Raw genomic sequence first — 129,503 nt, 5'->3', positions numbered from 1 at the left:
GATTTTGTGGTGGACTTGCCACTTTCTGGAGGTAACAATACCATCTGGGTTACAGTGGATCGATTTTCGAAGATGGCCCACTTTGTGGCTCTCCCTGGCTTGCCTTCAGCCTTGGAACTTGCTAAGCTATTCATCAGTTACATCTTTCGCCTACACGGCATGCCTAAACACATTGTTTCAGTCAGAGGAGCTCAATTTACAGCTAAGTTTTGGAAAGCCTTGTGTAAGAAATTTGACATCACACTTGACTTCATCTCTGCGAACCATCCTCAGTCAAATGGCCAAACTGAGAGAATGAATAGAACTCTCAAACAGTTCCTTCGTGCCTATGTCAGTTCACGACAGAATGACTGGGCTGAACTGTTGCCCTGGGCTGAATTCGCCATCAATTCGCATCCAGCATCATCTACTGGATCTACACCTTTTGAAGTGGTCTATGGACGACAACCCTTACCACCTTTACCACTTCCACTTTGTGTCGTCCCCGGCAGCTCAGTCTACTGCCAAAGATATAAAGCAGCTCTGGAGAAAGACTAAAGAGATGCTCCAAAAAGCAGGACTAAGAGCTAAGAAAGGCTATGACGCTAACTGAAGCAAGGCTCCTGAATTCCAGCCTGGTGATAAAGTCTGGCTGTCTACCAAACATCTGAGACTCAAGCTTCCATCTGCTCGATTTGCTCCATGCTTTGTCGGACCCTTTCCTATTCTCCGACGATTGGGCTCAATCACCTATAGTCTGAAACTTCCTCCAGCTATGAAGATTCATAATGCGTTTCATGTTTCGCTGCTGAAACCGCTTGTTCTTAGTGGATTTTCCACCAAGACACCTGAACCTACTCCTGTTGATACAGAAGAAGACAGAGTACAAGGTTGATGCCATCCTTGATGTAAGAAAGAGAGGCAGAGTTTGGGAATACCTCCTGTCATGGGAGGGAAACGGATCAGAAGAAAAAGCTTGGGAAACATTGGCTAATATCATGGACAAAGAGATACTTCGTCAGTTTCATCGATCGCATCCTCAAAAACTAAGCCCAGATAGGGGGGTCTGAAGGGGGCCTTTTGAAGGGGGGTACTGTTGCGTCCATCGGTCTCAGACGGCTTTGACCTTTGTGCGTCACCTTTCTTCCTTCTCCCTCCTCAAGCCTTGGGAAGATGGCTGCTGCCACGTCTTCATGCCACTCTCTCCGGCATCCCCGGAACGGCAATGGCGATGGTGTTCGCCATGTTTCTCCTGAGGGCCTCCTAGGGCATGCGCACGCACACCACCCACGTCTTTATCCACGTCATAGCGGGAACCTCAGGGGCGTCCCCCTCGAGTGACGTCACGCCATTCGGGTATTTAGCCTGCCCTTCGTTTGCTAACAAACTGAGTTAGCAAGGATTGGAATGCCTCTGGTCTAAGCTGCTCTGCCGCTTCCTTGCTGCTGCTGGAAGCTTTTTCTGCCCTCCAGGGCCATTTATCTCTAACCTGGGTACCCACTCCTTGGGGGTCCTATGCTTTCTTTCAGGTACTTATCTGGGATACCAGGTACTTGCTCCTCAAGGGCCTGCACCTTGGTGCCTACAATTCAACTACTTCTGCCTGCCAGGATCTCCATCAATACAGCTATCTACTTCAGTGAGTGATCTAACCTTGTCAGTCTGTCTCACCTACAGCTCAGCGCTGGGAGCCTGCATTCGGGACTTCCTCTATTACCTTGCGCTGCCTACCATCTACTCAAGTGTGGGATTGGTCTCCACTGCCGAGGACCCCTGGACTACATCTACTGGGTTACCTCACTGCTGCCACCTCCTGGGCAGTATCACCAAGCTGTATAATAAATACAAATCTTCTGTGTCTGCATGTATAGAGTCTAGCCTTGTACTGCGGTTCCTCATGGGGCTCCTCCCCGTGGGAGTGGCCATCGCCGCAGTACCCAAGAATCCACTGCAACACCTCAAAACCATAACAATGATTTTAAACATCTCTATCATATCCCCCCCTCAGCCGTCTCTTCTCCAAGCTGAAAAGTCCTAACCTCTTTAATCTTTACTCATAGGGGAGCTGTTTCATCCCCTTTATCATTTTGGTTGCCCTTCTCTGTACTTTCTCCATCGCAACTATATCTTTTCTGAGATGCGGCGACCAGAATTGTACACAGTATTCAAGATGCAGTCTTGCCATGGAGCGATACAGAGGCATTATGACATTTTCCATTTTATTCACCATTCCCTTTCTAATAATTCCCAACATTGTTTGCTTTTTTGACTGCTGCAGCACACTGAACCGACGATTTCACTATGACACCTAGATCTCTTTCTTGGATGGTAGCTCCTAATATGGAATCTAACATTGTGTAACTATAGCATGGGTTATTTTTCCCTATATGCATCACCTTGCACTTATCCACATTAAATTTCATCTGCCATTTGGATGCCCAATTTTCCAGTCTCACAAGGTCTTCCTGCAATTTATCACAATCTGCTTGTGATTTAACTACTCTGAACAATTTTGTATCATCTGCAAATTTGATTACCTCACTCCTATTTCTTTCCAGATCATTTATAAATATATTGGAAAGTACGGGTCCTAATACAGATCCCTGAGGCACTCCACTGCCCACTCCCTTCCACTGAGAAAATGGTCCATTTAATCCTACACTCTGTTGCCTGTCTTTTAGTCAGTTTGTAATCCACGAAAGGACATCGCCACCTATCCCATGACTTTTTATTTTTCTTAGAAGCCTCTTATGAGGAACTTTGTCAAATGCCGGTTCACCTTTATCCACATGTTTATTAACTCCTTCAAATAAGTGAAACAGATTTGAGAGGCAAGACTTGCCTTGGGTAAAGCCATGCTGACTTTGTTCCATTAAATCATGTCTTTCTATATGTTCTGTAATTTTGACATTTAGAACGCTTTCCACTATTTTTCCTGGCACTGAAGTCAGGCTAACCGGTCTGTAGTTTCCCAGATCGCCCCTGGAGCCCTTTTTAAATATTGGGGTTACATTAGCCACCCTCCAGTCCTCAGGTACAATGGATGATTTTAATGAAGGTTACAGTTTTTTACTAATAGATCTGAAATTTCATTTTTTAGTTCCTTCAGAATTCTGGGATGTATGTTATCCGGTCAGTTTATTAATCAGGCCTACCACATCTTCTAGGTTCACCGTGATTTGATTCAGTCCATCTGAATCATTACCCATGAAAACCTTCTCCGGTACGGGTATCCCCTCAACATCCTTTTCAGTAAACACCAAAGCAAAGAAATTGTTTAATCTTTCCGCGATGGCCTTATCTTCTCTAAGTGCTCCTTTAACCCCTCAATCATCTAACGGTCCAACTGACTCCCTCACAGGCTTTCTGCTTCGGATATATTTTAAAAAGTTTTTACTGTGAGTTTTTGCCTCTATGGCCAAGTTCTTTTTAAATTCTCTCTTAGCCTGTCTTATCAATGTCTTACATTTAACACTTATGCATTATCTTATTTTCTTCTGTTAGATCCTTCTTCCAATTTTTGAATGAAGATCTTTTGGCTAAAATAGCTTCTTTCACCTCCCCTTTTAACCATGCCGGTAATCGTTTTGCCTTCCTTCCACCTTTCTTAATGTGTGGAATACATCTGTAATCCACTTTGAACTGCCTGAAAAAGTGAAGTATAAATAAGCACTATTTGAAAGGGTAAATAACTGTTCCCCATTTAGCCTTTCAACTTCATTCAAGATTTTATGGACCTCTATCATATTGCCTCTCAGTTGTCTCTTTTTCAGGCTGAAGAACCCTAATTGGTTTAGCCTCGCCTCATAGGGGAGCAGTTTCATCTCCTTTTGGTCTCCCTTCTCAGTACGTTTTCTAGCTCAGCTATATCATTTTTGAGATGGGGTGACCAGAATTGCACACAATACTCTAGATGTGATTGCACCATAGATCAATACAGAGGCATTATGACAGGATTTCCCAAACCTGTTCTGGGGACTCCATAGCTAGTTGGGTTTTCAGGATTTCCACAATGAATATGCATGAGATAAATTTGTATATCAAAGCAATTCAGTATATGCAACATATTATCTTTTTCCCCGAATATGTTGTTCGCATAAATTCAACATAAAACATTATTACAAAACAGTGACACAGTGACCAAACCAAAGAAATATAAAATTAATTAAAAATTGATGCTTTAAAACAATACATATTATTAATATGGCTGCCTGAAAAGAACTGTTTTTTCCTTAAGCTTTTCAAATCATTCCCCCCCCCCCCAGCAGAGTATTCTCTAAGTTTCGGTGTGATACCATCTCTAATCCTGGTGCCAGTGAGCAGCCAGGTGGCAGTATTCTGCACATGTTGTAAAATATATAACAGATTGTTCAGCAGTCCCACATATAATCCATTACAATAGTCTGATTGGCCAAGAGAGCTTGTAGGACTGCTCTAAATTCCAAATTTGACATGTAAATACATAAAAAAGATCCAAATGAAGGCAAAAATTTAGCTGTTCCTGCGAAAAGCATTCCTATTGGCCAAAAAAATCGATTTGAGACTATTGGGTTGCAGTGGAGACTCCATCTGTTACATATTGGAGGTTGCCTTACATAAAATGGCTGTCTACAAATACTTGACTGCTTGCAGTTTATCTACATGAAAATATGCTTCTTTCACGGACACTTTGTGAACCTATTTAACATCTCTAAGCACCAAAGCCAGATATGTCTTATTAGCTCTAAGATGATGGATGAAACTGTATTCACAGTTTCATATTTCCTATGCCTTTCTGTAGACCCTTTAGACCAGAGCTTTCCAAACTTTTCATGTTGGTGACACACTTTTTAAATAAACATAATTTCACGACACGGTAATTCAGTCTACTAGTAAACCAGAGGTTAAAGGTTAAACGAACGAAACATATTTTGACAATTTATGTATGTTTCCTTAAATATATACATAAATAAAATGTTTCACGACACAACCTATCTCATGAAAACCTTAAATTTATATTAAAAATATATATTCCAAGATTCATGTTATTGTTATAATTTATGAGAAACAATAATAAAACAAATTGTCTGTCCCCCACACACTCATCTCTCTCCTCCCCCCAGCACATGTCTGGCCCCCACACACTCATATCTCTCCCCCTCAAGCACATGTCTGTTCCCCCAGCACGTTTGCCCCCCACTCACTCATCTCTCTCCCCCCAGCACATGTCTGGCCTCCACACTCATGTACCTCGTCTTTTTGATTGTTGCCAGTTAAGTGCTTCACTCCCTTCCATGATCACCAGACACTGCTGCTTGCAGTCAGTACTCCTCATGGCCAGGCCTCATCGGCAGCAGCAGCCAATGCAAGGATGGCTGGGCTCGTTCCACCCACCAAGCCCCCCCAAAAAACGCGATTGACAGCAAAAATCACCCAATAATAAGCAACCCATAAACTGAAAAAAAAAAAAGTGAATCTCTAGAAAAAAAAAGCGCCCAAACTCGCATCAGAGTTGACCGGGCTTGCGCGACACACCTGCACACTGCAGGCGACACACTAACGTGTCCCGACACACAGTTTGGAAAGCTCTGCTTTAGACATTTGGACTTGCTGAGATCCTGAGGTGGAATATAGAAGGGTGGACAATGTATACAAAGCTCACCTCTTTTTTTTTTTTTTTTTTGGAGGACAGCCTACGGTCCATGATTGATATGACTTCATTGTCCTGGTACAGGTCCTGCCAGCGTTAAGATCAGGTGGGAAAGAGGGAAGTTCTATGATTGTATCTTGTCTTTTGTTCCCGACTTAAATTTCTTGCTTGATGTAAAATTTCTTGCTTGTTGTAAAATGAAAAATAAAGGATAATAATTAAAAAAACATTTTGTGAATTTTTATAGAAAGTTTTTTCATTTTTTAATGATTTTTTTCAGGAATTTTCTTTTCCAATTTTTCTCTTAAATCAAACTCAAAACCTTTGCAAATGCAAAGTCCCTTAACTTCAGGGAACAATGTTTCTATAACTAGATCTTGCCTTCTAGCCCTCTTCAAATGGGCAGATCATCATAACCATCAATCTGGCCACTGTCCAGATGTTCTTTAAATCAGGAACAGTTCCGTTAACCATCCAACAGAGGGCACTGGAACACTCTGCTACCTTCCCAGCACACCTTAGTTGAGGGGTTCTGGAATTCTCCACAGGGCTGCAAAATATCTCCAAGCAGAGCCTCTGGGATACCAGGCACTTAGCTCTAGGACCTGTAATTAAACACAAACACACAAAGAAGACAACAAGCAAACAAGTCCTTATGCTGTAGTCCAAGAATCCCCCAATACTCCTCTGGAAGTGTCCAGTTATTAATCAGACCTAGGACCTTGGTCCTTCCATACGAGTCTGGCAGTGGGCTTAAAAACATCTGGTATTTCATCCATCTGTCTTCTGAAGGGGTATGAAACCCTAATTTTCCTCTATGAAGAGCTTGGGGGTCAGGAGTAAAACACACCTCACTATAGCCAGCTAGTTCAGGATCCCAGGCATCTAGGAATATTGAAGCTCCAAACATCTGGTATTTCATCCATCTGTCTTCTGAAGGGGTATGAAACCCTAATTTTCCTCTATGAAGAGCTTGGGGGTCAGGAGTAAAACACACCTCACTATAGCCAGCTAGTTCAGGATCCCAGGCATCTAGGAATATTGAAGCTCCACAATTCCCATAAGTAAGTTCAAAATCTTGGAGCTATGCCAGCTTATGAAAATGGGCACAATCTATATGCATAATGGAGACACCATCTTTCAGGCTCACTTGTACATATCTTTGCACCTTTTACCTTCCAAGGATGCCTATGTACCCTGAAACTGGGGACAATAAAGCCATTTCTTCACTGTGGCCCTCCTCAGGACTCATCACGCGGCTTTCTAGGGCCGGTATTTGCTCCTGCTGCCTACCTGGAGGGAAAGGCAGCTCTTTTTCAGGGTCTGCAGCATTAGCCAAGCCTCGAGGGGCTCAAAAACGATCTGCTCTGTGGGAGCCTCGGGCTGACCCCGGCAGCCCTCTTAAACACCTTTGCTGAAGCACAGGCAAGGGCTATGGGGGCGGGGGAGCTTAACCTACCAGTCCCTTAACCTACCAGTCCCTACCAGTCCTGACAATAATTTTGATCAGGATTTTTTCCAGGGGGGACCCTGATTCTCCAGGGGGAGATGATGTTGATTCTGATTCCTTTTCTTTAGATTTTGTCCTCCTCATGCATAAAGCCTTTCTGGCTTCTAGGTCTCTGCAAGGTGGTGCTTTGCCAGTGAGACCTCCGCAGAGACCGGCTCCCAAGGTAACCAAGCACTCTGATATGTCCGGGTCCCTATGGGTCGTGAAGTTAAAAGGTTTCTCGGCTTTGGAAGGAGCAGCCACTCCGGTAGTTACGGGCAGCGTGGCTACAGCTGCAGTGACCTATCCTTTCCCTCCTGCTGTGGCAGGATTGGAAGATGAGCAGGGGAAGTAGGCCCCCTTTGATGGTGATGACCTGAAGGTGGTCAGTCTGTTCCAGAGGGAGGAATTAGAACCCCTTATTCCTGCAGTTCTTTCTGAGCTTGGGGGTCAAACTTCCCCTGCAAGCTCCGCCGCATGACTTGGTGGACCCAGTTCTGGCGAGATTGAGAACGCAGACCTGAGCTTTTCCGTTCCATCCCATGCTTCAGCAGCTGATGACCAGGGAGTGGGACGCTCCGGATGCTGGTTTGCAGGTTGGCTGGGCCATGGATAAGTTGTATTCGTTACTAGATGAGTCTCTGGAGCTCCTGCGGTCTCCCAAAGTGGACGCTTCAGTCTCAGCTGTTGTTAAGCGGACCACAATTCCAGTTGTGGGTTCGGTGGCTTTAAAAGATCTTCAGGATCGCAAGCTAGAAGTACTGCTTTAAGTGCATCTTTGAGGTGTCGGCCCTGGGTATCCGGGCGGCGGTGTGTAGCAGTTACATGCTGCGTGTGAGCCTGCACTTGGTCCAGCAATTGTTGACGTCTCGAGTTCTTCCTCCGGGGGAATCAAGAGCAGGCGGAACACTTGGAGGCTGCGGTGGCATAGAAAATGGCGCGGGCCATCCATTGCTCCTTCCATGTGACAGGGGCCGACCAATGGCACCGGTAGCCCCTGTCACATGGTAAGGGCAAAGGGCCACCGGCGCCATTTTGTTTACTGGCAGCCGACGGCCCGAGAGCGAGAGATCGCTCCCGGGACCCCCGCTGGACCACCATGGATTTCAGGCAAGTTTTGAGGGGGGGGGGTCCAGAGGGTGGGGAGGTTGTAATAAACTAAAATTTAAGGGTTGGGGTGGGTTGTTTGTTTTTTTTTTTTTTAGTGAAAAATCGCCAAAAAAAAAACAAAACGACCCGTTGGAAAATGAAGTTTTCCTCAGGTCGCCTGAGCCGACATGTAAAAACTAAACTAAACACATCTCTAACATTTGTATACCATGGAGATTCAGTATATGCAAATGTATCTCATGCATATTCATTGTGGATATCCTGAAAACTCGACTGGCTGTGGAGTCCCCAGGACAGGTTTGGGAAGCCCTGCTCTAAACAGACTCCAATGGGTTTTATATCCTTTTGAAGGTGTGGTCTGTGTTCAATTCTGGAGACCTCACCTTCAAAAGGTTATAAAACCCATTGGAGTTGATCCAGAAGGTGGCTACTAAGATGGTCAATAGTCTTTGTTCTAAAACATATGGGGATAGGCTTAAAGATCTAAACGTGTATACCACAGAGTAAAGGTTACAAATGGGAGATAACATTTAAATATCTCAAAAGGTTTACACAGGAGACTAGCTGCTTTCAACCAAAATGATGCTGTAGAATTGAAGGGGTGATGCAGTGGTGAAAGGGGGTAGACTTGGGAGTAATCTTTACAGAGAGGGTAGTGGATGCATGAAACGGCTTCACAGTGGAGCAGGTGGAGGTAAAAATGGTACTGAAATTAAAGAAAGTAGGGAATAAATACAGGGGATCCCTGAGGGAATGATGAGAATTGTAAAGCTAAATCAAGTTGGATGGATGGGCAGACTAGACTGGCTATTCATTCTTTTTCTGCCTTCACGTTTCTAGGTTATGGGAAGGAGCACAGGCCATAGGGAGAGCTCTTTGATTTGTTGATCCTATCCCTTCTTTCAGTTGTAGGGGGAAATAAAACACATAAAAGGATTATGGGTGTTTTTTAAAATATTTCTCAAAATACAATTTCCATCCCTAGTATAATTTTTAACCGCAACACAATGCAGAGCTGATGCTCCCATTTTAGTAAGCCAGACTACTGAACAAAGTAATGTAACGTTTTCCCTTTAACCCTGTAGATCCTGACTGAAGTTGGCAGTGATGTTTACGGAAGGAAGATCTCTTCACAGCTTTCTGTATTAGGTTATAAGGGTGGTTTGGGGTGGAAATATATGAAATTAGAGAGGAACACACGTCGGAAGATTCAGTACTAATTACTAAACAGAGAATATGCCAGGGCTTCCAAACCTGTCCTGGGGACCCCACAGCCAGTCAAGTTTTCAGGATCTCCACAATGAATATGCATGAGATAAATCTGCATATACTGAGTCTCCATGACATGTAAATTTATCTCATGTATACTCATTGTAGAGATCCTTAAAACCCATATTACTGTGGGTCCTCAGAATAGATTTAGAAAGCCCTGGCATATGAGGAATTCATGACAAAAAATTTGCAAGGAGCTTCTCTGCATGGGTTACAGCGGGAGTGGGCAATGCCTGGTCCCTGAGAGCCACAAACAGCCCAGGCTTTCAGGATACCCACAATGAATATGCAGGAGATCTATTTGCATACAGTGGAGGCAGTGAATGCAGATCAACCTCATGCATATTCATTGTGGATATCTTGAAAAGCTGGCCCCTTTGTGGCTCTCGAGGACTGGAATTGGCCACCTCTGGATTAAAGGCTGGCAGTACGACCTGGTATGAATATAATCCTTAAAAACAGTACAGTCCTGATTCTGCCTTTATTGCCCAGACCACAGGACCAGGACATAGGGCAGGGGCGGGCAATTCTGGTCTTCGTGGGCTGCAAACCAGTCAGGTTTTCAGGCTATCCCTAAAGAATATGCATGAAATAGATTTGCATACAACTGAGGCAGAGTGCATGCAAATTCTCTCATGAATATTCGTTAGGGGTAGCCTAAAAACCCGAATGGTTTGCGGCCCATGAGGACCAGACTTGCCCACCCCTGCTGTAGGGTACATGGTTGAGGCTGAAAGATGTGGACTCAGGAGCCTCTCAAGGCTGCTCAGAAATATATACAAATGCCTGCGAAGCTGGATGTTCCATTAACAGCAGGGCAGAGGATGCTTCAGCCAGGACGACGCTGTGCACAGAGATAAACAAAAGAACATCAGAGACAAGGGCTCGCTTGGCCCTTCAACAGGCTGCACAATCAACTAAAAGGTAATGCCTCCTAGTATCCCATAAAGACTGATTTCTGGGAGGGCCAAAACCAGGAAACAGAATAAGCCTAAGGTTGACATCTTTTGGAAAATCCACTCAGTGCAGCTGAGGCAGATGCAGGATGGCTACAGCCATACTAAACTCTATGGTTCAGTGTACTCCCACTTCTGTATTCCTACTGATCCAGAAAAAGGTCCATCACTCACCTTGTAATCCTAATATCCTATTGACAGGAGTGTCATTTGCTATGCATTCCTTGTATCTTAGCCACAGGATTGTCACTGTCTTACTCTTCCTAATATCCCAGTCACAGGATTGCCACTCCCCCATCTATTCCTATAAACTAGTTAGAGGTCAGTCACTTCTTGTATTCCCAGTATTATCATTATCTCAATCACAGGTTTGATCCTCACCATGTACTCCTAATATCCCAGTCACAGGACTGTCAAAATGTGTAGTCATCATATCCTTGTAATAAGCGTCATCTCCTTTGCAGTCCCTACTCTCCCAATCAGAGTGTCACATATCAAGTAGAACTAATACCCCAGACACAGGACTGTCACCCACTGTCTAATTTGAGTATTTATTTCCAATCATCACACTATCATTTGCCAAGCATGTCTAATATCCCAGCCGGAAATCTGTCACATCTCATCTATTCCTATTAACCTAGGCAGAGATCTGTCACTCATGTTATAGTCCCAATATTCTAGTTACACGTCATTCATTGTCACTGATTAATCACAGTTCTGTCATTTTCACTGTATATTCCGAATACATCACTTCCAGCACTGCCACGCAGGCTGTACTCCAACTCTTCCAATTACAGCTCTATCCCTCATTTGGCACATTTATCATCCCAGTCACTGCTTTGTCACTCATCTTTTATTTCTGATATCCCAAGAATAGCTCTGTCACCTCCCTTGTATACCTCATACCCCAGTCACAGTGTTGGGTGTATTCCTAATATGATGCCAGTACTGGCACTCAACGTGCATGCTATCATCTGTCACTTTGAGCATTCCTCATATCCAAATTACAGCTGGCACTTACGGTTTTTTTGTTGTTGTTGTTTTAAATATACCAGTCACAGCGCCATTGACTGCTATGTATTCCAAGTAGCAGGCTGGCACTTCTGTCAGTGTCATCTATTAACAGCCCATGTCAGGTGTGTCCGTCTCCATGTATTCTTAATATTCGATTTAGAGGCCTGGCTTCATGTCCCTACTACCCCGACCCAGTTGCTGTTCTGATGGGCGCTGTGTATTCCCATCCGCACAGGCCTGGCCAGCTCTCACCCTGCCTTCAACACATCCCCCTCAAGAGTTCTGCTCAGACCACAGAGGGGAATCAAAGTCTCAAGCTTCCCGGCTGTCTTTTTTTTTTTTTTTTTAATTCTGCTAGCCTTCATTGAAAAAGATAAGACAGCACAGAACTAGAAAAAGAGTCCATGATACATGGATGATCCAGGGGTGGCAATGGTCACCACTCTGTTAGCAGGCCTTCTGACAGCGACTGGTCAGAAGCAGAGTCAGCCGCCCACATGGAAGAGACTGAACGAGAAGCCACTTCCTTCAGAAACGCGGCAGGTTTGGGCACAGGGCACCAAAGTAAAGGCTCTTCCCATGGAAGTTTAGGAAGAGAAAGGGAGACCTCACTCTCGCATGGACACGCACAGAGGATGGGAGGAAAGCAAGAAATTGGTTGGGTTTCTACTAGGCTCTATTAAGCTATGGGACTTCATTGTACAACCACTTGGAGGTTTTCCCTTATTATAAACCTCCCCTCCCCTCCCGGTCAAGCCCGGCCATCCCAGCAACAGTCCTGGGCCAGCAGACACACTCACGATAAAAAAAGGCACATATGGTCCCCAAGACTGGCTACTAGGCAGAACCACTGTGCAATAACAGGCTGTAGTCCTGCTCCCCATCACTCACTACTCAATATATCAACCTGGCCGTAGGTTTACTCAAGAAGAACAGATGTAGTTAAAAAAAGCAAATCATGGATTCTCTCTTTTTTTTTGCAGGTGCAATATTTTTTTTTTACCAGTAATTCTCGCACTAGTGAACGGATTAGGAACAGAAGTCCATTTATTTAATCAACTTTTTTTTTTTTTAAAACACTGTTTTACAAATTAATATTTGATTTGCTACCCACCAAAACTAATCGTAGGATGTACAGCCTGCTGGTTGTTTTTTCCATCTGTCCAGGAAAAGGCAGGGTCTGACAGACCTCTCTCGAGTAAGGCACTGGCCTTCCCCACTGCCATATTCAGGCATCCTTCACTAAGTTCTAGGGACAGATATCTGTCCAGTCTTCACCTGGCTCTAATTTACCAGTGCCAACCCATGGTACAGTACAAGTTTCACTGTTTGCCTGTCAGCTTTTGAGTTGTACAACACAGAGCTGTAAACTCAAAATTCAAGTCTCTTCTGGTTGGCAACTGGCTCAGCTCCCTCTGTTCCCTATTAGACCACCCTTGAAGAGCTGTCAAATGTTGGCAGGGTGCCAAAACCGCCCCTGATTCACCAATGGCTTTTTAGTGGCTATGTCCGTCCCATCTTGCCCTTAAGAAGCCAGAAATACAAACCCTCTACTGGACAGCAGCAGGACAAAATGGTTGTTGGGAGCATGGCGCCATCTGCTTATTCTCCTGCAGCGCTAAAGACAGAACGAGTAATGGATGAGGTATGTACTGCTTTGCACTGCAGCAGTGAGGAGCAAACCTTCATGCAGGCTGCGGCTTAGACATGGGCAATGGGAATCAACAGGCCTGCTCGAGCCTATCGCACACAAGCTTCCCATCTCTTCTACTCATAGGCCAAGTGATATGGCTGAAAGTGGGCTATAGCTCCTAGCTCTCTTCAGAATTACATCCAAGGCTGCTCTTACGGTAGCCATCGCCTGCTCCTAGCAGTATTACACTTGGCTCTGCTGACCCCTCCCTTTGAGCTGTATGAGCTACCTCTACTGCACACCTTGGTCTTGGCCAGCCCGAAGTGCAGAACCCCCATACTGGGAATTAAACTTGGGTATCTGAAACCATAGTGCACGTGTGCTAATTACAGGGACACTAGAGCAACCCATGAAAGGTCTTAGCACTGGTGCTGTGATACAATCGCTTCCTTCAGTAGGATTGTATGCTGTCACATGTATAGGGTTTAAACTTCTTGATCAGTCCTTCCTTGGGCATTTGGGATTATCTGACGACTTTTCTTCCATGTTTTTTTCCGTCTTTCGGTGCTCCTCTTTTCTCCTGTGTGGATTCTCTGATGGTTTAGAAGATGCTGTTTCTGTCTGAAATCTTTCCCGCACACAGTGCATGTATAGGGCCTCTCCCCCGTGTGGTTTCGGTGATGCCGAGTGAGGTTGGTCTTCTGATTGAAGCTTTTCCCACATTCAGCACATCTGTACGGTTTTTCCCCAGTGTGCTTCCTCCGGTGAATAAGGAGAGAGGATCGCCAATTGAACTTCTTTCCACAGTCATCACAAGAGAACTCCCTCTCCTCTCTTATACGACGGGGCTTCGGGTTTTTCCTTTTCCCGCTTTCAGGCCCTGGTGACAGTTCCTCACCAGTGTGGATCTTCTGATGGGTAAGAAAAGCTTGCCTGCGGCTGAACGACTGATCGCATACAGTGCATTTATATCTTCTTTTCTTCTCCAAGTGAGAAGGTGGCTTTCCAGCTTCACGGGAGTCTCCATCTTCTGCACGTTTACATGCTGCATTTCTTAGGTGGATCTTCTGGTGCGCTACGAGATTGGGTTTCTGGATGAAGCTTTTGCCACATTCAGTACACAAGTATGGTCTCTCTCCGGTGTGGATTCTGTGGTGGATTATGAGGTTTTGTTTACAACTGAAGCTTTTGCCACACTGGGTACATGCATACAACTGCTCACCTGTGGAGGTTATCTGATATGTCATAAAGCGTTCAGCCTCCTGGGCTAGTTTTACTTCTCGGTGGATTTTCTGATGTGACCGAAGATGCTGCTTCTGCCTGAAACTCTTTCCACATTCACTGCACTGGTAAAGTTTTTCTTCTGTGTGTATCCTCTGGTGTGACACCAAGTGTTGCTTCTGAGTGAAACTTTTCTCACACTCCGTACAGTTGTATGGTCTCTCTCCAGTGTGGTTCCTTTTGTGTCTCAGAAGGTTAGGCATCTGATTAAAGCTTTTCCCACACTCCAGGCATTTATAGGGTTTCTCCCCAGTATGCGTTCTTTGGTGTCCTACCAGCGCTTGCTTTTGACCAAAGCTTTTCCCACATTCGGGACACTTAAATGGTTTCTCTCCCGTGTGGATTCTCTGGTGGTTGCCTAGAGCTGACCACCATCGGAAGCTCTTCCCACAGATATTACAAATGAACTGCCTCTCACCCGTACGGGTTCTCAGATTTGTCCTCAATAGATCCCTCCCCACCTTCAATACTGTCCTGAGCATTCCGTGGAGCGTGGCCGTGTTTTCTTCCAGGCTTAAGTTCTCCCCACTCTCCATGTACAGATACAATGCCTCCTCCGTGTGCCATTTCTGGTGCTTTATAAGGTTTACCTTCTGCCTGTAGCTTTTCCCACATTCGTTGCAGGAGAATGGTCGCTCGTCCGTGTGAATTCTCTGATGTGCCCGCAGATGCGGCTGCTGAATAAAGCTTTTCCCACACTCTGCACACTTGTACGGTCTCTCTCCTGTGTGGATTCTCTGATGGGTTACAAGAGTTTGTTTGTGAAAGAATGTTTTCTGACACACCGTGCAAGGAAACACTTTTTTCTCCTTGGGGGGCTTCTGATGTTTTGTCATCCAATTGAAGCCTTGCTGATATCTGGTCCAACCAAATGGATTCTCCTCCGAAGGCGTCCCCGGGAGCATGCCGTTGTTCACGCACATTTCACATACGCCACATGTGCACATTCTCCATGCTATATGGAGACTCTGGTGCTTCAGGAGGTTTGCCTTTTGGCTGAAGCTCTTGTCACACACGTTGCAGGTGTATGGCTTCTCACCCGTGTGCCGTCTTTGGTGAGCGATAAGATTTGGCCTCCAGCGGAAGCTCTTCCCGCATTCGGCGCACACATAAGGTCTCTCTCCTGTGTGGATTCTATGGTGGGAAATGAGCGTTTGTTTCTGAGTGAAGCTTTTGCCACAGTCGTTGCAGGCAAACCGTCTCTCCCCTGTATGAGTTTTTTGGTACAGTATGAAGGTTTCATCGCATTCTGAACGCTTAGGTGGCTTTTCCTTGCTGTGCGTTTTCAGGTGCGATACGAGGTGCTGCTTCTGGATGAAGCTTTTTGGACACTCAGTACAGACATGAGGCCTCTCTCCAGTGTGATTTCTCTTGTGTCGTAAAAGGTTTGGTTTCTGGTTGAAGCTTTTTTCACACTCTGTACACTTGTATGGTTTCTCCCCTGTATGGATTCTCTGGTGACTGGTAAGACCTGACCACCAGCGGAAGCTCTTTCCGCAGACGTTACATATGAATTGTCTCTCTCCACTGCTGGATTTGGGAGTGGATCGGACAGGACCTTTTCCGGTATTCAGAAACTTCCTGCGCTTCTGGCTAGTTCTCTCGCCGTTATTTAGACTGAGTTTCCCATTGAGGTGGTTTTGCTGATGTTTGACAAGATTAGCCTTCTGACTGAAACGTTTCCCACACTCTGTGCATGGAAATGGTTTCTCTCCTGTGTGAGTTCGCCGGTGCGTTTGAAGATGTTGCTTCTGAATGAAACTCTTCCCACATTCCACACACATAAAGGGTCTCTCCCCAGTGTGAATTCTCTCGTGATTGATCAGAATCTGTTTGTTGCCGAAGACCTTTTCACATACGCTACACTGATATGTTTTCTTTTCTCTTCGAGCTTTGCGCCCATTTTCAACTCCGGATTCAGAAGACGATTTCTCCCCAGCCCTGATTCTCCCTCGTCGCCCCACCAAGTTGTCTTTCAATTTCTTTTCACTATTTTTATACAGTCCTTCTCCCATGTGGCTTCTCTGGTGTGTTCTCAGATTAGTCTTCTGGCTGAAGCACTTCCCACACTCCACACATACGTATGGTTTCTCGCCTGTGTGGGTTCGCTGGTGTGTGATCAGATTCTGTTTACAATTGAAGCTCTTCCCACAATCGGCGCATGCGTACGGTCTCTCTCCTGTGTGAAGTCTCTGGTGCGTGATGAGATTCGGTTGCTGCCGAAAGCTCTTCCCACATTCGGTGCACTGGAAGGGCTTCTCTCCCGTGTGGATTCTCTGGTGCGTGATGAGGGTCTGCTTTTGACGGAAGTGTTTTCCACATTCGATACACATGTACGGTCTCTCAGCGCCTGCTTTCACCCGGTAGGCTATGCTTTTTTTGAGTTTGGGAACGCCGCTGCCGTGCTTGGCAGGCTCCTCTGGCTGACGTTCTGTGTTCCCACTGGGTGCTGACTGATCCTTCCAATCCTCTTCCTGGAAGCTCTTCTCATTGGATGTCTCCGATGGGATTATTTGTTGATCTGGTTTTGAGGCACAGTTCTCAAAATCCTCCTCCTCCAGTTCTACTTTAATTTCTTTTATGAGGCCATCATCTGTAGGAGTGGATAAAAAAAAAAAAAAGATTTATATTCTCCTTCGTCTTTGAAAAACATATTTCAATTAACATTTACAGACAATGCCTCTAACCTTTTATACAAAAAAGAGTGATGTGCTAAAAATAAACAAATGTATTAGTATCAAAAAATATTTAATCAATCTTTTAATTCACAAATATTTCAAACCACCACACAGCATTGTTAAAATGTAATGCATGTGACAACTAAATCCATGCTGGATACTTCTACAGTGGAGTTTGTTCAGCCTTCTTTTTTAAGCAACAGGATTATTGCCATTCATCATCTTCATTTTGCAGCAGCAGGATTTCCGTTCGTCTCTCAAGACAGAATGGAGGACTGTTTTTTTTTTTCCTTAAGGTGGTTTGTTTTAAGGCTATAAAGTACATGGAGTGGAGGAGCAGCCTAGTGGTTACAGGCTGCGAACCAGAAAAGCCAGGATTCAAATCCCACTGTTGCTCCTTGTGACCAAGTCATTTCACCCTCCCATTACCTCACTACTAATTTAGATTTTAAGCCCTCTACATTCAAATGTCATAAAAGATGGAATATAAATTTTAAAATAATGTGATATGGTAATTGGGTTACATTTTAATGGTGCTGTGTCATGTTTTGAAATATTGTCATTATTAAATGAATTATGATTAAAGATATTGGTATTTGAAGAATTATTGTTTAGTTCTAGATACTAATATTTTTGTGCTGAAAGTCAAGTTTTGGCACATCTCTCTTTTTGTATTAATGGCGATTGAGCTAGTGCAGATGTAATCAGATTTTTTTGCTCCAACCTTGTATACCCATACATTAAGGAAGGGAAGAGGGGAGCCTTCAAACTATGCAGCTGGGAACAAATCCTGGGGAACTTTATACCCACACACATGTGCACCTGCTTTTTCTATGGGGCCTTTTGGCATGGAAAATAACATGCGTAGATGTGAAAAAGTAAAATCTGTGCGCATCTATTTTGCACCCCTGACCTAAACATGCTCCCCCCCCATGAACATCGAGGGCAGGCAATTTTCAGATGGCAGATTTACATGTGTAGATGATTTTGTAAATTATCCTCCCCATGTGTATCTACATCCCTCCAACTACAACTTGCAAGCCCATTATTGCTGGCAGGGAGAGCATGACCCACCCATATTTTCCTACTATAGCCCAGGCACTAGCATCAGAAATTGCTAACTGTGCCCTCCCTGATCAGGTGATGCCGTCTCCTGCTCTCACTTTCCTTTTTGTGCACCCTTCCTCCTCCCCCCCCCCCCGAAACCTACCCCTCTCATTACTACTACTTTCTAGTCAAACCTCTGTAAGCAGACCATTAGTAACTTCATTTGTAACAACTGGTTGTTGCCGTCAAAAAAGATGTTCCTGTTAAAAAGTTGGCCAAATCTTTTGGCTTTTGAAGTGGATAAAACATCTAGGAAATAGCTATATATATCTACAAAAAAAATCTCTAAAAAAGGACTTTTTTTTAATTTACACGAGCGCACATTTCATAAACCAAAAATCCCAAGGACGGAAGTGGATTGTTCATGATTAAAAATTGATACATTACATGGTGGTAATGATATCAGAAAATTTATGAAACGTTCCACCTTCTCCTTAAAAAATTGCTTTGGATTTTTGAAACTTTTAAAAAAAACATTTATGTAGAAATAATAAAAAGGAACCACGTGTTTCATAGTGAGAAATCATAAGATACAGTTTAAGAATATTAATACGGGATATTCTTGGAGTTGGGATTATTTGTTAATTAATATTCCAGTAAAAAAAATAGTGGTACAGGGAATCTTGGTTTGTCACAAACAGAATACAGCATCATCAATTCTACACTACGTAGTACCTCTTTGAATCACTCCAAAAGCTACGTCCACTCTGTTTATCAGAAGACAACACACTTCCACAATCTTTCTTGGATATTGAAGAAGGTCTCAGACATTTACTAGGGTCCATTTATGAGTCATTGGCAAGAGCGTCCGCTTCGGCTATAGCGGCCAGATGTATCGCTTGGCTCAGAGCCAGCGCAATTTGCCCTGATGTCCATGAGAAACTCGCCGATATTCTATGCATGGGAGACGATCTCTTTGGAGATAAATTTGGAGACATAGTCTCCTTACAACACCTGCAGAGAATCACAAATCTCAACATCATTTTTATCCTTACCATCGTCGGTATTATGCGAGACCATACAATAGACCCTATTCCCAGTATAGGCCTCAACCATATGTCCCACCCAGGAACACTGCTCCACCTGTTTATAGGGGTTGTGCCAGACAACAAAGGCAATTGAAGCAAATGCCGGCTCTGCAACAAAAGCAACCTTCGTCTTTTTGAAATTAATACAATCACCACCACTACCAGTATTCATAGGAGGACGCCTTCAATTTTTTCGCCACATTTGGGATTCCATCACCTCAGACCAGTGGGTACTAAACATCATAAGAGACGGTTACCCTCTAAACTTTCAGTCCACTCATTCTCTTCCTCATATTCCTCCGAAGAGGATGATACAATCCCAGTCCACATCCCTCACAGCAGAATTGAACAACCTACAACTTCAACAATCCATACAGATCATCCCTCTTCATCAACATCATCAGGTCCATACAGATCATCCCTCTTCATCAACATCATCAGGGTTTCTATTCCCAATACTTTCTTATTCCAAAGAAGTCAGGAGGTCTACGACCCATTCTGGATCTATGACTATTCAATAAACACATACAGAGAGAAAAATTCAAAATGACTTCTCTCAAAATGATCCTACCGCTGATTCAGCCCAACGATTGGCTATGTTCCATCAACCTGAAGGATGCATATTCCCATATACCAATTCACCTGTCTTCTTGGCGTTACCTATGTTTCCAAGTTCAAAATATACATTACCAATACAAGGTTCTCCCATTTGGCCTATCTTCAGCCCTAAGGGTATTCACCAAATGTCTAGCAGTGGTGGTGCCTCACCTCAGGAAACTTTCGATCCAAATTTTTCCTTATCTGGACAACTGGCTAATAGTAGCATCGGATCAGTCTACCCTGAAAGATCATACGTTATGCACGATAGAATGCCTTCAGAGGTTGGGATTTTTTATCAATTTCGAGAAGTCTCACCTACAACCTACTCAACTACTTCAGTTCATAGGCGCTCTCATAAATTTGGTGGAACAGAGAGCGTACCTTCCTCCAGACAGGATGCAGAACCTGCAATCATTGGCTCAGCCTTTTCTACAAAAACCAAGCATCAGCACGCCAGGTTCTCCAACTTCTGGGTCATATGGCGGCAGCGATCTACGTGGTTCCCCACACCAGACTTCATATGCGCCGCTTACAATGGGGTTTAAAGACTCAGTGGTCTCAATTCCTACAGCCACTCAACTGCAGGATTCAAATTACAAACGCAATGAAGGAGGATATTCGCTGGTGGCTCCTTCCCAAAAACCTTTCCTCGGGAGCCCCATTCCGCTTACCTCATCATCAGATCACTCTGACCACAGATGCCTCCAACAAAGGTTGGGGAGCCCATCTTGGCGATCTGAAAACTCAGGGTCTGTGGACCCCTCAGGAATCTACATACCAAATCAATCTATTAGAATTGCGGGCCATTTGGATGGCACTTCAAACATTCTCTGCTCAGATACGGGGATCAAGCCTCATGGTATATACTGACAATCAGGTAGCCATGTTTTACATAAACAAGGAAGGAGGGTCCGGTTCCTGGACTCTATGTCAAGAAGCAACTCGAATTCTCCATTGGACAGTCAAAGCCCAAGTATCAATTCAGGCGATTTATCTTCCAGGTCTGGACAATGTAACAGCAGATCGTCTCAGTAGGATTTTTCATCCACACGAATGGACCTTAAATCCAGAGGTGGCAGAAAACATCTTCAAACAGTGGGGCCTTCCCACAATAGATCTCTTTGCTACAGAAATCAACAGATAAGTCCAAACTTTTTGCTCAATTTATCCCAGCAAACAAAGGCTTGCTCCCGACGCTTTTCTCATTCCATGGACACCAGGCTTGATGTAGGCCTACCCTCCCATTCCACTCATATCTCGAGCAATTCAGAAATGCATCCAGGACGTGTCAGACATGATTCTAATTGCCCCGGCATGGCCGAGACAGCCATGGTATGCGTACCTCATGAGACTTTCCATTCATCCAACAACACTACAAAATCTTCCACATCTTTTGACATAGGAAGGGGGCTCTTTACTTCACCCCATGAATCAATCACTTCATCTCACAGCATGGAGATTGAATGGCAAATACTAAACCCCCTAGGTTTATCTTCTCAACTAGAGGATATTCTTATTGCTTCCAGAAAACCTTCAACCAGGCGCAATTATACGGGAAAGTGGCAGTGGTACTTGAACTGGTGTAGTCCAAAAAACATAAACCCCTTTTCATCCACTGCCACTCAACTATTACAATACCTGCACACACTTTACGAAGCAGGATTAGCCACCAATTCGGTACGAGTTCATATCAGTGCTATAGCAGTTTTATATAAACCTCTTAATAATTTTCCAATCTCTAATCATCCGTTAATGTCCAGATTCATGAAGGGAATGATACGGCTTCGCCCATCGGTGACTAAACCGCCAATCTCATGGGACTTAAATGTAGTACTGGAACAACTAATGTTTCCTCCATTTGAACCATTAGACTCTAGCCACATCAAATATATGACATGGAAGACAATCTTTCTCATCGCCATAACATCCGCAAAGAGAGTCTGTGAACTTCAAGCCTTGGTTCACTACTCTCCTTATCTAGAATTCTACCATGACAAGATGACCCTCCGTCCTCACCCTACATTTCTCCCTAAGATGGTAACGGTTTTCCATCTTAATCAAACTATAACTCTACCTATTTTTATGCCAAAACCTCATAATAATGAGCGTGAGAAGCTATTGCACACGTTGGACTGCAAAAGAGCGTTAGCATACTATAAATAAAAGGACTCAATCTACTTCAAGATCTTCTCAATTGTTCCTTTCCTTTAACACAAATGACCCTGGACAGCCAGTCTCAAAAAGGACCATAGCCAGTTGGTTATCGCAATGCATACTTTTTTGCTACAATAAACGCTCCATTAAACTACTCACTCAGCCTCAGGTGCACCAAATTCGCGCCACCGCAGCATCAGTTGCCCACTTAAACAAAGTTCCCTTAATTGATATCTGCAAAGCGGCAACATGGTCGTCCATTTATACCTTCACACCGCATTATTGCCTGCAACAGCAAACGACCTCTGATGCAGCACTAGGCACGGCAGTCTTATTAACACTCAAAAAGATATGAAACTGTCTACAAATTCATGGGTTGCTGTCCAAAACTCCAAAGAGATACATGCATGGACAAAACCCAGGAGCTTGGGACTCCCAGACAGCATGGCTAATTCAGTCCTGCTATCGACAGGAAAAAGCAAGTTTGGCAGGATGAATTAGCCATGCGTTCTCTCTCTCCTCCCTAGACAATCAAAAAAGGGACTTACATATCTTCTAACTTACCTCTCGCTTGGCTACAAAGAAACTGAAGAGGTGAGGGAACCACGCAGGAACACTACCGCGCAGACGCACAGAGTCAAAACTCTGTGATTAGCTGAGGAAACTCCGCCTACTCGGGATCGCGACGCTCTCCCAGACAGCATGACTAATTCATCCTGCTATCTACGGAAACACCATTTACGGTAAGCAAACTTGCTTTTCCATGCCACTGTCCTGGACTGTATCGTTAGCTAGTACTGAATTGTTTTGAGCTACTAGGGCTTCTGTACTGCTCTGTATGTGCACTTACTTCCTGGTTCTGTGCCAGTTGTGCTGCTGGTTGCTTACAGCTCCTTTTTATATTGCTAATAAAAGCAGTGCTGATCTACTGCTCTTGCACAGAAGAAACCTTCAGTTTGAGGGCATTCTCTTATCTAAACTAACTCTGTTGTGCCACAAAGCCCCAACACTAAACTTCCAGGAGTCATTTAAAAAATATCTAGATCTGGTCTCAAAATTTTAAGCTCTTCTTCGGAACTGGAAGGCTGTGCCGTAATATGCCAACAAGCCAGCTTCGGTTGCTTTCACAGTGCTGCTTGGTGACATCACAAAGGTCCTCCGACAGTTTCGGGACAAACAAGATAGCGGGAAACAGCCGATTAACAATATTTCATGCAAATGCTGATGATATTCCCAGCCTGCACAAGGAACAGATTCTCAGGCAAAACAGAGACAGTAAGCGCTTAAAACACTGTTTATTTTTAGAACGGTTTTTACTTCTAGATAACCGAGTGGCTGGATTCTTTTAATGCTTTTATTTTTGCTGGGATATCACGGTATCCTGCTTTCTACTTTTCTTTGTTGGAGACAAGAAAAGAGGAATTTTCACACTTAGGTCCTAATATTTGGAAATTCCAAAGCAATTACGGGACATAACAGGAGTATTTAAATTTCTGGAAGCACAGCTAAAGCTTTGCTTTCTCCAACAGCTTTCAGCTAAAATAAAAAAATGTAAGGGTAAATGCTGCTATTCGCCTTTTTATTGTGAAACTGCAAACAACCTCTTCTTATATGCTACTATTCTATCCTGTAAATCACGGAGTAAAATTTCGTATTCAAGGTAATAAATCCAAGTACTAATATCAAGCAGTTGATTTTTTTTTTTTTTGGCGGGAAGGGGCATTAAAACGGCAACATCTGCCTGAACTTGGTTTCTTTTAATTATGTTTTCAAGCTTTGTGGTTTTTATTTTTATTTAGAGATGGTAGAGTGGGGTTTTGTTTAGATTAGTGAAGGAAACAGCTTGATCTTCACCTGGAACTGGAAAGAAGCAGCGATGTAAGTGCTGCGATCATTAGACCCGCCGCCCCCCCCATGACGTCACTAACATCGGACAGTTAAGACAGCCTCAACACCAGGCGTCGCGCGCCGGGCATCGCGTGCCGAAGGGGCGCGACAAAGGGGCTCTCCCCTTTGTGCAAACCTTTGTGTATATGTAAAAATTTATTTTTATGTTTCCTTTGTTAACTAAGCTGTTTCATTGTATTCGACTAAGGAATTTTTTCTTGCTTTTTCTGTTTCACTGTAAACCGGCATGATTTGCATTTAATGCAAGAATGTCGGTATATAAAAGTTAAAAATAAATAAATAAATTTATTCTTTATATTAGAACCTGTTTCTATAATATTCTATAATGTTGCTAGTCTGCTAAATGTTAGTATTGTTCTATGGAAATGACTTTGGTTACGTTAACGGCTTCGGGGCACTGTATCTGCCCGGAGCCTCTACGGGACAGAGGGGCAACCCACTGAAAGTATTTACTAAATAAGGACTTGCTAGGAAACATGGAGGCCAGCTTGCCTGGTTTCTAGCCGCATGGCTGAATCGCCGGTCGAACAGCGCGATGCTTAATGCATTCTCGACCTGCTCCCCCTGCAGACGCTGCCCCGGCTCCAGCGCGGCTGCGGCAGAGGGCAGGGACTGGGCAAGGAAATGGAATGGGGGTGACCAGAACGCCTCTCAAACAAAGAGGTCAAATTAATCATCAAGCGAAAGGAAATGGGAAGGAAACTGAAGGACGTGTCATGGGGTAAAGAGACGTTAGGAGAGGCAGCAAGAAGGTCCGAGTCCCACCACGGGCGCTCGCAGCGAGAGGGGGGGCCTTCTACTTTCCGTTTTCTCTTCGCCTTTCTTACTGAAAAAGTTGAAAAACGGACACCGAGGCTTTCTTTAGCCTCTTTGGTGAAGGGCCCATCTTGGCTGGCTAAAAAACAGGGCATTAACTGCAAAGACCGGCTAAAATGCTCTTACAAATGCCCCTGGCAGCGATCCTTGAATCAGGAGCCCCCAAAGCGTGGCGGGGGGGGGGGAGGAGATGGTGAGCTGCTGGTCACCAGCTGTGGGCCCGGCCTGGGCTCTGACAAGTCAAAGACTCACCCGTGAAGTCGCTCCGGGGCATTTCTCTTTGCTCGGAGTGCTCGGGGTCCTGGACGCACGGCTCTTCCCCGCTTTCGATTCTGGAGATAATCTCGTGCTTGAAGATTGGGCCACCTGGTGGGGCAGGAAGCAGAAGAGCAGCAAAGACGTTATCCGAGCGCCAGCAAAAAAACCCCCAAAAAACGTTTTAATCACTGCCGCTTCTTTCACCGAAGGGTTGCAGGATAAGGGGACGTTTTCAGGGGACTTTGCGCCAAATTTGAAAGAAGCTGTCTGCCCCCTCCCCCCCCCCCCAAGGAAAGCCTCATCCTAACGCAACTAAAACCGGGCACGTTCGCGCACAATTAGCCATTCATGAGGGAGGGCATCGTTCAGCCAAGCCAATTTCCACGGGCAAAGAGCTTTTACACCTACATAAAAACAGCTTTGAAAATCGTCCTGCCTGGGAGCAGACAGACAGAATATATCATTATATCTGAGGCTCTTCACGGGCAGTTTTAATTTTATTCCCTCCAACCCCGAGAACTTCTCAGCGTGTATTAGAATAACAAATATTGGGTTGGTGGGGGGAGGGAAAATCAGTGCGCAAAAAAAAAAATCCCCAAACTCGTTTCTCCAGGAAAGTATCAGAATCTACTTTGGTGGGCAGAAGCACGAAGGGCGGATCAGGCTCTGCTCCAGCGCCGTGGGAAACGTGGACCAGGACGCCCCGGTACCAGGGGAGCCCATGCTCCGGTCCAGTCCTGAACTCTATCGGACCCAAAACATTTCTGCATGCGTTATAAAATTAGGGTGAGAAAAAAAACCTGACTAAACTGAAAATGAAGGGCTTTATATATATGAACAGGATTATAATTTGTCTGTAGTGTAACTGTATTTTATGTTATGCTGTAAACCGCTCTGAAGCCTTTCGGGAGAAGCAGTCAATACATTTCTAAATAAATAAGCACACACAGAGTGGAAATATTATTAAAAACTGGTGCAAAGCCAAACATTTTAGGAGCCAGGGAATTTTCCTTCCACCTGTCTTTTTTTTTTTTTTTGCTTATTACTCCATTTTTTGGTTATTTGGGGGAAAGAAGGCCAATGCAATTTCTAGAGACCCCAAACGAGACAACAATGGAGTCCATGAGGAAGGCTATAGCTAGACTAGAGGGTGCTGAGCTGGTAAAGTCCGATTTACAGATAATAAAAAAAGAAGCTCCAAAGAAAGATTTACAAGATGTTATAGTTAAAGCTGAAGAGAGACTTAACGTTTGGGGGGGTGAGAATGGAGGCTGTTGGAAAAAAGGATTTCAGAGACTGACTCAAACATTTCTTTGACGATGTGAGAGTATACTGGTTAAAGATAACCTAGTGTTAATGTGAAAAATGAACAACCAACCATCTTTTGAAAAAATAGGTATTTACGCTTAATGGGGCAGATTTTCAAAGCCTACGCCCGTAAATCCAGGTGGATTTACGGGCGTAGGGGGGGTTATGCGCGCAGAGCCTCGGAGGGAACGGGGAAAGCCATCGGGGCTCCCCTCGGGCTCGGTGTGCGAAAGGTGCACCCCCTTGCGCACGCCGACCCCGGATTTTATAACCTGCGCGTGCACGTTATAAAATCGGGCGTACATTTGTGCGCGCCGGGGAAAAATAGTGGAAACTATTAAGAATCGATTATTGGTTATATGGGTAAAAATGGCTTAACAGGGAAGACCCAACATCGATTTAGCAAAGGGAAGTTGTGTCTTACTAATCAATTAGAATTCTATGAAGGTGTTAAACATGGAAATAGGTGAGCTGGTCAATACAGCGTACTGGGAATTTGAGAAGGTAGTTGATAAAATCCTTCATGACAGATTCCTCATGAAATTAAAAAAATAATGGGAGAGGAGGCTATATCCTTTGTAAACTGGTAACTGGTTCAAGGATAGGAAACAGTAGCACTAAAAGGGTTAGTTTTCCCAATGAACAAAAGTGAAAAGTAAAATGAGACCAGTGTTTAATGTATTCATTGATGAATGCTATGGAAAAGGGAGTGAGTGAGGTGATCAAATCTGCACGTGACACAAAGTGATTCAAAATAGTTAAATCATGAGCAGACAGGGGAATTGCAGGAAGACTTTCTAGGACTGAGGAGCTTTGTAAGACTGAGAATCTAAAAGGTAGATGAAATTTAATGTGGACAACTGCAACGTTGATGCACATAGAGGAAAATAATTCCATCTGTGCACATTGCTGGGTTCCACATTAAAAGTTACCACTCAGGAAAGAGACCATGGTGTCATTGTGGACAATACACTGAAATCCTCAGCTTAGTATGCAGTAGAGGCCAGAAAAAAAGAAATAGAATGCTATGAATTATTTGAAAAAGAACAGAGAACAAAGCCGAATATTATAATATCTCTGCACGGATCCATAGTGCGACACCACCTCAAGTACTGTGTGCAATTCTGGTCTCCCCATCTCAAAAAAAGATATAGCAGAACTAGAAAAAGTGCAGAGAAGGGCATCAAAAAGTATAAAAGGAATGGAACGGCTCCCTTATGAAGAAAGGTTAAACAGGTTGGATCTCTTCAGCTGGAGAAGAGACAACTTAGAAAGGATATGACAGAGCAGGGATGGCCAGCTCCAGTCCTCGAGAGCTACAAACAAGGCCTGGTTTTCAGGATATCCTCAATGAATATGCATGAAATATATTTGCATACAATGGAGGCAGTGCATACACATCTGTCTCATGAATACTCATTGTGGATACCCTGGAAACCTGACCAGTTTGAGGCTTTTGAGGAATGGAGTTGGCCACTCTCTGAGATAGAGGTTTATAAAGTCATAAGTGGTATGGAACTAGTTACTATGGTTATTTACCTTTTCAAATAATAGGGGGACCTGGGGATATGCATGAAACTGGCAGCAAATTTAAAACAAATTTAAGGAAGAATTTTTTTCAGTCAATGCACTATTAAGATGTGAAATTCATTGCCAGAGGAAGTGGTCAATGCCAGTAACATAGCTGGGTTTAAAAGAGATTTAGATACTTTTCTGAAGAACAGGTCCATCATTGCCGGCAGAAGAGAACGGGTAATGGATCTCCCCTTTAGGTTCTATTGATCTGTCTCTCTCTCTCGTTAGTGGGCATATCCTGAAGTGAGACCACGTATGTCATCAGCGACCTGGCCAGAATAAGATGGCTGCCTCCTTGAGACTCTGAATGTGATTAAGTTTTGCACAAAATCCCAAAATAAAGAGAGTAAAATATATTACGCATGACTGTGCAGACATGTTGCTGTTATCTTCTACCACACACCTGAGTGCAGCCAGTCTTGGCAGGTGGCCTTACTTTATTAAACCAGGCTACTTGAATGTTAGCCATGATGCTAGCACTGAGGTCAGTACAGAACAAAGCATCTCATGTTAATACATAAGCATATACCTGAGTTATCCTGTAACTCTCACTGCTCAAAAGGTCAGAACTGTGGTTATATAATAACCATGTGAAGTGTTTGACACTGCGTAAAGAAGTTTCCACAAGATCAGAGCACCAGGTTAACCCCAAGTTAACCACAAGATGCAATTCACAACACAAAAGCTCTTCGATAGGCCCGTTGGGGGGGGGGGGGGGGGGGGAAGGTCAGAGGGCGGCACCCAGAGCAGTTTTTCCTCAAGCCAGGCCCAGGGTACCACTTACTCTGATTTTCAGAATATCTACAAGGAATATGCATGAGATATATTTGACTTCCATGGAGGTGTTGCACATAAACCTATTTCATGCATATTCATTGCGGAGAACCTTAAAATCTGACTGGCTGGGAAGCAACTTGAAAAACACTGGATCTAGAAGACAGCTCTGAAATTCAGATAAAATTACTTCAATGAATTTCAAGTATTTCCGTCTCACTGCCTCAGAAAGCTGGCTGGGCTGAAATGCTCCCTAGAAGACCAGGGTGCTGCAACGTAGTTCTTGGTGCCACGCAAGTCACTTTTCAAAACCACTGGGGAGTGCTAAACTCAAAGGCACGCCTCCCATGACACACTGAAGGAGTTTGCTCAATATTGGGGATGCCCAAGAACCCTCTCCCCCTACTGGGCTGACTCCTATGCTTGGTGCCCAGAAAAAGAGAACAGAACTGTTTAATTGAAAGAAGTCGCTTTTCTGATATGTGGGATCTGTTACTGAGAGATCAGATCCATTGATAATCAGCAGGAGCCTCACACACAAGCCAGATAACTTCTAAATTAATGACTGGCTCCTTACCCAATGAGATCAGAGCTTCATAATTATCCTTCATGGTCTCCTTGTATAGCTCCTTCTGACCTTCTTCCAACTTCTCCCACTCCTCCTCAGAGAAAAAGACCGCAACATCATCAAACGTCACTGGTGCCTGAACAACCAAACAGGAAAATGTTATGTTTCACTCAATACAGAACTTGCACTAAAAAAAATGCTAGAGGTCATTCCCCCCTGAGGAACAGGGGATGAGGTCCAGATGAACACTGATTGTATCGTAAGTCCAACACTAGCCTCCCTCCAGCTTCTCTCTCTCTCACCCTCTTACAGCTTCCACTCTCCCCCATCTCCAGGTCATCTGGACCTACAAGAGATTCAGGCCATGGTTCTGTACCCTGGAAATACTACTTAAAATCCTGTTTCTGCCACACATCTAGCTCTCCTCTTCTGTCCATAGGCGCGGGCACTGATAAAGGCAGCTGGTGGGCTTATGGAGGAGTGGGGTGGGGAATACCCCTCTTCTCCCTTCACCCACCAAAGGGAGTCACGGGGAGGTCTGGTAGGAGATCCTCGTCTCCTTAAGGCAGGATAAATGGCAGCTGGGCGGTATCCTGTCCTTCGACCTCACCCCTGCAAACATCTCCTTCCTTCTCAAAGAGACCAGAGCAACCGGAGGCTGAGAATCCCCACCCTCATGAATTCACCATCCACCTCCCTCCTGGAACAGATCAATAGCAGTGGGGGGGGGGGGGGGGGAGCCCTTCTCCTTCTATCATCAGCTGCCTCCTTGAAAAGCCTTACAGCAGCTGATGAAGAGCCCCTCCACCCAGCCCTGGCTCAAGGAAACAAAAGCGGCGAGGTGCTGCTGAACTGCCAGGTGACAATCTCTGCTCGCCTCCCAGCAGCTGAAGTAAAGCCTGTGATCTGGGCTTTGGCTTCAGGCCCAGTCAGGGAGAAGGAGAAACAAGAGGGAGGAAGGAGGAGGAGGAGAAGTACAGAGAGAAGGAGGAGATGAGAGAAAGGAAAAGGAAAAAAAAAGCAGCAGGAAGAGAGAGACAGGAAATGGAGTAGGCGACAAGAAAAGAAAAAAAAAAAAAAAAGAGCACACACTGGAAAGAGAAATCAATACAAAGCATCAGAGGAAAGCGTTCAAAGGAAACAATAAGGGGATGTGAACAGAAAAAGAGAGATTGAATCACTCTCGCATTCATGGAGATAAAATAAGAATGCAGGAAGAGACATTTTGAAAAAAAAAGAGACCAAACCACAGTACATGAAGGAAATGAAAACGTATAAAAAAAAAAAAAAGAGTAAACAGACTCGGGGGTAGTGCTGGACTAGACCTGGACACTGGAAAAGTGAAGACTGACTTTTGCTGTTACGGCTGCATCAAACACCACAATACATTAAATCAGCATTCTGCGGTCCAGGGCGGTGAAACAGGACCTTTATCCCGGAATGAGCCACCTCTTCAATAAACCCCCATTCAATTCTTTTAACAATCTGCTTTTCTTTTAAAACACAGAAGCAAAAAACAGTTGACACAATCTTTGTTTCAAAAAGGTTTCTGTGAGGGAGTATACAGAAAACTCCCTCAGAATACATTAAAGGACCAGGCACAGCTGTCTCACCCGGTCCTCCTCAAAATACAAATCCACAGGGAATACTGGGTGAAGAGAGGGGCCCCTCACCAGAGTTTAAGAACTCAGGGCCTGGAAGGTTTAGAGAGGCCTTGGGGAGTAGGCAGGACGCCACCATATGCAAAAACCTGCTATGTTTGTGTGTCTACCTGAAGTTAGTGAGCTGTATCATATCATTTATTGATTTTGCTTTACTCTTCATTCTCCACTGTAAGTAAATTGCCCAAGTGGGAAAACAGCCAGAGTCAGCCTCTTTATTCTTTCTCTTTCCAAGCCGCTATATACAAGTTATCACATATGGTAGCAACAATGGGATCTTTTGCCTAAGGAGGAAGCACAGCCAAGAGCCCACACCCACAGCAGCAGAAAAAAAACATCCCTGCAGAGGTTTTTTTTTCTCTTATCTTGGGCCTCCTTATTTCATTCACCCACCTTTCACACAACAGGCCAAGGGGGCTAGCCCCGCATGTGTAGTCAAGGGTTAAGCAGTGAGTAAGGGCCGTACAGGCCAGGTTTTTTTGTTTTTTTTTTAATTTTGTTCTGCTCTGTTTTCTTCTGAGAGTTACATAGTTGGGAGGCAGCTTGGAAAGAAGCGGAGATGGAGCAAGTAATCCAGGTCCTTGCTACAGGGCAGCAGCAACTGAAGAATGCCCTGAAAACCCAGATTAATCAGCAGCAGGCACTGCAAGAACAGGTGACGCAGCAGCTGTCTAAACCGCGGTAACCAGTCCAGATCATGTGTCACCAACACTACTTAAGATGACATTAGGAGAAGACCCAGATGGTCTCCTAAAAAAAAAACTTTAAATGCACAGCCCAACTGGCAGGCAGGCCAGAGGACAGATGGGCTATCTATCTGGGGAACCTACTCACTTGGAGTAGTCAAGATGCCTGCCAACCGCCAATCTGGAAGGGGGGGAGGGCCCACATACCAGGAAGACAATGCTGCCATCCTAGAGAGAGCAGGACTCAACCCAGAAACCTATCAAAAGTGATTTCGGTGGGGAGTTCTTCAGCTGGTGAAAACCCTAGGAACCTCTTCCACAGAACAAAGGATGTCACTTGGAAGTGGCTAAGCCCAGAAGACCGGGGTGAAGGTAGCTAAAATGGTTCTTCTGGAACAGTTCCTGGACAACCTAGAACGGCCTATGCGACAGTGGGTCTGCCAAAACACGAACTTCACACTGGAAAAACCATTGGAAGTGGTGGAGATCTATTAGGCCCAGATCATGCCCGAATCATCTCAGTTCCTGGGGAAGCCACTCGACCCAGGGGAAAGATGACAGAGTTCTAAGAGCCAGAGGCCTTGACAACCAGTAATGCAGACATGGCTGGACTTACACCTCAAGCGAAAACCTCATCTGGGCCACCATATTTCAGCTGTGAAGAAAAGGGCCTTTTTGCCAGAGACTGTCCCCGCAGGGAAGACAAATCCATGGACCTTCATGCCATGGCCCCACTCTTTGTAATGTTGTGGATGTCATCAGCCAGGAAATCTCTACTTTTGTGATTGTGGTAGAGCTAATGGCATTCCAACCCAAGCATTGGTGGACTCTGGGAGTTTGAAAACGCTTCTTTGAAGAGAGTTACTCAAGCAAATTCAGACTGACTATGGCAGAGTAGTGACCCTAGCATGTATCCACGGGGACCAACAGCAGTATCCAACAAGCTGAGTTCAACTAAAGACTACAGTCAGCCAAGACCAAATTGAGGTGGGAGTTCTTCCTTGGCTACCTTACTCCGTGGTGATTGGATGGGACTGTCCAACCCTCAAGATCCTATCGAACAAGCTCACAATGGGCTTGTCCAATCAAAACACTGAAGAACTGGACTTTCCAGAACTCTTTCCTTTGAAGGATCCTGATCTATATCATAAAGGATCTAAGACTCCTGAGTACTGGAGGCATCACCAACAGAACAAATACAGTTATGTTGCTAATTTAGAGTTAGGTGAGGTAACAGGGTTGGAGTCAGGGGAAGAACAGCAACTCACCCAGAATGTCTTACTTGGCCACTTGGAATGGGAACAGGGTGGTGTCCCAGGAAGCTTCAGGTGGGCCCAGAGGGTGTTGCAGCAGTCAAAAAAGCAAATAGAATGTTAGGAATTATTAGGAAGGGAATGGTTAATAAAAGGGAAAATGTCATAATGCCTCTGTATCTCTCCATAGTGAGACCGCACCTTGAGTACCGTCTACAATTCTGGTTGCTGCATCTCAAAAAAAATATAGTTGCAATGGAGAAGGTACAGAGAAGGGCAACCAAAATGATAAAGGGGATGGAACAACTCCCCTATGAGGAAAGGCTGAAGATGTTAGGGCTGTTCAGCTTGGAGAAGTGACGGCTAAGGGGGGATATGATAGAGGTCTTGAATGAGTAGATATGAATCGGTTATTTACATTTTCAGATAATAGAAGGACTTAGGGGCACTCCATGAAGTTAGCAAGTAGCACATTTAAGACTAAATCGGAGAAAATTCTTTTTCACTCAACGCACAATAAAGCTCTGGAATTTGTTGCCAGAGGATGTGGTTAGTGCGGTTAGTGTAGCTGGGTTTAAAAAAGGTTTGGATAAGTTCTTGGAGGAGAAGTCCATTAACTGCTATTAATCAAGTTGACTTAGGGAATGGCCTCTGCTCTTACTGGCATCAGTAGCATGGGATCTTCTTAGTGTTTGGGTAATTGCCAGGTTCTTACGGCCTGGTTTGGCCCCTGGTGGAAACAGAATGCTGGGCTTGAATGACCCTTGGTCTAACCGAGCATGGCAATTTCTTATGTTCTTATGTTCTAACGCCCTCGAAGTTCGCGCCAAGGATGGTAAAAAGATATGGGTTGCGTGCGCGCACGCACCCTAGTAGGTACCTGGGAGGAGCAATGATGGGGGGCTGCACCATAGCCGTTCCGGGGATGCCAGAGAGGTCGGCTTGTAGACGCAGCAGTAGCCATCTTGCCCAGGTAAACAGGAGGAGCTGTGAATAAAGTGAGGCAAATGGGGCAAAGCCATCGAGAACCGATGGATGCAACAATTCCCAAGGCCAGGTGCCATGTTATTGAGACCAAAGTGAAGGAGATGCTCCGACTTGGGCTAATAAAGGAGTTTAACAATGATTAGTCCTTACCCATAGTATTGGTGCTGAAGTCAGAAGGCAGCATAAAGTTCTCCATTGACTTTAAAAAGGTCAAAGAGGTCTCAAACTTGTCATGTACCCAATACCATGAGTAGATGAACTGATTGAGCGTCTGGGATCAGCTCAGTTCGTCTTTACCCTGGACCTTACAAAAGGCTATTGGTAGGTACCTCTCACATTAGCAGCGAAGGAGAAGACTGCGTTCTTGACATCAGGGGGACTGTTCCAGTTTACCATCCTTCCATTTGGCCTCCATGGTGCCCCAGGAACATTTCAACATTTGGTTGTCTGCCTGCGCACCCACATCAAGGTTACTCAGCTGCCTACATGGATGACATTGTGGTGTACAGCCCAGATTGAAAGACATATTATTTAACCCAAGTCCAGGCCATGCTAACCAATCTGAGGACAGCAGGTGTGAAGGCTAACCCTAAGAATTGCTTTTTGGGAGGGCAAGAATTCCAGTATCTTGGCTACACCCTGCAAAAGGGCAAGGTCCATCAACAGACCTAGAAGATCAAGATCATGCGGGTGCCAGTCCTGCAAACAAAAGCAAAAGTGAGAACGTTCCTAAGCTTTAACGGGTATTACTCAGAGAAGGTGGAGCCTCTTAAAAGAGGCACCAGAGAAGGTCCAGGGGTCAGAGGAAGCAGAGAAGGCCTTCCGAGCTTTGAAAGATGCAATTTGCTCCGAACCGGTCCTGATAAATCCAGACTTCACAGAACCCTTCACGATGCAGATCGTTGCCTCTGGATAAGGCTTGAGAGCAGTCTTAGCCAAAAAGATGGATGGCCAAGAATATCCTGAAGTACACTTACTGATGCAAGAGTATTTGTTAATGCGGCAGCATCGCTAGCATTTCGGTTTAGCTCTGTAAATGCAATGAAACACAATTAAAAATATAAGCATAAGTCTTATGCTATAAGAGGGTACCTGTCCTTCATGCAATACTGACTTTGGCGATGCCGGACTGAAGGCAATGCGCTCGGCCGTGACACTTCTATCGGCGGCAGCAGAAAGAAAAGACGCCGACCTTTAAAAGGGTAAAAAAGGCGCCAATTCGATGTGAGTGTCCATATAAGGGTATGTACGTCATGAGGGGCGCCATCTTAGACAAGCCGTGTATCCAAAAAAGGAGAGTGACGTCGTCGGACGCCATGATGGATCTCTCTCTGCGAAGGGCTGCCCCCCGACTAACCAAAAAAGGACAACTACGTCACAGACATCGCCATTTTAACGGAGGAAACCATGGAATCCGAAATGACATCTCCAGAGGTGTAGACAAGAAATATTAAAGCGGGGCATAAGGATATAGCTAAATGAGAGTGTACCACTCAATTTTCTCATTTAAGCCAGAAGGTTCCACTGATTTGAGACGATAAATCCATTGATGTTCCTTGTAATTTAAAATGGAAATCCTATCCCCGCCCCTCCATGACGGAGTAACTTGTTCTATAATAAGCCACTGGAGTTGCTCAAAGGTATGCTGATGTATGACACAATGTTGTACAATGGGTGCTTTAAGATCCTGATTTTTCATACGGCTCCGGTGTTCCGTGAGGCGGGTTCTGATTTTTCGTTTGGTCCTGCCCACGTATACTTTTTGACAAGGGCATACAAGTCCATAAATGACAAAGTCAGAATTACAGTGAACTGAGTGCCTACGTATGATACGTGTCTGGGTATGGGGATCTTGCCATGTGATCCCTGTAATAGCTTGAGCACAGAAGCTGCAATGGCCGCATAGTGTTTGTCCGGGGGGTCCAGGGATGGAATCACAATCTTGGGTGGCACGAACCACCTGTTGCTTGATGTTGGTGCCCCTGCTGTATGCGAACAGCGGTAATGAGTCAAAGACCTGATGTGGGCTGAGAACATGCCAGTTCCGTTGAATGGATTGTCTAATTTGTTGAGTGAGGTTGGTGTGTTCCAACACACAAGTAAGACCTGAAGCTTGTTTCTTGCTTCTATATTGTAAAAGTGATTCACGTGGAGAAAATTTGGCCCTTTTGAACGCTCTCTTGATAGTATTAATGGGGTAGCCTCTCTCACGGAATCTGTCACTCAAACTAACACTTTGTTGCAAAAAGTCTTGGGAGTCCGAACAAATCCTTCGGATGCGAAAGAACTGTCCCACAGGCAGACCTTCTTTAAACCTGCGAGGATGATGGCTTTCAAATTTTAAGAAGTTGTTTCTGTCCGTGGATTTCCTGAACAATGATGTTTGGATGGTACCTGAACTTTTAGTAATCAGAATGTCCAAAAAGGGTAATTGTTCCTTGTCAAAAGACATAGAAAATTTAAGATGAGGATTTGATGAATTTAACCATGAGTGAAATTCAAAGAGTTGCTGTTCAGAACCATGCCATATGAAAAATATGTCGTCTATGTATCTAGACCACTGAGTGATAAGTTCAAAGAACGGGGAAGTGTATATCGTTGTTTCTTCGAATTTAGCGACAAATAAATTGGCAATATCCGGGGCTACTGGGGACCCCATTGCCACCCCGTGAATCTGAAGGAAGTATTCCCGTTGATAGGAAAAATAATTGTTAAAAAGAACTAATTCCAATAGAGACACAAGGAATTCTGTCGGAATGCGTTGAGGATGTATGCGATTGCTCATGATATCCTTACCCAACATCAACGCCTCCTCTTGTGGTACGTTGGTGTAAAGTGATTCCACGTCAAGGCTTACTAACAACGCTTCTTCAGACAGGATGGGAATATTTTTAAGTTGTCGTAGCATATGAGAAGTATCTTGAATATATGATTTCGAGATGCAAACCGCAGGTTGAAGGAAGTGGTCCAAAAATTTGGCTAAAGGTTCCAGGAGTGAACAGCAGATACAATTGGACGACAAGACGGGTTGACCAAGGTTTTATGCACCTTGGGAACCCCATATATTACCGGCGTTCTTGGAGATTCTACATTCAAGTATCTTAATTCTTTTGAAGTAAGAAAACCAGCCTGGGAGGCTATTTGTAATAACTCTTGAATTTGTCTGTGAAGGTCCACAGTGGGATCAGATGGGAGTTTGCGGTAGAATTTGCGATCTTCAAGTTGTCTATGAATTTCCTGTTGATATGCAATATGATCCATAATAACCACGGCACCACCCTTGTCTGCGGGTTTTATGATAATGTCCTGATTTTGTGCTAGACCCTTTAAAGCTTGCTTCTCGCCCTTGGATAGATTATAAAAAGTGCGACACTGTTGTGTTTCTATATGGGTGACATCCTGTAATACCAGGGTTTGGAAGGCTTTAATCTGTGGGTCGACTGGTCCCGGAGGAAGCCAGCGTGACTTAGGACGTACGATGGACATATCTTGAGTGACATCAGTTGCGGAAAAATATAATTTAATCATAAGGGATTTAATCATAAGGGATACTCTTGCATCAGTAAGTGTACTCCCAGATCTCGGCGCCATTTCTCAAAATTGAGTGGTACTATTCATGCACATTGGTTCTTGCTTTTATTTTTCCTTAGTATGGTAAGATTTTCCGGATATCAACAGAGCCCCTGTCGGTGGTACCCGGCCCCCTGAAGAAGGAGGTTTCTCCGAAACACTCAGTGTCGGGGCAACATCGGAGTCAACCATTTTTTCAACATCTTTACAAGGCTCATTGACGGACAAGGCAAGATAAGTACATTTTCGGATTTAAGCGTGGGAGCAATCCGTTTATAAGTACTTACAGACTCAATGTGCATAAAAGGGCAGCTTTTTTTGTTAAGCGCCCCTTACATTCAGCCCACTGAGACCAATGATTAAAATGTAATTGAATGCTATAAAAAGCTTAAATTAGCTTAGCCTGTTGGCATCTAAATATGAGGTCTCTATGAGCTTATCCACTCATGATATTATTTCAGGATCTTTAATGACGTACAAGAATATCCTGAGGCATATATTAACCGGAAGCTGATGCCCCGCAAGAGGCCTTGGCAGTCACGTGGGCCTTAGAGGCCTTGTGCTATTACCTGCTGGGACAGCAATTCACACTCGTAATGGACCACCAACAGCTACCATGAATGAATAGAAACAAGAAGTCCAATGCGAGGGTGATGAGATGGCTCCTGGCTCTTCAACTACAGAATATGCAATAGGGCAGGCAGGGAACACACAAATGCAGATTTTTTGTCTAGACAGGTGTCCCTAGTTCAGGCAGGTGCTCATCCCGACAAGGCTGGGCTGAAGGGGAATATGCAGAATATACAGAAACCTCCCTCAGACTATAGTGAAGGACCAGGTAAAACTACCTCACCCAGGCCTCCTTAAAATACAAACCTACAGGGAATCCTGGGTGAAGGGAAAAGCCCCTCACCAGAGTTTAATAAATCATGGCCTGGAAGGTTTAGAGAGGCCCTGATGAGCAGGCAGGATACCAATGTACGAGAAAACCTGCTATGTTTGAGGACCGTGTGTCTATCTGAAGTTAAGGTGAGCTTTATCATCTGTTGATTTTGCTTTACTCTTCATTCTCCATTGCAAATAAATTGCACAAACAGGAAAAACAACCAGAGTCGGTCTCCTTATTCTTTCTGGCTGTGTCCAAGCCCCTAACGCCAAGTTACCACAGTTATTATTATTATTATTTATAAAAATTGTTCCCATAGGCCCTGTTCAATTTTAACCTTCAAATTTTAATACCCATTCATTTCAATGGAAATCCTGGGCACCCGATGCAGTATTTAAATGAGGGTCTGCACACAAAAAGGACATGCTGGGGGGAGAACTGTGTGTCTATAGCGCTCAAATGCATCGGGCACCCAGAACTGCAACGAGCGCTCAACAGGAGCGTCCTTTTTTAAAATTCCGCTTCTTCAGGCCAATTTCTGTGTTATTTTGCCAAGGACACCCATGGAGAAGGCCCCCCCTTGCTATGGGCGTCTAAATTGTGCAGCCATAAAATGTTTTTCTTAAGTCAAGTCAATATCAATTTAATTTTTCAACACTGCAGGCAGTTACTTTAAGTGTTACAACTGTACTAAGGAGGAGGACACATAGAGGACTATATTGTTTAAAATGTTTCATGAGCCCTTGACTTGCAAATTGACTTTACACCACCTCTGGGGCCGGAGTTAAAATCTGCAGCGTTAAAAGGTGTGCATTGGGCGCCCTGTGATTTCCTGCACTGGGGGGGGGGGGGGGGGTTAATAGCCTCACCTACATGGAATTTTCACGTGATGAGCGCTATCAGCTATGCATTTGTTTGGGCAGGCGTTTTGGACACGCTGATCTCTTTATTGCGTCAGGTGCTAGTCTACTGCATCCAAACATATGCCCAACCGTATGGAGACCCATGCACTAAACTGAGAGCACTTTATTACATCGGCCTATAAGTCTGGCCAGGAGGTGTCGCCATTGTGCGACGTCTTCCTCAATTAATTACCTAACAGCACTCTATACCACGTAATCCAAGGGAAAGCAACTCTTCCTCCCCCGCCACCTTAGTCCTGCTGTGGCCCAGTTCTCTGGCAAAACCCTGGATCAGTGGTGCCCAACTACATTACCATAGGACATTTTCTTCAAAACACTAAATTAAAAAAAAAAAAAAAAAAAAGGCTGCCAGCTGTCTTGGGATCTAGGTTTTTGCCAGCTGGCTCCAGAATTTCAGGGCAGGCTGATCCCGGTCCTGCTTATACTTGCACTTGCACGCATGGACTTGAAATCTTGCTTTTCTTAGGAACCGCAATAAGGAAATCAGAACCGTGTGTCCCAACATGCAATGGGGTAAAAATGGGCCTGGATCGACTTACTCTATGGGGGGGGAGGTGTGTGTGTGTGTGTGACAGAGCACATCAGAGCACGAGCTTGTGTGTGTGTGTGACAGAGCACATCAGAGCGCGAGCTTGTGTGTGTGTGTGACAGAGCACATCAGAGCGCGAGCTTGTGTGTGTGTGTGTGACAGAGCACATCAGAGCGCGAGCTTGTGTGTGTGTGTGTATGACAGAGCACATCAGAGCGCGAGCTTGTGTGTGTGTGTATATGACAGAGCACATCAGAGCGCGAGCTTGTGTGTGTGTGTGTGAGAGACAGAGCACATCAGAGCGCGAGCTTGTGTGTGTGTGTGTGAGAGACAGAGCACATCAGAGCGCGAGCTTGTGTGTGTGTGTGTGTGAGAGACAGAGCACATCAGAGCGCGAGCTTGTGTGTGTGTGTGTGAGAGACAGAGCACATCAGAGCGCGAGCTTGTGTGTGTGACAGAGCACATCAGAGCGCGAGCTTGTGTGTGTGACAGAGCACATCAGAGCGCGAGCTTGTGTGTGTGACAGAGCACATCAGAGCGCGAGCTTGTGTGTGTGACAGAGCACATCTGAGCGCGAGCTTGTGTGTGTGACAGAGCACATCTGAGCGCGAGCTTGTGTGTGTGACAGAGCACATCTGAGCGCGAGCTTGTGTGTGTGTGTGTGTGTGACAGAGCACATCTGAGCGCGAGCTTGTGAGTGTGTGTGTGTGTGACAGAGCACATCTGAGCGCGAGCTTGTGAGTGTGTGTGTGTGTGACAGAGCACATCTGAGCGCGAGCTTGTGTGTGTCTATGACAGAGCACATCAGAGCGCGAGCTTGTGTGTGTCTATGACAGAGCACATCAGAGCGCGAGCGTGTGTGTGTATGACAGAGCACATCAGAGCACAAGCTTGTGTGTGTGTGTGTGTGGATGACGGAGCACATCAGAGCGCGAGCTTGTGTGTGTGTATGACGGAGCACATCAGAGCGCGAGCTTGTGTGTGTGTATGACGGAGCACATCAGAGCGCGAGCTTGTGTGTGTGTGTGTGTGTGTATGACAGAGCACATCAGAGCGCGAGCTTGTGTGTGTGTATGACGGAGCACATCAGAGCGCGAGCTTGTGTGAGTTTGTGTGTATGATGGAGCACATCAGAGCGCGAGCTTGTGTGAGTTTGTGTGTATGATACGGCGTATCAGAGCGCGAGCTTGTGTGTGTGTGATACGGCGTATCAGAGCGCGAGCTTGTGTGTGTGTGTGTATGACAGAGCACATCAGAGCGCGAGCTTGTGTGTGTGTGTGTATGACAGAGCACATCAGAGCGCGAGCTTGTGTGTGTGTGTGTATGACAGAGCACATCAGAGCGCGAGCTTGTGTGTGTGTGTGTATGACAGAGCACATCAGAGCGCGAGCTTGTGTGTGTGTGTGTATGACAGAGCACATCAGAGCGCGAGCTTGTGTGTGTGTGTGTGTGACAGAGCACGAGCTTGTGTGTGTGTGTGTATGACAGAGCACATCAGAGCGCGAGCTTGTGTGTGTATGACAGAGCACATCAGAGCGCGAGCTTGTGTGTGTGTATTTGTGTGATACAGCATATCAGAGTGAGAGCTTGAGTGTGTGTTTGTGTAGAGTATGTGAGAGCTTGGGAGAGGGGAATGAGTATATGAGTGAGAGATTGTGTGTATGAATGAGTCAGTGAGAGAAAGCAGGAGGCTGTGTGTGTGAGGGAGGGAGTGAGGTAAGAAGACAGTAGGAGAAGAAATAGAACAAGAAGAGAGACCCTAAAAAGGAATTAGGAAACGACTGACAATAAAAAGTGGGAAAAAAAGAAACTGGGACCAACTGATTAGAAAAATATAAAGATCAGACAACAAAGGTAAAAAAAAAATTATTTTGAGATTTTAGCAATTGGACTATGTCATGTAAGTTTCTTAAATTTTTGTATTTTGCTCTTTCTTCAGTATTCCACTGTTCAGTCTAGTTTCTCAGGCTATTTTGGTTTTGTCTGCATGTTTCTAATTTGTAGCCTCTTATTTCTATATTAGGTAAGGGTCAGTCTCTGTTTTGCCTGTATGTGTATGACTGAAGCGCAGTATTTCTGCTGGCATGTAGCTTCTCTCTAGTAGTCCAGCTTGTTCTGTTATTCCAGTGATATATTAATGTTCTAGGGCCTGGTGTATTCAACAGAGGATACGAGAATGACAGTATAAAGGACAAGGGCTGCAATCTGAAACATGAACAAAATATAACAAAAGAGCTAGGGAATTCCAAAACTAAGAATGAAGAGAGTCCTCTGGACTGGAAGAATGTAGGTCAGATACATCGAAACGTGAATTACAATGTGCTGGTTGCTAATATATATTAGCTGTTATATTATTCCAGTGAGCCTGAATTCAGTGCCGGGAAAAATAGTGGAAACTATTCTCAAGATCAAAATTGTAGAGCATATAGAAAGACATGATTTAATGGGACACAGTCAACATGGATTTATTTAACCAAGGGAAGACTGGCCGAACAAATCTGCTTCATTTTTTTTGAAGGAGTTAAACAAACATGTGGATAAAGGTGAACCGGTAGATGTAGTGTATTTGGATTTTCAGAAGGTGTTTGACAAAGTCCCTCATGAGAGGCTTCTACGAAAACTAAAAAGTCATGGGATAGGAGGCGATATCCTTTCGTGGATTACAAAGTGGTTAAAAGACAGGAAACAGAGAGTAGGATTAAATGGTCAATTTTCTCAGTGGAAAAGGGTAAACAGTGGAGTGCCTCCGGGATCTGTACTTGGACTGGTGCTTTTCACTATATATATATATATAAACGATCTGGAAAGGAATGCGACAAGTGAGGTTATCAAATTTAAGGATGATACAAAATTATTCAGAGTAGTTAAATCACAAGCAGACTGTGATACATTACAGGAGGACCTTGCAAGACTGGAAGATTGGGCATCCAAATGGCAGATGAAACTTAATGTGGACAAGTGCAAGGTGTTGCATATAGGGAAAAATAACCCTTGCTGTAGTTACACAATGTTAGGTTCCATATTAGGAGCTACCACCCAGGAAAAAGATCTAGGCATCATAGTGGATAATACTTTAAAATCGTCGGCTCAGTATGCTGCAGCAGTCAAAAAACAAATAGAATGTTAGAAATTATTAGGAAGGGAATGGTTAATAAAACGGAAAATGTCATAATGCCTCTGTTTCGCTCCATGGTGAGACTGCACCTTGAATACTGTGTACAATTCTGGTCGCCACATCTCAAAAAAGATATAGTTGTGATGGAGAAGGTACAGAGAAGGGCAACCAAAATGATAAAGGGGATGGAACAGCTCCCCTATGAGGAAAGGCTGAATAGGTTAGGGCTGTTCAGCTTGGAGAAGATACGGCTGAGGTGGGATATGATAGAGGTCTTTAAGATCATGAGAGGTCTTGAACGAGTAGATGTGACTCGGTTATTTACACTTTCGAATAATAGAAGGACTAGGGGGCATTCCATGAAGTTAACAAGTAGCACATTTAAGACTAATTGGAGAAAAATCTTTTTTCACTCAACGCACAATAAAGCTCTGGAATTTGTTGCCAGAAGATGTAGTTAGTGTCGTTAGTGTAGCTGGGTTCAAAAAAGGTTTGGATAAGTTCTTGGAGGAGAAGTCCATTAATGGCTATTAATCAATTTTACTTAGGGAATAGCCACTGCTATTAATTGCATCAGTAGCATGGGATCTTCTTAGAGTTTGGGTAATTGCCAGGTTCTTGTGGCCTGGTTTTGGCCTCTGTTGGAAACAGAATGCTGGGCTTGATGGACCCTTGGTCTGACCCAGCATGGCAATTTTTTATCTAATGTTCTTATCTTCTGTTATATGTATTTAGTAAGTAGATTAATTTGTATTGGAACATCTCACACTGTGTGTGTTTTGTCCTAAAATTATGAATGCTACTTTGTAAACCGCTGTGATCTTGATATGGAACAACGGTATACAAAATGTATAAAATAGTATTTGCCTTGCTGCTTTTTCATAAGGTTACTGTTATTTGATTCCTGAGAGTCAGTGCTGTGACTGTATGGTATGGCAAGCTTCTAGATGTCTCTTTTTTTGCAGGAGTTTGTGTTGCTTCACAAAATGTTTCAAAATGGAGGGCTATTTTTTGTTGAGATGACACCAAACTTTGAATTTTTTTTTTTCATGTTGGTTGAAATATGAATTGTCCTAGCTCTGCCCTGCACCTGTTCTGATGATTAATGCTGTCTTATTGTAGTTATGATGATTTCTGGCTTTCTGCAATGAGGATTCATGAAAGAATACATTGATTTTTGTTTTATTACATGATAGGTTGTATCTGTTTTCTTTGCTTTTTACATGATATATTTGTGCATTTATAAACTGCAATACATATAAAATAAAATACAGATTATTAATAAGGAATTTTTAATGCTGGCAAGTGCTTGAAATAATTGAGGTAAAATGTTTTAAGATATCATGCCTGATGCATAATAGCTGTTGCAAACTACTTAGAAAGCCATTCTAGGGTGCAGTATATGGCATCATTTATCAATAAGAATACAACTAGTAGGACTCAGAACTGCATGCCTACAGACCACCCATGTTAACCTTGTGCTCACCCAAAAAAAAACCCAGTTTGGCTAAGCCACTGTGATAGCATCCCAAGTTTTTTTTTAATCAATAAAACAATTATCTGCATTAAAAAAAATAGCACGTGTTTAACGTGCTTTACTACATCCGCCTCCAATTGGGCAAAGATCACAACAACACTCGGCCTTCAGAAGCTACCCTAAAGCCAAGACTTTCCACTCCAGAGCTTGCTGCATGCACGCATGTTCCCACAGCTTTGTAACTGTGAAGTGTGCTTTGGATCTTCTTACACAAGAAAGGCATGACCATGGAAGCACGGTAGCAGTGCCTGCCCTGTATACTCCTGAAATCGAGGGCTACACGGAGACCACCGCATTTCTTTACAAAAAGTCAAGAGTAGACAGTTCCCGTTTAAGGGAAAAACCAACTAAACATGAGAAATCTGGTGTGCTCTATGGGAAAAGCCATCCACCTTACAGAAGGAATGCTACAAATGCAGTTACAGGAGCAAGCTCCATTTAAAGACCCTGCTTCAGAAAGTCTCTCTTTCCATGCGGATTTTCCTCTTTCCTTCCCCCCAAACAGAAAACTGAATTCAGTTCAAGGCTTTTGCAAATACAGTTTGCTAGGTTTTTTTTGTTTTTTTAACGATAAGTGCAGTCCTACTGCTTTTCAGCTCACCAACCCCCACCCCTGTGCTCTCAAAACCACTCCTCTTCACCCTCCCCCATCTCAATAAGAACAGGAGCAGCAGGAACCTGCTTGTATACATAACATCAAAATGTTATAGGTCGAAAAATAAAAGATGTAGGAGAAAATTATTCCCCCCCCCCCCCCATTTCTCTCTGGAGGCCTAGGCCTAGCAAGTAAAACCCTGCAATGTTTCAAAATTTTTTTGTTTTACTTTTTCAAATGAAGTTTACAGCAGAAAGAACCCCCTTCCTCACCGTTAGCAATTTATCTGCACCTTAGTGCGTGTCCATCCTTGTCTGATTGCTACCCTTTGCAATCTCCCCCAGGGTAGGTACAGGTACAGCAGCGAAAAAAAAAAGCACTGTTCTCCCCTTCCTACCTTTGCACAAACCTCCACTGGCATTTTATGCTTCCTTCCCTCGCCCCCCTGGTTTTCCCCCTGGGAGGGCTCGGCTTCAGAGGGTCCTCCGCTCCATCGCCCCCCTCTCCCTGTCTCAGCTGCTGGGGCTGAGCCTGCTGCTGCTTTCCTTTCCAGTCCTGATGTGTTTTGTGCTTTTTTTTTTTTTTTTCCACTCCTCACAATGACTGCTGCCTGTGTCCTGACTGTGGTCACAGATAGTGGGGGGGAGGGGGAGGAGGAGAAATGCAGTAGGGGGAAGGGGCTGGCTTTCAAAGGGGAGGAGGGAACATAGAAGGTGCTGCGGAGAAGATTGAAAAAACTGAAGGAGGAAATTCAAGCTTCGGATTTTGGAAGATTTTCCTTTTTTTTTTTTTTTTTCCCTAGACAGCCCAACACACACAAGATCAGATAAAGCAGAGCTTCCACGCCCCCTCCCTTCCCTTCCTCTCCTCCAAGCACGAGGCATTACTGGGAGTTGTAGTACTTCCTGGAAAGAGTCCGAGGCTATCGGCCCAGCAGGGCTCCTGCTCCCTGCAGTCATGGAAAACTACAGTTCCCAGCGGCACCAAGTTTGACCGGGGCCTCTGCCTATAACTTAGTTGATAGAAAGCATCACTGCTTCTAATGGCTTCTTCCAGCGAGGATATTTTTTTAAGAACCGTCTTTCCTTCACTGTCCCGCCTCTTTCACGACCAAGGACTCCTTGTCCTGTATTCGAAAGGACATATCCTCCTGTTGGTAAAAAAAAAAAATAAAAAAATAAAAATTTAGATCACTTTCCTCTGACCTAAAAAAAAAAAGCCTAATTATTTATTTGTTTTAATTTAAATGTCGCCTTGCTAGGCTTGAAAACAAAACTCTAGGCAGCGTACAACAAACACATTTTTTAAATACATAGAAAAGATAATATCAGTACAATAAGTAAGTTCTATAAAAACATCAATAAATACGATAGAAATAGAAACGATAGAATGCATCCAATAAAGTTACCGCTAGAACAAAAACCTTTCCTCCGAATTAAACTGGAAATGGTTAATTTCTTTAAAAAATAGGACTTTTCTGTATACAGCAGGAGATCTGTTCATCCTGAGCTAGTGCCAAATCTGATGTGCAAAATACAACAAACTTCCACACAGTCACTGGCAACATATAATACTTATAGTTTTTATAGCACTTCTGGACATAAGCAGTGCTACCAAATAGTGATAACTATTAAAGTATGATAAGTTCCTTAAGAAGAAGAACATGCCATACTGGGTCAGACCAAGGGTCCATCAAGCCCAGCATCCTATTTCCAACAGTGGCCAATTCAGGCCATAATAACCTGGCAAGTACCCAAAAACTAAGTCTATTCCATGTTACTGTTGCTAGTAATAGCAGTGGCAATTTTCTAAGTCAACTTAATTAATAGCAGGTAATGGACTTCTCCAAGAACTTATCCAATCCTTTTTTAAACACAGCTACACTAACTGCACTAACCACATCCTCTGGCAACAAATTCCAGAGTTTAATTGTGCATTGAGTGAAAAAGAACTTTCTCAGATTAGTTTTAAATGTGCCACATGCTAACTTCATGGAGTGCCCCCTAGTCTTTCTATAATTCGATAAATAACCTCTCATGATTTTAAACACCTCTATCATATCCCCCCTCAGCCGTCTCTTCTCCAAGCTGAAAAGTCCTAACCTCTTTAGTCTTTCCTCATAGGGGAGCTGTTCCATTCCCCTTATCATTTTGGTAGCCCTTCTCTGTACCTTCTCCATCACAACTATATCTTTTTTGAGATGCGGCGACCAGAATTGTACACAGTATTCAAGGTGCGGTCTCACTATGGAGCGATACAGAGGCATTATGACATTTTCCGTTTTATTCACCATTCCCTTTCTAATAATTCCCAACATTCTGTTTCCTTTTTTGACTGCCGCAGCACACTGAACAGACGATTTCAATGTGTTATCCACTATGACACCTAGATCTCTTTCTTGGGTGGTAGCTCCTAATATGGAACCTAACATTGTGTAACTATTAGAGGTGTGATTTGGCTGACCAAAAAGTTCGGCCTTCGTTATCGGCCCGCCGTGGGAAATTTTGTTTTCCCACGATTCGGGCTGATTTTAATTCGGCTGCCCCCGAAATGATATCCGAAACCCGCTCCGACCCTTCCAATTTAATTAATTAGAACGGGGTTGTAAAAAAACAAAAATCCAAATCCACCCCAACCCTTCAAATTTAATTAATTGCAACCCCCCAAAACTTGTCGAAATTCCCTGGTGGTCCAGCGGGGGTTCCGGTAGCGATCTCCCACTCTCGGGCCGTTGGCTGCCAGTATTCAAAATGGTGCCGATGGCCCTTTGCCCGTACCATGTGACAGGCTATTGGTGCCATTGGCCGGCCTCTGTCACATAGTAGGAGCAATGGACGGCCGGTGCCATCTTAAAAAATGGCACGGGCCATCCATTGCTCCTACTATGTGACAGGTTTTTTGTTTTTTTTTTAAATGTGCCCTTTCTCTGCTCCCCAAAAATGATAAGAAAACAGCACGAAATTTCATGGGTTTTCTTATCATTTCGTCGCCCCCCCCCCCGAAACGCGACACAATTTGAAATATAATCTCCATTTCCTATTTCGTCGCAAATTAATGCACATCCCTAGTAACTCTAGAAAGGCTTATTTTCCCTAAATGCATCACCTTGCACTTATCCACATTAAATTTCATCTGCCATTTGGATGCCCAATTTTCCAGTCTCACAAGGTCTTCCTGCATTTTATCACACTCTGCTTGTGATTTAACTACTCTGAACAATTTTGTATCATCTGCAAATTTGATTACCTCACTCATCATATTTCTGTTATGCCGGTCGACCACTCAGTCCGTGGCCGACCGTGTTTACCCGCCTCTGCAACAGATCCGCGGTCCTGGAGACGCCGAGAGGCCTTCCTCCACGGCGGGACTCTGCTGCCACCAAAGCCATGCACCCTGACGTCATCTGGACGCGCGCGGCGACGTCAGTCTTTCATTTAAAGGGTCCAGCACGGGAAATACCCAGGGCCAGCCCCGGAAGTTCCCCACTCCTGTGGGGTATTTAAACCTGCTCTCTTTGCTGCTATTTGAGTTAGCAAGGATTAGATTTCCGGTCTAAGCAGCTCTGCTGCGAGATGCTCTCTTCACCCTCAGGGGTTTTCTACTAACTTGGGTACCCGCTCCTCGGGGGCTCTTTGCTTATTTACAGGTACCTATCCTGAATCCGGGTACTCGCTCCTCGAGGGCCTGTGTTGTATATCCTGGTGCCTGCTATCTACTCTCCTGCCTGCTGGGAACTCTATCATTACTGCCACAAGAGTGTGAGTAATAACATCTCCAGTTTGTCTCACCTACAGCTCCTCACTGAATACCTGCGTCGGTGCCTTACACCACCATTGTGGACAGGTCTCCTCCACTGAGGATTCCAGACTCTTGTTACAGAAACTCCTCTCTACTGCCACCTCTGGTGAACTCTACAAGCTGCATAATAAAGTTAATATCTCTGTGTTTGTGCATCTGAGTCTAGCCTGGTGCTACAGCTCTCCGCGGGCCTCCTCCCCGTGGGAGTCTCTATCACTGTAGTCCTAAGAATTCACCAAACACCTCGAAAACACAACAGATTGCTAACTCCATGGATTCGGCTCAGCTCACCGCCTTGCAGGCCATTCCCTGCTTAGCCCAGAAGAATCAAGAGCAACAAAGGTTCCTGGAAGCATTGTCTACCTCTGTGGACCGATTAAATGCTCTACTGGATTCGCAAACTGAAGATTTGAAAATGCTGCAGTCAATTCCTGGTCTCCTTCAAAGGATTCAGAGTCTCCAGACCTCCCTTGTCCATCATCTGACTCTCCGCCAAGATCTTTTACAAAAGCTAGAGGTAAATTCTCCCTTGCTAGCTAACTCACCAGTATTCTCAGGACTTCACCAAGCAGTGATTTCTCTGCCTAATCCCCCCCCCCCCCCCCCTGCTACTCTGGGGATCCGAAGTGTTGTCAGGGGTTTTTAAATCAGTGCCATATGCACTTTACTCTTTAGCCATCACTGTTTCCAAATGATGTGACTAAGACGACCTTTATCCTCTCCCTATTAGATGGCAAAGCCCTGGCTTGGGCTTCACCCCTATGGGAGCACTCTGACCCCCTGCTATCTGATCTATCTCAGTTCATTGCCACTTTCAAGCAGGTGTTAGACGAGCCTGGCAGGCTGCCAGCTATGGGCGCAGATCTTCGTTTACGACAAGGCTCTCGATCTCTAAGTGAATACGCTATAGAATTCCGCACCTTGGCTACTGAACTAAACTGGCAAGGAAACAGTTTAAACACCATATTTCTGGAAGGGTTATCTCGTCAGATTAAAGATGAGATTGTGGCTCAAGAACTTCCCATGCCTTTGGAGGGGCTTATTAACCTCACAGGGAGGATCGACCGGAGGTTGCGGGAGCGAGTTCGGGAGACCCATGGAGGGCAACGGGGGCATCTTCCAGACTCATTCTTCCGGCCTGAGGTACCCTCACTCACCACCGAAGAGCCGATGCAACTGGGTCAGACCCAGGTTTTGGCGGCTGTCACTGCACCCTACAATCAGGAAGTCTTCTCTGGAAATGATGTTCCTTTTGCTTCATCTCCTTTGCCTGTAAAGATGATGCCACGTTGTTCAAAACCGGTTGAAGCTATACCCTTCGGCCATGCTGCAGGATCACCTTTTTTTCTTTTGCCGGCATCAGTGGAATTCTCAGCCACCAGGGTTTCCTCTCAGGCTTTGTTGGACTCAGGTGCTGGGGCGAACTTTATTCGGCAGGACCTGGTGGATCATTGTGGTCTTGTCACCTCACCAGTGGAACCTCCATTGGTCCTCTCGTCTATACACGGGAACCCTCTCCCGGGTGAGGTTACACGAATCACTCAGCCGTTGTCATTAAGAATTGGAACACATCATGTGGAGCACCTTACCTTATTTGTCCTACCTAAGGCTGTGAGCCGTATAATTTTAGGTTTACCTTGGTTATAAAGACACCAGCCTCAGTACCACTGGACTTTTCCTGACCAGATTCTGTGGGGTCCTCATTGTGCAGGAACCTGCTTTGAGGTTCCAGAATCATTCCAGTACATGAAGATGGCTACCGTCATATTGGAACCTATAGTTCTCTGTGAGGAGATTAAAAAGGATCCTGGAAGAGCCAAATCTTCAGGACTACTTAACCCGTTGGAGGCGCTTGCATAGTTAAAAGAACAGTTGAGCCATAAGGCTTTGTAGAACAAGGAACTGAAGAAATCTCATGAACAAGCTACCCAAGGCCTACTAGCCATTCTGGATTATAAGGAACAGGAGATTCAGCAATTACACACTCATTTGCAACAAAGGAGTATTCAAAGGGTTTCCACGATATCATCATCAATCATCCTGGACTCCGTGAACTCCTTACAAGAGAGACCTTCCTCCTTGGAGAATTCAGAGTTGTCCAGTTTGGAGACCAAGAATAACGAACAGAATTGGATTACAGAGGATGAAGTGGACTGGACAACGGATGATAACAACCTATCGGAAAGGGTTCTTGAAGAGGGGGTACTGTTATGCCGATAGACCACTCAGACCGTGGCCGACCGTGCTTACCCGCCTCCGCAATGGATCCGCGGTCCTGGAGACGCCGAGAGGCCTTCCTCCGTGGTGGGAGTGCTGCCGCCGCTAAAGCCACACACCCCTGACGTCATCTGGACGCGCGCGGCGACGTCAGTCTTTCATTTAAAGCGTCCAGTGTGGGAAATACCCGGGGCCATCCCCGGAAGTTCCCCACTCCTGTGGAGTATTTAAACCTGCTCTCTTTGCTGCTATTTGAGTTAGCAAGGATTAGATTTCCGGTCTAAGCAGCTCTGCTGCTAGAAGCTCTCTTCACCCTCTGGGGTTTTCTACTAACTTGGGTACCCGCTCCTCGGGGGCTCTTTGCTTATTTACAGGTACCTATCCTGAATCCGGGTACTCGCTCCTCAAGGGCCTGTTTTGTCTATCCTGGTGCCTGCTATCTACTCTCCTGCCTGCTGGGAACTCTATCATTACTGCCACAAGAGAGTGAGTAATAACATCTCCAGTCTGTCTCACCTACAGCTCCTCACTGAAATCTTGCATCGGAGCCTTATACCACTATTGTGGACAGGTCACCTCCACCGAGGATTCCAGACTCTTGTTACAGAAACTCCTCTCTACTGCCACCTCTGGTGAACTCTACAAGCTGCATAATAAAGTTAATATCTCTGTGTTTGTGCATCTGAGTCTAGCCTGGTGCTACAGCTCTCCGTGGGGCTCCTCCCCGTGGGAGTCTCTATCACTGTAGTCCTAAGAATCCACCAAACACCTCAAATACACAACAATATCTTTCCAGATCATTTATATATATTTATAAATATATTGAAAAGTACAGGTCCCAATACAGATCCCTGAGGCACTCCACTGCCCCACTCCCTTCCACTGAGAAAATTGTCCATTTAATCCTCTCTCTTTCCTGTCTTTTAGCCAGTTTGTAATCCAGGAAAGGACATCGCCACCTATCCCATGAATTTTTACTTTTCCTAGCAGCCTCTCATGAGGAGCTTTGTCAAACGCCTTCTGAAAATCCAAATACACTACATCTACCGGTTCACCTTTATCTACATGTTTATTAACTCCTTCAAAAAAGTGAAGCAGATTTGTGAGACAAGACTTGCCTTGGGTAAAGCCATGCTGACTTTGTTCCATTAAACCATGTCTTTCTATATATTCTGTGATTTTGGTGTTTAGAATACTTTCCACTATTTTTCCTGTCACTGAAGTCAGGCTAACCGGTCTGTAGTTTCCCGGATCGCCCCTGGAGCCCTTTTTAAATATTGTGGTTACATTAGCAACCCTCAAGTCTTCAGGTACAATGGTTAATTTTAATGATAGGTTACAAATTTTTACTAATAGGTCTGAAATTTCATTTTTTAGTTCCTTCAGAACCCTGGGGTGTATACCATCTGGTCCAGGTATTTACTACTCTTCATTTTGTCAATCAAGCCTTCCACATCTTCTAGGTTCACCGTGATTTGGTTCATTCTATCTGAATCATTACCCATGAAAACCTTCTCCGGTATGGGTACCTCACCAACATCCTCTTCAGTAAACACCGAAGCAAAGAAATCATTTAATCTTTCCGTGATGGCCTTATCTTCTCTAAGTGCCCCTTTAGCCCCTCGATCATCTAAGTCCAAAAGACTCCCTCACAGGCTTTCTGCTTCAGATATATTTAAAAAAGTTTTTACTGTGAGTTTTTGCCTCTATGGCCAACTTCTTTTCAAATTCTCTCTTAGCCTGTCTTACATTTAACTTTTTTTTTTAATCTTTTCATTATAGGTTGGGATCAAACCCACATCTCCTGCATGTAAGGCAACGGAGTCTGTCTCTATGCTACATTGCTGTGCCTAAACTTGCCAACCCTTATGCATTATCCTGTTTTCTTCTGTTGGATCCTTCTTCCAATTTTTGAATGAAGATCTTTTGGCTAAAATAGCTTCTTTCACTGCCACTTTTAACCATGCCGGTAATCGTTTTGCCTTCTTTCCACTTTCTTACAGTCAGACGCAGGTTAAATAGGCGCTAATCCACCCCCTAATGTAATAGGGGGATTAGCGCCTATTTAACGCGTGTCTGATGTGGAGTGAATGGAATAGCACTCATCACATGCAAATGCATGTGAATGAGGCTATTACTCATTCACTCCAATGCGCCCTGTGCGCATTAAGAAAGCAGGCGCTGACTTTCCGTGCTTTTTATTGCATCGGCCCCTATGAGGGTAACTTTTATACCTGCGAGTGGCAGCACATGCAGGGCCTGCGCGGCCCAATAGGCAAACTAGGCAGACGTATTGGGTGCGAGCCATTAGGAGGCGGCAGAAAGCAGCCATATTGCGCTGCAAGTGGAGCCCGTCCCACTCACGGCTGAGAGGAGTAGAGACTTGGTGGGCTAGAGTGGCAGACCTGGAGGAGCTGAGGCAGACAGAGAGGTATATAGATGAAATCTTCAAGGACATAGTAGCCAAGTCCCAACTCCAGTCTGGCAGCCCTGGTGCTGCCTTGGAGTAGGAAGTTCTCATGATCGGAGAGCATCAACCTGGAGCAGCAGGAAATGATCCTGTTGTAAGACCTGCTCTCCAGGTGGTGCATTGTCCTCTTGCACCGAGGATGTGTGTCTCCCAGGGCTACTACCCAGGAGGGAAGGGTTAGGTCGGCCGTCATAGTTGGTGATTCGATTATTAGAAATGTAGACAGCTGGGTGGCTGGTGGGCATGAGGATCGCCTGGTAACATGCCTACCTGGTACAAAGATGGCGGACCTCACGCATCACCTAGCTAGGATTTTAGACAGTGCTGGGGAAGAGCCGGCTGTCATGGTACATGTGGGCACCAATGACATAGGAAAATGTGGGAGAGAGGTTCTGGAAGCCAAATTTAGGCTCTTACGTAGAAAGCTGAAATCCAGAAGCTCCAGAGTAGCATTCCGGAAATGCTCCCTGTTCCTTGCGCACGTCCCCAGAGGCAGGCAGAGCTCCGGCGTCTCAATGCGTGGATGAGACGATGGTGCAAGGAAGAGGGATTCAGTTTTGTAAGGAACTGGGGAACCTTTTGGGGAAGGGAGATTATTTTCTGAAGGGATGGACTTAATCTTAACCAGGGTGGAACCAGGTTGTTGGCGCTAGCCTTTATAATGGAGATAGAGCTGCTTTTAAACTAAATGAAACGGAGGATGTCATAATGCTTGTGTATCACTCCATGGTAAGACCGCACATAAGAGAGGGGGGCCTGTCTGAGTAAATGAGGTCGGAGCCAGGGCCTGGACCGGGGAGGGAGGGGTGTTGGGCGCAAGGCAAAAGGTTCGTCTAGAGTGCCTAATATCCTTGCACCGGCCCCGAGCACATGCGCGCATGTGTAGTCGACCTACGCCCAGGGACGCAGCCTGAACGTGCACACGTGTGTGTACAGTGTTAAGTGGACGTGCACCTATGCCCGCAAATGCTGCTTCTGCCGTGTAAGTGGAAGGATTTTAAAAGACACGCACGCTGACGCCATTACTAGTTTTCCCAGGCAAGTAATGGGACTTCCAAACCCCCCTAGTTTACTAGCGTCCCTTTCTCCCCTGTTAACCCCGACCTTTAAAACCCCGCTGATGTGCCTAGAATATTTTGTTTTACAACTTACATGTCTTCCATAGCAGAAGTAAAGTTACCCGGCAGGGCACTCCAGTGCGCACCCGTGAGGGTAAGTATTTATGCGCTAATTTTAACTTCAGTTCCAGCAACACCCATGCCCCACACAGACCAGGCCCACATCTCACCCCTTTTCTTCAGCTTTTCATTTGTGCGTGCAGCAAGCACGCGTGTATCTGGGCCGCTTATAAAATCCACTCGGCCCGCGCCAGCCCAACTCGTGCGGGTGCCTCCCGGTCTGGGCGCGTGCCTGGCTTTCAAATGTCACCTTTAAGCGTGTACCTGAGGGACCAGGAGATAAAGCGACAAGCAAAGATTTGAACCAATGGCTTTTCCTGGTTCTCAGCACACTGCTCTTAACACTAGGGCCACTCTTCCTCCTCTTGTGACTCCAGATCAACACCAGTACAAGTCATTTTTCATGCTGGCCAGGCATGGAGCAAGAAATATGGCTGAATCTCATGCTTGAAATCGACAGGCGGATGTACGATCTGGAAAGGATGTCTGCAGATGGTGCGATGCGTCCTTTCTCCACTCCTTCCCTCCAGTCATTCCTGTGTTTCCTTTTTTTTTTAGCTCTGTCCCTGCCTCCTTCCACCTTCTCTCTGCTCTTCCAGGTTCTCCATCTTCTTCTCTCCATAGGCTCCTTCTCCCTTTTTTTCTTCCTCACGTAGCTTCTCCATCTCCCATCCCTCATGCATTCCTCTCCATTTCAGCTTGAGTTTTGTGTACAGTTCCGGTCGCCCCCCATCTCTACAAAAGGTTCAGAGAATGGCAACCTAAATGGTGAATGGGAACGATTCCCTTACCAGGAAAGGCTTAAAAGGTTAGGGGTCTTCAGCTTGAAGAAGAGACAACTGAGAAGGAGATATGACAGATTTACACAATCATGAGCGCTATCAAACCAGTTGATAGGGAATGATTATTTACTCTATTAAACAATACTAGGCCTATGGAACATTCTATGAAACTGACTAGTAGTAGTGTGACCCCTGGGCGAGACGGATCCTTTAACTGGCACCCAGGGGCACATAGAAGAAAGAATAAGAGACGGACCCTGTCTGCAGCCCAGTCTTTCACTGTCTCTTAGTCTCTCCTTCACCCCATCAGATAGCTTTACATTGGATTCCAAGAGTGGGGACGAACAATAGTTCTTATTAGGGATGTGAATCGTTTTTTGACGATTTAAAATATAGTCCGATATATTTTAAATCGTCAAAAATCGTTAGGGCCACGATACAATACCAATTCCCCCGATTTATCGTCAGAAAATCGTAAATCGGGGGAAGGGGGGGGGCAGGAAAACCGGCACACTAAAACCCCCTAAAACCCATCCCCAACCCTTTAAATTAAATCCCCCACCCTCCCGAACCCCCCCCCCCAAATGCCTTAAATTACCTGGGGGTCCAGCGGCAGTCCGGAACGGTCTCCTGCAATTGAATCGTGTTGTCTTCAGCCGGCGCCATTCTGCGCCGCCATTTTGCAAAATGGCGGCGGCCATAGACCAACACGATTCGACTGCAGGAGGTCATTCCGGACCCCCGCTGGACTTTTGGCAAGTCTTGTGGGGGTCAGGAGGCCCCCCCAAGCTGGCCAAAAGTCCCTGGGGGTCCAGCGGGGGTCCGGGAGCGATCTCCTGCCGTGAATCGTTTTCCGTACGGAAAATGGCGCCGGCAGGAGATCGACTGCAGGAGGTCGTTCAGCCGGGGTCCGGAACCCCCGCTGAATGACCTCCTGCAGTCGATCTCCTGCCGGCGCCATTTTCCGTACGGAAAACTCTGGACACTCTCCCACTCACATCCCCTCCCCCCTACACACTTCCTCTCTTCTTCTCCTCCCCCCCCAGTCTTCATCTCTCAACCCCCCCTCACAATTCTCTTCTTCTTCACCTCACTCACACCCAACCCCCTCACCTCGCCCGGGACTTCACCTCTGCTGAGAGCAGTTAGGGGGACCTCACAGCACTTCCTCCTTCTTCCACTGCTGTGTGAGACTCGTTCTCTTGCTGGTGGGGGACTGGGGATCCTGCCAGCACTGCCCACCAATTCTCCCACTGCCGCACATGGCCAGGAAAATAAATATGTGTAAACCTTGCTCCATGGTTTGATTCCACACAGGCAGGGACAAAAGAACATAAGAAATTGCCATGCTGGGTCAGACCAAGAGTCCATCAAGCCCATCATCCTGCTTCCAACAGAGGCCAAACCAGGCCACAAGAACCTGGCAATTACCCAAACACTAAGAAGATCCCATGCCACTGATGCAATTAATAGCAGTGGCTATTCCTCCAAGAACTTATCCAAACCTTTTTTGAACCCAGCTACACTAACTACACTAACCACATCCTCTGGCAACAAATTCCAGAGCTTTATTGTGCGTTGAGTGAAAAAGAATTTTCTACGATTAGTCTTAAATGTGCTACTTGCTAACTTCATGAAATGCCCCCTAGTCCTTCCATTATTTGAAAGTGTAAATAGCCGATTCACATCTTCTCGTTCAAGACCTCTCATGATCTTAAAGACTTCTATCATATCCCCCCTCAGCCGTCTCCTCTCCAAGTTGAACAGCCCTAATCTCTTCCGCCTTTCCTCATAGGGGAGCTGTTCCATTCCCTTTATCATTTTGGTTGCCCTTCTCTGTACCTTCTCCATCGCAACTATATCTTTTTTGAGATGTGGCGACCAGAATTGTACACAGTATTCCAGGTGCGGTCTCACCCTGGAGCGATATAGAGGCATTATGATATTTTCCGTTTTATTAACCATTCCCTTCCCAATAATTCCTAACATTCTGTTTGCTTTTTTGACTGCTGCAGCACACTGAGCCGACGATTTTAAAGTATTATCCACTATGATGCCTAGATCTCTTTCCTGGGTGGTAGCTCCTAAAATGGTACCTAACATCGTGTAACTACAGCAAGGGTTATTTTTCCCCTATATGCAACACCTTGCACTTGTCCACATTAAATTTCATCTGCCATTTGGATGCCCAATCTTCCATTCTTGCAAGGTCCTCCTGTAATGTATCACAATCCGCTTGTGATTTAACTACTCTGAATAATTTTGTATCATCCGCAAATTTGATAACCTCACTCGTCGTATTCCTTTCCAAATCATTTATATATATTGAAAAGCACCGGTCCAAGTACAGATCCCCGAGGCACTCCCCTGTTTACCCTTTTCCACTGAGAAAATTGACCATTTAATCCTACTCTGTTTCCTGTCTTTTAACCAGTTTGTAATCCACGAAAGGACATCGCCTCCTATCCCATGACTTTTTAGTTTTCTTAGAAGCCTCTCATGAGGGACTTTTTCAAACGCCTTCTGAAAATCCAAATACACTACATCTACCAGTTCACCTTTATCCACATGTTTATTAACCCCTTCAAAAAAATGAAGCAGATTTGTTAGGCAAGACTTCCCTTGGGTAAATTCATGTTGACTGTGTTTCATTAAACCATGTCTTTCTATATGCTCTACGATTTTGATCTTGAGAATAGTTTCCACTATTTTCCCGGCACTGAAATCAGGCTCACTGGTCTATAGTTACCTGGATTGCCCCTGGAGCCTTTTTTAAATATTGGGGTTACATTGGCCACCCTCCAGTCTTCAGGTACAATGGATGATGTTAATGATAGGTTATACATTTTAACTAATAGATCAGAAATTTCATTTTTTAGTTCCTTCAGTACCCTAGGATGCATACCATCTGGTCCAGGTGATTTGCTACTCTTTAGTTTGTCAATCTGGCCTACTACATCTTCCAGGTTCACAGTGATTTCATTCAGTTCGTCTGACTCATCACCCCTGAAAACCATCTCCGGAACTGGTATCTCCCCAACATCCTCATTAGTAAACACGGAAGCAAAAAATTAATTTAGTCTTTCTGCAATGGCCTTATCTTCCCTAAGAGTCCCTTTAACCCCTCTGTCATCTAATGGTCCAACCGACTCCCTCACAGGTTTCTTGCTTCGGATATATTTAAAAAAGGGTTTATTATGAGTTTTTGCCTCTATGGCCAACTTCAATTCAAATTCTCTCTTCGCCTGTCTTATCAATGTTTTACACTCAACTTGACAATGCTTATGTTTTATCCTATTTTCTTCAGATGGATCCTTCTTCCAATTTTTGAAGGATTTTTTTTGGCTACAATAGCCTCTTTCACCTCACCTTTTAACCATGACGGTAATTGTTTTGCCTTCCTTAATGTGTGGAATACATATGAACTGTGCCTCTAGGATTGTATTTTTAAACAATGTCCATGCCTGTTGAACACTTTTAACCTTTGCAGCCGCACCTTTCAGTTTTTTTCTAACTATTTTCCTCATTTTATCAAAGTTTCCCTTTTGAAAGTTTAGTGTTAGAGCTGCAGATTTACTTATTGTCCCCCTTCCAGTTATTAGTTTAAATTGATCATGTTATGATCATTGTTGCCAAGTGGCCCCACCACCGTTACCTCTCTCACCAAATCCTGCTTTCCACTAAGAATTAAATCTAAAATAACTCCCTCTCTTGTTGATTCCTGAACCAATTGTTCCATGAAGCAGTCATTTATTACATCCAGGAACTTTATGTCTTTAGCAAGTCCTGATGTTACATTTACCCAGTCAATATTGGGGTAATTGAAATCTCCCTTTATTATTGCACTGCCAAATTGGTTTGCTTCCCTGATTTCTCTTAGCATTTCATCATCTGTCTGACCATTTTGTCCAGGTGGATGGTAGTATACTCCTATCATTATACTCTTACCCAAAACACATGGGATTTCTACCCATATAGATTCTACTGAGCATTTAGTCTCTTGTATGATCTTTATCCTGTTGGACTCTATACCCTCCCGGACATAAAGTGCCACATCCCCACCAAGTTGATCCTCCCTATCATTGCGATATAATTTGTACCCTGATATAGCACTGTCCCATTGGTTATCCTCCTTTTACCAAGTCTCTGTGATGCCAATTATGTCAATCTCATCATTTGCTGCTATACACTCCAACTCTCCCATCTTAGGTCTTAAACTTCTGGCATTGACATACAGACATTTCAAAGGGAAGCGTCTGATGGGCCAGAAAAATTGCTCTGGGGGCTGGATGCAGCCCATGGGCTATAATTTGGACACTCCTGGGCAAGAGCAAGGAGCTTCAGGCCATGGCAGCTCTATTACTAAGTTTTGAAGAGGAGAGGGAAAGGGAACAGACACAGGAAGAAGCAGCATGAGAAACCCTGCACCTCCAGGTCTGCAAACAGAAGATCTAGATCCACAGAAACTGCAACCCCCCTCCCCTTCCCCGACAGCAGGTGCAGAGCAGAACTAGGATACTCTACACCCACAAAAAAATAATCAAATCCTGGCATCAACCTAGGGACAGCAAGATCATCTCCCTCTGTCAGGAATTATCCTTGTTATTGTCCTTTTTGTAATTTGTAATTTTATTTTACTGTTATTATTAACATTATTATGAGAGCAATATTCAACACCACTGCCAAGAATAAAACAGTTCCTCAGAGCTCTGTGGGTAAGGCTTATCATCGTGATATCCAGACCTGATCCTTTTTCCCTATTATTCAAATGAATAATAAAAAAGCGTGTTTATAATAATGTTGTATTCAACTTTTTAATTAAATGGACTTGCTGAAGACGTGCCGGAGGCCTGGCACTAGCAATGCCTCCTCCCCCCGTCGTCGTCTGCTGTTTCCTCCCCCCACTGCCCTCCCTTCTCTTTGATATTGTGCGATAATGCAGGAAGAATTTTTAATACAATACTGTGAAACCTTGGCTTGTGTTTTTCCGGTCTTTTTTTATTCTCTACGACTTCTTTGTTGCCCTGTTCTCTGATATCATCTTTCCTTTACATTCCCTCCCTCTGCCTTCCCCCCTGCACGTCTGCATCTTCTGTTTTTCTCTGTTTTGTATTTTTCTGTCATCTTCCATTGTTTTTCTCCTAAAGGTGTGTCACTGTCTTCCATTCATTTTGTATTTCTGTCTTTTCTTTAACTTCCCTTATTCTAGGTTGCTTATCTTTACTTTTTGTTTGTTACTGCGGTCTGTTTTTCTCCCTGTCTAGTTTTCTAGGCCTCTTTTTTTTTCTTTTGCATGTACAATTTTCCCATCTCCCCCCCCCCCTCCCTTCTCTTCTATCTCATTCTGCCTCGTGCCCCTCTCTCACCAGTGCAACATTCTCCATGAATGCAAATTGTCTTTTCACTTCATTTTGCATTATCTTTACAGTGCTCGTGCTTGCAGAGTTAAGAGAGCATTTGGGGGCTTTTTAGCTAGCCATATGGTGGAGTACCTTATCCTTTGAGCAATGCATCCTACTAGACATCGCATGCCCGATTTTAAAAATCAGTCTATGTCATTGCCTCTCATTCTTTTATGCTCATCTCTTCCTGTTCCCTCCCTTCATCGGATTCAGAAAGACCTTACTGGCATGACTGCGTTTGCACGTGTTGTCAAGGAAATACATCAAGGGGGCGAATCAATTAACGTTGCCCCTTCCTCAGTTAATCTCACACATAACCCATCTGCTTAACTTTTCCCAATCATGGCCTCTCTGCTTTAACACAAAGGCTCTTATGTTTTGCGGGTTTTTTTGGTCCATGCATCTTGTCTGTCTGTGGTAGTGGATAGGGTGCTGAAGAGATGGAAAGATGTGCTGGGGTGGAGGGATGGAAGAGAGAATGGAGTGTTCGCGTGGTGAGGGAGGGACACAAAGGGGTAAGGAAGAACTGGGGGGGGGGGAGGTGGATGAAAGATAAAAAGGAAGAGGGAGAAAGGGGAGGGCTACAGGAGTTGGGGAGAAAAGGACATATTGAAGGGAGAGGGAAGGGATACAGAGGCAATGCAGAGTCCTGTGCTGGTGGGGGAGAGGGATAGAGAAGGGAGAGAAAGTGCGGTTGAGGTGGAGAGAGGACACAGGGGAGATGGGGTATGTGGTGCTTGGGAAGGAAAGATTATACTAAGAAGAGAGGGAGGGATGCACATCTTTGCCCCTGGTGCAGTCTGGACTAGTTACTGAGGCTTAGGAGAAGTGTAAAGAAATCCTACTTTATGGAGGGGATATTGACACAATTCTAGTGCACTTCAACCAGAGACAGGGCTGGTGGTAAGAACAGCAGTGGGAGATAACTGTAGACTGACTAAGACCTGCAGTGAGTTACACAATAGGCAAGGGCACCTGGGAAAAACTGGATGAGCCAGCAGGTCTTTATCGGTCAGCATCTACTATTTGACAACATCCTGTAATGGAATTTTATTTATTTATTTATTTAAACATTTTTATATACCGATGTTCGTATGGACATCACATCGGTTTACATAAAACGAAAGTGAAGAGGAGGAAAAGAAATTGGAGTAAGGAAGTTACATTATAACGAATAACTGAATAAATAAAGAAGGAGTAGAGTAGAGAAAGTTTATTTGCAGCAATTTCTTACCTGTCCAATTGCCAGACATCTGTTCTGGGTGGTTTACAGTTTCACATACACAAATCAGAAATATAATAATTAAAAAAAAAAGTTATCAGGAAAGACACCATGTTACATTACTGTACAAAACTTTGATACTTTGAATTTAAATTAGTGTGAGGCTGGCCACATTGCTTGCGTTTAATAGCTGAGGCTGGATGAGTCATGGAGGTAACGCCTGAGGGATTGGTCCATGGAATAGTTCTTTTCAATATTTTCATCATTGACATTGAGGAAGGATTGTCAGGAAAGGTTGGTCTATTTGCCAATGATACCAGGGAGGAGTGGAAAATACGAGGAGGGATCTAGCAAAGCCTGAGGAATAGTCTAGGGTCTGGCAGCTGAAATGTAATGCTAAAAAATGCAGAGTAATGCATTTAGGTTGCAAAAACTCAAGGGAGAGGTACAGTATTGGGGATGAAATACAGAGGGAGATCTGGGGTTGATCACATCTGATGATCATAAGGTAGCTAACAGGTGGATAAAAGCCAGAAAGATGCTTGGCTGCATAGGGAGAGGAATGGTCAGCAGATAAAGGGAGGTGATATTGCCCCTGTATAGGTCCCTGGTGAGACCTCACTTGGAAAACTGTGTGCAGTTCTGGAGACCACACCTTCAGGATGGAGCCGGCCCAGAGGGTGGCTACTAAAATGTTCAGTGCTCTTTGTTCTAAAGCATATGGAGATAGAATTAAAGATCTAAAGGCGAGAAGAGGAGATATGATAGAGACATTCAAATATCTCAAAGGTTTCCATGCACAGGAGGTAAGCCTTTTACAATGGAAAGGAGGCTCTAAAACGAGGGGTCATGAGATGAGATTGAAAGGGGGTAGACTCAGGAGTAATCTTAGGAAATATTTCTTTACAGAGAGGGTAGTGGAAGCATGGAACAACCTCCCAGTGGAAGTGGTAGAGACAAAAAGAGTATCTGAATTCAAGAAAGCGTGGGACAAAAACAGAGGGGATTTCTGAGGGAGTAATGGGAATTGTAAAGCTAAATTAATTGGGTGGTTGGGCAATCAGATAGGCTATATGACCTTTTGCTGCTGCTGCTATGGTGACTCCTGCTGACTGAAGCAGGAGCAAGACAGAGTACATCTCAGCAGAGACTTCTCTTCAACATTCCTGGCCAGCAAGGCCTCGGTTTTGGGTTGAAGAAACATTTTGAAATTTTAGTCTCTAATTTTTTTTAAATATGATTTCCACTGTTCAGGAAACTTCACATTTATAGATCAGCATTTTCAATTTTTTTTCATGACCTTCAAATCTCTCTACACTTACAAATCTCTAAGTAAGCAAAACACAGAAATTGCCAGATAGGAACGAGGACCATTTTTGAGGGGAAATATGAGTGTAGCGGTTTCCTCAGTTGGCTGGTTTAACTGGAGCAAGGGAGCTTCATAAAACTAGGGGTTCAAGCAGCAGGGGGGAAAGGATAACCTCCTGGTCCCTAGGTGCTGTTTTGGAGATATATTCCTGCTTCTCACTCCTCTCAGCTTCAAAAGCACTGGTCAGGGTATTCTCAGCTGGTAACTAGGTCATTCCCAGTAGCAAAAAACCCCCCCCCCCAATAATCATGGATTCCAAGAATGGTGTTCAAATGAAAAGCTTACTTGCAGAGAAAACCAAAGTCCAAATCGGTATTTCCCAGCTGAACCGGTGTCCTTTCAGAATGGTCCTTCCCTGTGAAGGGCAGGGTAAGTCTAAAAGCTCCAGCATAAAATAAGGGCTGGAGAGTGAAATCCTCTTGTCTAAAACATTCTAAAAAAAAAAAAAAAAAAGTTGACTTCAAACAAAGCTTTACGAAAATCTCAAAAGTCCAAAAACTACAAAATCCTGGCAAATCTCCAGCCTCTGTTGTTAACTGGTCACAAAGGCAAAAGATCCAGAGCCCAAGCCCTTTGAGATACAAAGGGTATGCCCTTCTCTCAGATAACTTGGCCCAAAAATCCAACAATAGCAAAGTCTTCCAAAAATCTCTAAAAACCTTCTCCTCTTGGTCAGTCCACCTTGGCCCTCCTTTTCTCTTCTCTGGTGAGTGGAGAGCACCAAAAATCTCCTTCCCTTTCCTTGGCTACTTAATGAGATCTTGGGAGAATCTCAAGCTCCTTTCTCTTCCTATATCACTGTCCCTCTGGCTCTGAGCCTGCTCACAGGACACTTTATATCCCTAAGTCACAACCCACAAAAAGGTGGGGGTAACGTAAGGATAGGATTCCAAAATTGTAAAAGCCCACTCCTACTGCCTATACTAGAGAAATCCTGGAGAATCTTAGTGACAGGCAAGGCCGGGTCACATGAGGTTGGAAGAAAGGATATCTCATCAGTCTCCATGGCATGCACTGGATTTAGGACTAACAACCCCTCAGGCCTGTCCTGGGATCTCCAGCGATTAAAGGTCAACCTCCAGGCCACTGCTGTAAGCAACCCTGGAGAAAGCACACAGGAAATTCTACAAATAATGTGACCCTTGTCTGGGTTAGAAAAGGTCCTGTTTGGTAAAATGAAGAATTTTACGGCAATGGAAGTTTCAAAGGGGTGTGAATGATAGAAAGGTTCTTCCCCCAAAGGGGACAGGTAATCTGGGAGGAATCGCAGCTTGGAGCCAAAAGGATTCTGAGTTGTTTTGTGTACGTTTTTTTGCTGGGGGCCAGAAAGAGCGACCAGGAGCTATATCCTGTCCAGCATGATCCGTGGAAGAGAGGGGTTCTCATCTGCAAGTGGCAAGGGACAACTCAAGATCTTACTACCAGAAGGCAGTGGGAGGATTTGTCCTGGGCAAGCCAGAGGAACAAGGGGATTCTGCACTTTTTCCTGCATGGGTTTAAAGAGATAAAAGCCTTGTTGAGAGTTCCTGGGACCCTTGTGTTGTGGAACTGAACTAAAGCAGTATACGACCTGTATCTGCACATGTGATTTGTTGATATTCTTAAAGAAACTGTACTCGATTTTTTTGTCTGAAAAGGGAGAGTTCCCTTTTCTTTGTGCAGGAAAGGGCTCCCTAAAATGGATTCACCCTAGAGTGGGGTGTTTCCATTGGCGTCTAGTGAGCTCTTGCAGTCTTTTAAAATCTGGTAGAGTTTGCCTTGAAAATTCTCTTTTGTATATCTGCTGAGGCGGAGGAGGTTACCATGTAAACAGCGATTCTCTCTCTGCTGGACTGTTGATTTTTTCAGTAAACTTTTCTTCTGTTTTGAAACACAATATTTTGTATGGACTGGCTTTATTTGGTGATCCCTGGGGACCCATAGGTGAATCCTGCCCCCCCCCCCCCCCCCACAGCACAAATCTGTGCAATTTTTCCAGAGTGCAACAAGTTGGCTAGTGCTCAGCAGTCTCTGAAGATGACCCCCAATGAAGGGGGCTTACAGTAAAATGACTGAATAGTGAAACAGATGTAACTCTGATTACTTTTTAATAGCTATGTTCTGGTCACTCTGATCAGAGACAAAGAACAGAAGTTTTAAGGTATCATTTGTCCTCTGTTCCCATCTCAGATCCAGGTACCTCCAACTCCAGGTCATCCAGTAGGATATTGGGGTTTACTTGACCTTGGTTTCATTTCCCCTACTCTATGTGGGTGTGATCTGAGGGATAGCACATCTGCATACTCACAGTTTCTGGCCCTCTACTTCTGGAGCCCTCCACCACTTCTCTAAATGCCATTTCCTTCAAATCTGGAAAGTACTGGGGTCAAAGAAGGGAACCAGCTCCCCCAAAATAGGGTCTTCTCTGACTCGAGTCTCTTGGGCACAAGGCATCATGCAGAGCCACTCTGCGATCTAGTAACTGGCTCCAGTCAGTTCATTTCCAACCCATGATCAATGGGTAGGTGGTACGTGGCTATCCCCATCAACATCCGTCTCTCCTCTTTGCCTGGCCCAATTAGTGCTGTAGTCTGGGGTTATGTCTTCACATCCCCATGGACACACAAGACACTCTTAGGTTCCTGGTGGTTCAGACATTGCAGTCCAATGAGGATCAACTGAATTGGGGTCTGGCAGTTACCAGAATCAATCAAGATGACAGCTGGTCTTCTACAGATGGTGATTGACACTAAAGAGCAATGGTAATCCCCCAGGCCATTTTCCTGATTTTCTCTATGACAGAGTTGCCTGAAAGAATAGCCTATAAAAGGAAAACATCTTTTCCAGTGACCTCTGGCAACAAATGAGACAAGTCCAGGGTTTCGGTTCTCCCCGCCTAGGCAAAACAAAACATCTAGCGTTCATTGTCCAAATTCCATGTTCTTTCACCTAGGTCCAAGAATCAGACAGATTACTATCGAGTCCCCCCTCTGACCACTTTGGTTTGCTGATGCAGCCCCTTGGTCTCTACACTGGTTATCAATATCTCCCAGTAAGGGCTTTCCCAGAGAATTTGGAAGTGGCCTGAGGCCTGTTAACCATCTAAAAGCTGTAATACCCAGCATATAGCCTCCTCCAGGCATCTGATGGACTGATGCTGCTGTACTCACTATTGGGGCCCCACCAATAAAGCCTCTAGGAATTCTTCCAAAATGATAAACTCTGCTGCTTCTGCCTGCCCATCTCCCCTTCCAGACTTAGCCAACGTCAACAAGCATCCTTCATCAAATGGACAAGTATCTGGGGCTTCTTGCCAGGATGAAACACCACCACTAGGGATGTGCAGCCAGAAAGTATTCATTGCATTCGGGATACGTATTTGTCGGGGGGCATTTTCATTGCATTCGGACATATGGCACCCTGATACGTTGATACGTGCATTCGTTTTCCGGTTCCCATTAAAGTCAATGGGGGAAGGATTTGCAGCCTATTTTTGGCTGCAGAATTGGGGTTTTATTATCAATTTTGATGAAACTTCTGGGGAGCAATCATCAGAACAACAAAACAGCTCCAAGGTACTTAGACTGTGGCAAAGTGGCACCAAAGTGGCATGAATAGCCTAAGGTACTTTAAAGGCGCAAAGGGGTACCAGAAATGGCAAGAAGAGTGCTTTAGTAGAGGCACAAAGCAGCAGTGAGAGTGTGAAAAACACACCACAACTTCAAAAGAGAGCACCGATAACAGATGCATGAACCCTTGAAGGCAGCACGACAGGCAAAGCGGCAAGACAAGTGGCATCGACATCCTACAGCACAATGAAGGAGGAACATAGCAAACAGAAACACTAGCACCAACACACTGAGCAACCATGATAATGGCCAGAACACCACAAGGAGTTGAGTGAGTCATCTGGTGTATGGCAGCAAGGCACAGAGGCAGAGGGTAGATACAGGCTGGCTACACCCGGGGAGAGTTCCCTTTTCTTTGTGCAGGAAAGGGCTCCCTAAAATGGATTCACCCTAGAGTGGGGTGTTTCCATTGGCGTCTAGTGAGCTCTTGCAGTCTTTTAAAATCTGGTAGAGTTTGCCTTGAAAATTCTCTTTTGTATATCTGCTGAGGCGGAGGAGGTTACCATGTAAACAGCGATTCAATATGGGTCAGAGGATAGATATAGGCTAGCTACACCCGGGGAGAGTTCCCTTTCCTTTGAGCCGGGAAGGATTCCCAGGAATGGGTTGGCCCCTAGAGTGGAGTACGAGCCTTCAAAGCGTGGCGACCTGGAGCAGGGTCTCACTATGTTGTTTTTGCCACAGTCTAAGTACCTTGGAGATCTTTTCTTGTTCTGAACATGGGTCAACAGGTGGTAAGAGATAGGCTGCAACAACGGGGAGAGTTCCCATTCCTTTGAGCAGGAAAGGGCTCTCTGGAATGGGCTGGCCCCTAGAATGTATAATGGAACAAATGGTTAGGATTTAAGCATTTGCAAACAGATCATGACTTCATAAGCAAGATGGAGGAAGTTCTCTTCTCTGCCCTGAAACTAAAGAAAACTGTTTGTTTATTTAAGGATCCATGCTGTGAAGGATTACTAGTTTGAATTGCCAGAGACTGTAGTTTCCCTTTGCAACGAGGGTTCAGCCGTTAGGAATGGACATAAGGCATGGACGAACAGGCACAGCAGCCGAGGACAGAGATGAATCCCATGTAGGGACATAAGGCTTGGACGGACAGGCAAAGCAGTTGAGGACAGAAGTCAATCCCATGTAGGGACAAAAGGCCTAGACGGACAGGAACAGCAATACAGGACAGAGTCAATCCCACCTAGGGACATAAGGCCTGGACGAACGAGGACAGAGTCAATCCCACGTAGGGACATAAGGCCTGGACAGACAGGCACAGCAATACAGGACAGAGTCAATCCCACCTAGGGACATAAGGCCTGGATGAACAGGCACAGCAGTCGAGGACAGAGTCAATCCCACGAAGGGACATAAGGTCTGGACGGACAGGCACAGCAATCGAGGTCATACCCTTGCAGGGACATAAGGCCTGGATGAACAGGCATAGCATTCGAGGTCAAACACTTGTAGGAACATAAGGCCTGGACAGACAGGCACAGCAATACAGGACAGAGTCAAGCCCACGGAGGGACATAAGGCCTGGAGGGACAGGCACAGCAGTCGAGGACAGAGTCAATCCCACGTAGGGACATAAGGCCTGGACGAACAGGCACAGCAATACAGGACAGAGTCAAGCCCATGGAGGGACATAAGACCTGGATGGACAGGCATAGCAGTCGAGGTCAAACCATTGTAGGGACATAAGGCCTTGGCGGACAGGCATAGCAAACGAGGTCAAACTATTGTAGGGACATAAGGCCTGGACTAGCAAGCACAGCAATACAGGACAGAGTCAAGCCCATGGAGGGACATAAGGCTTGGATGGACAGGCACAGCAATACAGGACAGAGTCAATCCCACTTAGGGACATAAGGCCTGGACGAACAGGCAAAGCAGTCGAGGACAGAGTCAATCCCACCTAGGGACATAAGGCGTAGACGAACAGGCAAAGCAATCAAGGTCAAACCCTTGTAGGGACATAAAGCCTGGATGAACAGGCACAGCAATACAGGACAGAGACAAGCCCTTGTAGAGACATAAGGCTTGGACAGACAGGCACAGCAGTTGAGGACAGAGTCAATCCCACGTAGGGACATAAGGCCTGGACGGACAGGCACAGCAATCGAGGTCATACCCTTGTACGGACATAAGGCCTGGACGAACAGGCACAGCAATACAGGACAGAGGGAATCCCATGTAGGGACATAAGGCCTGGACGGCAGGCACAGCAGTCGAGAACAGAGGTCAAGCCCACGTAGGGACATAAGGCCTAGATGGACAGGCAAAGAATCAAGGTCAAACCCTTGTAGGAACATAAGGCCTGGACTAACAGGCAAAGCATTCGAGGACAGAGTCAATCCTATGTAGGGACATAAGGCCTGGACAAACAGGCAAAGCAATGGAGGTCAAGCCCACGTAGGGACATAAGGCCTGGATGGACAGGCACAGCAATTTTTTTTATTTATTTATTTATATTCCTATTTTCAAACTTTTCCAGCACTTCATAGTTGATTACATTCAGGTACTGTAGGCATTTCCCTATCCCTAGAGGGCTTACAATCTAAGTCAAACCCTTGTAGCAACATAAGGCCTGGACGGACAGGCAAAGCAATGGAGGTCAAACCCTTGTAGGAACATAAGGCCTGGACAAACAGGCAAAGCAATGGAGGTCAAGCCCATGTAGGGACATAAGGCCTGGATGGACAGGCACAGCAATTTTTTTTTTTTTTAATTTATTTATATTCCTATTTTCAAACTTTTCCAGCACTTCATAGTTGATTACACTCAGGTACTGTAGGTATTTCCCTAACCCCAGAGAGCTTACAATCTGTTGAGTTTTATATACAGTCATTCAGTAGATCCATCATAACTGTTTACAAAAGTATACATTTTTCTTAGCAGTTGTGTAATGGTTTCAATGAGGTGTCCCCGTTCCATTTTATGATATGTTTGGTTAGGGTTGAAATTGAAATTTGCTTACTTCAGGTGTCACTTCAGGTGCGCACAAAGGGGCAGGCTCCTTTCTTGCGCATGCCAAAGTCGAGCGCCTTTCGTCACAAGCGCCTGCGGTGTTGCAGCGGCTCGGATGTGGACGCCGGTGGTGGTGGTGGGTGGGCGCTGGACGGGCAGAGGGAGGGACTGTCCGTCTGCCACCGGCTCCCACCTGTGCTTCCTCCTCGGTCTGTGGGGGGGTGCGCACTGGTCCACGCTGCTCCCCAGTGCCGGTAGTTGCGGCCCAGCAGGCCGCTCTCCTCTCCTGCAGCGTTGCAGCCGCTCGGATGCAGATGCCAGAGGTGGTGGTGGATGGAAGCCAGGTGGTGGGTGGGCAGAGGGAGGGACCGTCTGTCTGGTACCGACTCCCGCCTGTGCTTCCTCCTTGCTCCATGGGGGAGATACACACTGGACCACGCTGCTCCCTGGTGCCAGGGGCTGCGGCCTGGCAGGCCACTCTCCTCTCCTGCAGCGTTGCAGCCGCTCAGATGTGGACACCAGTGGTGGTGTTTTCTGGGTTCTAAGTGCCAGCCCAGTAGTGCTGGAAACTTAATTCCGTCTCTGACCCTGGAGTTAAGTTTCCAGCGCTAAAAAAATCCTGGTCAGGCCACACCTCTTTCTGCACTGGGGAGTAATGCTTAATGCCCTAATTTGCATGGGATTTCCACATGAGGGTGTTAAGTAGTGCTTTCATTTTATGAGCATAAAACTCCTTGCTGCATCGGCAGTAAAATTGATGCTCACAAAATGAGCATTCGAGTGCAGGCTCCATTATTACAGTGTGAATGGCCAGAGTGTATGATGGTGCATGCAGGAGTCTCAGCAGTGGGTGCCTTGCATTTCTACTCTCTGATGAAACATCAGTGGATCCAGCAGGGTCTCCAGAGGTGGGGGCTGGGGGTCCCACATTGTATGCTAAAAAGCCGTCTTGTCCCTCATCGCACCTAATTACCCACGGTAAATTTAAAAAGCTTCACTATGGCAGCTGGCAGGACACCAGGGTTTCAGGCCTTCCTCACAGTTTGCCTACCCTCTTTATGTGCACTGCTCTGAATGTGACTACACTGGAAATAAAAATCATACACAGTTGCTGGAGATCTGCAGCTTACAGCGCATCTTTCAGGCCCTCGGCTTTGGGGACACGGGCAGGCGATGAGCACTGCACAGGCTGGCTTCCTTCCTTTTGCAGCTCCTCGCTGGCCTGGGTCTTTTTTCAGGGAGCCACCTCAGATTACAGCCTCTTTTTTTTTGCTGCTTCCCTCCAGCCCAGTATTTGGTCAGATGTCACTGCTTCCATGCCGAGTAGCAGAGTAACTGGGCAGCCCGGACACCCATGGTTCTATCCTGCCTCCACCCAGCCTGACTGGACACCGCAACATTACCTACACAAGGAAAAATGTGACACATTACTGGCATGCAGCCATTTATTAGGATATCCTAACAGGGGAGTCTAATTTAGGCACCGGGTCCTGCCATTACTACCTATTCTCAACCATCGAGCAGGTGCCAATATCTCTGCTTCCTTCCACCCAAGCAGATCTGAGGGAGGGGGGTGGGGGGTGGTCTTCCTCCTCGTGAGCCACTGGACTGGATTCGGACCGCCTTCACTGGAGGGGTCCAAGCAGGCCACCGTGCAGCAGACCCCTCCAGAGCCTCTCAAACGTGCCTGACCGTTGATCCATCAAGGCCCAATCCCGGGCCTGACATTCGTCATCCATGGCCAACTGCTGAGTGGTGGCCCCAAGGCCCCTCTCATCCTTAACGGACCCTCCCTGCTTCCTTTTAATGCCTCCAGTGTTACAATAGCCTTTCCTGGACTCAGTCGCTGCCGTGACAGAATAACAAATGAACAGTAGCCCGCTAATTAACAATTAATTCTCTCCAACACAAGGGCGGGTTGGGTGGGGAATCACGCTGCATCGGGGCCAAGGAAGAAGAGGCCGAACAAAGGGGAGCCATCGGGTTTTAAATTTCCCACTGGTCACCTCCCCCCCCCCCCCGACAACGTCATCATGCTGCTCCGGCCAATCGAGTGGTCCAGCATCGGGGTGCGTTATAATGACATCCGTGCCTGACGTCGGACCTACTGGGAGGAGCGGTGTCATGAGCTGTGCCAACCCTGTGGACCAAGGAGCTCGGCTCCACACTGCCAGTGCCATCACCACCACCGCGGTGGGAGGTGGGAAGGGACCCCCTCCCCCTCACGCAAAACTGGTAAGCCCGGTGCGGATGCATTGGATGCCTGGTTATTTACGGCACTTGCACCTATGTGATGGGGGTCCGCCCATTTCGCTGCTGCAGTTTCCATTCACAACTCTCACTCTCTCTCAGGCCGATGCACAAAGGTGCATTCTGGCAAAACACACTGTGCTGCCCACATTTACACTCTCCCTTTGTGAGCATAAATTTTACCGCCATTGCAGCAAGGAGGTTTACACTCACAAAATGAGCTTTCTACAGTGGGCGTACTCCTTAGCGCCCTCTCATGGAAATCCCATGCAAATGAGGACATTAAGTATTACTCCCTGAGGCAGAGCAGTGCGTTAGCCTGGCTGGAATTTTCTTAGCGCTGGAAACTTAACTCTAGAAGAAGAGATGGAATTAAGTTTCCAGCACTACTGTACTGGCACTTAAAATTAGTAAAAAGAGTAAAAAATGAAAAAAAAAAAAAGTCAAAAACACCTTGCAGATACTGACTTATCCTGGTAACTGGAGGTTTCCTGTGGCAAGTTTTTCAAGATTCTGCAGCAAGAGCAAATGCTTAACACGTGTTAATCAGCATATATCATGCATATAGCTGTATTGCGTCGATATCGAATGATATTTGTGATCATTTATATATTTTTGCCTAGGTTCGGATTTGCATGGGATTTGCATGCATGGATTTTGTAAATCCACGCAAAGCAGCTCATGCACAGGTAATCCTACGTAAATAACATGGCCAACTTAGAAAATTGTCAGCCACGTTAATTTAACTACACCTGAGAAAATGTTAATCTAATGCAGAAGCATTGAGACCCTAACATGGGTTCCGATGCTCCTGTATTAGATTTCAAGGGCTAGAGAAACAAAAAACCAAGGCAAAAAAAGTAAAAAGTGTGTAGGCGTCAAATTGACTCCCTTCGCACCCCAGGGCCACCACTGTTGGTATTTAGTGGTGCCCTCCCCCCTTCTTCCAGGCCCTCAAAGTTGTAAGAATCATTGGGTTCAAGTAGGACCCCCACCCCCTGCCTCATCCTCCCACAACCCAATACCTTGAAAATAAGAAATCTACCATTCTGAAAGGCCTGGGGCTCCCCTTACACTAGGCCCAATCGGCACCATTTTCCAAAATGGCACCAACCTGACCTTGTCCCAGTCACATAACTGGGGTATGATCCGGGCACCAGACCTTGTCCATGTGCCATCATCATCACTATGCCATGTGTGGAATCGGTCAAAACCTAATCTATATAAAAAATTTTTCGAAGAAGACCATCTCTTTTTTTTTAAAACTGTTTTTGAAGATGCTTTCTCTTGAACTTTCCTTTGAAAGGAAAGTTCATTTTCTTTAGAGTGGGTTTCTGGACTGATGTAGCAGAAATCAAGGAAAGAAAATTATCAGGTAAGTATAATTTTTTTTTCCTTGTCTTTCTGCTACCCCAGTCCAGAATGCTTGGGAAGTACCATAGCCCTACTACTTTAGGTGGGAGGATGTTAATCCTGTTTTCAAGATGCTCTTTCCGTAAACAGCATCTCCTTTGCAAAAATATCTAATCTACAATGCTTCGAAAATGTATGTAATGATGACCAAGTAGCTGCTTTACAAATATCTGCTGGATTTACAGTGCTTACTTATGCCTATAAACACTAAATGTGCTCTTATTGAATGTGCTTTTATTATTTCTGGTATCTCCTTTCTTTTAATAAGTATGCTAAGGAAATAGTTTTATTTAGTCATCTTGCAATTGTTGGTTTGGATGCAGCTTCTTCACACAAAACAAATAACCTATCTGTTTTTTGAAAAGAATTGGTAGCTTTCAAATATCTAATTAATATTCATCTTACATCTTGACATTTTAATGATTTTTCCTTTTCTTGACACTCATCCTTCAAAAAAAAAAAATGCAGGTAATGTAACTTGATTTAATGAAAAGATGATATGACCTTTGGCAAAAAGGATAGTGTTAAAGTTATACTTACAGAGTTCCTGCTGAATTGTTAAAATGGATCTCTTCTTGACAAAGCCTGTATTTCTGAAATTTGTCTAATGGAAGCGATAGCCATTAGAAAGATTTCAAAGTGAGATCTTTAATGGAGGCATGTTTTAAGGGCTCCGAAGGAGATGATAGCACCTTTAGAACTAAATTTAGATTTCAATGATCTAGCATATAGGCCATTACAGTAAGGACGTGTAAAAAAGAGTGCGGTAGTGCCGGGCGCACCCTCGTTTGCCGCACGCACAGTTCGGATCACATACCGCTGGATTCAGTATTTAAATGAGACGCAAATGCAAGCCGCGTCCAAAGCACGTCCATGAAGCGGTAGGCGTGCGCACTGTACTGTATCGGCCTGTATGGCTGCTATTTCAACCTTCAAGGAAATAAGCACTAAACTTTTGTCCATTCCATTCTGCATAAATGCTACAATATCTGATATTTGTAATTGCGAAGATTAAATGGAAGATGCATTACAAAAAACTCTTCTTCCATGGTTCTGAAATTCACTCTTACAAATTCTATTGATTGAGTTGGTTGAAGATTGCTTTTTGTATAATTGACTATTCAACCTATTCTTTCTAAGACTTCCAAAGTCCTGGAAGTTACTTTGATTCCTTCTTGAAGAGACTGTACCCTAATTAACCAGATGTCCAAATATGGGTGCACCACAATCCGTTCTTTTCTTGGTAAAGGTTCTTGGAGCAGAAGCTGAACTGAAAGGAAGTGATCTGATTGATTTCCTGTTGTACAGAAGCATAGAATTTTCAGATGATTTTCTCTTTTTGGAATGTAAAAATACAGCTCCTTGAGATCCAGGGAAATTAGACACTCCTCTTTTCAGACTGACAACATTACTGTGCAAAGTGTTTCCAAATGGAAGTGAGGAAAAACAGAGACACTTGTTCAGTTCTTTTAGATCTAGTTTTGTCTCTCTTTAGAATAACAAAGTAAATTGAATGACAGCCGCATCCTTCTTTTTGAGATGGTACTGGACAAATATGTTTCTGAATAGTTCTGAATAGTTCTATATTGCAGTTTAATTAGCCCTCTGTATGTTCTTTATAGTTATTTGTTCCAATGTAAGCCGCACCCGAAGCGACAGTTTTATTTCCTTGTAAACCAGTGTGATATGTATATTATACAGGAACATCGGTATATAAAAATTAAAAAAAAATAAATAAATAGCATTGTTTGTATCACAACCTTCTTTGCTTCTATTGCACAGGTTGACATCATGCCTTACTGAACTTACTGGAGTTACTAGTTCCAATGAATAACCATTCTGAATTAATGTCCAAGACCCTTTGGTCTGTAGTTATTCAAACCTGCTCTTCGAAATAGCTCTGTAATCATCCTCCTACTGGCTGAGTCAAAGAGTGGATCTGAAAACCCTCATTGCTGACTGGCAACTGAGGTAGTTGTCCTTGTTGAATCTGGCCTGGACTTTTTTGCTTCGTGAAAGGGCTACATTCTGATCCTTATTCTGAGAGTTTGTAAAGCATTTTGCTTAGCAGGGTGGAATCCGCTGTCTTCTCGGTACTGGCTTTGAGCCCTGAAGGGTCTAAAAGGGGCCTTGATTCTATCCTATAATAGATGTTGAGATCTTGTTTCACTCAAACTTCTTACTAATTTCTCCAACTCTTCTCTCAATAGCATTTGGCCCCTGAAGGATAACTTACAGAGGTGAACCTTTGACCATGAATCTGCTGCCCATTGCCTAAGCCATAGATGTCTTCAAGCACCTACTGACGAAGCTGGAGTCCATGAGCTAAGCCTTTTGAGATCATAAAAGTCATCTGCTGGATACGCTGATGCAGACTCTAGCCTTGCCGTCTCTTCTCCTTCTGGAAGCTGTTGAGTCCATTTTTAGAGCACTCTAGAAACAGAGAGCTGTTTCTTGAAAAGACTTGCTTCATTAAAACCTCTACTTTCTTGTGCTGAAAGTCCTTTACGGATGCCTCACCTTCTACAGGAATGGTAGTTTTTTCTGGACAGAGCAGTGACCAAAGCGTGTACATTTGGAATAAGCACGCTTGAGCATCAATAGGAAGTGGATGTGCTTTATGAGCTTTAGTCTTGAATCTGGAGATAGCTATTCATACAAATCCATGCTCTCAGTTTCAGAATGGGTCCCAATTCGGGGTCTCTTGATTTACTTTATCAGCTTGAGTGCTTAACTTACTTGTGATACCAGCGCAGTAATTTTGTCCTTATAGAATAAACAAATTTCTGCTTCATCTTCACCATCAAAAAATACTTCCTCTTCTTCTAGGGAATCATAATCACTCCCTTTTAAGTAATCTGCATAGTCCTTATGTGAAAGGTCGAATGGATTTTTGAAAACTGTAAAACCTGATCTAAATATTGCTCTCTTTGAATACTGAGAAGGAAAAAGAGGCTGGAAATCAGATTGTAAAGGAGTATCAGTTAAAGAATGCATCAATTTGCTTGTGCACTGCACAGAATGCCTGATGCAAACAGTGGAAAAATTCAGGTAAATAATTTGAGGACAGAACTTAAAATATGTCTAAACTGGCTACTCTCTGAGTGCTTGGATCAAATCATTTTGTTCATGCATGTCAGGCTGTGCTGCAGTTTGTTCTGATTGAGGGTTTTTCAAAATGGCATCCACGGTCATTTCAGCAGTCAGATTAGAGTCTCCTTCGCTTCTGGGGATAGTGAAAATCTGATTTTTGCTAGCTGTGACAGGGTCCTTTGAACTCTGCTTTCTTGCAGACATCAATTTTACATGTTCGCTTGAAACTTTCTCCCCGTGGTTTAAGAGTGGAGGGAGCTTCTGCCTATAGCAGTGCATTATTCTCACAGGCTGCACAGCATCAGGTTTTCTCTGATGCTGCAGTGGAAGAGTTATTTGATCTAAAAAGAACTCAAGCCTCTTTTGAGAGTCTGTAGCCAGAGTTCTCTTTGAAAAGGGGTAAGGTCTAATATAATAATCCAGCCTTACCTTACCGATGCAATGGGAATGGCTTTCTTTTTGTTTTCTTTTGTAGCAAGCCTATGGATTGACCGCTAGATGGCACCAGCTCCCCATAGATAACAACTAGCTAGAGGGGATTCCAATTTACAACTCCTCCTCTAGATGCAGCTGAGTGTGTTGACCCCGTTTGTAACTAAGGACTAGGGCTAGATTCATTGTGGCAGTTTAGTTGAGATTTTGAGGAGAGAGGAGCTCTCTTGGAGTGGGTTTCTTTTGGGTGATGCCTCCAGGCCTCACTAGGTATATTTTTGGGGATACTCCTTCCTGTGTACTCCCTACCAGGTTGGATATTCCTCCAGTTGTAGAAAGAGACTTTGTTAGGATTTTTTTTTTTTTTTTTTTTTTTACTATTTTAAGGATTACTAAAATGGGTAATCCTGGAGATGGCCATCCCCCCGAATCCGGAGGCCAGGCCACTGAAGATCTGTCAGTATCCTCCTAGAGACAGAGAAGAGTGGCAGTGCCAGTGCCATCCCAGAAGGTGTTGTTCAGAGAGGTCTTTTTGTTACCCTTCCTCTCAGTTTGGATATTGGGCAGGAAGCGTGACTCCTAATAGCAAGGCCTTTCCTCCGGAGAGGTTCAAAGCAACAGAAGAGCACAGAATCTCCCCCCGGGACAGAGGCAGAGGGCTGGGTAATGGTGTGAGGACGGCTGGAACTCAAGTAGGATTGTGAAAGCCTTTAAGAGGATCCCCTGAAGATTAGGAGCCCTCCAGCGTAGGGAAACCATGAAGCTCTCACTCAAAGGCAGTTAGAAAGCCCCAGGCACCTGAGTCACCGGCACAGAGAGAGAAAGGACACGCACATGGACAGCCATCTATTTCACTTGAACATGGATTCCTTTCTAAAGAAATCAGTAAGTTTTACTTTTGAACACCCAGACCTGTGTCATGCCTCCTTTGTCCCATCCAGCAAGAGGAAGTACTTCCTAGGAATCTGAAGTCTTGACTGCACGAGACCTCCTCTAGTCTCACGGGATCTGCTGGAACCAAACATTTATTTATTTTATGGCACTTATCATCCATCAAAAGATCAGTGCAGAGAACAACAAATTCACATCTCAGCCTGAAAATGGTAGAGCACCCTGACCGACTTCACTTTTATGCAGCTCCAGCCCTGCTCTCTACTTCAATGGCAGGGGTGGAAGGAAAATTAGAACAAATAAGGGCCCTGACCTCAGCGGTCGGAGTAACAGATAAGTATGAGGAAAATAACTGTGAAAGCTTGCTGGGCAGACTGGATGGGCCGCATGGTCTTCTTCTTCTCCTGTCACTTCTATGTTTCTGGGGAGAAAAGGGATAATGTATGGCAGGATCTTGGGGGGAGAGCAGGGATAGTGGTCTGATGGTGTCTTGGAGGAATGACCACCCTAATCTTCAATCTCTGGGGTAAGGAAGGAGGAGCATGCTAGCCGATCTGCCTAAGCCTCACCCTCCACTAGTGTCAGCCTTGTGCTCTGCTGTCTCTTGTATCTGGCTGAAATCTGGATACATTGTACACTAGGGTATCAGTGACAGTTTATTTATTTATTTATTTATAATCTTTTCTATACCGTCGCTAAGTTATACACCATCGCAACGGTTTACATGTAGGCACATATTTAATGTAGGTAAAAGTGTACTATAGTACATTCTAACAGGTGCCGTCAAAGGTTCGGTTACAATATATCATTAGACAAAATAATTTTTAGAGAAGTGGGTCATGACCGAGTGTACTGAAAGTACTTTTACGAGTAAATTTATCATACATAGTGTTATCAATATGCTAGTTGTGATGTGGGGTTCATAGACTACTCTACTGTATTGTCATAAGTACCGTGTGTCGGTGTTTATCTGCTTATTCCTGAATAATTTCTATTCTCCCGTCTCCTCGTAAAATGCCTGTTTAAAAAGCCATGTTTTTAAACTTTTCTTAAATGCCTTGAGATCACTTTGTAATCTGATCTCTGGAGGCATTGTGTTCCAAATTGTGGGTCCTGCTAATGATAAGGCCCTTTCCCTCACTTGGGTTAGTCTTGCTGTTTTAACTGAAGGGATGGTTAGGAGTGCTTTATTTGCTGATCTGCATACATACAGACGTCCCGGGGCTTGCACGCGCCACCGAGCCTATGCAAAAAAAAAAAAAGGCTCTGTGCGCGCAGGGGTAGGTTTTCAGGGTTACGCACGTAACCCTTTGAAAATCTACCCCTCTATTACCACCACTACTATTCATTTCTAAAGTGCTACTAGCCATCTCAGTGCAGTACAGACACACATGAGAGACAGTCCCTGCTCCCAGGAGCTTACAATCTAGTCTGTCTTGGTTTCACTCTGTCAGGTAGTGCTGCAAGGAGGGAATCATTAACAAGGTCACTTTCTCTCTCCAGGACCCCATGTCATATGTGTACCACATCATTGCTCCTGGGAGTTAATGTATTAGTAAGAGCAATAATTTTATAAGGGCAGAGCTCAACAAGACAAAAAAAAATATTCCATATAAAATAAAATGCTTATTTATTATAAGTAAATTGATCAAGACTTTTCTAAAATGGATACAGAAAGAAAAAGTGGTTTGCTTATCTATACAGGTTAATGCTGGTCTCGGACCACTATCCCCTGTCACAGCAGAGTTAAGCTGTTCAAGGAGCTGCCTCGGGGCTACTGTATTAAAGAACTTTAGATAGAATGATTCCAGTCAATGAGAAATCAGGTAATGCATACGGTCTACACTTGTCAAGCACCTCTGTAGCCCGTATGCAATACCTGATTTCTCATTGACTGGAATCATTCTATCTAAAGTTCTTTAATATAGTAGCCCCTGAGGCAGCTCCTTGAAGAGCAAAACTCAGAGTTGGGCAAGGTTTAATAAAAGTCCTTTTTATACAGATCCTTCTTCGTTTTTATTGCTGTACAGCTATTGTGCATCAGCTTCCGCTTTGTTTTTTGGGACCACAACAAAAAGGACAGCAGCCTCAAGCTCATAAGTAAAGTATAAATATGATAATTATTTATAAAGTTAGACTCAAATTTATAGACAATGACTTAGAAACTCACAAATTCATAAAGACTTATAGACTCAAATGTCATCTATTTATGTTGAGTTGGCTATATGTTCAGTCTTCCTGTTTAGCTATCGAAACAGGAAGACTGCAGTTATTTATAGTTAATTACTAGAAGCTTTAAGCTAGTAAAATAAAGTGCTAACTTATAAACTTTGAAAACGGGTTGCTCTTCTATGGCAAATCATAGCTTAGTGGCTCATAAGAATTTTGTATTGAGCTGCTGTGGGGGATGCCTGCCAGGTCTTCTGGCTGAAGCCATGTAATGGTGGAAATGTCAGTGTGTTTGTGAGAAGTTGTATTACCTCTCTCTTAGTCATCTTTGTATGCCTAGAGGTCAAGCGAAATCCTATAGCTGAAGAGTGTGTCTGCATTCCTCTGCTCTTACTGAGGATGAATTAATAGGCAGCAGTCTTTTATTAAAAGGTCATGGATTTCTTGACATCAATGCTTGAGAGCCCCATGATAAGTCGAGACAGAAACAAATAAAGTCTTAAATCAGAACCAAGGCAGAGCACCCTCCACAACTTTCTAATCCTTCACATGTTGGACCAGATCCTGGAGAGCATGGACTGTTTCTAGATTTCATGTAAGAGGAGGTTGTACGAGTTCAGTTATTTTTTCCATGAGCAGCTCATTTTCCTCCATGCTAACCTGGCCATTCGAGTTATGCAGCCTTATCTTTGCTGAAGAATTGGTGTTTTCTCCATTGATCAGTCTGGGTGCCGGCTCACTCCTCTCTCACTCCCTGCTTTTCATCTAAACTTCCATTCTCTTGTCTTTTTTTTTTTCATTCCTCTAAATGCTCATTCTTGATCCTCATGCTCCATCTATTCAGACAAACACTACACAGCACAAACTCCATACATGTACATACTACTGCAACATCAAACAATTAGGACAGACTGATAAAGCACAGCTGAGTCTAGGTGTGCGGGCCCAGGCTCACTCTGCCACAGCAGGGCTGCTCTCCTCCAGGACAGCAGAGGAGATCCCATGTCCCCCTCAAAAACATCAGCAAGGCCCTTCGCTCGTTCTCTCCCCTAAACAAGTCGTTTCCCCATCCCTCCCCTCCGAGATCCATACAAGCAGTCTGCCCCTCCCTTTCTGCACCTCTAACTCTCCCAAGCATCTGTGTAGTGGTGGAAGTCTGATTCTTCTGCTGCATGGCTGATCATACACTGCCCCTTCCCTTTACAGCACAGGGCTTGTCCTGCATTGATTCTGCTCCTGTGCCATGTGGGCATGTGTGCACCCACAGTAGCTCTGGGTGGGTGCTGTGTGGGCAGAGATGCAGCTGACAACTTCACCTGTTAGTTCCTTCAGTTGGAGAAAAGCACAGAAGGAGGGTGCCATCCCCTCTAAAGGATGGGTCCCAGGGCTATCACCCTGGTTCACACACCCCCTCCCAGATTACCCTGGTTTACCCCCCCCTTCCATCAGATTGCCTTGTGATTACTTACATTTGTTTATGTCATTCACACCTAGATAAAATTGTCATACAGAGAAGAGGTATTTTGTATAATGCACTCTCTACCTAACTTCCAAAAAGCTAGGTAGAGTGCACATTGTACAAATCAACTCTTCTTGTACCTTTCATCAATTGAAATGACAAAATCTTTATTGATGTGTACTTTGCTGTTTGTTCTTCCTACCTTGTACATAACCCCCCCCCCCAATAAAAAAACCCCCCCAAAAACAAACTTCCTCCCCCCCCCCCCAATCCCCACTGAGTTAAAAATGCCCCCTCTTACAGTAGTATAAATAGAGTGACATTTGTGTCCATGTAAAGGTGCTCTTCTCTCTCCTGCCTGAATGGGATATGTGATAAAAAACATTGCCCTAGTAACGCACAACTACAGTGGGCAGAGTGCACAGAAAAAGGTGTAGTTATTTCTGGCATTAAAACCCACATTGCTGTGCATTACTCTATCACCATTGACATTAGGAGCTGCTCATTACCATTAAATCTGCCCAGATTCCTCCCACTTGCATAGCAAGTGAATTGATTAGTAACTTTGTTACTAGAACTTCGGTATATAAAACTGTTAAATAAATAAATAAATATTTGCATACAAACATGTGTTGTGCTTTTTAAATGTGTGGGTTTACAGCCTTAACACAAAATGATAAATGACCTTGTAAGTTTGACAGGTGAGTGACAGGCAACTCAACTAATCAGCGTTCATTTCTGGGTTAAGCTCCAACCATTGACCCTTCTCCCAGCCAATAAGATCCAAGTTCCAACCCAACAGGGCGTTACCATGACATATTGGAAATCTCACATCTCTACGATGAATCAATTAAGTCGCTAGGTATGAAAGTTCCATTATTCTTATTTTTGCATACTTGATTTTAATGAAAAGGCAGTTGAGTTTCTCCAACAAGATGTAACCCAGAGTAACCATGCCCTGCAGTAATCAGACTGGCATTTTTAGTCAAATTTCTCAAGGGGGCAATTGTGGGGTTTTGCATTTCATACTTGGATAAAAGCTATAAAAAAGCCCCAGGAAATTGTCCAAATTTATAAAGACCTTATAACTGATACAGCAATATTGCATTAGACTACATTAGGCATTCATAAAATAAAAAGAAAGATTACAGGACAATTTATACATACAGTAAGTACACTTTATTCAGAGAAAAAAAGCATCAATATCAAAATATCAGAAGTAAATAATCCAAACAGGAGATGTTTAATTATGTCAGAGCATGCAAAATGAATTCCAAAGATCAGCATATGCAACAAATCTCTTTCTTACAAAGTATTTGTCAAAGGTACTGTGGCCCAAATTATTGTGCTGGGTGACTTTGTCAGTGCATGGAGTCAGCACTCTCTCTCTTTATTGGTGACAGTCTGGAAGGACTTGAAGGATTTGCCGATGACAAAAATCTAAGTAGATGCACCCTTGGGAGAAATGAAGAGAATAGAAGATGACTTGAAATCCTGGAAGGCTGATCAAGGATTTGGAAATTATGCTTCAGTGCAAAAAAAAAAATAAAAAATCTGCATTCATAGTTTTTTTTTAAATTACCCTTTAGTAGATTAGGAGAGGAAGAATTGGTAACTACAAAAAGAGAAAAGAGTTACAACAGGAATAATCTCTGATGAGCTGAAGAATAAAGCAGCAGGGATAGTGTAAGGTGTGTTAAGCTTTGATAAGGAGAGGAGTAGCCACCTCATGGTTAGAGCACTAGGCTGCGAACGAGGGACGTTAGGGTACAAATCCCACTGCTGTTCTGTGTGTCCCTGGGGAAATCACTTCACCTGAACGCAATCTGCTTGCAAGTAGCTGAACATTCACAAAAGGTGGAATATAATTGAAAATAAATAAGAAACAACATCACCAGTAAAAACAAAAGGAAGGTAATATTCCCCCCAGTTCGTGACATGAGTGAGATCTCACCTTGACTATTGGAGACTATACTCTTAAGGACACAGAAGGTGGAATCCGTTCAGAAGGTGGCAGGGCCTTCAGTGCTACCTACAGAAAGAAATGCTTAAGGAACCCAAAATGTACTAAGCAACGTTTTGGGCAGCAGGGACTGGCAAGCTACCTTTCTAAAACGACAGGACTGGCTGTGGGGCAGACCTGGGAGGCTGAGTGGGCATGGTGGGGGTCCATCGATATTGAAGACCTCTCTTACTTATCAATCTCATGGGTCTCTCCTGCAGTCTGCCCAACGGGTGTGCGCTTTGACATAACTGCATGGTAAAAGTAAAACAAAATCTGATGAAATACAAATTGTTATCAGCCTGTTCAGTCTCTCGCCTCCCGCGGCTCGCTGCTCAGTGATCTGGTCTTGGTCTTCGTAGGCCACATGTCCTTCCCTTAATGTTTATGAGGTAGGAGGGGAAATTTCAGAGTCAGTCATGACTTAATCTGCTAATTACCGTCACAACGCAAGCTGCGATGTGGAAGAAATAACATGAGCTGGCGGGGGGGGGGGGGGGGGGGGGGGGGGGGGTGGAGAACGGGTTTGAGGAAATCACAGTGCAGCACAATCAGCCAAACATGGGCAGGGCCTGCGGTAAGGAAGAAGTGGCACATGAGGTGGGAGAGGGGGTTTCTGCAGAAGTCCTCAAGCAGCTCAATATACCAAGCATCACCACCACAGCACAGGAAATACAGCACTACAGATCATCAATGGAGGTCTGCAGCCTGGCCATCGAGAAACACTGCTGCAGAGCATGAGGAAAGCAGAGTGCAACAGGGTCTGTGGGGGGGCCCGGGGCACAGCCAGAACTGAATCTGAGGGGGTCCAAAGTGAACCTGGGGAGGGACAATGATACCGTGCTGGTCCCCCACCGCACCCCCCATCCTGTACAAAACCCCCCTAATTGTTGTCTGTTTTCACACTCTCCTTACCCTGGCTGTCTCTCACTCTCCCTGTTTGGTTATCCCAGATCCTTTACGCGAGTGTCCGTCCCTCAAACTGCTATAGAGCAAAGGAAACAGGCTTCCAACCAAGAGGTGCGGAGAGGAGGAAGGATGATTACCCGCCAAAAGCAAACTAAAAAAAAAGACTTTAATGAACTCAAAACCTTACAGCGCTCTCTCAGGAACAGTGCTTCCCTATTGAAGTTATCATTTGCAGAGCTCAGTCCAGCTTTAGGGGTGTTCGGTCAGGTGGCTGTTCCCAGCTTGGTGCTCGAGAATCCAGCCCCTTCAGGTAATTTCAGTTCAGCACCGGGCAATTTTCCTCAAACAGCTGATTAACCTCCTTCCCCGGCAGCTGTCTCTAATCAAGTCTGGAGGAAACCTGTGCCAACATTTAAAAGCGTAGTCTGTACCTTTCTGCACAACTCTGCCTTAAAGTAGTTTATGCCTAAGATTCTCTTAAGACTGCCTCAGCTTCTGAAGGCAGTGCCTATCATGCTTCTGTAACAGTCTCCCTGCCAGCAAAGGTGATTGCTAGACCTGCCCCTAAGACAGACCCTGCCATTATACTGGCCAAACAGAATCCAGTGCCAGATTCCAGGTCAGATCTTTTGTCTCACTCCTCTACCAAGAGATCCGCACCTGAGGCTCCTTTGGAAGGCAGAGATTAAAGAGGAACCATATTCCAGCTCTTAGGTCTTTTTCACATCCTGCTCCACAGGATCCCCCTCCAGGCTGCCCTGGCTAAGACTGTTGCTACAGCACCCCCACATGATCCTGTTGTCCTGGAGTCTGCCATACTATATTCAGAGGCTTCTCTACCCAGACTGTTCCTACAGTCCCTTCCCAGGATCCTGTCCAGGCTGTTACCTTACCACATCCAAAAAACCTGGCTAATACTCTCTCTTCACCATCTCTAGAGATTTCAGTCTAGGATGCTGTTACACCTTATTCATAGATTCTCAACATCAGACCTGCATGCTAGGTTTTCCCCATGTTAAATGCACTGTCTGGACCTACTGTTTAGGTTACCTGTCCATATATCTCTATAAATTGTTACTGGACTGATTGGCCCATATCGTTTTAGTTACCTATGGGCAATTCTGTACTCACTTGTTACTCAACTTTTTATAATGTGCTCATTGTATTTGCTTCTGTTCCATGCACCTTTGTCATGTTTTATTGCTATATTTTGTGCATCTTTGAATTACAAAAAAATAAAGATTAACCAAGACAGTTCCCACAGCACTCCTATAGGTTGAGCCAGCTTATTCTACCCAGGGCCGGCGGAAGCACTAGGCGAACTAGGCGATCGCCTAGGGCGCTGAGCATTAGGGGGCGCCGAGCCGCTGATGGCCAATGGCCGCCGGTGGACGTCATCCCAATAGCGGCTGAGCGGTGAACTACTGCTATGCTGTGTGCCGGATACACACAGCAAGAAGATCGGCAGGACCGTGGTACAGTCGCGTCTAAACATGCTGGTGCTCCTCCTCCTTCCTGCCCGCGCGGCCCCGGAAGAAAAATGTTGCCGGAGCCGCGCGGGCAGGAAGGAGGAGAAGTTCCTGCATTGGCTGATGCTCCTCCTCCTTCCTGCCCACGCGGCCCCGGAAGAAAAATGTTGCCGGGGCCGCGCGGGCAGGAAGGAGGAGAAGTTCCTGCATTGGCTGATGCTCCTCCTTCCTGCCCGCGCGGCCCCGGAAGAAAAATGTTGCCGGGGCCGCGCGGGCAGGAAGGAGGAGAAGTTCCTGCATTGGCTGATGCTCCTCCTCCTTCCTGCCCGCGCGGCCCCGGAAGAAAAATGTTGCCGGAGCCGCGCGGGCAGGAAAGAGGAGGAGCATCAGCCGCGTGCCGGAAGGAGGAGGAGCATCAGCCACGTGCAGAAGAGGATCAGCGCGGCTCGAGAAGACCGGGGCCGCTGCAGAGCCCATCCTGCAGTGGCCCGTGAAGAGGAGGCCCAGAGGTGAGAGAGAGACTGAGGGTTTGTACAGTGTGCATGTGTGCGTGTATGAGATGAGTTGAGAGACTGTGTATGTGTGTGTGGGAGTGAAGACCTGAATGTTTGCAGAGACAGCATGGGAGAGCCTCTGTGTGTGTGAGAGACAGCATGTGATAGTGAGACCCTGTGCTTGAGCAAGACAGCATGTAGGAGTGAGAGAGAGCCTGTGTGTGTGTGTGAGTGAGTCAGCATGTGACAGTGAGAGCCTGTGTGTAGGAATGATTGTATGAGAGAGAGCATGTGACAGTGAGAGCCTGTGTGTAGGAATGATTGTATGAGAGAGAGCATGTGACAGTGAGAACCTGTGCTTGAGCAAGACAGCATGTGGGAGTGAGAGTTAGACAGCATGTGCAAGAGAGAGACTGTGTATAAATGATTGTATGAGGGACAGCATGTGAGAATGAGTGCCTGTGTATGTGTGAGAGAGAAAGCGTGTGAGAATGAGAACCTGACTGTGTGTTTGAGGGAAGCAGACAGATGGAGAGAAAAGAAATATGTTATAAAAGGAATTGGCAAAAAAATAAGAAAGGGAAGGTGGAAAAAAAAAAGCCTGTGACCAACCGATTAGAAAACTAAGATCTGACAGCAAATGTAAAAAGAAATAAATTACTTTTTACTGATTGGCACATGTAATCTTTGGGAATGTGCAAGAGTAGCACTTTCTCTATGCGGATCTCACAATGTACGAGATCAGCATAGAGGAACTGGAAGCCCATGGGGCCTGCACAGAGGAGGCAGCAGAATGTGCTTCAGTGCCAATAGCAGCAATCAGCACCTCCGCAATAGCCATACAGCAGCAGTGACAGTGGCAGCAGAAGAATGAGAGAGGCCCTGAGGTTGCTGGCAAAAGAAAGAGAGGGGGTCTCTGCCTTTAGTGTGTGCATGTGTATGAATGGGAGTCTGCCTGGCGGTGTATGTGTGTGAATGCATGGGTGCTTGCCTGAGGGTGTGTCTGTGAATGAGAATGTATGGGTGTCTTCCTGGGGTTTGTATGTGTGAGAATAGGTGCCTGCCTGTTTGTGGTGTATGTGTGTGTGTGAGAATAAATTGGTGCCTGCCTGGGGGTCTGTGTGTGTGAGAATGAATGTGTGCATGCCTGGGGGATGGGGAGGGAGTGGTGTGAAAATGAATGGGAGCCTGCCTGGGGTTCAGTGTGAGAATGACTAGGAGCTTGCCTGTGTGTGTGTGTGTGTGTGTGTGTCTGTGTGAGAATGAGTGGGAGCTTGCCTGGCAGTGTGTGTTTGTGTGTTTGTGAGGGAGCCAGTGAGAGTGAGAGCATGAGTGTGTATGAGAAAATCCAGGGGAGTAAGAGTTTGTGTGGGGGTGTGTGTGGAGGGGGAGAGAGTGCCTTAGAGCCTGAGTGTGTCAGTGTCTGTGAGAGCGAGAGGTTATGGTTGGGTATAAGAGCATGACTGTGAATGTATGTGACAGTGTATGTGTGAGAGAGAATGGACATGTGAGTATGTGTGAGAGAGAGAGGATAACCTCCTAATCCTCGACAATATCAGGGTGACTGGAAATCAAGAGCTCCCATGTATGGACAGCAGGGGCTTTTTAAAATCCTTATTAGTTTTAATTATTGTGTGTTATTTGATATATGTACTGTTTTGAAATATTTTATTGGTGTTTGGGAAATTGTAAAAAATGTATATGATTTTAATTAATAGAAATTCTATTTATCAGTAGTTTTAAAATATTTTATTAGTATGGTTTTACTATTATAACTGATGCTTTGTTTCTTGATTTTATTTGTTTTATGAGGAATGGTTGTTCTGTTTTTCCATTGCTAATACACAGAGTCTGGCTTCTTGGGGTTTCCATTTCAGTTTTTTCTAATTTGTGCTCCTTTATTTTGTATTCTGTATTTGGTGAGGGTCTGTCTCTGCTCTGTGTGTGTGACCATGATGAGAGATTCTGCTATCATATAGTGTCTGTATAGAGATCTATAGCAATTGGGTTTGTTTTGTTTCGTCAGTAGGTGGTGTATTGGTATTCTAGGACCCAGTGTAATATTTACCCTTGCTTATTCACAGGTAGGGTTATTGTTGTTTGAGTCCTTGGTGTTATTACTGTTATGTTATGATGGGATTGCAGTATAGATTTTGGGTGTCTTTTTTGCGGTGCTTTGTGTTAGTTCACAATGTGTCTGGCAGTGGAAGGTGTTTGTGCTGCTGTTGCTGTGAGGTGACACCAGAATTTGAAAATATCTTTTAGTATGATGAGCTGTAAGGGAAACATCCAAGCTCCATTGTTTGGGGGAATTTCAGTGGATGCACAGAGTTACAGAACTGGAGGGGCAGGATTTGTATTGACATTCTGTCCCTTCCTATATATTCCAGACTTCACTCTCATAATCCATATAGAATTAGTTGAATGAGGCTATCAAATAATTTTATAGTAGTTTTACTAGAAGTGTGAAACTGGCCAGCTTTTTAAAATAATGCAGAGGACCCTTTGGACTTTTTTTAACAACACTTTTTTTTATAACCAATTTTAAAGCAGGGTGTGATGAAGAAATGTCATTTTGGCTCCCCCCCCACCCAAAACAAATTCTTCTGTCTAGAGATGCCACTGATTTTCTGTGGCACACAAATGCATTGGCCCCTGGGCGCCGGAGACCCTTGGTATGCCACTGGGTGCGAGCCATATGGGGCCGCAAGTGGTGGCAAAGAGGAGTGGAGATTTGTCGGGCCGCAAGCAGTGCCCAATCTGCTCGCGACCCAGAAAACCCCAGTCAGCGGGCGTGATTGAGAATGAGGTAGGAGTCTGGGCCGAGACCGGAGGGGGGGGGGGGGGGGGGCGCAAGGAAGAAGGCTCGCCTAGGGTGCCAAATCCCCTAGCACCGGCCCTGATTCTACCATATTTCCACTCCAGAATGACTCTGCTCCTTCAACTTTGCTCCAGGATGATTCCGAGCCAGCAACTTCAGTCCTGGCTATTCTGATAGCAAGTTCTAACACTTCAGCTAAAGCTGCTTCCAGAGCAATCAAACCAAAGTCCATATAGGCCATCACTGTAAGGAAACCAGTGCCTGCCATATCTCCATAGTGACCAGAGTTGATCCATGCCATGACCCTATTCCAGGGCAAACCTGCTTCATCACCCTAGATCAGTGGTTCCCAAACTGTCCTGGAGGACTCCCAGCCAGCTGGCTTTTCAGGGTATGCTCAATAAAACATACAATGGAGGCAGTGCAGTCCAATCTTTCTCATATGTTTTCAGGACATCCATAATGAATATTTATGAGGAAGAGTGGCCTGCACTGCCTCCATTGTATGTTTATTACTGAAAGTCTGACTGGCTGGGTGTCCTCCAGGAGAGGTTTGGGAACCATTGCCTTAGAGATGATTTGGCTTCAACTACATCGCTCTATAGTAAATCCAATCCATTTGTTTCAGTCCTAGCCACCCAGTTTTTGCCTTGCTTCTTTCCCAGATGTCCAAGACACTCCTTCCTCATGAGATCTCAGGGGGAGAGGGCATCTTAAAAGCGAAGGCTGATAGGCAGCCCTCCCAGCAGCAGAGGCCCTCACTGAGTCATGCTCACACCCACTCTAGACTCTATGATGCTTGCAACCCAGCTCTATTTAACCCTGCCTCTCCCACAGCTCAGTGTCTCATCAAGTTATGGCACTTTTTACTGGATCTCCTGCTTTGTTTCTGCATGGCCCTTGTGGCCTTCTCACCTTGCCCTAAATACTTTGGACATTCTAGTCTAGCCTTGCTTTGCTGCTGGTTGACCTCCTTATATGAATCTTGTTGCCTTGATTCCTTTTGATCCTTCGGCATCACTATTCGACCCCATTGTACAGAATAAGGCACAGCCCAGACCAGTGTACCAGGTTTTTCAATTAGGCAAAGTATGGAAGAAGGATACGACCAAACCCAACAACCAGGAGAACAAATGGGAAACACCACCCTTAAGGGGGAGAGGGAGAGGGAGAGGAAGGGGTCGGGGAAGAGGTTATCCCCACCAATATTAAAAAATGTGGTCCCTAAAGATGAGAATAGAGTAGTCAACATATCCAATAGGGAATTGAACACTGCAGAACTAGTTGTTCTGAACAAAGGGTTATCCTTTGTTCCGACCACTAGATATAATGCTTTTAAAACAAGAGTGGAACTCTTTAAGTTCACGAGAAAACTTAAAATCATAGATCTATTTTCTACTCTACCAGCGACTAGTGATAATTCAATTGTGAAACCCATTAGCAAATGGATGCCAGGTGGACCTCCAAATCCTTTGATCCATACATTTGAGACTCTAATTTTGAAGGATATTTCAGAAAAAGAGAAGAAATTTAGATATAAACATAATTTGTCTGCACTTGAAAAAGATGCTATCACTGGATTGAGGAGGGATCAATCAATAGTAATCAAACCGGCAGACAAAGGAGGGGCAATTGTTGTCATGGATAAGTTTAAATACATCCAGGAAATAGAAAGACAATTACAAGATACCAATTTCTACAAGAAATTAGAGAATGATCCTACGGGTATGGTTAAAAAAGAAGTTGATAATATCATATCTATTGGAGAATCTGGTAATTATCTAACCAAAAAAGAGATAGAGTTTCTCACGACACAGTTTCCCGTGATGCCGGTTATGTATGTACTGCCAAAGATACATAAATCAGTACGAGATCCACCTGGAAGACCCATTATTTCTGCTAATGGTTCTTTAATGGAACCACTGGCTATCTTTATTGATACATTTTTGCGACCACATTTCCCCAAGATACCATCCTATATAAGAGATTCAGCCCATATGATTACCACTCTCATGGAGTTGAAAATTGAAAATATAGACATCATTTTGGTGACCTTAGATGTTGACTCGCTTTACACCAACATACCACAGAATGAGGCGATTTTAATTGTTGAAAAAATTGTCCATCTGTACAATATCAGCCCTCTGATACCCAACCAGTTCATTATAGAGCTTGCTACAATAGCATTGACAAAAAACTTTTTTCTTTTAATCGTGAATACTACATGCAAATTAAAGGTGTAGCGATGGGGTCTCCTATGGCCCCATCTATTGCAAATCTTTATATGGCAAATTTTGAAAAAATGTTTTTATCAGAGCATAGTTTTAAAAGTAATATTTTACTTTGGAAGAGATATATTGATGATGTGTTTTTAGTATGGAGAGGCAGTGAATTCGGTTTATTACAATTTTTAGAATGGTTGAATAGTTTAGATTCGAATTTACATTTTAAAATGCAGTTTGATTCCAAAGAAATACCATTTTTAGATATATTAATAAGAAGAGACAATGCAGATTTTAAAACAGATATCTATCAAACCCACGGACAAGAATAAGTTTTTATCCTATGATAGTTGTCATAATAAATCACTGATACGGAATTTGCCTTATAGTCAGTTTTTACGCTTAAAGAGACTATGCACTGATACTGCAACATTTCAAATGAGATCTGGAGAAATGAAAACACGTTTTTTAGAGAAAGGTTATCCAGAGTATTGTATAGATGAGTGCTTTAAGAAGGCAGACAAACAACAACGTGACACTATTACAAAAAAGGAAGAAAAGTGAAAAAAAGGATAGAATAATCTGCCCACTGACATTCACAGGTCTTTCGCACAATATCATACAAGTCATCAAGAAACACTGGCACATATTACAAGCTCTTCCAGCATTCTGTGATAAACAAATAATGGTTGCCAACAAACGAGAAAAGAATCTTAAGGAATTGCTAGCACCATCAGCGTTACCTGTCGCTTTACCTAAGATGAAAGAAACAGTAGGACATCGCCCATGTGGTAATTGTTGTGTTTGTTACGTGAACCTCAGAACACAGAGTTTAGAGATAGGCAATACAGATAGAGTCTTTAAACTTTATGATTCAACAAATTGCAAAAGCTCGGGAGTCATCTATGTTGCTATTTGCCCATGTAAAAAGTGGTATATTGGTAAAACTGTGAGGCAATTTAATAAAAGGGTAATTGAGCATAAAAGTGCAATAAACAGATTAAATTAAGGGAAACCTTTAGTTGCGCACTGTGGGGCGGATTTTCAGAGCCCTGCTCGCGTAAATCCGCCCAAAACCGGGCGGATTTACGCGAGCAGGGCCCTGCGCGCCGGGAAGCCTATTTTACATAGGCCCCCAGGTCGCGGCCCGGCGCGCAGCAGGCCCGCTGGCGCGCGGGGATTTACGTCTCCCTCCGGGAGGCGTAAATCCCCCGACAAAGGTAAGGGGGGGGTGTAGACAGGGCCGGGTGGGTGGGTTAGGTAGGGGAAGGGAGGGTAAGGTGAGGGGAGGGCAAAGGAAAGTTCCCTCCGAGGCCGCTCCGATTTCGGAGCGGCCTTGGAGGGAACGGGGGGAGGCAGCGCGGCTCGGCGCGCGCAGGCTATACAAAATCGATAGCCTTGCGCGCGCCGATCCAGGATTTTAGTGGATACGCGCGGCTCCGCGCGTATCTACTAAAATCCAGCGTACTTTTGCTTGAGTCTGATGCGCAAGCAAAAGTAGGCTGTTCGCGCGCCTCTTAAAATCTACCCCTGTATTGAGACTGGTCATAAATTCTCAGATTTTAGGTTCTGCGTAATTCAAAAGCTAAATGTGAACTGGAGAGGCGGTGATTTTAATAATTTACTTCTTAGAAATGAACAGAGGTTTATTTATGAATTTAATACTTTATCACCTAATGGTCTCAATAGTGAATCTGATTTAGGAGTTTATCTATGAAAATTATCTGTATTAGTTAATAACAGTTGGAGTCCAATGATTTTATAGTTCTTGTTATCTTTTTGACTTTAAGCTGTCACAGTTTATTTTTTATAATTATCTTTTACAGTTGCTTTTATTATTTAAGCTGTCACAATCTTATCATTAATCAACTTTAACAGTATACTTATTTTTAATACATGATATAGTTTGACATATATCAATCAATAAAAAGTATTTCACCATGCATATCTGAATGCACAGCACGCCTAATAAGGTTTCCCATAGTACTAGAGTGCACTGTAAGAAGATTCCTGCTTCTGCTAGTGAAGACATATTTAAAACTCTCCTTTGTGGTTAGCAGAATGAATATCCTTGTATGGCAGGCTACAAATGTAGCGATTTAAGTCTATGTAGCAATCACGGACTATAGCATGAATGTGAAGTTCTAAGGAAGTTGTGCTAAATGAGGTATATACAAACAAAGGTTGTGGTTTTAGTAGTGTTTGCTTCTCTGATTGAGGTGAGTGAATTGCTTTGATAACATTAAGAGAGAACCGCCAGAGTATATCAGCATTGCTCTGATAACACTTGGAGAGAACTGCCAGAGTATATCAGCTGACAGCTGAAAGAAATTCTTTTTGGCGCGAATTCCTTGCAAATCACGCGAGAATCACTATAAGTACTGGGCTTGACGGTGTCTCTGTTTGACACTAGCAGAAAGAATGTCAGAGTGTTCTGCAGGTATGTGATCTCTCTGAAGCGCAATCAGTTAAGTATTTGGCTGTGTTTCCTACGTGTGATACAGATATTATGGCTTTGTTTTACTGAGAAGCAACAGCACAAACTGTCCTTTAATTTGGAATGACCTTTTTATATTTTTTTTAAAAAGTATGTTTTTTTAAAAGTAAATTGGCAAAAGGTTTGTCCTAGTTATATATTTTATACAATTAATATTATGATGATAACTTATGGTTAATGTGCTATAGACTACTGGCTGTGCAATTCTCAATAGTTTTGAATGGTTTTTTTTAATTAATAGTAAGAACTTCATTTATTATTTTTAAACATTGCTAGTATAAGATAAAATTATATAACAAATGAATGGTTTGTTTAAAATCTATATGTTGTTGTTTCTATTTAGACACTAATGATATTGTGACATTGTGACAGCAGCCCTGCAGGCATATTTTAAGTCCTGCTAATTGAAGTAAGCACTAACTATGATTACATTGACTCCACTATATCCTCTGATTAAGAATTACATTCATAGAAAGTCAGCCTCTCCAGTTCTATTGAATCATTCATTCTTTGTTTTCTGTCTACACCATGTTGATGTCCAAATGCAATTTTAATCTGTTTGGATTCCATGAGTTTATATAGCTATACATGTATCAAGCACTTTTTGTTTGTATTCACACATTAATACATGTATTTTATATTTCTAATTATTTAATTGTGTTATTTTAATTTTTATCTGAACACCTATACATGTATTTTATTTTATGATTTAAGTACGTACATCTATACATGTATTTTATGTCCTTATTGTTTTGAATTATTTAATTGTGTTTTAAGGTTTTATATTTATTTGTTCAATTTTAGTTGCCCCTGAGGCAGCTCTATGAGCGAAACTCGGCCAGAGTCGGGCATTGAAATAAAGGGCTTCTTCTGATCGTCCGATTCTCATTGTCTTTACTGTATCACAGCCAACTGGATCGGCTTCCGATTTGCTTTTTGGGTCCATCCCATTTAGTTACACCGATGAAGCATTTCAGGCAGTCTTAACTGACCCTCTGTTCTTCACCGAATCTTCAGTTGTACATCCTACTATTTCCTGGACAGACATCAATACCCAGAAGAGGCTCACACGAGCTGAATTACATGCATCAACTTTGATTGAACATTGTCGTGTCCGGATTCCACGGGGATTGAGAGTTTTAAAAGAGCCTCATTTACATACTGAGAATAAAGAGTTTTTGATTCGTTGGAATCAGATCCTTAATAAATGCTCTTTTGACTTAATGCTGTTAATTGAGACCACTAAACAGCTAGTGCCATCTTTAAAAGAAGAAGTTACTGTTCAGATTGATAGCATCAAAAATTCTACTGCCACAGACGCCTTTGATCAACAACTGACTCACTTCAACACCAATCTCAATAAGTTCCGAAGTGAACTTAAAGCAGTCAAGTATAATAAGTTTCTACGTGACGAATCTGACTATTCTAAAGGGTACGTTTACCCATGGATGTCCACGACACGCAATATACCACGGAAAGTAACCTTTGCAACCACATCTTCTTCAGAAGAATCTTCAGGAGAAGAATCAGGTCCACCAATCCAGACATACCAGATGCCTCCACAAACAATTTCATCCACTTTCTTTGGATCACAGGCATCATCATCTACTATGCTTGCACCTCCACCTCAGCAACCTCAGCCTTTTTTAGCACAAGGACCACCTCCCCGCAACTCCAGACCGAGGCAAATCGCATCAGCAGCCCTCGCATCAACAACCTCCACCCAGGATCACTCGCAATACCAGGCAACAGCAAGGATTCAACCCTTGGCAATGAGTTCCGAAACCACAGAACTGGTTTTCAATCTACTCGTCCCCTCTCAGATATAGAAATTTTAGTTTTGGAAAAAGGATTATCCTTCGTACCCACAATCACTTTTGACTCTTGACTTACAAATATATTTATTTAAATTCTTTTGCATGTTATGGATTAAGCAATTTTTGACTCTCCTGCAGCTTATGATCTCTCTGTTAAAAAGAAATCTAGATGGTGTCCCCCAGGTCCATTTGATCCTTTGTTATTAGCCTTTGAAAAATTGGTCCAAGTGGAAGTTCAGCAACTTCCCCAAAGATCTAGTGGTACACATTATAACATCTCTAAGACACAACAGCAGGCCATTACTTCCCTCAAAACAGATCAATCCATCATTATAAAACCAGCAGACAAAGGGGGAGGGATTGTTGTAATGGACCGAAATATATTAATGAGGTTATGCGCCAACTCGCTGATACTAGATTCTACCTGCCACTTATTTCTGATCCCACCTCGAATTTGCAAGAAATAATTAAAGGATTGGTGGAAGAAGCCCTCACATTACATCATATAACCTCACATGAAGCATCTTTTTTACAAACAGAGTTTCCAATTGTTCCTACTTTCTTCCCAAAATTCATAAGTCATTGACAGATCCACCTGGCCGCCCGATAGTTTCAGGCATTGGCTCAGTCCTTGAACCACTGTCTCAATTTGTAGACATCTTTCTGAAACCGCTAGTTAGTTGTAGTCGTTCTTATGTTAAAGACATGAACCATTTCATCACTATTCTGAATAATTTGTCAGTAGGGATGTGAATTGTTTTTCAACGATTAAAATTATCGTCCGATAATTTTAAAATAGTCTTAAATCGTTAAAGAACACAATACAATAGGAATTCTAACGATTTATCGTTAAAAAATCGTTTTTTTGGTTAGTGCGCACTAACAGAAAATGATACAAATTGACACTTTTCAGGTCAGTTAAGGTCAGTTTAGGAATGAATATGTATTCCTATTGGCTGGCTGCCCTCTTATTTATTGATGTTACCAAGGTTCACACTGATGTGATGGTTGGGGGGATGGGAAATGGAAACGGTTGGTAGCTTGACAAAAAAAGTAATGTGATCAGTCAATGTGACTAGAACTTGTGCCCTAGCCCTGATACCGGGAGTGTTGTGATCTTCCTGCATGCAGTGCCCTATCCCTAATACCAGGAGTGTTGTGATCTTCCTGCACACTGACTCCCTGTATCAGGGATAGGGCACTGCATGCAGGAAGATCACAACACTCCCGGTATCAGGGCTAGGGCACAAGTTCTAGTCACATTGACTGATCACATTACTTTTTTTGTCAAGCTACCAACTGTTTCCATTTCCCATCCCCCATATATTGTCAGTGGGAACCTTGGTAACATGAATAAATAAGAGGGCAGCCAATAGGAATACATATTCATTCCTAAACTGACCTTAACTGACCTGAAAAGTGTCAAATTGTATCATCATTTTCTGTTAGTGCGCACTAACTCCCGGTTAGTGCGCACTAATCGGAAAAACCGATTTTTTAACTAAAAAATCGTGTCAAACACGATTTTCTTCTCCTGCCAGACGATCGGGCACATGATTCACATCCCTACTTGTCAGTACCCAGTAATTCTGATTATTTTTTGGTGACACTTGACATCGTATTGTTGTATTCTAACATTCCTCAGGAAGAAGCATTAAATTTGATTGAAACACTCTTGAATAACCATCCCGCCCCAATTTGCATACCTACTTCATTTTTATTAAACATAGCACGTCTTGCTTTAACTAAGAATTATTTTGAATTCCAAACAATTATGTATCAACAAATAAAAGGAACAACAATGGGGGCCACGATGGCCCCGAGCATAGCATGCCTTTGTTAGTAAATTCGAAGATGATTATATTTATTCATCAATGTGGTCCCAGTTTATATTTTCCTGGCATAGGTACATAGACTACATCTTCATGGATTGGACTGGCACGGATGTTCAATTTTATGTTTTTCTGGATTGGTTAAATCATTGTAATGAACATCTTCAATTTAATTTCACAATTAATTGCACAACTGTTTCATTTTTGGATGTCTCTGTCTCTTTGATTAATGAAGTTTTTCATACATCAATTTTCCGTAAGGATACTGACAGAAACACTCTGCTTAGCTTCGACAGTCATCACCCTCCAGCTCTTAGGAAAAATATTCCAGTAGGCCAACTTAAGATTGAGAAGGCTTTGCTCATCACGAGCAGATTATCTGTGAAGCTAAGCAGATGATGTCAAGGTTTGAAGCAAGAGGGTACCCTGTGTGCATTATATGCACACAGAGACTTTATTTTTACCACAGACTCGCTCATCTGATAATTGCATTAATTGTATCCTACCATATTCCACCCTTTGTTACAAGGTCACGTCCATAATTCGTCAATATTGGCCAAGACTATCTTCTAATGATATATTTAATGTCCCTATTCGATTTGCATTCTGCAGGGGATGGAATTTAAAAGACATTATGGTTCACTCGCATCTAGATAACACTTTACAGCTTATAGCCCAAGTCTCCGGCCACGGTCCATGCGGACACCATTCGGTTTGACCCCTGTCATTATCTTTAACTACATTTACACATCCTATTTCTTGTGTACAGTATAAATTGAATTTTAGCTCATCGTGCCAGTCTCAGGGTGTCATCTATGTGATCCTATGCCCGTGCCCTAAATTGTATGTTGGCCAAACTTCACACTCAGTAAAGACACGGATCATCGAACACCGTTCAAACATCAGAAACAATCGTGAGACGGCCCCGTTGGTTTCTCATTGGCTTTCATTAGAACATGACATTAATGATCTAAGATTTTTTATCATTGATATTGTGCCCACACCCGCTCGAGGTGGAAATTTCAGAGATTTTGATTCGGCGCGAGCAAAAATGGATTTTCAGGCTTGACAGCCGTATCCCTCGTGGTCTTAATTCAGAGATTGAATGGCGGTTCTTTTTATGATATTACACATACATTTTGGATTTGGGTTCTAGGTCCTCTGTACATTTGTATACGTAGGATTGAGATCTTTAAGGTTGGTTTCATTTAACTATTCGGTTCTGTGTTCCTATTGGATAGTGCTTACATGACAGGCCTCCCTATTGGTCAGAAATTTTGGTGCCAATTTTATGTCCTTTAAATGTTTGGTTTTACCGGCACTGCCCGCTCTCCTTGCCATCCAGAATACGTATAAGTGTAAATTGCTGAAGGTATGTAAAATATGCAAGAATAAGTCTATAAATACATTTAGTTGGTCAATCTTATATATTATCTATATTTTTATTTACATTTTGGCATGGTTGTTAGTTGGTGGTTTGATAGTCAGAGGTTTAAACTTAGGTTTGAAACGCTAACTTTTGCCATCTTACATTTAAATTCGATATGCTACCCTTTGCCGCTTTATATCTAGTCTTGATATATAAAAAACTATTTTGCATGTGGGATAAACCTGCCACGCCATCCTTATTGTTCCATATTTAAACCTGCTGCCGTTCTGTATTTAGTTTACCCACGTTAATCGGTTAAGGTAATTTGGTATTACATTCAGGGTTTCTACTACTTTGAGGGGTCTAGTTACATGCCTTAAAGATAAACTAATATGCAACTACACACTAATCAGGTTTACATTTGGAAATAAGAGTGTATGTATTCAACTATATGTTTGTTTATATCTTGTGAATGTACCCATTATTTCTTTATATGAATGTCACAAAAAATATTATTGTACAATGAGTATATATACATGTCACCACGCAAAAATTTGTTTTTCCCAGTCAATATATATGAATACTTTATTTTGTGTTCAAAATATGACTTTGAATGATCTGACACCCTAAGATATTTTTTAGTGGTTCTAAAAATAATGTTTATCATATTTTACATTTTTCTGAGTTTAAGATGTTTTCCTGGTTTGTGTGTACGCTACAAGTTGCATTTAATCTCGTTTGGGTCCTTCGTAATGAGTCCTCCCCTATTAAATTGTTTCCTTTGTTATAGTTGAAGAATTCCGCTGTAAATTACGTCTCTCCTGATGCAGCAGCGTGTGGCAAAACACGGGTCTGTGTCGGGGGACCCCGTCTAAATATTGTGTCTCTGCGAAGCAATGGAGTTGCTGCCAATAAAAGTTTAAAATACTTCAACGTTAAAGTTGTCATTGGGACTCATTAAAAAATTACTGCACTTCCTCTCTTTGTTCTAGTCCGGCCACTACCATTTCAGAAAAATCCTGCCAGGCCTCAGAACATGCAGGCTGAACCCAAGGGGGAGGGGCTGCCCAGGCAGAAGATCTTCCCTGCTCAGTCTTGAAGACCTATATTGCGCTCCTGCCTGGGAAATACCAGAATCCAGGCTGCCTCACAGTGACACTAGAGAATTAGATCAAGGAAGAGCACTTATGATTGCTCAGTATCACATTGAAGGCTCATGATCAAATTGAAAAGCCTGGGAATGGGTCCCATGGTAGTGGAATAGATCAGAAACTGGTTGAATGACAGACAGCAGTGAGTAGTTGTAAATGGAACATACTCACTCTGGAGAGGAAAGAGTGGTAAGTAGTACCTCAGGGAACTGTTTTAGGACCAGTTCTGTTCAATATCTGTCAGTGATATTGCAGAAGAATTAGTAGAAATTTGTCTTTTTGTGGATGATACTAAGATCTGTAAAAAAAAGTGAATACATCTGAAGGAGAAGAGAATGAAAAGTGATCTAATTACATGTGAGGTAGTGATGTGAATACAGTGTAATTGTGTTTTTGTGCATCATAGGGGAGAGGGTAAGGGGGTAGGGAGGGACATATTACACTGTTAAAAGTCCACTTTGAAGTTATACTTTCATATCTGTACTTAGAAAAAAAATACGCTATAACTTGCTATTGCCTGTTGGTTGAAAGAAACCAGCCTCTATCAGCAATGTTGTATGAACAATTTCAATAAAAAGATTTGAACATAAGAAAACTTGGAGTGATCACAGGTTTGGCAACTGGGATTCAATGCCAAGAAATGCAAAGTCAAGCATTTGGGGGTGCGGAAATGGAGTCGACCAATAGTTTCTGGGACTGGCTCTATATTTGAGCTATTAGCTAAATTCATTGATAACATGTTGCAGCCTTTGGTTAAGGGCATTCAATCCTATGTGCAGGATTCTACTCAGTTCATTAACATGATTGAAGACATAGGCCAAATACAGGCCACATGGAAATTAGTAACTGCTGACATTACTTCTCTTTATACAAATATTCCCCAACGAGAGGCCCTTAATATTGTATATCATGCCTTAGTACAGCTACAGATACCTAATCGTAGGAGAACATTTATTATACAGTTGGCAGAGATTGTTTTACAACAATTCTATTTACAATTCCAAGGTATACTGTTCAAACAAGTGAAAGGGATCCCGATGGGCTCCCCGTTAGCCCTGTTAGTGGCATGCTTATACATTGCAGCTTATGAAGAACATTTATATTCTTCTGTGTTCTTTAATTCCATATCTTTTTATAAAAGATACATAGATTTGTTCTGGCTATGGATAGATGATGAACAAGAGTTGGCAAAGTTTATGGATTTTATGAATTCTTGTGATCCGAACTTAACATTTACGGTTCAGTCTAGCTACTCTGAAATAGCTTATTTAGATGTCATGTTCATAAACAGCGGGATAAACTTATCACCTCAATATATGTGAAGTCTACTGCTAAGAACTCAACTTTACATTTTCACAGTTTTCACCCCCATAAACTAAAAAAGTATTCCTATCAGCCAATTCCTAAGGTATACACGGATTTGTACTTCGGTTCATGAGTTTAAAAGTCGTGCTAAGGATCTTATGTTCAAATTTATTATATGGGGTTACTCCCGGAAATGCATTAAACATGCATATAAGAGCACTTTATGCTAACAGAGCGATGGGTTCCGCGCCAGTGGACAGCCGCGGGTGCGCCCACCTACCTGAGCCATGGTGTCGGGGCAGACAGTCCTGCTACATGTGCCCGGTGCCCCCGCGCATCGGCACAGGCCTCCGGGCTGGCCGCCGGGTCAGGAGCCGTCCCTGCTCCTCCCTTGCGGCAGCTACCGGCTTTCCTCCGCGGCCCGAGATCCAAGATGGCCACTGCCATCTTAGGCACAAGGCCGTGCCCCCTCACTAGAATTAAAGGGACCTAAGCCCTATAATTACCTTCAGCTGCTTCCAATGATCCAGAGCAGAGGAAGTATAAAAGGAGGCTTCCTCTGCTCATTCCTTGACTTGGCAACTTCGTTGGTTAGTCAGGTCTGCTTGCTTCGGTGAGCTCTTGTGCTTTGGATCCTTGTTCCTGTTTCGTCTGGTGTTCCTGGTTCCTGACTTCGGATCGGCTAGCGGTGATTCCTGGTATTGACTTCGGATTGGCTAGCGGTGATTCTCTGGTGTGTGACTTTGGACTGGCAAGTGGTGATCCCTCGGTGTGTGACCTCGGACTGGTGAGCGATGACCCTCTGGCACTCGACCTCTGACTTCTTGACCATAGTCTCCAAGGGCCTGCCTAAGTACCCAGCGGCCCGGGTCCCTACGGGCTCCTCCCAGGGGGACCGCGGGCTTCCAGGGGTGAAGCTCCAGTCAGCCCTTGCACCGAACTCTCGACCTCTCAAAAGGTCCACCTAAGTCCCAGCGGTCCGGATCCCTATGGGCTCCTCCTAGGGGGACCACGGGCTTCCAGTGGCGAAGACACACTTCTTCTCTTCAAACGTCTCGACTCCTCATCTGCCCCCACAGTCACCTGTCTTCAGTGCCTAGGGTCAGCTGGTCACATCTTCTGCTCCTGCCACACCACCCAATGGGAGAACCTTCAGATCTTCCTCCTAAGGTATTCCATCCTCCCGTCTGCCCAAGGGTTCACAAGCCTGAGCATAACACAGAGAAAACGTATTGGTGGCATTGCCATGTAATCGTATTAATAGGTTGGTCTGCAGTATTCCTTTTTCACCCAAAGAAGGAAATATAAAAAATATTATCCTTAAATATTGGCCGATTTTGAAATCTCTCCCTGGATTTACGGAGACTCTGATTTTTGCTTTGAAGAAAGGAAAACATTTAAGAACTTTGACACAGATGCATAGTGTACAGGATGTAAAGAATATGTGGGGACAATATACATGTGGTGGGTGCTCAGTATGTTGTAATACATTAGTTATTAAATCTTTTAATGTACCCACATTAAATTACCTGTTTACTATCAGGGGCCATTTCACATGTTCTACTGGGTCACATATGCCATTGTATGCTCCTGTAATCTGGTATATGTTGGACATACCAGATGGGAAATTAAAGTGAGAATCATAGAACACAAGAGTAGGTAAAGTAGGAGCCCTCTTGGTCTTTCATTGACAAGAGGCCAGCCATCGGGTGAAGGAATTGAAGTTTTTTGTAATACAACAATGTACTGTTCAGAGTCAAGGAGAGGGAAATGCTATATTGAGGTGGATAAAACAGAGGTATATTTATACATGGAGTACAGTCTCTCTCCATGGTCTTAATGATATAGAATGGGATGTGTTTTATGGATGTTAACATGTATATTGTGAAGCACTGCTTGCCAGTATGTTAATATTGGGAGGACATATGTAATCTATGTCAAGTGTGTAATGTCTGTATGCTGCTAGGTGCGCTTCAGGAACGGGGACCAATTTGATTGGCCCCCAAGAACCACATGACCTGTTCACCTGAAGTTGGCACCTTTCTGCTGGGTTTAGATACCTGTCTGTATTCAGGGTGAATGCGCTCCCTGTTCTATGTGAACTTACTTTGCAGCCAGGTATGTTTGTACCCATATACTTTTGTTACATTATAAGTTGTTCGGCATTAAGTCCATTACCTTTGTCCTGATTTGTTTACATGTTTTTTACAGCTTACTTTTTCAAAAGTCTGTGTTCCCTCCCGATGCAGCCCGAGGCGAAACACGGGACCGTGTCGGGGGACGCCTGTAAGATGCTTGCTTTATAAGTCAGTGGAGTTGCCGTATTTCAAAACAAATAAATAATTTATGTACTTTAAGAACTGGATTTAAGTCATTTGGGATTGAATTCCTATATCTGCACTTCTCGTCTGGATGTCATTGGTTTAAGTGCAGCAGTGCTCTGTTGTGTTTTTGGTTTCCATTACCTTTTGATCGAGCTTTAAATGGCCACCGACGACCAGACATTTAGCTATTCTGAAGCAGAATTAAATGCAGTCTTATCAGACCAACACTTCTTTGATGATTACCCCTCAGTGGATATACCAGTAATTACATGGACTGACGTGATTAACGTACAAAAACGCCTGACCCGTGCTGAACTGCATGCGGCGACCTTAATTGAATACTGTAGGGTTCGACGTATTCCGAGAGGTCTCCGGATACAGAAAGAGCCCCGCTTACATACTGACAATATGACCTTCCTGACCCGGTGGAACCAAACACTAAATAAATGTTCTCTCGATCTAATGGTGCTTATCATTGAAACTACAAAACAGTTACAAATTACTCTTCAGAACGAACTCTCGAATCATTTGGGCATCATCAAGAATACTACCCCGGGTGAAGTGTATGATCAAGAGTTAACCGAATTTAACAGTCATCTTACTAAGTTTAGAGCTGATTTAAAAACAGTCAAACATCAAAAGTTCTTACGCGATGAAACTGATTATAAAACGGGATTTGTGTACAAATGGATGGCAAAACCTCGTTCTTCAGCAGCAAGAAAAGTTACCTTCGCACACGACTCCTCGGGCGACTCTTTGGGCGAAGAGACTCAGATGTCGGCTGTGCGGCTGTGCCCGACCCCGGAAAATCTTCCACCTGTTACAGTCCGCTCTCCGGGACAGTCTACAAGTTCATCTGTCTCTACGCGATATGCCTCAATTGCAGCGTCTTTTTTGGACTCCGGCCAGAGACCACCCAAATCGGGACAGCTACCCAGGGAAACCCGCAACACACGTTCCCGGGGTCGTGGCAACCCACAGTCTTCTCAACGCACTACCAGAGCAACCAGCCACCTATCAGACCTGTGGCAATAGAACCTGCTGCGGTGTTTAATCTGTCATCACGAACTTTATCTAACACCGAACTTGGTATCTTGGGTAAAGGCTTATCATTTGTGCCCACTGTTAAATGCAATCTTTTTGATTTAAAAATCCATTTACATCGTTTTTTTAGATCATTGAAGCTAAAATTATTTTTTGCAAATTTCCCGAGTTAAGATGACTCTTTGGTTTATGCTAAATAGAGATGGATCCCACCTGGGCCGGTAGACCCTCTTATTTTAGCATTTGAAACATTGGTTAACCAAGATATCCACAGTCTGATGTCCAGTGCCCACTATGTACATTTCAATCTGTCCAAGTCTGAATATTTAGCTATTTCTCACCTTCAGAATGATTCCTCTATTGTTATAAAACCTGCTGATAAAGGGGGCGGGATAGTCATTCAGGACAGAGCTCAATATATTGCTGAAGTACACCGTCAACTTAATGATTCCTCTTTTTACCTCCCTCTAACAGAGGACCCCACCCCGACATTACAAGATCAGATCAGGACCATTGTCCAAGCAGACAGTGGAAGGCAGGATAACAACTCCTTGGGAGGCGAAATTTTTGTTACCAGAATTCCCCATCACACCTGTATTTTATACTTTACCAAAAGTTCACAAGTGTCTCCAAAATCCCCCAGGACGCCCTATTGTGGCGGGGATTGGTTCACTTTTGGAACCCCTTTCCCAATTTGTTGATCTTTTCTTAAAACCATTTGTTCCTTCTATACGTTCATATATCCGCGATTCAGCCCATTTAATTACTATTTTGAATTCCACACCAGTCCCTCCGGGTACTTTCTTCTTGGTTACATTAGACATAGTCTCACTCTACACAAATATTCCTCAGTCAGAGGCCTTACAAATTGTTCAGGATGTCCTGAATTCACAACCTGCTCCCCAGAGGGTCCCCACGTCCTTTTTAGTCACGCTTGCCAGTTTGGCCCTTACAAAAATTTTTTTTCGATTTCATGACACTTTTTACCATCAGATTAAGGGAACAGCGATGGGGGCAACTATGGCTCTGAGTTTGGCCTGTTTATTTGTTGCCAAATTCAAGGAATCCTTTGTTTATGTATCTACCTGGTTTCAATTTATTTCTGCATGGCTAAGGTTTATTGATGACATATTCATCATTTGGCAAGGGACTGATATACAGTTTTTTATGTTTTTGGACTGGTTACACTCCTGTGATTCCAATCTCCAATTTAATTACTGTATACACCAGTCATAGATTGCATTCCTGGACATATTGATTTCGGTGGATGATGGCCATTTTGTGACCACCATCTACAGAAAAGATACTGATAGGAACACCCTATTGTCTTTCCATAGCTGCCACCCCCCGAACCCTTAGAAAAAATATCCCTCCGGGCCAATTTCTACGCCTACGCAGACTTTGCTCTACCCGGGGTGAATTTCTGGAACAGGCAACTCTTATGACAAGATTTATCTCCAGGGGCTACCCACGCAGGGTGGTTAAGAATGCCTTTAAGCGTGCACTTTTCATTAATCGTGACTTGCTTTTTCTCCCACACTCACGCACGAGCGATCCATTTATTAATTGTATCCTACCTTTTTCGGTACTAAGTCGCCAAATTACTGGTAACATTCACAGGCACTGGCAGTCCCTGTCCCTATACCGTCTGTTCGAGGGACCCCTCTGCTTTACTTATCGGAGAGGGCAAAACCTACGGGACAGACTTATCCATGCAGATTTGACCATACCATCCCGGGATTCCTCCCTCACCCGTGGACATCAACCTTGTGGCCACTGCTCCATGTGCTGTCATACAGCACCCCTCTTGTTTTTTACTCACCCGGGTACCCAGAAAACGTTTTCTTTGAGATCTTACTCGGACTGTACCACTCAAGGTGTTATATATGTGATCACGTACCCATGTCCTTTACTGTATGTGGGAAAAACCTCCCGTATGGTGAAGACCCGTATAATTGAGCACTGCTCTAATATACGCCATGCCCGAGAAAATTAACCTCTTGTTGCACATTGGACTCAGCACTCACATACTATTGCAGACCTTTTCTTCTGTGTGATCAAAGTGGTTCCCCGGTCCCCTAGGGGTGGTAACTACTCTGATCAGCTAGGCAGAAAAGAACAAAGATGGATATTTCTTCTAGACACAGTTACCCCGCATGGGCTGAACCGTGATTTAGAGTGGTTTTTATTCACCTAACCTATGTCAAGTGTGTAATGTCTGTATGACTGCTAGGTGCGCTTCAGGAACGGGGACCAATTTGATCGGCCCCCAAGAACCACATGACCTGTTCACCTGAAGTTGGCGCCTTTCTGCTGGGTTTAGATACCTGTCTGTATTCAGGGTGAACGCGCTCCCTGTTCTATGTGAACTTACTTTGCAGTCAGGTATGTTTGTACCCATATACTTTTGTTACATTATAAGTTGTTCGGCATTAAGTCCATTACCTTTGTCCTGATTTGTTTCCATGTTTTTTACAGCTTACTTTTTCAAAAGTCTGTGTTCCCTCCCGATGCAGCCCGAGGCGAAACACGGGACCGTGTCGGGGGACGCCTTTAAGATGCTTGCTTTATAAGTCAGTGGAGTTGCCGTATTTCAAAACAAATAAATAATTTATGTACTTTAAGAACTGGATTTAAAGTCATTTGGGATTGAATTCCTATATCTGCACTTCTCGTCTGGATGTGTTTGAGGACATATGTAATCCCATTGAAAAAATTGAGGAGAAAGTAATCTTAGAAATATATTCTGTTATAAGAAATCCTTGTTGGAAAATGAAATCTCATAGGGGTGATATAAGTTAGGCATGCTTTAAACATTTTATATTGGTTGTGTAAGGGTTTGAATTTAATTACATGGAATTATGTTGGTATCAGTAGGTCTCTCTCATGGCAAGCCTTGAGTTCGTCTGAGGGGGTTACCCGGATGATCATTGTCATAATATTATGAGCCCATGGGTGGTATCAAAACCGTGATTGACAGATATTGAAGGTGTGGTTAGGAGCGTGCCGATATGCGGATTAGTCAGCGAGTATGATTTAGATGACAACATTTTGGGTGCGGCCTCAGATGCTGTGGAGATGCAGTTTAATGGATGGCTGTGGAAAAGTTATACTGAAAGCTGAATGGAAGAAAATAGTGACGCCAAATAGTGAATTGTGAGTAGAAAATACATATGGATTCATGCATTGGATATGAAGGATTATAGACCTGGGAATTTGATTTGAGTGGATTGATTATGTGTTGTGTGTTGCAGGCGCTGGTAACATGCTGAATATGATGGCAGTAAATGCATGGGTTTAATGATTAAGTGGAGTTCTTTGGGTAGAAGTAGGTAAACATCATTTGTTAACATTGAACTGTGAGAAATAATGGACATTTAGTCCCAAGTGGTTAGATTTTTCACAATTTATGTATTATAGAATCGCATAGGTATTTGGGATGGCATGGACACTATTGCTATAGTTCAAGAGAAGAATTCATGGAAGTCAAAAAATGTCCCCTGCAAATTTAAGAGATCGTTAACATCTGGGAGTTTAGAGAGTTTTAATGTGGAGTTGGATTTTTTGATTTAACATCACTTGATTATCTGTTAAAGATTTTGAACTCACTAGTTTTGGGTAGTTAATCAGTAGTAGTGACTTTAGAAGAACAACGAAACGTTTTTAGAAAATGTTTTAGGGAACTGTGTTCAGTTTTGGAGATTGTATCACAAAAAAAAAAAAAAAAATAGAGCCAGGATAGAAGCAGCCCAGAGAAACACAGAAACATAGAAATGATAGAAAAAGACCAAACGGCCCATCCAGGCTGCCCAGCAAGCTCCCACACTTACTTTCTCATACTTATGTTTCACCGACCACCTAGTTCAGGACCCTTGTTGGTAACTGTTTGATTCGAGATTACTCTCTGCATCAACGGTAGGGGTAATGTTGGAATTGCATCAAAAGTGAAACAGCTTAATGGTTAAGGGTAGTAACCGCTGCATCAAGCAAGTTACCTCAATGCTCGATTACCCAGACTGCACATATCAATGCCTTGTTGGATATTGTCTGAATATAAATCCTCTTTTCTACATTTTCCCCTGCTGTTGAAACAGAGCAACGCTGTATTTGCATTCAGAGTGAAGTATCAGGCTTAATTGGTTTAGGGTAGTAGCCGCCGCAATAAGCTAACCCCCACGCTTGTTTACCAGACTGTGTAGTTCAGTCCTTGTTGGTTGTCTGAATGCAAATCCAACATGACCCAAATGCTGTGGGGCTTATAACAAAAGAATTATGAGATGAGATTGAAGGATCTAAGTATGTATACACTGGAGAAGAGACAAGAGTGATATGATACAGACTTAAATACCTGGAAGGTATTAATGCACAGAAATTAAATCTTTTGATAGAAAAAACCTCAACAAGGGTTATAATATGAAGCTCTAAGGGAGTGGAGCCAGGACCACCATCAGAAAGTATTTCTTCATGGAAAGGGTGGTGGATGCACAGAATGTCTTCCCAGTAAGCAGTGGTCCCCAACCCTGTGCTAGGGGCCCACCAGCAAGTTGGGTTTTCAGGATATCCACAATGAATATGCATGTTATGGAGGCAGTGAATGCAAATTGTCTCTCACGCATATTCATTGTGGATATCCTGAAAACCCAACTGGCTGGTGGACCCCCAGGACAGGATTGGGGACCACTGCCTTAAAGAATCTGTTAAAGAGAGGGAGTTCTGGAGCCCTGCTGGAGGAGAGGCGCACTGGGTTTTTGAAACAGGCGCGCTAGGAACCATACGGCAGAGGAGGACCGAGTGACAGAGGACTGTGACTTGATCCCACCTACCTCTCGTCATCAAGGTGCCAGCTGCACCTATTTAAATCTAAGTGCAGGGGCACGCCCCTGGGAGAGATTTTGTCAGAAGCAAGATCTCATTGTTGGAGAGTGGAATTAATGGGGAAAAGAGAGGAAGGAGAGGATGGTGGTTTCTACACCAACCAGGAAAGAAGTCACTGGACCTATGGACCAACATCTCGTCAGGAGGGCGAGTCAAACCTCCAGGGAGGTTATCCCAGATATTTCATTCTAGTCAGGAGCCTCAGTCAGTCCTGCCACATACCAGAACCCTAATATCTCTTCTGGGAGTTATGGGGCTAATCTTACAATTGCCCCTGAAGTAGAGGTTTTAACATCCCAGAAGAAATATGTTACACTCCTGCCCACAAGAAGCATGGGCAGACTCTTACCTTGTTACAACCACAGCCAGTCGGGCTGCTTCTTTCTCCCTGAATCAGCTGGGGCCGGTTCCACAGCTGCTGCCATGTGGTCTGCTTCTCTGCTACTGTTCCTGTCTTTCCCCGACGTGCTGCTGCGATCCCGGGACCTCCAGCCAGCAGCGAGACCGTCTCTCTCAGTGCCTGCTTCAGCCTGGGTCCTTGCCTGGCTGGGAAGCCGTCCCTGCCAGTGCCTGCACTCTTACCTCTGCTTCTGGGGCTGTCTTCACGGCATGGAGCCGTTCCTGCAGTCAGCCCTTCCCCCGCTTCCTCTGCAGCCAGCACTTCTCTCTGCCGGTGCCTGCAGCTAGCCTTACCTTCTCTGTTTCTGTCCATGCAGCTGGGAGCTGCTCCACTGAACTGCCTTCACCCAGCTCCAGTCCAGGGCTGCTCCGCGGCTTCCTTGGGCCCTCCACGTGGCTGAGGATGCCACCAGCTTCCAGCTCTTCTCTCCAGCCTCCTAGGGCACGAGCACGCTCCTCTCTGCTTCTCTTCAAGGGCCAGCCAGGTGTGGCCCCCTGCTGACCCCTCCCTGGGCGTTGTCCACCTCAGCTCTACTAAAGGGCTCAGCTTTCACTGTGTCTTTGCCTTCGCAAGGAGTTGGTCACTCCTGAGATCCTTTGCTCCAGGAAGTCGTCCGTGTTCCAGCACTTCTGCAAGGTCTTCTGTTTCATGTTCCCTGTTGGAGCTCCTCGTCCAGTCCTAATGTCTGCCTGTCGTTCCAGTCCCAAGGTCTGTCTCTTGATCCAGTCCTGATGTTCCTGATGTCCATGTTCCAGCCCTGAGTATCTATGTTCCAGTCCTGATGTTCCTCTCCTGATGTTTCCAGCCTGATGATGCAAACCTTGTTCCTGTATTCGCCTGAAAGCTAAGTACCTCGTTCTTGAATCTCCTGTAAGCTAGCACCTTGTTCCTGCTTTGGTTAATGTCCTGGTGCCTCGCGGCAAGCCATGTCGTGGTCCGTGACCAGCCCCACGGGGCGGGGCTGTGTAGGGCGCTTCGTGATGCAAGCCATGCACCTTGTTTCTAAGTCCGTGAGAATGCCTTACCTTGTTCCTGAATCTTCTGAAAGCCTGGTATCCTGCGGCAACCCCTGTCGTGGTCCGTGACCAGCCCCACGGGAGGGCTGTGTAGGGCGCTTCATGATGCCAGTCTCGTACCTCGCCCTTGAGTCTCCTGTATGCATCTTACCTCGTTCCTGTCTCCACGTCTATGCATCCAGCACCTCGTCCTGAGTCCACGTCTGTGTATTGTTAAAAAATACCTTTGACTTTAAGTAAATGTTTACAAGAACAACTCTGAATCTTTTACGTTTCTAAAATGTTTTCTTTATTACATAAGCAACAGGAAATTGGATATACAGACAGAGGAAGAATAATCCTTCATACTTACATAATGGCTATAGCTAGCAGATCTGTCGCGCAGGAACAAAAACAAAAGTCCCTAATCTCCTTTACTTCATTTTCTGTTCTGCTTTATATAGGTCAAAAAGCAAAGTCAGCAGGCAGACTGCTTTCTGCTCGCATGTTTTCATAACATAAATCTTATTGCCTTCTCTTGCTTAGTCTCTCCCTTATCTTTTCCCTTGCATTCCTTAATACAGATTGTCTGATGCGTACCAACCACGAGTCACCTCCTGTGTCTCACTAGTCCTTCTGTTATCTCTTTGTTTATGACTCTTCCTGCAGAGCTTGGCAAGTCTGGCATCCAAAGTTTTCTAGTATTTCAGCAGAAAACACATCAGTATTTTCATCAATGGTAGACAAACCGGGAATTGAACCCGGGGCATAATCATCAGTATCCAGCACCTCGTCCTGAGTCCACGTCTTTGCATCCAGCACCTCATTCCTGAGTCCACGTCAACGCCTGAGTCTACGTCGTTCCTGAGTCTTGTCTGAATCCATGTTCCAGTCTTCACTGTCCTGGCCTCCATCTGGCCTGCCGCTTCGTGCCGTACCCTGCGGCAGGTCCGAAAGGGCTGGGAACGGTCGGAGGACTGTTCACAAGACCAACATTGCGTTGTTGGGTCTTCCGAAGCGCGCAGGTCCAGAGGAGGGCCTGTCAGCCAGTCTTCACTCCAGCCCTGCTCCCGTCCAGCCCATGCTCGGGCATGCCACGCCTCCCGCGGCACCTCTCCAGACCCCTCTGGCGTCGAGCCGCGGCCCAAGGGCACACACATCTCCCAGGAGTGGGATCGCTCTCCTAGCGCTCCACAACAGAATCTGCCAGTGACTCAGGATGAGACTTGTTCTCTAAATGTGAATGGAAATAAAATGTCTGATGGCTTATTGGATTTGAATGCCGAGACAAATAATCCTGAGAATATCACTTTTGCAGAGGTATGGAGGGCGGTTACTAAGATGGAAAAGATGTTATCTTTGGCCATGGCCCAATCCACCAATTTGGCAGTGGAAACAAGGATAAAGCTGGTAGATCACTGTAAACTAATTACACAATTGGAGACAATGGGTGAAAACTATTTCCCCAGATAACAACATTGCAATCTACTGGTGCTACCTTTATGAAAGACTCATTAATTGTATATAAAAAACTAGAGGGTCTTGAGAATATGAGGAGAAAAAGTTTAAGATTTTTGAACTTCCCGAATACAAGATTACTATCAGCCCAAGAATTGTTTAACTAATGTTAGGGAAATATTGGGCATTACTAAAGAGTTAACTATCTCTAAATTGTATTATATACCAACTAAGAGAAGAGATGTATTGATCCCTGAAGGGAATATAGATGTTTTATCTACTGTTAGCTCTAATTTAACAGCATTCCTAGAAGCCTCAGTAGATTATATCCAAACTAGAGCCACGTTATTAGTGGTTTTTAGTTTGGAACAAGAAAAAAATATTGTGCTTCAAAAATACTTTAGAAATAAAGCATTCAATTTCTGTGGCCAGAGAATCCAAGTTTTCCCAGATGTCTCTAAAGATACACAATCAAGGCAGAAACAATTCTTAGTATTGAGACAGAGTTTTGACCCTTGGGGCCACTATCTCAAATTTCCTTGTAAATGTTTGATTACCTTCCAAAAAAACAAATTTGTTTTTAGAACCTTCCCACCTTGAAGTCTTTCTTGTTGATAAGGGTGGATAAGGCATAGTAGCAACCCTCTGATATAGATTGTTCATATTATTATGAATTATTTTCTTTTTTGTTTATTACCTTGGATGGCTGCCCTATAAAGTGGGCTGTAGTATTTGAGTTTACATTATATTAATTGTGAAAGTATTACCTCAAGTAGAAACATTGATGATGTAAATAAAAAATGTTATTTCTTTTTTGTACAAATGTTTAAGAAACCTAATAAATTATAAATTAAAAAAAAAAAAAAAAGAGAGAGAAGGAGTTTTGTGCTCATGGCATACCTAAAACCAAATTGGCATGGGTCAAGCAAGTGAATTTCTCAAGATAATCAGATAATTGGCAAAGCACAGAAGCCTCAATCTTTGAAAAGAATGAGGAGAAAAATGGGTTTATAATTGCTAGGCTCCGAAAGATCCAATTTATTTTTCTTTAAAAGTGGACAGACTACAACCTTTTTCTGATTATTAGGAACAATGTCCTCAGTTCAAGATAAATTCATTAAACGAGCAAAGGTGGGAGACAGCATTTCCTTGGCAACTTAAAAAAAAAAAGCCCCATGGGGCAGTTACTTAAGGGGCACGGTGTCAGAGTTAGTGATAAATTTACTAACTTCAAAGGTAGATACATGGTCAAAGGTATCCCGAACAGTCATCCAGATGCCAATTTGGAACCATAAGAAAATGGAGACAGAGTTTCTCAATTTTTAAATTAAAATGGATGAGGAACGATTCTGCAGGGGGAGAGTCATGTGAGGAGGTAGTTGGAGGTTTAATGTTGATGAGTCATTTAGCAATTGCAAAACGAACTTTGGGCTTATATACAATTTTTTTTTTAATTTGATTGGAATAGTATTCTTTTTGTGTGTCAATTAAGGACTAAGTTCTTAATGAAGAATGGAAGGCATGAGCGAGTTCTGAAGAAGGATGTTTCTCCCATTTACATTCTGACTTCCTTAGTGTTTGGGAAATACACATTGCAAAACAAAGCCTGCTCCATAACTATGGATCCCAAGTATTTGAATAGAAAAATTCACTGACAAAAAAAGTGAAAACATAATTCTGGCAGTGAATTTTGTTAAAATACAATAGTATTTCACCCTGGCTGTCTCAAATCCCAATTTCCCTGCCCCCATCCAGCACCAGTTTCACTCAACCCCTGAATCCCTGGCCCCTTGCCACAGTTCGCCCTGCCCTGAAGCCCAGTGCCCATCCCACCAATAACAGTGGACTGCTGCAGCTACCATCCCTACCTCCCTATCAACAGTCTCAATGTTTTGCCTTCAAGCAGGGACCTCGGAATGAATCTTGGTGGCAGGACTCACTCATGGGGCTGGCTCTAGGGCAAATGGTGCCCTTGATGTCCCCCTGCAACAACTGATCCCTGCTCCTCGGTGGCAAATGTAAGGATGTCAGACTTGGAGAGAAAGAGAGAGCGTGGCATGAATTAGCAGTGGCATGCTCACTTCCTCTCCTCTGACCTCTGCATTAACCTCATTTCTTCTCCCCCCCCCCCCCCCCCAACCCTTTGTTGGGGAATGCTACAGTACTTCCCAAAGGCACTCAAACTAATTTCTCCTCTGAGTTTTGCTCTGGCTAGCACTTATCCCTTACCTCTTTATCCCCAAGGGGTGGGTCCTTTTGTGGGGGGGAAAGCTTAATCGTGTGGTCCAGGTAGTCAAGTGTTTCTAGCTCCTTCTTCCTTAACTTTTATGCTGTTCTTGAGACCAAAGGCGGGACAAGGTACTAGTTCAAAATAAGTTTACTGAAATCATGCTGCTACTCTCCACACCCCCCCCCCCCATAAAAGGACACAACTGAAGTCCACTGCGAACCGAGCTCTGTCCATTGCTGGCCCTTCCCTTTGGAACAACATACCCCACACCCTACGTCAAGAACCATGCTACAAAAGGTTTAAACAAAACCTCAAAACTTGGCTATTCAAACAAGCCTTCACGTAACTCTGTCCCCCTTCTAACCCTATCCCTCCGTATCACTCATGCCCTCCACGATGTCCCTTCATCCCCCCACACCCCCCTCCCCTCGAATTACCAGTTGAAGACTGCTATGCTACGACTTGACCGAAGACAACTGTAAATATGTTTCATTTCCTTCCCTCCCCTGCGTCCTGAATACTAGAGATGTGAATCGTGTCCTCGATTGTCTTAACGATCGATTTCGGCTGGGAGGGGGAGGGAATCGTATTGTTGCCGTTTGGGGGGGTAAAATATCGTGAAAAATCGTAAAATCGTGAGCCGGCACATTAAAACCCCCTAAAACCCACCCCCGACCCTTTAAATTAAATCTCCCACCCTCCCGAACCCCCCCCAATGTCTTAAATAACCTGGGTGTCCAGCAGCGGTCCGGAACGGGCTCCTGCTATTGAATCTTGTTGTCTTCAGCCGGCGCCATTTTCCAAAATGGCGCCGAAAAATGGCGGCGGCCATAGAACACGATTCCACGGCAGGAGGTCCTTCTGGACCCCCGCTGGACTTTTGGCAAGTCTTGTGGGGGTCAGGAGGCCCCCCCAAGCTGGCCAAAAGTTCCTGGAGGTCCAGCGGGGGTCAGGGAGCGATTTCCCGCCGCGAATCGTTTTCCGTACGGAAAATGGCGCCGGCAGGAGATCGACTGCAGGAGGTCGTTCAGCGAGGCGCCGGAACCCTCGCTGAACGACCTCCTGCAGTCGATCTCCTGCCGGCGCCATTTTCCGTACGGAAAACGATTCGCGGCGGGAAATCGCTCCCTGACCCCCGCTGGACCTCCAGGAACTTTTGGCCAGCTTGGGGGGGGCCTCCTGACCCCCACAAGACTTGCCAAAAGTCCAGCGGGGGTCCAGAAGGACCTCCTGCCGTGGAATCGTGTTCTATGGCCGCCGCCATTTTTCGGCGCCATTTTGGAAAATGGCGCCGGCTGAAGACAACAAGATTCAATAGCAGGAGCCCGTTCCGGACCGCCGCTGGACACCCAGGTTATTTAAGTCATTTGGGGGGGGGTTCGGGAGGGTGGGAGATTTAATTTAAAGGGTCGGGGGTGAGTTTTAGGGGGTTTTAGTGTGCCGGCTCACGATTCTAACGATTTATAACGATAAATCGTTAGAATCTCTATTGTATTGTGTTCCATAACGGTTTAAGACTATATTAAAATTATCGGACGATAATTTTAATCGTCGAAAAACGATTCACATCCCTACTGAATACCTTGCCTTGTTCTACCCCTCCTCTCATCCCCTGACACCCATGTTACTTTATAAGTTTTTTGTAAAGCCTGTTGCTGAACTATTGCTGTTTCAATGTAAACCGATCAGATGTTCCGAACGATGAGCGGTATATAAAAAACCACTAATAAATATAAATAAAGTCCAATCGATCCAAATGATGATAGATTTGTCTGGTTTACAGTTAATCTTCCTTTGGGTTTGTTCTCTCTTAGGGTCCTGAGGTTGTTTTCACTTCTGTTCTATTTGCATAAACTACCCCAGAGGGCCATGGAAAATCTGAGAGGAATCCCCCCTAGTCTCAGAACTCTACCCGAGTCCAATTTACATCTCGGTCACCCAGCCTGAATCCTGGTCCCTTTAGGTGGAGATCCTGTGGGGGTTCTCCATGATCTTGGTCCTTCTTCCTGATCTCAGTGGTCTGTAGTGAACAGGAAATTAGTTGTCCCAACCCTGTTTCCCAGTGAGGACGGGTGAATAAAAAAACCTCCCCACAACAAAATGCTAATACCTTCTTAATTTCAAAAACCTCTGTGGCTGCTGTTATGCTGTCACTGGTGCGTGAGTAGAAAAAGGCTCACAAGCCTCCAAGCCCTTGTCATTTAGGTCTAAGGGGTTGCCTTCTCCAAAAAAAAAAAAAAAAGTTCAAGATTTAAACAAACAATCTCAATCCACTAGAATAATGTCTAGCCATCAAAAATCCCATGCTGGTTAGCGCTATCACAGGTGCTTGCCTCCTGTAGGCATTACTGACAGATTTAACATTTATGCTGATGATATTCAGTTTATCATAGTACAAACATCTTGGCAAAATACCCTAGATCTTCAGATTTGTCATCTATAAAACAATGGTTGCACCAGAACCAATCATTCAACACCACAAAAACTGAACACTTATTGATACATAGACCTCATTCTACCCCTCAATATGAAATTACTCTTGACAATCTGACCTTCTCATTAAATAATCCCATCAAAAGTCTTGGTGTCACTCTTGATGCAATTTTATAATTTCAGTCCCAAATCAAATCAGTTATTAAAACTGGCTTCTATAATTATATCTATTAGCTGGACTACGTCATTTGCTACATAATTCTGATTTTCATATCATTGTATGTGCACTTATTTTCCCTCATGAGGATTGTAATCTATTACTAGGTTTACCCAAGAATTATCTTAATCTGTTACAACTGCTTTTAAATTCTGCTGTTAGACTTGTTACTAATGTGAAACACTGATCATATTACAATCTTGGAAAATGTCGAACATTCTTGAAAAGGAAATTTGGGTACCATTCCTGGTCTATCAAGATATATTTATCTGAATATCTGCATAGATAAAATACCCCAACTGTTTTCAAAGAGACACCTAATGGTGTCAAGTATAAATTGAATAGCAAAGATGGATGACGAGCCTTGAGGATCCCTCCCCTCCCCAATTCAAGGTCTATCAAGATGACCTTTTGTTTCCCATTTGTGCGTGTTTTCTTCCCCCAAGGAAGTACTTAAACCAGTTAAGTTCCTGTCCCTCTATTCCAGCATCTTGAAGCCGATTAAACCAGAATTGTCATGACAAACACTATCAAATGCTGCAGAGATATCAAGTTATGTAACAGTGCCACCTATATCTACACTTAACTCCTCAGAGAAAGAAGGAGCATTTTTGAATTATGTGCCTTACAAAAACCATGTTGGTTTGCAACTAGTAATTGTTCCCCCCCAAAAAATTATTAAATTGAATCAAAACACTTTTCTCCAGAGCTTTTGGCAGCGTGGGAAGGTTAGAAATTGGATGTTTCAAATTATCCTATGTGGATTTTTCACTATTCTTAGGAGGTGGTCTAATACTTGCCCTGTAACAGGTGAGGTACAAATCCTTCAACTAATGATCTGACATTACTTTAATTGACTTCTCTTTAAGACCTTTTACCAGTTAAATTGACATGGATTAATTGGAGAAGATGTAGACTTTAGAGATACAATAACTGAAATAAGCTATGTGTAATTTCTTGAATTTGCTCCCAGATTGGAACTTAGAGATAAATTTGCATCCTAAGGAACATCTATAGACAATTTTACACAATTCTGCATCTTTCATACTAAAAAGCATTTCTACCTTACAAAGCATGTTTACATCAAACACCGCTTGTGCAATTTAATACTAACCAAGGAGAAAAGAAAAAACAGAGAAAGAAAAAAAATAGTCACATCTTTCACTCATAACCACAAATGATTGGTGCAGAGATACATAAATAGGGAATATCCCATGGTAGCCATTAGAGAAGCGTATAACCATTATTCCCAAAAAGATCTTTTATTGTTAAAATGTCTTGTGTCCTGAAATTCAGAGAAAGCATTGGCTGTGGTTTCTTTTAGAAGATATTGGCATATTTTGTCACGGCACTTGGCATTTAGGGAGATGCCTTGCTTTGCATTTTAGAGGTCAGAATATCAAAGAATTTGTGACCAGGGCAACATTGCTTCTACAGAATCATGATCAGCCATAAACATGGTCATTTCCCATGCAGTGCATGTTCTCATTGTTCAAAAACTGAAGCAGGCTCAGAATAGGTTATTCCTAATACTTGCTGCAACATAAGACAGCATGAGTTGTGCTAGAGCATATGCAGTATACGCTGTAATATGTCAATATTCTTTAATACTTGTGGGCTGAATGAAGAGACCAGCGAATAAGTTTGAATGAACATAGGCGTTGTTTTATTATTAAAATGAGTCAAGGATCCAATAGTACAACTCAGCCCCCTGAGCGAAAACGGATGAATGTCCATGGGCAGGCACAGTAGATGTAGGGCAGCCGACCACAGACTAGCTAGAGTGGGGGAAGGGGGAAGAGCGGTGAGACAAGGATCAGGTAAGGAGAAGATTAGGTAAGAGCAACAGAGTGGTAAGGGAGGACTAGGAAACTAGGGGGGATGGGGGAGGGAGGAGAAAGGTAAAAAAAAAAGGTAAAGGTGAGAGAGGGGACGAAGTTCCCATTGGATGCCCGCTGAAGTTGATAAATACCCGACCGAGGGAGCACCCCCCCCCCCTTTTCCCCCAAACAGCAGGATTCCTGGACAGCAGCAGTCTCACCCAGCACCCAGTGATTTATATCACGACTTACCGGCATAAGAGTTTAGGAGGAGAGCGCAGGAGAGCAGACTGGTCGGTACAGGGTGGGTGCTGTCTGGTTTTTCCTGGGTTGGCTTTTCCTGGGGTTTTTCCGGCAAAATGGGTAGCTGCTATTGGGCAAAGCACTAGTGGCTGCCTTTGTGGAAAAGCACTCAATGAGCCACGCAGCTTACTACATGTGGAGCGTTGGTGTGGAGGGGCCCGTCTTATTTTACAGGCAGTGCTATATTTAAAAAAAAAAAAAAAAGGGAGAGGAGTAGTACCATTACGGCTCCCCCTCCGGGCTCGCATTGACTGCCACGCTCTTGGCTGCAGCGGCGTTTTCGGGCCACGTGCGGCTCTGGCTTGTTGGCGGTGCAGTAGTGGTATCAGCAGGGGAAGAAGCTATTTTCCCTCTGTGCGGCAGCAACAAGTGAGGGAGGCATAGTCTCGTGGCGGTCGCCTGCTGGGCTTGCATTGGTTGGGGCCTCCAGTTGAGCATGGGCCCACGGTGGTTGCCCACATTGGCAATGGCAGGAGAAGGGAGCATGCTTTTGGGGCGACGGCAGGAGAGGTAGCGTGGGCCCGAGGCGATTGTCCACGCCGGGATTGCTAGGATCGGGGCCTCCACATGGAGCGTGGGCCCACTGCAGCCGCCCCCACTGGGCCTGCAGCGACTGGCAGCAAGCCTGCTACGGAAGGCATAAAAAATCTGGTGGGAATGGGGGTTCGCTGGGGCAAGGTAGGCCCTAGAGGGTTTCATTGCAGTTCTATGCCCCCCCCTCAGCTGGGGTGCCGCCGGCCACAGTCTGACATTGGGATCTGGGAGGAGAGCTGTGGCGGCACTGAAGAGGGCGGTTCCCTATTCGGGCCAGCATTAGGTGCACACAGCGTTAAAAAAAAAAAAAAAGTTATATATATTATATATAAAATAGTAGGAGACCCTAATCCCTTACTTTCCCTCATGTTAAAAAAAAAAAAATAGCCTCAAAAGATCACATGGAGAAGGCCATCTTGAGAATGGCAAGAAGGAGTGAATCATGGGATTCAATGAGGTGGCCATCTTGGGGAGGGAAAAGAGGAAGCAGAGCATGGTGGCAGCCATCTTGCAAAAAAAAAAAAAAAAAAGGGGGAAAAATGCTGAAAATGGTAGCTACTGTCCTTTAAAATAAAAAAAAAAAAAGGGGGGGACTATACATAATGCTTCATGAAGCTATATTTCCCCCAGTATTTCCATTGTAGGTTTTTCAACGCAAGATGGCCGGCAAAACAAAAAGGAAAACAAAGACGACTCCAATCAAAAAGCACCAACAACCAACCAACTCCACCACAACAGAAAAACCACAGCAAAAAACTACCACCACAAGCAATGAGCAAGACCTAGAGGATCTAATGGCTGAAATTAGACAACAGGCGCAAGATCATGGTACGGACTGGCTAAGGCAGCAGGTGCTCAGCAGCAACATGAAAGCACAATCAACGGCCCCAAACCAACCTGGCTTTCATGGAACAAGCGAGCGATGAGAAACAGCTATCAAGCTCCGGTAAGTCATTGAAAGAGAACATTACTCACACTATCTTCTGACTCCGAATCCCTAGACAGTAACAGCGATGAAGAACTAGCTCTAGCCACAGTCATGCAAAATGCACTAAAACACTTCAAAAGAAAGAGGGCAGCTAGCAAAGGGACATCACCCGCAATATCATGGGGACAATCAAAGCAGAGCGATACACCAAGGCAAATAGATGAGGAGGCCTCCCAGGCTAGTACTACAACACAACTCAGAAACGAGAGAATGAGACAGGAGGATGAGCTCTGCGGAGTCCGCAGAAGAGTATCCAAAAAGATGAAAGAATATGGAGAAGGGAATTCATAGATATATTCTCGCTCCTGCTTCCAGACCAAGAAGAGGGGGTCTGGTGAAAGACAAATTCCCACCAGCAGAAAATAAAGGCAGAAAACCTAGAATTGTGAAAACACTTAATTGGGTATCAGCCATCCTCATATTCATGAGCATTATAATAGAAAGGGAACCTGTACAGGCTCCTTATCTCAAGATATCTTGACTCAATCATGAGAGCACACAAGAGATATGGCACTTGGGCATGGCTCTACTATGACATCAAATTTCATAAACCAAAAGCGCAAATAAGACTTTACTTCATCATAGCGTAGCATTTAAAGTTCCTTTATTTCAACACGGTAACTCCTTTCAGTGAAACAGTATTTAACAATCCCCAACATGGACCCGTGTTTCGCCAGTCCGGCTGCTTCGGGGGGATAATTTTAACAGTCTGAAAGAAGAAGAATTTAACAATGACCAATACATAACCTCTGGGTCAGATTAAGGCAGACAAGAAATCCAACAGTTAACATACCTGTGTCACAAGTAATTTCAGTGATAATCAGGAGCACAAAGTGTGGTCTAAAGTAACAGAATTTAAATCCTGACAGACGAGTACGATTATAAAAAAGGCTTTGTCTACACATGGATGGCCACGAATCGTACCCCAAAAAAAACTGTAGCTTTTGCGCAATCGCCCTCAGACGACTCTTCAGGAGAAGAAATGGGAGTACCGCAAAATCACGATCAGCGGACAGGATATTAGTCAACCAGCAATACTGGATCATCACCTGCAGCGTCTTCCTCTTCTGTGGATCCTTTTTTAGAAACTGGTTCCACGGCATGCAGCACGAAGTATTCTTGTCAATGCACACAACAACCGGTTCAGCCGACCCAGAGAGTTATGGGTTCAACATGCCAATATCAAGATCCATGGAAATAAAGGATAACATTCAATTTATCATCGAGGACTCTTCCCGATATTGAAGCTTGAACTTTGGGGAAAGGTCTATCATACGTCCCTACCATTCTACCTAATGACTTTGGCATCCAGACACTTATATAGGTTCTTCAGGACACTTAAAATTAAAGCATTTTTTTTGGACTCCCCTCCAATTCAAGATATGTCCCTGGTGTATTCAAAATCCAAATGGATCCCTCCGGGTCCATTTGATCCAGCTTTAGTCATGTTTGAGAGACTGGTTCGCTCAGATATAGCTGCCCTACAGGGTAACAGACGATATACATATTATAATCTGACTAGAGAAGAGAATCTGGCATTGACAACATTGACACAGGACGTCAATATAATAAAACCAATTGACAAGGGGGGAGGGATTGTGTTGATGAATACGAGTGACTATGAATTGGAAGTTCAGCGTCAACTTAGTGATGTAATGTTTTACAATCTCTTGTCCCATGATCCTACAGAGGAATTGCAATTTAGAATTAAAGAATTAGTGCAGGAAGCTGTTGATTTAAAGTATATCACCCTAAGAGAATCACAATTTTTGACTGTTTAATACCCCATTATCCCTGTGTTTTACATTGTTCCTAAGATCCACAAAACTTTGGAAAATCCCCCAGGGCAACCCATTGTCTCTGGGATTGGTTCTGTGCTTGAACCGCTTTCCAAATTTGTAGATGTATTTTTGAAACCTTTCGTGCCATTGATTAAATCTTATGTAAGGGATTCTTCCCATTTGATCACATTGTCCAATAGTGACTTATTCACTGGCTCTTATTTTTTGATTACATTAGATATAACATCCTTATATACAAACATTCCTCAGGATGAGGCTTTAACAGTGATCAAGGATGTCTTAAATACACGGATAGTACATACACAGGTGCCCACTGATTTTTTGGTTGAACTAGCATGGCTAGCTCTCACACGTAATTACTTTGTTTAAAACAATTTTTTCAACAGATTAAGGGTACGGCAATGGGGGCAACCATGGCCCCCAGTTTGGCCTACCTGTATGTAGCAGACTTTGAAGAGAGATATATTTACACATCAGTATGGCAAACATTCATTGTTCATTGGTTGAGATACATTGACGACGTTTTACTGATCTGGCGGAGTAAGACATCCAATTTTTCATGTTTATAGACTGGTTGAACCAGCTCAATTCCAATTTACAGTTTAATTTTTTGATTGATTCATATCAGGTACCATTTCTAGATGTTCTCATTATGTATCAGGATAACCAATTTCATACATCTATCTATAGTAAAGAACCTGATCGGAACACATTGCTAGCCTAAGATAGTTTTCATCCCCATCACCTTAAGAACAATATTCCAACTGGTCACTTCTTAAGACTTAGGTGTCTGTGCTCTACTAGGGTGGAGTATGTTATACAAGCTAAGCAGATGATGCTTACAAGCGTGTCCTATGTGAATAGGGATTTACTTTTTTTTTTTTTTTTTTTTAGCCACAAGCTCAAGATACGACTCCAATGGTTAATTGTATTCTACCATTTTCAACAATTAGCAATGATGTGTCAAAAATCATTCGGAAACATTGGGGTGCCTTGGCACTGGAGAAACATTTACAGAGTGCCCTCCGGTTTACATTTCGCCGGGGTAAGAATATGCGGGACAGGCTAGTTCATTCTCATTTCAGACAGGACATTTTACAGAATAGCGGTTTTCATAAACCTTGTGATCATTGTTCCGTGTGCAAACATACTTCTGCCATGTCTGAATTTACACACCCAGTCACTGGTAAAGTCTATGCACTATACAGTAACTCTGAGATTCTCAAGGGGTAGTATATGGTATCTGCCCTTGCAATAAGTTATATGTTGGTAAGATGTCTCGAAAAATTAAAACTAGAATCATAGAACATGAATCCAAGATCAAGATGGGGAGAGATAAAGCTCCACTGGTAGCACATTGGACTCAAACACCTCATGCGGTAGTGGATCTATATTTTTTTTTTTTTGTTATAGACAGTATCGCCCCCAGCTAGAGGAGGTGATTTTTCTATGATTTTGAGCAGAAGGGAACAAAAATGGATCTATACATTAGATACAGTAGCTCCTAAAGGTCTAAATGCAAAGTTTAAATGGAATCATTTTATTTAAGTTTGGGCATGATGTCATGGGAGGTGATAGCTGATTGGTTGATGGGATGTGCTAGTCATTGGCACATTTTCGCGCCAAAACAGTCTGTCAGGATTTAAATTCTGTTATTTAGACTGCACCACTTTGTGCTCCTGATTCTCACTGAAATTACTTGTGACACAGGTATGTTAACTGTTGGATTTCTTGTCTGCCTTAATCTGACCCAGAGCGTATCTATTGGTCATTGTTAAATTCTTCTTCTTTCACAGACTGTTAAAATTATCCTCCCCCCAAAGCAGCTGGGCTGGCGAAACACAGAACATATAGAAAGACATGGTTTAATGGAACAAAGTCAGCATGGCTTTACCCAAGGCAAGTCTTGCATCACAAATCTGCTTCACTTTTTTGAAGGAGTTAATAAATGTGTGGATAAAGGTGAACCTGTAGATATAGTGTACTTGGATTTTCAGAAGGCATTTGACAAAGTTCCTCATGAGAGGCTTCTAGGAAAAATAAAAAAAGTCATGGATAGGTGGTGATGTCCTTTCGTGGATTACAAACTGGCTAAGAGACAGAAAAGCGTAGGATTAAATGGACAATTTTTTCTCAGTGGAAGGGAGGGGGCAGTAGAGTGCCTCAGGGATCTATATTGGGACACGTACTTTTCAATATTTTATAACTGATCTGGAAAGAAATAAGACTAGTGAGGTATTCAAGTTTGCAGATGATACAAAATTGTTCAGAGAAGTTAAATCAGAAGCAGATTGTGATGAATTGCAGGAGGACCTTCTGAGACTGAAAAATTGGGCATCCAAATGGCATATGAAATTTAATGTGGATAAGTGCAAGGTGATGCATATAAGGAAAAATAACCCATGCTATATAGTTACAAAATATTGGGTTCCATATTAGGAGCTACCCCCCCCCCCCTGCCCCAAGAAAGATCTGGGCGTCATAGTGGATAACACATTGAAATCGGTTCAGTGTCTTGCAGCAGTCAAAAAAGCAAACAATGTTGGGAATTATTAGAAAGGGAATGGTGAATAAAACGGAAAATGTCATAATGCCTCTATTGCTCCATGGTGAGACCGCACCTTGAATACTGTGTACAATTCTGGTCGCTGCATCTCAAAAAAAAGAAATAATTGCGATGGAGAAGGTACAGAGAAGGGCTACCGAAATAAGGGGAATGGAACAGCTCCCCTATGAGGAAAGACTAGAGGTTAGGACTTCATCTTGGAGAAGAGACGGCTCCAAGCTGAAAACTTCATGGAGTTAGCTCCATGAGACAGCTCCATGCTAACTCCATGAAGTTAGCATGTGGCACATTTAAAACTAATCAGAGAAAGTTCTTTTTAACTCAACGCACAATTAAACTATGGAATTTGTTGCCAGAGGATGTGGTTAGTGCAATTAGTATAGCTGTATTTAAAAAAGGATTGGATATGTTCTTGGAGAAGTCCATTACCTGCTATTAAGTTGACTTAGAAATTCACCACCGCTATTACTAGCAACAGTAACATGGAGTAGACTTAGTTTTTGGGTACTTGTCAGATTCTTATGGCCTGGATTGGCCACTGTTGGAAACAGGCTGCTGGGCTTGATGGACCCTTGGTCTGACCCAGTATGGCATGTTCTTATGCCTTCTTATAGGTTTACTTAAGACTACTTTGCAGCCTATTCAACTTTTACTTAATGCTGCTGCTAGACTTGTATCTCATACGAAATGAACTGAACACATTTCACCAATTCTTTGTAAGTTGAATTGGTTACCTGTGTCTGAACGCATCGAATTTCAAATCAGTATGATGGTGTTTAAACTTCTTAATGCAGCTATCTCATTGGATGAGTGCATTTTTATGTATTTACAAACCCAATAGAGGTCTTAGATCATCTCAATTAAATTTGTTAGATATCCCCTCCATGCATCAAGCACGATTATTTTTCACAAGAGACAACTTTTTCAATTGTTGCTCCATCTTTATAGAATCTCATTCCATTTGAATTACGTATCTGGATAAAGGAAAAAAATTCAAAAGGCTTTTGCAAGATTTTACTCCACTACGCTTTTAGTATTTTGTAGAAGTGCAATAGCTTTGCTAAGTTTAGAAGCTCTTTGTAAGGTCTGGTGTATGACATTTCTAATTCTGTTTCAAAATGTCGGTACACCTGGTCTTCTCTTAAAGCTTATTGTGGGACCTCTCCTCACAGGGTCATGGTATTTTTACCAGACTCTATCTCATGGTTATGGGTCCATTTTACTTTGTATTTTTTTTAAGTATTTTTTCGTTTTTCACCAATCACCTTTTTTTTTTTTTTATAAATTAAATCTTTTTTTCAAAGCCGATGAAGCCTTCAAACAGTCTAATATGGAATTCGTCACTTTTCAAAAATCACTGAACTCAGCATCAAAAGTACTTATCTGCACAACCCAACACTATCGCGTTTCGGACCACATCTCTTGAGGTCCTGCTTCAGGGGACAAAGATGGCCATCATTTTTCTGTGACAAAATAACCAGTAAGAAGAGTTCAATAGCTGCATTCAATCATATGTATTCTTATATCCGCGATCCCAGCGTTGGAATCGCCATTCTTTGAAACATGGCTCATACCGGATGGCTTTTAAAGAGCTAGATACGGAAGTCCCTCCCCTCTCTTGCTTCCTGATAGGCTAACACACTGTCGCCACCTAGGTCGGATTAGTACATAAGTTTCCCTCAACTCAGTTCTCTATTACGTCGTCTTTCATCTACGTCTATTTTTTTGAGAGAACGTAACTTTCCGCTGTTTAGCGTAGTCTTCAACCAGGTCGGATTATTGCATGAACTATCCTCAACACAGTTCTCAATCACGTCATGATCACGGGGAGCACTTGGACAGATTTAACAATGGCTGCAAAAAATCTAGCCAGGGCTGAATTACATCAGGCAACGATTGTTGAATATGTTAAACAACAAATGATACCTAGAGTGTTGAGGATGCAGAAAGGTCCTTTAATGTTTCAAGACGATAAGGAGTTTGTCTCTCGTTGGATATCAATTTTGAACAAATGTTCACTGGACTTGATGGTTTTAATAGTAGAACGTATTGCCGTATCTGTGAATGAATGTCAGAAAGAAGTGGAAACTATTCGATCTTCACTTGTCACCACTAATAGCGAGGATATAATAGAGGCTTCAACCAAGCAGTTGGAACAAACAGCTGTATTTCGAAACCAGCTAAAACAGTTTAAGGTTCAAAAATTTCGACGTGATGAAAACGATTATCGTACTGACAACATATTTTTGGAAAAATAAAAAAGAATCAGTAAAGCCACCACATGTAACGTTTCAAGATAGCTCTGAAGACTCCAACAATAGTGATAGCGACAATAGCAAAAAACAATATTCTAATCATCAACATACACAGCCTTTTTTAGGACAACAAAGAGGGGCATATCGGGCCCGTTCATACAGAGGCAAAATAGGTCCCAAAAACTCAAATTGGGAGGGGCCAACTACGAGATCTCAAGGGTCCAAAAATCAACCACAGCACAATGCTCCGTAGTTTCAACGGATTCATCTTCAGTTATCAATTTATCGCATATGGAATTGTCCAAAGAGGTAATTGGAGCTTTAGATAAAGGATTGTCATATGTCCCCTATTGTAAATATGACTTTTCAAACTCTGATAGATCTACATAGATTTTTTAGACTGTGACAACTGGATTTATTTTTTTCAGATAAAGACACATTGGATGGGTCTATCATTACACCTCGATCCACTTGGCTACCTCCTGGACCAGTGGATCCAGCAATATCTACATTTATACAGCTAGTATTGAAAGACCTTACTGTATTAGAAGAGCAAGATCAGTTCAAAAGAAATCAATTTGCTACTGACTGGTCATAGTCACAATATCAAGCTCTTAAACAGCTGTCTGACAATAAAGGGATCACTGTGAAGCCAGCTGATGAAGGAGGGGCTATAATCATACAAGACACTCAAGACTACATTGCTGAAATTCAACGCCAGTTAAGTGATGAGACATTATCTCCCTTTAGAAGAAAATCCTACTCCAGCCCTTCAAGAACAAATTGAATCGCTAGTAGATCAAGGTGTGAAAAGGGGTTTTGTGACAATGAGAGAAGCTAGAGCATTAAAAATAAAACATCCAATTGACCCTGTATTGTATACCTTGCCCAAAGTACATAAAGATTTGGAACATCCCCCGGGACGCCCTATAGTGGCAGGTAGAGGATCAGTGTTGGAGCCGCTATCCACATTTTTGGACTTCTTCTTAAAACCATTTGTTAAAGAAGCTCGCTCATTCATTCAGGATACTTCACATATGCTGCGGATATTACAGGATGTCACGGATCTTCCCAATGAATATTGGCTAGTCACGTTGGACATTTCAGCATTATACACAAGTATTCCGCAGCAAGAGGCATTTACATTGATGGAACAGTTTTTTCACAAACCCCAGCGACCGCATAGAGTTCCTTCATCATTTCTGTCTGAACGTTTGCGGTTGGTACTGTTTAAAATTTTTTTTTCAATTTGATGGGCAGTTTTTCTTACAAGTAAGAGAAGTGGCAATGGGTGCTACAGTCGCACCTGATATTGCGAATCTCTACATTACACATTTCGAGGAGCGTTACTTGTATTCTTCTCAATGGTTTACAAAAATGTTAACGTACAAACGTTACATTGACGATATCTTTTTCATTTGGTTGTCATCACTAGAAGAGCTTCAATTGTTTTTGGGCTGGTTTAATTCATTGGATTCACACCTACAATTTACTGCTCAATATGAACAAACAGCGATAGCTTTTTTGGACATATGGATTAAGCGTGAAGGTGATAAAATCAGCACCACCCTGTATCGAAAGAAGACAGATCGGAATAATTATTTACGATACTCCAGCGTTCATCCGTCTCGCCTCAAAGATGGGTTACCCATTTCACAATTTCTTCGACTACGTTGATTATGCTCTACTGAAGCAGAATTTCGGGCCCAAGCAATTGAGTTAGTGGACAGATTTTGTCAAAAGGGCTATCCAAAATCAGTTATTAAGAAAGCCTTTAA

The 129,503-nt window shown here is 43.9% G+C and overlaps 1 protein-coding gene across 4 annotated transcripts; it reads right to left on the bottom strand.

Moving 5' to 3' along the window:
• Window positions 1-11,973: 11,973 nt before the first annotated feature.
• On the bottom strand, window positions 11,974-77,193 carry LOC115083929 (zinc finger protein 585A-like). 4 transcript variants are annotated; one of them, XM_029588040.1, is made up of 5 exons: window positions 77,072-77,193; window positions 45,277-46,029; window positions 29,147-29,273; window positions 24,907-25,020; window positions 11,975-16,956 (listed from the first exon to the last, which is right to left on the bottom strand). In XM_029588040.1, the coding sequence occupies exons 2-5, from the start codon at window positions 45,298-45,300 to the stop codon at window positions 13,568-13,570; spliced, it is 3,654 nt and encodes a 1,217-aa protein (XP_029443900.1). In that variant the 5' UTR covers window positions 45,301-46,029; window positions 77,072-77,193; the 3' UTR covers window positions 11,975-13,567. The 4 variants fall into 4 exon arrangements, with proteins under 4 accessions (XP_029443901.1, XP_029443900.1, XP_029443903.1 ...); XM_029588041.1 differs by lacking the exon at window positions 24,907-25,020 and having other exon boundaries at window positions 11,974-16,956; XM_029588043.1 differs by lacking the exon at window positions 77,072-77,193 and having other exon boundaries at window positions 45,152-45,279.
• Between the last annotated feature and the right edge of the window lie 52,310 nt (window positions 77,194-129,503).

The sequence above is a fragment of the Rhinatrema bivittatum genome, chromosome 2 (assembly GCF_901001135.1).
Source record: "Rhinatrema bivittatum chromosome 2, aRhiBiv1.1, whole genome shotgun sequence".
In the NCBI taxonomy this organism is placed as follows: domain Eukaryota; kingdom Metazoa; phylum Chordata; class Amphibia; order Gymnophiona; family Rhinatrematidae; genus Rhinatrema; species Rhinatrema bivittatum.
This window is presented reverse-complemented; position numbering and strand designations above follow the sequence as displayed.

Excerpts from the sequence above, each read along its gene's own strand:
- LOC115083929 (XM_029588040.1), bottom strand. The coding sequence starts at position 45,300 with ATGCCAGTGGAGGTTTGTGCAAAG. Across the intron at positions 29,274-45,276 it reads CAGTGGAGGTTTGTGCAAAG|GCACCAGTGACGTTTGATGA; the intron begins GTAGGAAGGGGA and ends TTGGTTGTTCAG. Across the intron at positions 25,021-29,146 it reads TGAAGCTCTGATCTCATTGG|GTGGCCCAATCTTCAAGCAC; the intron begins GTAAGGAGCCAG and ends CTGCCCCACCAG.